This window comes from Podarcis cretensis (assembly GCF_951804945.1).
Source record: "Podarcis cretensis genome assembly, chromosome: 16".
Classification (NCBI taxonomy): Eukaryota; Metazoa; Chordata; class Lepidosauria; order Squamata; family Lacertidae; genus Podarcis; species Podarcis cretensis.
Genome location: NC_137186.1, coordinates 21,109,409 through 21,248,025, shown reverse-complemented (window position 1 = coordinate 21,248,025; position 138,617 = coordinate 21,109,409). Strand labels below are relative to the sequence as shown.

The window sequence follows — 138,617 nt, the reverse complement described above, 5'->3', positions numbered from 1 at the left end:
ATAACATTTGTAACGCAAACTGGAAGCATCTTACGGTTGTCTGGGAAATCGTTCAGACTTTGGATCTGGTCCCGTAAACATTTCCGGAGTGCTTTCATCTGCCGGCTCTTGCAATTCCACAGGCACAACTTGGCATTTTCCACCAAAGGGGCCTAGTGGGCTACGTTTTTCAGTTCAGAGGAGGCAGTGATGACCATTAACTTGGGTGGCTTTGAAAGAGGATTGGAGAAATCCATGAATGGTTACTTGCCCTGATGGCTATGCTCTGCATCCACGGTCAGAGGCAACAATGCCTCTGAGTACCAGTTGCTCAAAGCCACAAGAGAGGAAAGTGTGCTTGTGTTCAGGTCCTGCTTGCAAGTTTCCCACTGGAACAGCTGGTCGGTCACTATGAGACGCAATTGTCTCTCAGCCCTGCGTGGAGATGTCGGGGATTGAACCTAAAGGTAAAGGGACCTCTGACCATTAGGTCCAGTCATGACCGATTCTGGAGTTGCGGTGCTCATCTCACTTTATTGGCCGAGGGAGCCGGCATACAGCTTCTGGGTCACGTGGCCAGCACGACTAATCCGCTTCTGGCGAACCAGAGCAGCGCACGGAAACGCCGTTTACCTTCCTGCCAGAGTGGTACCTATTTATCTACTAGCACTTTGACGTGCTTTCGAACTGCTAGGTTGGCCAGAGCAGGGACTGAGCAACGGGAACTCACCCCGTCATGGGGATTCGAACCGCTGACCTGATCGGCAAGTCCTAGGCTCTGTGGTTTAACCCACAGTGCCACCTGCATCCCCGGATTGAACCTAGGACCTTCTGAATGCATAGCAGATGCTCTAGCCAGTAAGCTACATCCCTTCCCCGTGGTAATAAAGCAGAATTTCGTATAACTGCCCTATAACAGCCCTATCATAAGCAAAACCATCAGGACTTCTGGAGGTGTAGGGACAGGGAAGAAATTTGATTCAGTTCACCTTTTAATTCTGAGCCTTCCTCACACTTGCTGAAACAGTGCATGAAGCAACATACGGCCATCCTTCAAAATTTGCACTTCTCCAAAGTTCTGCAGCCAAAGAATATGTATGAAAATGCATATATATATATATATATGCATACAACAGTGCATTATACAAAGGGAAACTGGTTTGTGTAAAGTGTACACTGCATACAAAAATGTGTATATGAGAAGAAATTTGCACAAAAACGCTAGTGAATTTTCACAAGGGTTTGTAAAAAAATTGCAAACAGATGTGAAAATGTGGGGAACTGAACCAAAGAGTGGGTGGGGACATAAAAATGAAAATTTGAAACATAGAAGGTTCTCCTTCCACTGAGGCATCTAGCTCAGCAATGTCTACACTTTCAAGGATTTCAGATAGCGGAATATTCTTAGCCTTCACTGAGCAGGAAGCGGATGAAACAGCTTTGTGTAGCTGCAGATGGGTGGCAGAAGCAGTTTATGGCAAAATCTCAGCATTGTCTACACTGACTGGCAGCAATTCTCGATTGGGTTTCAGGCAAAAATCCTCCCAAACCCTGGAGATGCCTTTTGGGATTGAACCTGGGACCTTCTGAATGCATGGCAGATGCTCTACCAGTGAGCTACAGCCCCCTTTCCATCGAAGGACATCCCTGGCCCTAATGTTTACCTGTGAGATCACCTTATCTCTCTCTCTCTCTCTCTCTCTCTCTCTCTCTCTCTCACACACACACACACACACACTTGACCACTTCAATCAGCTGACCTGGTTACCATTACATGTGCCACATAATACCCATTTGGCATTTGCAAGAACTCAATATTTTAGCATGGCAGCACCTACCCTTTGGAACTCCCCACCTGTTGACATCAAGGCAAGCACCTCCACTGTGCTCTTTTCAGCACCTGCTCAAAACCAATAGTTTAAGGTAAGCCTTGCCCCACGGAGGACCTTAAGGTCCACAAATGGCAACACCACTACCCTTTCAGTACTAGTTGGGCTACTTTTAAAATGAGGCTGCACTTTAAATTGCATTTTAACCTATATTTTAAATTGGTTTCCCCCCCCCCCATTATGTTTTTATGGTAATTTTACTGGTGTTAGCCACCCTGAGCCTGGCTCTGGCAGGGGAGGGCAGGGTATAAATAAAATTTGTTGTTGTTATTATTATTATTATTATTTGTTTAGAATGTGGGTGTGAATGCTATTCTGTGTTTAGTCTGTCATTATTTCAATTTCTCGAAAGCCTTAAAACCTTGTTGTTCATTTTTCTTATAGATAATTTCCTTGCTTTACCTTTCTTGGAAAACTGCTTTAAGGATTTTTTGCTCTCTTCTTTTTTTACAACCAAGTGGTGTATGAATCTGAAGCAACAAACAAACAAATAAAAATGTGAAAAAGCAACGAGAAAATAAGTAGTGGAGGGCAGAAGCCACCACCATATTCTGCGGAAAGGTGGCTTTAGCATCCACCCTTCAATTTGACAACTGTGAGCAAGCCGTCGCTAGTGTGGGCAGGACCCCCCCCCCCCCCGCATCTGGCAGCATGGCAAGTCTGCTGTGAGCAGAGTCCTCCCCTTCCTTCTCCCCCTTACCACGGAAGGACTCTGAGCATGTGCAGATATTCCCTTGGACCTCCTTTGAAGCTGGTTAGGCTTTCGGGGAAGACATTTGCAAAGATGGATTGAGCATGAAGCAGATCCAAGAGGAGAAATTAATTAGACCTGCCTCACTTCATTCCTGGAATTGCTCGTTACAAAAGAAAGGATCAGCAGAAATAAATAAATTAAAAACTAAAAACTGAGAAATGTAGACGCAGCCAGGAAGCCCCTGGTCAACTGAACTGAGTCTATTGTTTAAAACAGTTAACAATGTGGCATTTAACGCAGCTGCTCCCAGAGGTGTATTATGATTGCAAATGCATGAGAAAGAGAACTCTCATTCATATATATATATGTATATATACATATATATATGTGCGCATGGCATGGAGAAAATGAACAGAGGGAAGTTTTTCTCCCTCTCTTGCAACACTAGGACTTGTGGACATCCAGCAAAACTGAACATTGTAAGATTCAGGACTTATAAAAGGAACTGTGGAACTCATTTCCCCAGGAGGCAGTGAGGGCCACCAACTTGGATGCCTTTGAAAGAGGACTGGACAAATTCTTGGGGGAGACGGCAATTGATGGCTACTAGCCATCATGGCTATGTTCTACTTCCACACTCAGAGGCAGCAAAGCTTTTGAATGCAAGCTGCTGGGGATCGCAAGTGGGGAGGGAGGGGACTCTTGCTCATGAATCCTGCTTGAATTCACAGACATCTGGCCAGCCGCTGTGAGAACAGGATGCTGGACTAGATGGGTTTGTTGGCCTGATCCAGCAGGGCTTTTCTGATGAATATGCATCTGCAGTGGCGGAGGAAGAGGAGTGCGGGGGGAGCGCACCACCACTGGCAGCGCAATCCTGGTGGGGTGCCATCGCAGCTGCCTGTCCTCCGCCCGCACAGGGCGCCCCGCCCCGCAGGCACCATGCCACGCCCCCAGGATGCGCACCACGCCCCTATGGACGGCGGGCCACGCCCCCGGGGCACACGCCAGCCCTGCCCCTGCCTGCTCTCTGCCCCCCCCCCGGTGCTGGAGCACAAAACTCTGCCACTATGCATCTGGATAAGTTCAAGGAACGTTTAGCTGTTTCAGTTGATAGGCTTTCTAATGGGCTTCCACAGGAGGCAGTGATGGTCACCAAGTTAGATGGCTTTAAAAGAGGAGTGGAGAAATTTATTCAGGAGAGGGCTATCAATGACAACTAGTCTGAATGATTATGTGCTGTCTCCAAGGTTGGAGGCAGTACAGTGGTACCTCAGGTTACAGACGCTTCAGGTTATAGACACTTCAGGTTACAGATGCTTCAGGTTACAGACTCCGTTAACCCAGAAATAGTACCTCGGGTTAAGAACTTTGCTTCAGGATGAGAACAGAAATCGCATGGCAGTGGTGCAGCGGCAGTGGGAGGCCCCATTAGCTAAAGTGGTACCTCAGGTTAAGAACAGTTTCAGGCTAAGAACGGACCTCTGGAACGAATTAAGTTCTTAACCCGAGGTACCACTGTAATGCTTCAGAGTATCAGTTGCCGGAAATTGCAGGAGGGGAGAGGGCTCTGTTCCTCAGCTTGCAGGCTTCCCATGGAGGCAGCTGGTTGTCCACCGTAAGAACAGGACACTGGACTAGATGGGCTATTGGCCTGGGGGTTATGTTCTTATAACCATGCCTAATATGTTCTAGGGAGCTGCCCTTTTATGGAATGATATTTTCAACAAAGGGATGTGCCTTATGACTTAGGGTAGCAAACCACACTCCCTTCCAAATACTTCAGATGCACAAACAGGAACTTTTTATGCGGAGAAGAGAGATTTGGTCAGGATCCTCAGTTTCCATCTGCATTGAAATGTCAGCACTTGTGCCCATCAACTTTCAAGAAACCCTTGAACCCCATAAAGCAAATTTATCCTTTTTGGAAAATTTGTGTCTGTGTTTTGTTCCATTATTACTGCGGTACCTCTTTGTTGGTGGAAACAAAAGCTGTTCCCATGGCAATGCTGCGTGATGTCAGAGAAAGCAGGAGAGTGAGGTCATAAATTGTCCAGGGAGAAAGACAAAACAGCCACAGGGGCTGGTGCGCTGTAGAACTTGGTGTGCCCTTAAAGTTTAAAGTATTTGGGACCATTACTGGAATATTTGTTCTGTTATGTTTCCGATTCTCTTCTCCACCCTCGCCGCCCACAACTCCTCTCTTTTCTTCTGTGGGAGGAGGGAGAGGAGGGGGGGAACCATTAACGCACAATGGAAAAAAAATGTCCCAGGAATTTCCTACTGGTGGAAGTCCAGGAAGCTGCAAATGCAATAACGCAAACACGGCATGTTTCATGTTTCTCCCCACGCTATTCCAAGAAAGCATCCCAAATCCCTCTACCGCTCCTGAAAAATGACAGAGCTCTGGAGAGGTTATGAGCTGTGTATTGAGAGGTCAGATCTAAAACATTGATTGTACGCCTAAGGAGGAATCGAATCCCTCAGGCTGTACACACGGCATACATTTTAAAAGTACACCCTGCCTTAAATAAAGAGATTGCTAGGAAGTGTAGTTTGTTGTTATTGTTGTTTAGTCATTTAGCCGTGTCCGACTCTTCGTGACCCCATGGACCAGAGCACACCAGGCATTCCTGTCTTCCACTGCCTCCCGTAATTTGGTCAGACTCATGTTGGTAGCTTCGAGAACACTGTCCAACTATCTTGTCCTCTGTCGTCCCCTTCTCCTTGTGCCCTCCATCTTTCCCAACATCAGGGTCTTTTCCGGGGAGTCTTCTCTTCTCATGAGGTGGCCAAAGTACTGGAGCCTCAGCTTCAGGATCTGTCCTTCTAGTGAGCACTCAGGGCTGATTTCCTTAAGAATTGATAGGTTGGATCTTCTTGCAGTCCATGGGACTCTCAAGAGATTGCTAGGAAGTGTAGTTTACTAATCATGAAATCATAAAATTGTAGAGGTGGGGGGGATCTTGAGGCCACTTTGTCCAACCTCCTGCAATGTAGGAATCACAGCTAAAGAGTCCCTGATAGATACACTGTCCAAGTTCTTTAAAAACATCCAGTGAAGGAGGGCCCACCGTCAAACAGCTCTTACCACCAGAAAGTTCCTCCTAATGTTTCATCAGAATCTGTTTTCTTGTCATTTGAATCGATTGGTTCAGGTCCTCCCTCTGGAGCAGGAGGACACAGGCTTTTCCCCTCTTCCATGTGTGGCAACCCTTCAGACATTAATAATAATAATAATAATAATAATAATAATAATAATAATAATTTATTATTTATACCCCGTCCATCTGGCTGGGTTTCCCCAGCCACTCTGGGCAGCTTCCAACAAAGTATTAAAATACAGTGGTCTGTTAAACATTAAAAGCTTCCCTAAACAGGGCTGCCTTCAGATGTCTTCTAAAAGTCTGGTAGTTGTTGTTCTCCTTGACATCTGGTGGGAGGGCATTCCACAGGGAGGGTGCCACTACCGAGAAGGCCCTCTGCCTGGTTCCCTGTAACTTGGCTTCTCGCAGTGAGGGAACCGCCAGAAGGCCCTCGGCATTGGACCTCATTTTTTAGATGGCTATCACCTCTCAGTCTTCTCTTCTCCAGGCTAAACACTCCCAGCTCCCTCAACCATTCCTCAAAAGGCTTCGTTTCCAGACCCTTCATTACCTAAGTCATCCTCCTCAGCACACCTTCCAGCTTGTCAATATCCTTGTTAAACCGGGGTGCCAAGAACATGATGCAGGACTCCAAGTGGGGTCTGACCAGGGTAAAATAGAGCGGTACAGTACTAAAATTATTCCCTGAAACTGGACACTATACTTCTGTTGATCCCAGATCTACAATTCCCAGCTCCTCTAACAAACTACAGTTCCCAGAGTTCTTTGAGGGAATCCCTGTTCTTTAAATGGATGGTGTGTGGAAAGCCTCAGTTCTGCACAGAGAAATCTGTGTCCCTCCGAATGTTGCTTTACTATATCCACCTCTGCCCCAACCAGTGTGGCCACTCACTACCCAGGGACGATGGGAGCTGTAGGCCTGAAACACCTGGAGGACCGCAAATTCCTCACTCCCATTTTCTGCACCCTTGCGATAAGAGATTTCACGCCTTAAAAAATGCTGCTCTTGCCACATCATTATAAAGAGATAAATCTGCACCGACGTTTCAGCACCAAATACCAACAAACTCTGCTAACTTGCATAAATTATGCAGGCTAAAATGATATGTAAAATCATGTATTTACTTATTCAAAGGTCAGGCAGGAACAGTCCAAAATCAATATTGGAAGGAGGGGGGAGCAGGCAGCAGAAACAAGCAAATGATGGCTCAAGAGGGAAGCCTTACATGCTCTCGCCTCCTAAACCACAGCTATTTCACAGTGAAGGAGCAGCAGGGACTGTTTATGCACAAGTAGACCCCCTTTACTCACAAGTAGGTCATAAAAACATATTGCAATATTGCTCTTCAGCCTGGACTCAAAGTTTTCAGACAGCTCCCACTCCAATTCCCAGAGTTCCCTGCAAAGAGGAATTGATTGTTAAATAAACCCTGGGAATTGAAGCTCTGTGAGGGGAATTGGAAGCTGTACGCTAGCTCCCTTGGCCAGTAAAGCGAGATGAGCGCCGCAACCCCAGAGTCATTCGCAACTGGACTTAACTGTCAGGGGTCCATTACCTTTTTAACAATTCTCAGCAGCCTAATGAACTGCCCTTCCCATAATTTTTCGGGGAAAGCCATGAGAGTTTAAAGTTGGATCATAGTAGCAGAATGGAAATTTACGGCTTGCTACTCGCTAAGGGAAATTTTTTGGAAGATGTTTTACAGGTGGTATATACAGTGGTACCTCGCAAGATGAATGCCTCGTAAGACAAAAAACTCGCAAGACGAAAGAGTTTTTCGTTTTTTGAGTTGCTTCGCAAGACGAATTTCCCTATGGACTTGCTTTGCAAGACGAAAATATCTTGCAAGTTTGTTTCCTTTTTCTTAAAACTGTTAATACCCAGGGAATCCGTGCTTCGCAAGATGAAAAATTCGCAAGATGAAGAAACTCGCAGAACGAATTAATTTCGTCTTGCGAGGCACCACTGTAACCCCTAGCAAAATATCTAAAATATATAAAACGAGATACAGTGGTACCTCGGGTTACATATGCTTCAGGTTACAGACTCTGCTAACCCAGAAATAGTACCTCGGGTTAAGAACTTTGCTCCAGGATGAGAAGAGAAATCGTGGCACGGCAGCAGCAGGAGGCCCCATTAGCTAAAGTGGTGCTTAAGGTTATGAACAGTTTCAGGTTAAGAACGGACCTCCAGAACGAATTAAGTACTTAACCCAAGGTACCACTGTATAATATGTGCTGGAGGTGCAATCAGGTAGATGGGACACTATTTCATATGTGGTGGAGCTGTAAAAAAAATAAGAGTTTTTGGGATACTGTATATGAAGAGTTGAAAAAAAAATAAAAATATTTAAACAAACTTTTATAAAGACACCAGAAGCCTTCCTATTGGGCATATTAGATTCAGATATCCCAAATGAAAATAAGAGAATATTCTTATACACAACAGCAGCAGCAAGAATATTAATAGCTAAAAATTAGAAAAGTGAAATAGTACCAACGAAAAAAGAGTGGCAGGACAGCTATTTGAATACTTTGAAATTGCAAAATTGACGGATATAATTAGGGGACAGTCTAACCAAAGGTTCCAAAAAGAGTGGGGAGTGTATAGAGATTACCTTTAAAAAAAGTGTCCTCAAATCAAAACCTGGACTTGATTTGAGTAATTTTCTCAAACCACAATATGGTCTATAACTACAGTAGATGAATCCGTGACCAAGAGAAAGAGACTGTGGAAGAAGATTGGAAGAAATTTAAGATGTATCTTAAGAACTATTATAAAATTGAGGAGTGCTAAAATGCTGAGGGAAAAGAAGACGTAGAATTGCAGCGGCAAATTGTGTTTAATTTGAGGGTGGAATTGAAAAGGAGAATGAATTTACATTTAATTGGTTAAGAAGGGTTGCTGAATAATGGTTTAAAATTAAGGATGCAAAAAGGGAAAGGTATGGGGAAGTCCGGGAAAAGAGGGTTATGGAAATAAGGCTAAGAAAATATGATTTTTTGTGTTTGTTTTTATGTTGTTTTTGTTTATGTTAAAAAATTTGGAAATTAATAAAAATTTTATTTAAAAAAAAAAATATATAACTACAGTAGATGGAGAAGGGTAGAAATGATGAAATGAGAAAGAAACAGTTTAACAAACAGGAAAATAAACCCGCTTTGATGAGGAAGGAAGTCTACTAGAAAAGAATGAGAATGGGAAATATAAAGTAGGGTATGATAAGTCCTTGTGCAAGAGCGTACGGATTTATGGTTGTAGGTTTGTTATTTGTTTTGTCTTTTCTTTTTAGTTTGTTTCTTAATTGTAGTTATATCTTAGTGTGTGTGTGTGTTTATGTGTTATAACAAAAAGTTAATAAAAAGCATCGAAAAATAAAATAAAGTTGGATCATAGTGCTCAGGCCCGTTGACTCACCTGTCTCATTATTGTCACTGATTGGCAACAGCTCTCAAGGGAATCCTGGGGGGGGTGTGTTTCCCCCAGCTCTGCCTGGAGATACCAGGGATTGGTCTTCTGCAGGCAAGGAATGTGTCCTACCCACAGAGCTGTAAAGAAATTTAACCGGAAAATAAAATGTGAAATAGCAATAAGACAATGTAAAATAATAAGCAATTTCCCCAAATGTGATGCATTTCCACATTTTTAAAAAACAACAACACATCACACGGCAATGCAAAGTTTGGAGAAGTGTGAGTTTCAAAAGTGCAAGCTAGGTATGGACTGTATGTCCTTACCTCTCTCGCCTTGACCTTGCCACTGTGATCCATGCAACAGTCACCTCCAAGCTTGAAACTTGTAACTCACTCTACGTGGGGCTGCCCTTGAAACTGACCCAGAAACTCCAGTGGGTGCAGAATGCCGCGGTGAGACTCCTTACAGGGTCCTCGCCATGGGATCACATTCACCCAGTGCTATACCAGCTGCACTGGCTCCCGGTGGAGTACAGATCAGGTTTAAGGTGCTGGTTTTAACCTTCAAAGCCCTATACAGCCTAGGACCCTCGTACCTATGGGACCGCCTCCTCTGGTATGCCCCACGGAGGACCTTACAGTCTGCAAACAACAACATTCTGAAGATCCCGGGCCACAGGGAAACTAGACAGGCCTCGACTAGAGCCAGGGCCTTTTCGGCCGTGGCCCCAACCTGGTGGAACGCTCTCCCACAAGAGAGATTTGACATCTTTCCACAGCGCCTGCAAGACGGAGCTGTTCCTCCAGGCCTTTGGCCAGGGGGCAGTCTGACTTATTTTCCTTTGTATAAGAACAAGCATGAAGGAGGCCTCCCAGCCTGTTCACAGGTCCTTATATGATCAGTGAAAACAGTTGGTCCTGGCAAGTATTAACTGCACTCAATCTTAACCTGATAACTGCCATTTGTCCAGATTTCAATTTGTCTGAATTAATTTAAAGATGTATTTTAATTAATTGATGCCTGTTTTTATGTGTACTGTGTTATTTATATGATGTTAGCCACTCTGAGCCCAGCTCCAGCCAGGGAGGGCGGGGTACAAATAAAATTATTATTATTATTATTATTATTATTATTATTATTATTATTAAATTTATATTCCACCTTTTCTTCCAAGGAGTTAAAGCTGGCCTACACAGTTCTCCTCTCTCATTTAATCCCCACAACAACCCTGTGAGGTAGGTTAGGCTGAGAGACAGTGACTGGCCTCTACTTTCATGGCTGAGTGGGGATTTGAACCCTGGTCTCTACCAGGTCCTACTCAAACTGCTATACCACCACTGGCTCTTTGTTAGGTAGCCCCCCCCCTTTAAATGCGATCTGAATTGAATTTTCCCTACCAACCTTACAGGGTTGTAGTGAAGGACAGCTGCACCCAAGAAAGATTAGCCAAAATGTGCCGTTTAGTCATGCCTCCTAAATGACTAAACAATGATGAATGAAGATGAATAGCCGCGGCATTTAGCTGAGATGCAGGGACGGTGAGAGGGTCATGTTTCAGTGGCCGCCTGCAGTGGGCGGAAACCGGTCCCATGAATCGCTCGTTTACCTACTCCAAATTACTCTGCTTTGGGATTAGAATTTCACGAGGGTGTTACTCGCCATCCTTAATGGATAATTACCAGCGATGACCTAAGAATACTATAAAGTATGCCATATATGTGGTCATGGTAACCACCGCAGAAAACGCGAATGTTTACAAGACTGTGGTATAAATTCCCAGCCATTATATAACGTGACTTGATCCAAGCACTGCCAGAGGTCCAGGAAGATTCTATCCACGCCAACTGCAGCGTGTTTCTATAGTAACCGATGCATTTCAAAATGGGGAGGGGGACGAGGACAAGGCTAAGGGTGGGGTGGGGGAAGAGTAATAATAGATGGGGAGAATCTGGCGGAAGGTTTCTCTTCTCACTTCCGCCCACTGGTGCTGAAAGTGGTCTCAAGACTTGGGGCACAGTCAAGCCCACGGAATATGTCAGGGGGACCACAGAGCCAGTGTGGTGTAGCAGTTAGAACAGAGCTTTCCAAACTGTGTGTCGCGACACGTTAGTATGTCAGCTGCAGTGTGTAGGTGTGTCGGGCAAACACTCCCCACAATTCTCCTGGGGCTGGAAAGGGGTTAATTTAACCTCCGGCTTGCTAGTAAAACTGAATTACTATGTCGCAAAATGATGCATGTCTAAAAAGTGTGTCACCAACACGAGAAGTTTGGAAAGCTCTGGGTTAGAGTGTGAGACTAGGACCTGGGAATGACGAGAGATCAAATCCCCAACTTGGCCGTGAAGCTTGCTGTGGGCGACCGTGGGGCAGTTACTGTCAGGGACGAATGAATGGGGAGTGGTAGGAGGCACCAGCTGCGGAACCCCCAAGAGAAACCCCAGAGAAGGAAGGCTCAGAGTCTGGGAATTGGTGGTGGGACACTGGGGAGAGGTCAGAGAGAAAAGATTGGGAGAAGGTGCCATAAACCACAGGGTTTAGTGATCAGGGAGAATCTGTGACAGAGAGCAGTTCAGACTTGGAGGCTGAAGCAGAGGTGGGGACTGCTGAATAATTAATAGAGTCTCTCTCTCCTGCTGAGACAAGATCCCCTCCCTGCTGGTCTCCAAGAACATGCAGGTCATCTCCACATGTGCATTTGATAACCCTGAATATTCAGTGTCTTTTTATTATGACACTGCTTCTTTAAACAGCCCTCTGAAAGCTCCCCAATAATATTTTCTACAGAACATTTTGGATTGCCAGCCAAATATGTTTCCAAGAGTCTTTGCCAAGGTTGTAAGCAACACTTGTACTGAAGCCACAAGAGTGAGGATGTGGAACATTTTTATTCCCGTCTGAGGGCCACATTCCCTCATGGGTGACCTGCTGGGGGCCGTGTGCCTCTGGTGGAGGTGTTGAGAGGCTGAAGTGGGCAGGGCCAGAGGTAAGCGTGGGTGGAACACTGAGTGCGACATTTGCCTTTCTAGTCCCAGTCATTCAAGGCCCTTCGGTGTGTTGGTTGTAAAGGGACTTGCGCTGCAAGACTGGAAAGATAGACACCCACCATTATCAGCTGGGGCTGTTGGGAGTTGTACTCCAAAACATCTGGAAGGCAGCAGGTTGGGGAAGGCTGGCATAGGGGATGACAACAAACACCTGTTTAAGCTTCCCAGTCAATTTCCAGACTGTATGTTACCTTGCAAAAGAAGAAGTCTCTTCTGAGTCTGCCTTTGACAGGTTCACTTGCCTTTTTTGTTCTCTTCGATTCCTCTGGTACTGCAGCACACAAAGGGAAGATGTTGTATGCATTTTAGACAGTTTGATTTTTCTTTTTTAATCAAAAGGAAATTAAAGGAGAGACAGCAGTGTGTATTCCTTATGAGTAATGCAGGGTGTCTCATTCATTCTTAAGGTAGCCTGAAAGAACTACAACATTTTCATTATAATTCTGGGTCAGCTTTGCCATGGGACTACACATGTAGAGGTGAGGGAGGTCATTTTCCTTCCGGTCTCATTTGAATTATTCTCCTCCCTGCCACCAACTCAAATCACTTCTGCCACTGATGCTACCTTCTTTTGATCTATTCTTCTTTGGCAATCACTTGTAGCCGAGTAAGATTGTCTTTCATTAACATGGTCTTAACAGTGGGTCCATGAAAGCCTGTGGAGGCCAATTCTGGATTTACCTGTCCTTCCATAGTGGGGACATAGGTTTCTGAGTGGGAATTGATCGCGGTGAGGATTTGCCAAATGTGCCTTCCTGTTAGCTCGTTTCTCCCTTGTATCTTCAAAGTCCACAACACCTTTGGTAAAGGCTTTTCTCCAATTCGAGAGCTTGCAGGCCAGTGTTTCCCAGTTGTTGGTGTTTATACTACATTTTTTTAGATTCGCCTTGAGAGAGTCTTCAAACCTCTTTTGTTGACCACCAGCATTACACTTTCCATTTTAAAGTTTGGCATAGAGTAGTTGCTTTGGAAGACGATAATCAGGAAACCAAACAACATGACCAGTCCAACGAAGTTGATGTGGAAGAATCATTGCTTCAACACTGGTGATCTTTACTTCTTTCAGTATGCTGGCATTAGTTTGTCTGTCTTCCCTAGTGATGTGTAAATTTTTTTCAGAGAAACTGTTGATGGAATCTTTCAAGGAGTTGGAGATAGTGTTTGTAAGTTGTCCATGTTTTGTAAGCATACAGTAAGGTTGGTAGTACAATAGCTTTGTAAACAAACATTTTGGTTTCCCTGCGAATGTCCTGGTCCTCAAACACTCTGCACTTCAGTCGGGAGAATGCTGGATTTTGGCATCAATGTTACACCATTGAGTTAGATTAGTGGCGCTGCAGAAGGGTTGTTTTGTGCTTGTTGGTGCAGCACTTTGGTTTTTTAGATGTTGAGCAATAGGCCAAGCTTTTCATAAGCTTCTGCGAAGATATTTAGGATGGTTTGGAGGTCATCTTCTGAGTGCGCACACACTACGTTGTCATCAGCATACTGAAGCTCTGTGATGGAAGTTACAGTAACCTTCCTTACTTATATCTTTTGATATAAGATGCTCAATACAACACACAATGACTGGAGGGAACTGAGCTCACACCCGCACCATATATTTAAAAGGCATTTAAAGCAAATCGCTTCCCTCCAAAGAATCCTGGGGACCAGTTTGTTAAGGGTGCTGGGAACTGTAGCTCTGGGGAGGTAAACTAGAGTTCCTAAAATTCTTTGGGAGAAGCCATGATTGTTAAAGTGGACACTTTTGAAATAAGATTAGACAAATTCATGGAAGAGACAGCTATCAATGGCTACTAGCCATGGTGGCTACACTCGGCCTCCATGGCCGGAGATAGCAATGTTTCCAAATTTCAGTTGCGGGGAACCTCAGAAAGGGAAAGTGCTCTTGCTCTCAGGTCCTGCTTTCAAATTTCCCACGGGCATCTGGTTTGACATCATGAAACAAGATGCTGGACTAAATGGGCCATTGGCCTGGTCCAGCAGGCTCTTCTTATGTTCTTAACAGAATTTAAGTGCCTCAACCCCATTCATCTGGAAAGGATCCAGCAGGCAGGAGTACCACTTGCAAAAAGAAATGTTAGCAGCCGCTGCCAAGCTTCTTGAGCAGAATTTGGTTGTACGATGCTCTGGGGAAAAGCTGATGGCAGCCTAATCTGTTGGAAATGCTTTTTCCCCCCAGCAGCCATGAAACGTAACAGAGACTTTGGATACCGTCGCAGATACTAGAAACAAACTCCAATCTCCCTTTATGCGTCTCCAAAGTAGCTTGACGAATTCCACTGAATTTACTCTTGAATTAATCCAGCGCAATTGAAGCCTTTTTAGCATGTTTAACTAGCCTATATTGTCGCCAATAATATAGGGTTAGCTGACCACTGTTTAAAAGCCTTGCTGGATAATCTTACTAGATTAATTAAGGGTGGCTTTTTGGAGCGAGCCTAGTTCTGCCCCTTGTCTGAATTGGCTTAATCTACTCGCAAAGCCACAGTTAATCTGTGAAAAGGGTCAGGAGGGACTGCATGTCCCAGCAATTGAAAAGTGCCGGTTAAGTAACAAACGGAAGTCTTTTTGAAGAGGGACGTAACGCGACTTCGTCTGAGGGTCTGGTGCCATGCTAAAGCCACAAGCCATGCTTGCGATAGGAATAGGGAACTTTATTCGAGTTGAGGTCTGCATTCCTTTCTAGACAACCATCCCAGGGGATGTGTGTCTTTGGTGGGCGGGGCCACAGGCAAAAGCAGGTGGAGCAATGAATGTAAATTTCATTGTTGTAGTGTAGATTAGTTTCCACGCCCACTCACACAACCCTCTATCCAGGCAAGCAAGAGGCAATCTCAGGGCTCCAACCAGGCAAAAACATTTGGGGTACATAGTAGGACCAGGGAGGGATGTAGACTGAGGAGAGGTGATGTGGTCTGGGGAAAGTTTGGAGGGTCAGGCAGAGAGGCTTGGAGGGCTACATTCAGCCCCATAGGCCTAATGGCCCTAACTCTGTTTCACACTATTGGATCACATCACATAAAGCATAAACTGCAATCTAATTGGGAGGGTAGTTAGACACGTCTAAGTAAATGGCTAAACTTTGGATCTCGATCCGATGATGGCCAAAAACTTGAATGGCTTTAAAAGAGGATTGGACAAATTTGTGGAGGAGAAGGCTATCAGTGGTCACCAGCCATGATGGCTGATCTCTGACTCTATAGTTGGAGGCAGCAATGTCTCTGAATACTAGTTGCTGGGAGCTGCAGGGTGGGAGACTGCTCTTTTGCTTGGGTCTGCAGGAAAACATCATTTGCAATCACTAACCCAATTTGTGATGTTATCGCCGATATCTGTAAGTCCAGAATTGTCAATGTGTGTAATAAACGGCCGCACTGCAATATTTAGTTGCAGGACTCACTTGTGACTCCATATTGCAAGCAGGGCCTGGGAAAGGAGAGAGAGAGAGAGAGAGACAGACAGAGAGACAGAGAGAGAGACGAGCAGTAAGTTCATTGTTGGAATATGATTTGGAAGAGGGACATAGAAGTTGACCCATTAAGCCTTTATATGATGTGCCTTTCACCAAACCCAAAGAGGCATGGATGTCATTTCTTAGGAGGATGAAAATGACTTGGTTCTGCTTTTTTAAACATTTACATATAACTTGATGAGAACTTGTGTGGTGTGCAAATAAAGAAAATAAAAATGACTTTGAAGGAGAAAGCAATGAATGTATTCCTCCAGCTCAGAAAAACATTGGCAGGGAGGTTAGATCTGCCATACTCCCTCTGCTGGATCTCAGGCTCCACAGCACAAGACGGCATGCCCATTTAGGATGCATAGCCATATTCGTTTTCTTCTGTCATACTGCATGTGTCAAAACTGGAAATGATCTCTTCATTAATTCACAACGGTTAATTGATTTCTTGTGGATTTATTTTACCTTTTCATCGAAGACCTTCCTGAAAAGAATGATGACCCCCCCCCCAAAAAAAAAAGCTATTGTACAAAAGAAATTGGACAAATTCACGGAGAATAAGGCTGTGTGTGGCTACTGCAATGGAAGAGTCAGGGCAGCACATTTTGGGCAGCACATAGTTGAACTATGGAACTCTCTGCCACAGGAGGCAGTGATGGCCACAAACTTGAATGAATTTAAAAGAGGATTGGGCAAGTTCATGGAGAAGAAGGCTATCAATGACAACTAGCCACGATGCCTATGTTCTGCGTCCACCATCAGACACAGAAATGCTTATGCACTCCAGTTTCTGGAAACCACAGTGTGGGGGAGAATGCTTTTGTCCTCTGGTCCTGCTTGTGGGATTCCTACTTTTGAAAGTTCCAAAGCTGGGCTGCTACACTAAAATATTCATGGAATGAGAATTCTGTGGCACCTGTAACAGTGCCAGCTCCACAGATCAAACTGGCCAAGTGGTATATATGGGTAATGCGACCCTACAATTAAATTTTCACAAGGTCATTTAAATAATAATAATAATAGTCACAAACTGATGTGGAAATCTGGCAAATTGAATTTGAGTTTGGATAAATGAGAACCTGGAGGAAACTGAAATTGAGAGCGTTGTCTGTCCCTGCTCACACCATGCCTGCAAGGCAGGCCACAGTTATTTCCATTTTACAGGTGGAAAACGGAGGCTGAAAGAGAATAGCTGGGATTGCCCAAGAACTGATGACAAATATGTGGAACAAACGATGCATGATGATCCCAGGTCTCTCTGGCTGGTGCAGCAGCAGTCTGAATCACACACTGCTGATGAGTTATTTGTTCCCTTTGATGGTTTGGCTGCATCTGTATACGCAAAACCAGACATCTGTTTTTATTCTGTCTAGTCTCATTGAAAATTTAGCTCTGGTGCTGAATTTATAGTCTTTTACACGATGAGATCTCAGCTATGGAGATTTTCTATTTCTTTGTTCCTAGGTAAGAATGTGTGGGATTTCTCCTAAAGCTGAACTAAAATTACTCTCCTTGGGCCTCAGTTTTGTGTTATAAGTAAAGGTGGGCGGACATGTCCGCTATGGTTTATCACAGTTTCTAACACTTGAAAGGCCACCTCTGTCCTTACACCTACCTTTATCAATTCAGTTTCATCTATTTCAACTAGGTTCATCTATTTTTTAAGCTGAAATATTGGGGCGGCCCATTCCTGGAGACAGTGTGGCATAGAGGTTAGAGTGCCAAACTATGTACTGAGGCACCAGGGTTCAAATCTCCCACTCAACCATGAATCTCCCTGCATGACCTTGAACCAGTTCCTGCCTCTCAGCCTAACCCACCTCGCAGGGTTGTGGTGGGGATTAAACGAGGGGGGCACCACCTTTAGCTCCTTGGAGGAAAAGGTGGAATATAAATGCAACAAACAAATAAATATTGGAGTGGGAAGATAACACTCCCCCTGTAGCCTATTTGTAACATATATACCCGTTTCAAATTACTATATTAATTTCTCTCTCACTGAGGTTAGCAAACATATTTACGCATAACAATGCAGAATCCAGATAGAAAAGGTATGATGAAACTCTGACATATAATGGCATTACTATGCAGAATAAAGATAGGTGAATCTAAGCTTTTCTAAATAAAGTTTTTTTAAAAAAATTTTTTTAAAGAAATACAATGCACTTCCTTATAGTGGCATGAGAGGGGGAGAGACTGTAACTAGGTGAGCCTATTTGCCTGCTCAGTCTGACAGTTTGGAGGTGGGGATGGGGAACACCTGGAAAACTAGAGATGGGTGAGGAGCAGAGATTTCATGTTGCAGAAGGTTCTACTTATATAATAGTGGTTTTCTAGCTGTGTTCTGGGAGACTCTTTGAACTCTCATTCAGGGTTCTTCAAGTGGAAGATCAGCAATAGTGAACAAGCTTCCAGAGAGACTGTTTTTGCCTGCCACTACTGTTATTCCAAGACGTTGGTGGCGCTGTGGTATAAACCACTGAGCCTCTTGGGCTTACTGATCAGAAGGTCGGTGGTTCGAATCCCCACGATGGGGTGAGCTTCCGTTGCTCTGTCCCAGCTCCTGCCAACCTAGCAGTTCGAAAGCACACGAAAAACAGTGGCGTAGCGTGGGTTGTCAGCACCCGGGGCAAGGCAAGTAATTTGCGCCCCCTAACCCGTGGATTTGCGCCCCCTAACCTGTGGATTTGCGCCCCCTAACCCGTGGATTTGACCTAACCCCAGATGATGCGCTCGGTGCGGCCGGGCCCCCCTGCACCCCCCATGCTACGCCACTGACAAAAAAGTCCAAGTAGATAAATAGGTACTGCTCTGGCGGGAAGGTAAATGGCATTTCCGTGCACTGCTCTGGTTTCGGTGTTCCATTTTGCCAGAACTGGCGTAGTCATGCTGGCCACATGACCTGGAAAAACTGTCTGCGGACAAATGCCGGCTCCCTCGGCCTGTAAAGCGAGATGAGCACCGCAACCCCCAAGTCGTCTGCAACTGGACTTAACTGTCAGGGGTCCTTTACCTTACTGTTATTCCACTAGGATGTGAAGTTGTGTGACCCATAGCTCTGTATCCTTTACACCTGTGGTTTCCAAAGTGGGTGGTACTGCCCCCTGGGGGGTGGGGGTGGGTGGGATTACCTAGGGAGGCTTCTAAGAGGCAAGTGGAAGGCGGGGGGGGCACTGGAGGTGTAAATGACTATCAGACTTTGAAAAACTGGTATCATTGGATGAAGTTCACCAATTTTGTGGAATTAATTAAACTAAATAGTTTTAACTGGATTTTAAATAAATGTGTAATTCATTGTTACCGTTTTGAATTATATTGTGTTATTAAGTTTCTTAGTCATGCAAACTGTTATGCTGAATAATGCTTTTTATAGGGTAGGGGGTGCTGGGGGTGAATTTATGGAACCAAGGAGAAGGGAGCCTGAAAACTGGGAACTGGTGCTTTACACAGATTCAATCCATGACATCTTCAGTAAAAGATTCTCAAGTAGCAGGACTAGGAAAAACCTCCACCGATAACTTCCTGCCAGGAGTTGACAGTTCTGGGCTCAGTGATGTGGGTTTTCCCCGGAAAGCTTAGAACTGGAAAATTACCTTGCAAATTACTGTAATCTGCATAGGCTAATTTGCATCTGAAAAACTGCATTGGAACATTTTCGGGTGCCCCAGAGAGTGATCTAATATAGCATATTTATTTACTTGCATTTAGTAAACTTTATTTACTTGGCATTTAGCAAGGCTAAAAACTTCAAAGCTGTCACGCTTGCCTCGTATTGTACTCGCAATTGGCATCCACTCATTGTTACTAATGAATTTATGGAACGGAACATTTCCCGCAGAAAAATGGAGCAGTGGGAAATTTCCATCCCGCATCACTGACTGGGCCAAATGAACCACCGGTATGATCCAGGATAAGGAAGCTTTGTATGTTCAAGAGATGAGAGGATATGTTCATTCAGGGAAGCAGGGATGCCCAAGTGCTGACATGGGCAGTAGTGAGCTCAACTGACTTGCTCTCTGGTTAGATGTTTTGAATTGCAACCTGATTGTGTACCAACGAACATCCCCCAGGATTCTCTGCAATGCACAAACGAGTCAATGTAGGAAAGACTCCGTAAGAGTAGGAAGTGCCCTGACTCCTGCCAGTTGAAGGACTCAAACTCAATTATGGTATCCACCCAAAACCCTAATGCTCAAATTGGTATGGTACGTAAGCAAAGTGAGAGGTCAAGACAGAGCAAGTGCACTGCAACGTTTAATTTTATAGTATACTCATTAAGAAAATGTTATTTATTGCTTATGACAACTCGTTATATTTTTGTAATTATGCACATTTTTTTCCGTGTTGAAAGTCGTCTGGTTCAGCTATGGAAAGGAGGCATACAAATAAACCATGATGATGATAATAAAATATCTCTCAAATTCTTTTTTTTTTTTTTACTTAGAAAACCATCAGGTCCAAAATTCTAAAAATGCTTCTTTTTCTTTTGCTCGGTTTAAATTGGTCCAGATACAGTGGTACCTCGGATTAAGAACTTAATTCGTTCTGGAAGTCTGTTCTTAACCTGAAACTGTTCTTAACCTGAGGTACCCACTTTAGCTAATGGCGCCTCCCGGTGCCGCCGTGCCGCGATTTCTGTTCTCATCCTGAAGCAAAGTTCTTAACTTTCTGTGTTAGTGGAGTCTGTAATCTGAAGCGTCTGTAACCCGAGGTACCACTGTATTGAATTCTTTTCTGGATATGCTTCAGACATGGGGGCTGCTGTCTGCAATCCCCCAGCCCTTCTTGGAGATATGGCTGTTTGGGGGTGCTCCCCCCTCCTTGCCGTGGGGTGTATTCAAGAGCTAGAAAAATTCTTTCTCCCCCCCCCCTTCACAAGTTATCCTTAAATAGCAGGCGTGCAGCAGAGCGTAGCAGAGAGGATGGCGGTATCTTTTTGGTGCAGAATGAAACAGAGATCCATCACTCCCGGTGCCAACACAAGCCATCAGTTACCGAGTGTACTCTCCAGAACAGCTCCTCCTGAGACAGCTGGCCTGCCTTCGTTCCAAAGGGCAGTTTGGAGGATTCTTCCCCATTTGCTCAGCAGTCCTCTGGGCTCCTCGGCCTCATGCATTATAAAGAAAGACTTAATGGTGGCTGGCTACACAGTGAAGGTTCTTGACCCCTCTCAACACACATCCACACCCTACCCCTCGGCTGTTCCTTGTCTCTGCTGCTTATGCGTGACTATTAGACTCTGATTTGATTTCGCTTCTAATGGCACAAACCCCCATTAAAACCCAATTCAGCTTATTATCAACAGCTTTTCTTAAATGAATTGAGTGGCTCCTCAGGGATTCTCCTAGAGCCAGAGACGAACAAAAACCGGCAGGAGACCAGTGTGCTGTAAAGAATGTTGCAGATTGTTTTGCTGGCTAAGATAAATGTCCATTTCATCCAGGACATTTGGCAGCCTGCCAGGTGCCATCTAGAAGGTCACAACCAGGACGTAAAGGAAATGGATATTTCGTTATTAGCCCTCAAATTTGATGCTCTACTGGTTTGTACACAGCATCAGAGGTAAAGGACCAGTTCACACACAAAGGTTTGCACATGAACACATGCTTTCCTCTAATACAAGCCTTTTAGCAAACATTATTAGGTTGGCGAACTGCATTGCAAAATTCAGAAAAGTGAGAATTCTGAAGGGCAGCATGTTTCACTTCACATCTTGCTTTGAGAAGTGTAAATTAAATAGATTTGCATCACAATGCAAGATGACTCCCACCCCACTTCTATGTGAACAAACTGTGTGCTATCATTACTACGATCAGTGGGAGTGAGTTCAAGCCTGCAGAACCAGTTGGGCAGCCTCCCCCAATGCAACCCATCTTTAATTATCTGATTCAGCAGTGGTCATCATTGGAGGTTGCTATTTCTAGGCAGCACCATTTAAAGAAGCTGGAAGGTGTGCAGAGGAGGGTGCTCAAGATGATTCAAGTGTCTGGAAACGAAGGCTTATGAGGAATGATTGAGGGAGTTGGGTATGTTTAGCCTGGAGAAGAGAAGACTGAGAGGTGATATGATAGCCAACTTCAAATATCTGTTGCAGGGAAGATGGAGAAAGCTTGTTTTCTGCGGCTTCAGAGGACAGGACCTGAACCAATGGACTCAAATGACAAGGAGATTCCAACCAAATGTTAGGATGAACTTTGTGGCAGTAAGATCCGTTTGACAGTGGAGCAAACTGCCTTGGAAGGTAATGGACTTTCCTTCATTGAAAGATATAAAACAGAGGTTGGATGAGCATCCGTGAGGGATTCTAGCATTACAAGGGGTTAGAGTAGATAACCCCCAAGGTCCCTTCCAGCTCTAGTGTTACATGATTTCTCAATATGCACCTGTGCCAAATTTGAGAACTTCTATCCCTCACAGTACCCTGGCACAGCTTACTGTTCTATTACTTTGTGTTGTAAGGCTTAATGGCTTAATTGTAGGGCCATTTGAAGCACATCTGAAATTGGTCCTGCTTGTCTCTCCCCCGACTCCCCACTTCACACAAGCAAGGACTGGTGGCCGTAGAGACTGGCAGCTCCCCTGATCAATCTGCACATGGGACTCTTGCCTTCTCCAATGCTTGCCTGTTATTGCCTGCCCCCCTAGCTTTTTGCAAGCAAGGATTGGCAGCATCAGCAGGAACTGGCAACTGATTATTTCATTGCAAAAGAAAAAAAAAAACCCTACAAAAAGATCCCCCGTTTTGCCCTGCATTTGAAAAAGAGAGGGAGGAAACAAGCTGAACTCTCATCATTCTTTCTCCAGCAGCCGATCTGCTTTGCATTGAAACAACAACAACAGCGCCTTTTGGTTACAGATGTAAGAGAAATTCAATTCACTTCACATTTAAAGGTGTGTCTATCAAATCTGCACTTTCTGAAACAATATAAAAACTGAAATAGCCGATCTTCAAAATTCGCACTTCCCCAAATGTTGCAGTCTGGTTCTCTAAACAAACAGCGTTTGCAAAAATGCATTTATCGGGGAAAATGTGCATAAAGGAGCATGTATTTGTGAAAATAGCATAGAAAAAGAATAAGGAATTTTTTCTTGCAAAAATGTGTCTGTGCTGGTCAACACTGCATACAAGAAAAATTGTGATGAATTTTCACGGGGATTTTTAAAAATATATATATATTTGCAAATTGCTGCAAATATGGGACACTGAACGTAAGACTGGGGCCAGGAAAAGAGAAATGGAAGTTTTGAAACTGTCAGGTACTTCTATCCTTGATTTTGGCACAGTGTGTTTTCCTCACCCTGGAGTTAACTTGAGCTCAGCACCAGCCTGGATGCTTGCAGCTCTCTGGTAAACCTCATCCACTATAATATTTTCCTGCTGGAAATACTGCTGTCCACAGGAATGTTCAGGCAACAGCTGGCTGGAGAAGGCATGCAAGCTAGCATCCAAAAATACACACCCCAGGGTGTGGTGGCTGAGGGAGCAAGGGCCAAACGAGATGGGACTTCATCGAGTGAGGAGGATAATAATAACCCCCACCATCTGCTTTCTTTCTAGGAGCACCTCCACGTTACGTTTACTTGCATGAAAACACCAGTGTTACACTGTTACATGTGGCTATTACAAAGAGGCGTACAGTGATGTTCATTCATCTTGGCTGGGCCGGAAATCCCAGGCAAGAATCAATGTGCTCTACCTTTACATTCAGAGATGTGCACGCACTCCTGTGTTATGTCCAGGGGTGTGGTGGTCTGGATTTTGGGGGTGTGTATCATGGGTGTAGCCAGGATTTGTATTAGGTGAGTAGGATCAATGGGGGGGGGGGGGAAGAGTCAGAACTGAGTTGTCTGTGACGTGATTGGTCAGTTAGTTAAGTACTTTTATTTATTTACTTGGAGGAAGCTGCCCCCTGCCCCCCCATTGGCTACATCCATGGGCATGTGTGCGAAAGATCTGTTACTATTTCTGCAGCAGGGTCCCTGTCTCCAGCATCCTAGAACCACCCAATCAGGATGAAAGGGCAGCCTTTTGGACACTGAGAAGTATTATCACCTTTTGTGCTGGTTGGAGTCAGCAATGGAGAACCAGCTCCTCAGGTCACTCTGGAGATGGCGCATGTAAAGAACACCAAGGAGTTGTTCTGTACACTCCAAAGCTAAGATTTAGGAACACTGGGAAAACCAGGTGCTTTGCTTTCAAGACAATGGTGGCTCCGTTTGTTGAATGCTCTCCTCAGGGAGGTTGTCCAGCGCCTTCATTGTGCATCTTTAGCATGTATCTTTAGGATGCATAATAAAACATTTGTTTTCAACTCAGCTTTTGGCTGATTAATAGTCTATGGCCTTTTAAATTATTATTATTACAGTATTATTAACAATATTATTAACTTACTTAATTAAATTGGTATCCCACCCTATAATTGTAGAATTCAGGCAGGTCACAACATAAAATCACTATAAAGGTATAATAATAATAATAATAATAATAATAATAATAATAATAATAATAATGATGATGATGATGATGATGTACAATGGAACTTTAAGGGAAACCTTACTGAAGTCACTCTGAAAGATGATGAACATCCCAAGACATTTCCCCATGTATGTGCAGAGAAAATAGTAGATCCAGCTGGGAGGCAACACATGGAGATTTGAATTGATTGTTGCAATGCATCCCTAATTATAAGAATTCTGTATAATCTTAGAAGGCTGTATAATCTTAGGAGCATGGCTGTGACTATCATGAAGGGACACTACACTTCTGAATTTTCCACTACACTATTAGTAATATCCATGCTGTGTGCCTTTGCTGCAGGAAATTCCAGTAGAACACCAGTTCATCACGGCTGTGCTTGCTAATCAAAGCATCCCATCCTTCTGCAGGAACTCAGGGCATATGTCTCTGAGGATGCTATGCTGTATCCTCATATCACCCATATTTGTATATTTAAAAGCCTCTTGTAAGCTAGTTTATATTTGAAAGTAAGACTGGGTGGTGGGCATGGCAACAGTCTTCAATTACTGGAAAGGTTGATACGCAGAGGAGGGCAAATATTTGCTCTCTGCTGCTCCCAAATGGCAGGAGTAGCTGGAGGCAGCAATGCTTCTGAATTCCAGTTGCTGAAAACCATAGGAGGGCAAAGTGCTCTTGCACTCAGATTCTGCTTGCGGGCTTCCCTTTCAGGCAGCTGGTTGGCCACTGTGAGAACAGGATGCTGGACGAGATGGGCCACTGGCCTGATCCAAAAGGCCCTTCTTAGCTTCTTCTGGAGGTGCCCTCTGTCAAATGGTAGAGACGGCCCTGTTCTCTAGAAAACTGTGTTATCTCTCAGGAAAAGATCAAGTAAGGCAGGTTGGATCCGTTGCTGTTGTAAGCGCTGTCTGCTGCGTAGTATATTTAAATACATCCAACAAATGGTTGGAAACAATCATGCTATCTGCAGCCCAACACTTTTGAGAAAATACAGTCTCTTTCGCCCGCTCGCTGGTCCCGACTGAGCCATCTGTCAAGCGGATGGCTTTCTCCCCAAGAAATGTTTTATTACAAATCAGGCTGAACTGCCAACTGGAAATCTTTCTGCTGCTTTAGCACACACACACCAAATTCTCTCTCTCTTGACCTTTAATGGGGGGGGGGGAGCCAGTTTGTGCTCAGTCTGTTTTTCTGAACAAATATAAAACGCCCTCAAGTCACACTGACACAATATTCATAAACAAAACAATTTCAGGTTTGATCTTTTCAAAAACCAACAGGCGACAGGGAGAGAAACTAAGGTAGATGAGAGAACCTGTATGTTTGCCCATATATTGCTCATTCAAGAGGAACACTCAGGCCAAACACCAGATTTTGGGGTGGGGTGGGAGATGCAATGTTGATTAGGCCCCTCCATCATCCAACAGGACCCGAAACACACACCCCCCCGCCAACTGCAGTGGATAAATGGACTGACTCCCACAGGATAAAATAAAGTTCTTCTTCACACAGTGCCTAGTTAAACTATGGAACTCACTCCCACAGGTAGCAGCGATGGCCACCAACTTGGGTGGCAGTAAAAGAGGACTGAACCAATTCGTGGAGGAGAGAGCTGCTACCCACAAAGGCTATCTTCTACCCCCAAAACTGGAGGCAACAATGTTTCTGAATACCAGTTGCTAGAAACCACCGGAGGGGAGGGTGCTCTTGTGCTTGGGTCCTGCTTGCAAATTTCCCACAGACATCTGGGAACAGGATGCTGGGCGAGATGGGCCATGGGCCTAATCCAGCAGGCTCTTCTTATGTTCTTAGGAGGGGAGCAGAGAACCACACATGCCAACTTATGCTCCTTTGCTTTGTGCATGATGAATAGGGACGAATGCTCAAGAAACAGGTCAACGAGGAGCCTTCTGTCATGGTGCGGGTGGTGCAGGGGAGGAATAACTTGCCAAATCGCAAACATGCCTCTTTTTACACAAACCTCGGCTTAGGGAGTTGGATGCCTGCGTGCGAGCTGCCACTTGGAGCCAAGTGGCTGAGAATCTTGGAGAGTGAGGGTAGATTCCAAGGGTACGGGCTCAGTCTCTCTTCCCAGAGCAGCCCTGGGCCAAAACAAAGCTGCTTGTGCCAGCTGCACCAAGCTGTGCCACTCGGCAGCTTCTCCTGCTGTGAACCTTACCTGCACTTCTGCCAAAGCCTGATAGTGTCTTTGAGAGGGGAGAAAAGAAAAATGTTCCTCTCTCTTTCAAGTACGCTACTCCCTTCAATTCATTCAAATGTTACATCCTTTTGGGGTAGGGAGCCCCCCCACAAAAATTATTCTTATTATTATTAGTAGTAGTATTAACAACAACAATAATATCCTGCCTTTTCCCCAGACTGGGACTCAAGGCGGCTTACACAAATGTAATCAACACAGATAAAATACAGAAAGCTAGTAATAGTTAAAATTTAATAGTTAAAAAGTAATTAAATTCTAATAGAATTTAAAATAATATGTTAAAAATCTATTAAAATATAGATAATAAAAACAGCACAGTCAGTTCCCAAAGGCCTGCCAGAATAAAACAGTATTCACCTGCCGGTGGACAGACAACAAGAAGAGAGCCAGTCTAGTCTCACTAGCAAGGGCGTTCCAAAGTCTGGGAGCATCCGCTGAGAAGGCCCTCTCCTGCTTTTCCACCAAGCATGTCTGTGAAGGTGGCAGGACTGAGAGAAGGGCCTCCCCAGAAGATCTCAGAGCCCGGCCAAGTTTGTATGGAAGAATATGGTCTTTCAGATAGCCTGGGCCTAAATACCTTCTATCATTAAAACTTGAGGACAACTACACTAATCCAAGTACATACAGTAAACGTACTGAAAAAGTAACAAAAAGTCAGCAGGAATGGCCTCATGGAAAACCAAGTACAGAGTGGAAAGTGAGGCATAGGACAATAGGTGAAGAGGGGAAACACCCTCCTGATGTTTTAAACCACCTTGCTGTACATGTTTAATCCACTTTAACTGCGCCATCTGAAGTGGCTGATATGATACAATAGCACCCACAAAATAGTAACAGCTTGAAAGTGGCCTTCCTTCCTTTCCTGCAGTTCCAGTTTTTTTCATAATCTATGGTTGCTAGTGTCTGCAAAAAGTTTTTGCTTTCTAGACAATTCCATTTTTAAAGAAGAGCTCTGTTGTATTAGGAGGCTTACCTCCAGCATTTCAAGCATTAGATGATTTTAGAAGAGAAATTTTATTGTTTCCTATCAAGGAAAATGAAGTTCCCTCCCCTACATCTCCACAACATTAAAGTAGGGCAAATGTGTATAAAATGCAATGCAAGTAGACCTAGATCCAGGTAGGAGGAGGGATCCAGATGAAATCATTTGATTATTATTATTATTATTTATTGAATTTATATACCGCCCTATACTCAGGGCAGTTCACAGAACAAAATCAAAATATAAAAGAAGTATGTTCCATGTGCGCAATTACTGCCTGTGAGGTATTCCCCCTCCCTGCACCTCAGTGGTAGAGCATCTGCTTTGCATGCAGAAGGTCTCAGGTTCAATCCTGGCACCTCCAAAAACCCCAAGTTCAACCCATGGCATCATCAGGCAGGGCTGGGAGAGACCCAGTCTGACATCCTGGAGAGCCACTGCTGGTCACTAATGTACCAGGTATGCAGAAACTTTGGCAGAGCCAGTCCAATAAACTTTGGCACCTGCAGTGAACCACAAAAGGGTGCCACCACCACCAGGGAAAAAGGGGTGAGTGAAGATCTACATTGGGAATGAGGGGGAGAATCAAATCAAACTCACTCAATGGTTGAAGTGGGAATCTAAGGCTGTTGTGGAGGGGAGGGGCCCACTCTGAATCATGTCAGGCAGGTCCAGAGCCCAGGAAAACCCAGAGGCAGACATTCCCTAGGGGTGGGAGACCAGCAGTGCCTCCTTTTCATCAAGAGGCCACTGTAGAGATGGCATGGGGGGGGGGGGGAGCTGTCAAGCAGGTGGCACCTCACCTTGCCTTGTGAATGGGCCGGCAATGACTTTTGGTCCTCCATATGTTGTTGAATTTCCATCAGCCCAGCAAGCAAGGCCAGGGGTGATGGGAGTTGTAGTTCTGCAACATCTGGAGGGCCACAGGTTCCCAATACCTGCTGTAGACAATACTCAACAGGCCAGTGGTCTGACGCGACACGAGCAAAATGTAAGGTCTGAAATGAATTTGCCTTGGTCACTGCAGTTATGCAGATGGAAAACTAAAGGACAGTAATTTCTCTGAGGCCACCCAAGAAGTCCATGGCAGAGGTGAATGTTTAGCAGGACTTTCTTTGCAAAGAAGAAAAACAATCACACACAAATTGCATTTTCATCTCACATCATGCCTTGCCTTTGAGAAACCAGTCAGCTGACAACCTCCTTCCTCTATAAAGGTCACTGATACTCTTTCTGAATAAATACGAAGCCAAACAAATCTAAACCTGCAGTTAGAAACATTGCCAGAGGAAATAATGATTACAAAGGGAAAGGGGGGGAAGGGGAAACAAATCCAGAACAGTTACTATTAAGCTTCTTAGCAAGACCTGAAAGAGAGACCAGAATACTTTCTGTCTTGCAGACTTTGGAGCAGCGGTCTTTAATCTTCCACGGAGGGCTGACTTTAGGGAGCTGTTAATAACGCGTGTAAGGAAAATATCCCCAAAGGGTGCAGATTCTTTTCTGAGCAAACACAATTTAACGCTGCTGCTGAGGGACTGGGACCAAGTGATTACATTCCTGGAGGCTGCAAGTTCAAGTCTCGCTTAGAACCCGTTTTCATAGCCTGGCTTTTTGTCATGCCTTTGGGGAGCTTGCAAGTGCAGAAGAGCACCAGAAGAGCCTGGCTGAATCAGTCCAGTGGCCATGTAGTCCAGGATTCTGTTCTCACAGCGGCCAACCAGATTCAAGGGCAGACTGCGCAGGGAGTGTGGGAGACGTGGCCACTGCTGGGCTTCTGTGACCACCAAACTGACAAAGTAGGTCTGCTGAGAAACTTCTAAGCTGAGGTCAAAATGAAATGGTATGCAGGAGATGGAAGGGAGGAGCTTTTTCCCTAAGGACATGAGAGGAGCCTGCTGGTTCAGGACAATGGCCCATCTAGTCCCGCATCCTGTTGCCAACAAGCAGGACCCGAGCACAACAGCACTCTTCCTTCCTGCGGTTACCAGCAACAGGTATTCAGAAGCATGGCTGCATCAACATTTTAAAACCCATTCAACAGGAGTAAAAGCCACTCCAATAGCAGCACCGAGCTACTGTGGCTAAGTGCCATTGATAGCCTTGTCAGCCATGAATTTGTCTAATCTGGGCTGCCACCAATATGCTGATGACACTCAGCTCTATCTGCTGATGGATGGCCACACCGACTCGGCCCCGAACACACTGACCAGATGCTTGGAAGCTGTGGCTGGATGGTTTCGTGGGAGCCGATTGAAACTAAATCCTTTGAAGACAGAGGTCCTATGGCTAGGTCGGGATGGCATGGGGATGAGGGACCAACTCCCTTCTCTTGCGGGGGCCCAATTAGTGCCATTGCCTTCCGTTAAGAGTTTGGGTGTAATCCTTGACGCCTCCCTTTCCATGGAGGCGCAAGTTACAGCAACAGCCAAGGCGACATTTTTCCACCTTCGCCGCATCAAGCAGTTGGTCCCTTACCTTTCCCGCCCCAACCTGGCCACAGTGATCCATGCGACGGTCATCTCCAGGCTTGACTACTGTAATTCGCTCTACGCGGGGCTGCCCTTGAAGCTGTCCCAGAAACTCCAGCGGGTACAGAATGCTGCAGCGAGGCTCCTCACGGGGTCTCTGCCATGGGAGCATATTCACCCAGTGCTTTTCAAGCTGCACTGGCTCCCGGTGGAGTACAGGGTCAGATTTAAGGTGCTGCTTTTGACCTTTAAAGCCCTTCACGGCCTAGGACCCTCGTACCTACGGGACCGCCTCTCCTGGTATGCCCCATGGAGAGCCTCAAGGTCCATGAATAACAACACCCTAGTGGTCCCAGGCCCTAAGGAAGTTAGATTGGCTTCAACCAGAGCCAGGGCCTTTTCAACTCTGGCTCCGGCCTGGTGGAACGCTCTGCCTCATGAGACCAGGGCCCTGCAGGATCTGATTTCTTTCCGCAGGGCCTGTAAGACAGAGTTGTTCCGCCTGGCCTTTGGCTTGGAGCCAATTTGATTCCCTCCCTCCCTCTCTTTCTTTTTTCTTTTCCTTCTCCTCCTGCAATGAGGCTACATTTTAATATTTTAATGTTCCATTATTTTAATGTTGTATTTTATTTTTGTTTTTAAGTTGTAATCATTCATCTTGTTTTTATTATTGCTTGTAAGCCGCTCTGAGCCCGGCCTTGGCTGGGGAGGGCGGGGTATAAATAAAAAATTATTATTATTATTATTAATCCTCTTTTAAAGGCTTTCAAGTTGGTGGCCATCACTGCCTCTTGTGGAAGCAAGTTCCACACTGCAACAACCTTTCCTTACAGGGGAGGTTGCTCCACCCGCCTGATCATTTTGGTCGCTTGTTTCTTTTACAATTCTGCATGATGTGTGGATGGTATAAATCTAACACTAATGCACTATTATTGCATCAATGGCATGTCGCAAGCTATAGCCACAGCCCCCACCCCAAAAGCCCTCCACATATGTGCCAGTCTGGAGGGGTGGCAGGAGGTCATGCTGTTCAAAGGGGAAAGGAATCAGAAATCCTAGCAATAGATAGAAGCTGTTGGGTGTGTCAAAGTCTCTTTTTAGGTTCCTGCCTACATCAATCAGCCTAGGGGTGGGGTGGGAATGTAATTACAATTAAGCTTAGGAGAAAAGGAATGTGTGAGACGGGGAAGAACTAGAAAGGCATCAGTGACCAGATCAATTAAGGGCAGATACCAATTTGCATAATAATTCCATTATCTGCTAACAACAATGGACACCTAGGACATCTAATCGAGGGCAGTAATTTTAATTTAATGTGGGAAATCTAGTACAATTCCCAGAGTCCCCCCCCCCTTTCAATTAAATTAATGTGATGGGCTTTAATCGGTCTTAAGTACAGGGTGTGATTAACCGAACAGCTGCATCAATTATACATATATATTTTATCAAAGCTCTGGCAAATGGACTTGCCCTGCAGAGCACCTTCTCCTCTGTGCAGACATACAGTTATAATTCTATTTAAACAGCAACTCTCGGTTCAAAGGAGGCCAAAACGCTTCCCTTTGGGACTTTTAAGAAAAGAAAAGCAAAGAAAAAAGCTTCCTAGCTTTTTTCCCAGATAACTTAATAGACTTAAAGAAGAACAGGGAGACGAAGGAGCAGGAGGTATATTTTTGGCAGGATGCTTTCCTACCCACATGCCACCATTCACTCTTGCTGGGTCAAAGGCTCTCTGCAGGAAAGAGAAAGGCAGAGGTTCCCTTTTCCGGCACTTGACGTAGGAAGACATCAAAAGCCAACCATCCCCCCTGCCACCACCCATTAGGGCAATGGTTCTCAAACCGTTTTCCTCCAGGCCACTTTCTCAGAATAAAAAAATTGCTAATGCCATTTTTTTTTTTACTGATAAGTTGGGGGGGGGGGGAATACTGATACATTGAAAAACAAAAATAACTTCTAGCAGTGCTCGATTCTGAAGATATCTATCAATATTCTGCAAATAAATAAATAAAAATTATACTATACTACACTGAATTGCTTAAACGTTTCTTTGTCCTTGAATCTTCCTGCCACACCCTTTGAGAACCATGCATTGGTCTTCACGCCAAGTTCAGGCCTTGGCATGTTGTCTAAAAGATGGCTGAAAGTTCTTAAGACGTTTCACCATTTGCAACCTTTCGGACTGATTTGTTGGGGGCATGGACGGAAATAATTAAACACATCTGCTCACAGCTGGACTTGCACTTATTTATCCAGCTATTAACTATTAACTGGGGAAATCCCAAGCGACTCAGAGGGGCTCATATAGTTTTCCCCAAGCCATGCCAATCAACACGAGGCTATCAGGTGGCGGAAGGGGAAGGGGCAGATGAAGTTGTAGGTCAGATGAAGGCTCTACAATGTGTTCCTTTCTTTGCAGTTGCCTCTCTTTCAATGAGTATTAAGGCAGAGAATATAAAACATATATGAATTTTCATTTGTAATTTATTATGTACATCTCGTTTTTATTCATACAGTATTTTGATAAATATTATTATGCCTGCTTTTTAAAAGTTTGATTTTATTTGTATTCTTTAATGTAGCATTTTCTACTGTTTCATGGAAACTGCTTAGGGTTGTTTGTTTGTTTTAATTAAGTGGTATATAAATCTGGTTAAATACAATGAAAACAAAAATATTTGAAGAAGAGTGTGCCATGAGCATGTGGGTTGGTGGTGGTGGGTTTTCCAAATCAGTGTGAGTGTCCTGGTGGAGACCACCCATCTCTCATTTTGTAGTTACTAGACAGGCTTTTCAGACCTGGCCAACTGGTGGGGGTGGGAGAAGAGCAATTAAAAAGATGTGTGTGCATGTATAAGGCCTGATAAACAGGTACATGTTACATGTGCATCCCATCACATGGAATGCTAGGGTCATGCAATGTTAGGGTACTGGCTGATGGGACAAGCAATGGTTGGAATCAGTCCATTTTTATTCACTTATTTGTTTGTATGCTGTTTTTTCAACAATAGGCACCCTCAAAGCAGTTCAGATAGCACAGGTATCTAGGCATGTGATACTGCCTATCCTGAGAAGGGGAAGAGTTCTTCAGATGCCTCCTGCTGCCACTGCTGGAAACACTATCAATCACCATACAGTGGTACCTCGCAATATGAATGCCTCGCAAGACGAAAAACTCGCAAGACGAAAGAGTTTTTCATTTTTTGAGTTGCTTCGCAAGACGGATTTCCCTATGGGCTTGCTTCGCAAGACGAAAACGTCTTGCAAGTTTGTTTCCTTTGTCTTGCAAGTTTGTTTCCTTTTTCTTAAAACCGTGCATTCACTTCGAGGAGCAACTCATAGCACGCGGTGTGGTAGCCTTTTTTGAGGTTTTTGAAGACTTTGGTGATTTTTGAAGCTTTTCCAAAGTCCGTGCTTCGCAAGACGAAAAAATCGCAAGACGAAAAAACTCGCAGAATGAATTAATTTCGTCTTGCGAGGCACCACTGTATGCAGATCTGGCACAGGGTGCTGGATCACCGGCCCAAAACATTCCACTTGTGTAAACTACTTGTGAACAGGTTGGCTTGGGTGGCTAAGTGCGATTCAAAGTGCTGGTTGCTACCTACAAGGACCTGAACAGTTTGGGACCAGGGTACCTGAATGCTGCCTCCTCCTTTTTATGGCTCTTACATTTGTAGTGAATGGACTTGGTGTGCTGTGGTTTACTGGTTCTATGAACACTCTTTGTTGTTACTATTTCATTAAGAATGTAAGAAGGGCCTGCTGGGTCAGGCCAGTTGACCATCTTGTCCAGTATCCTGTTCTCACATTGGCCAACCAGAGGCCTGTGGGAAACTCTCAAACAAGATGCCAGCACAGGAGTCCCCTCTCCTCTTGTAGCTTCCAGCAACTGGCATTCAGAAGCATAACTGTCTCCAGCTGTGGAAGGAGAGCCTAGCCATTGTGGCTAGTAACCATCGATATCCCTCTGCTCCAAAAATTTGTCCACTCTTTAAAGCCATCTAAGTTGGTCAGCACTGTTTTCCATGGCAGCAAGTTCCATAGTTTAACTATGTGCTTCGAGAAGTAGTACTCCCTTTTTGATATATAATTGATACTAATATCAGCACAGTCGTACCTTGGTTTTCGAACAGAATGCGTTCCAGAGGTACATTTGACTTTCGAAACGTTTGGAAACCAAGGCGCAGCTTCCAATTGGCTTCTGATTGCAAAGGTGCATGGAAGCCACATCAGACATTCCAAAAAAAGTTCAAAAACCAGCTCACTTCCGGGTTTCAATCGTTCGGGAGCCAAAACGTATGAGTACCAAGGCATTCAACAACCAAGGTATGACTATACATTGATATATTGTCCTAGTTTTTCCTCTGGGGCTCTTATTGAGCCAAGGGTCTACAAATTACAGATGCTTCTATAAATGAACATATACCAGAGAGGGAGATATATGTAGAATTTACAGGTGAGTGAAGCACCTGGCAGCTATAAGGGAAACTATGTGACAACGCACCTTCCTGACATGCAATCCCTGCCTCCTTAGAACTCCACTGCCTGCTTGGTTCAGGAGACTTACTGCTTCCTTGCCCAGTTCTAGGCTGGCCTTATTCTGCCAAGTGGTTCCCTCTGCTTTGTGGGATATCTTAGGGAGAAGAAAAGGCTAAGGAGTAAATCCGGAGCGTAGTCCCTAAGATGGTTGGATGGTGCCTTGTATGCTTCTTTCACATGATTCCTGCAGCCACATCAATGCCAAATGCATTGCTCTGCTTTCTTTTGGATCTCAATGAACGAGAGGAGGCTCTTGTCGTCTGGGCAGCCCAGGACCCTCATTCACACTGCCCAGGCTAGGCGTTGCTAATGCAACGGTTTTGACTTCACCCCCAGTGGTGCACTCCATTGTTTCTAGAGGCAGACGGGTGCCAACAGGCGATGCCAGCTTGAATCGATCCCACGGCATGGTGCACACCATTTGAATGGCAGTGCCCATCAGCTGGGAGGGAGGGCAGCCCCCCTCCAATATTTTCTCGCCCCCCCACCCAAAGGGACATGGGCTCCTAGGGATGCCAACAACTTCCCATCGCATCCAGGGGCCTAAGAGGCCGCTTCTTCCTGGGCTGCATGGGGAAAGCCTGTGGAACTCACCGCGCGGGCAGGACCGGGGACAATAGCGCGCCCGCGCGGGCGGGGGAGGGGGAGACGCCTGGAACGTTCCACGCGCGGCGGTTGGCGACGGTTTGAACTTCCCCTCACGCGCCTTCGCCTCACACGGCGGGCCGCACCTGCCGGCCTTGGTCGCGCCATGACTAAAGACAGCCCCTCAGGGGGCGGCGGAGGCCCCGCTCTGTCTGCGCGCCATTCCCCGCGCAAGGCCGCGTCCCAAGCCCTCGGCGGCGCTCCTCCTGCCGCCCTGGGCAGCGGCGGCGGCGGCGGCGTCTCCGGCGGGGCGCCTCTCGGTCCCCCTCCCCCTCCCCCGCCCTTCCCTCCTCCTGCGGGGCCTCCGCCGGCCTTCCACGAGGACCACCGCCGAGAGCTGGAGTCGCTTCGGGCGGAGCTGGAGGCGGAGCGGCTGCGCTCTCAGGAGTGCCGGCGCCGCTTCGCCTTGGAGTCGCGCGAGCTGCGCGAGGCGGCCGAGCGCGAGCGGCAGCTGCTGGCCGACCAGCTCCGCTCCAAGTGGGAGCAGCAGCGGGCGCGCGAGCTGCACCAGCTGCGCGAGGCCGGCGCCCGGCAGCGCGAGACCGAGATCCGGCAGCTGCTGCGCTGGAAGGAGGCGGAGCTGCGAGAGGCCCAGGAGCTGCTGCAGCGGGAGCGAGACGCCGCCATGCGACAGGCCCGGGACTTGCAGCGCCAGCTGGCCGAGGAGCTGGTCAGCCGAAGCAGCCGAGCTGGCGGCGGCGGTGGTGGCGGTGGAAGCAGCGCGGGTCTGAACGGCGAGTGCCGCGCCAAGCTGCAAGAAGTGCTGGGCAAGCTCCGCTGGGAGGTCGACGGCGACCAGGCCGCGCGCATCCGCCACCTCAAGGCCGAGCTGGAGCTGGAGAGGAGCCTCTTCCTCAAGTATATCCTGGAGCGCTTCGAGGGAGAGCATTCGCCGCTGGCGTCCTCGCACAAAGTCAGGCCGCCGCCTACGACACTGCCCGGCCACAGACTGGGCAAGAGCAGGCCCCGCTCCTTGGAGAGCCTCGTGGTCGCCTCCTGCGCCCCCGACAGCGGGACAGCCTCCAAGTCCCGCTCCCTGCACAGCAACCTGAGCCGATGCGAGCCTCACCCCCACCCGCACCATGCTCTGCTGGAAGGAGGGGGCCAAGCGGGTGGCGGCTGCGCCCCACAGCCGGAGGCCCAGAAAGCTGCGGCCACTGCTGCTTCTTTGGGGAAAGATAAGGCCCCTCTGGAGGAAGGGGCCAAGGAAGAGGGGTCTGCGGATGCACCCCCGGAAGGGAAAACGTGCAGCTCAGGGTCTGCGGGAGAAGGTGCAACGCCTCCCACAGGCCTGCAAAGCCAGCAGCAAGACTGGCTGTTGGGAGGTGGGTATGACCAGCTGGTGAAGCAGAACACGGACCTCTTGGATGCCCTGGGGGCCCTCGAGCAGCGGTGCACCCACCTGAAGGAGGAGAACGCCTTGTTGAGGAAGAGCAGCTTCCCAGAGATGCAGGACAAAGTGAAGCGGCTGAAGAGGAAGAACACGGAGCTGGCGGCCATCGCCAAGCGCCTGGAAGAGCGGGCCAAGAAGCTCCAGGAATCCAGCCTCAAGGTTGGCGGCACCCCAATCCCCTTAGCCTTGGCTTGCCCCGACACAGACCTGTACAAGAGCAGCTTTGCTCGGCAGCGGGTGAAGGACCTGAGCGAACAAGCCAATGTTCTGCTGGCAAAGGACCAGCAGCTGGAAGCCTTGCAGAAGGAGTGCTGGGAGCTACAGGCCAAACTGTCTTCAGGCACAGAGAATGCCTGTTTTCTCAACATCTGTGAGTTTGATCGCTTGCTGCGAGAGTCTCAGAGAGAAGTGCTGAGGCTGCAAAGACAGATCATGCTCAGGAACATCAGGGAATCTTTTCAGCTCTCCAAAATGGCCTCCAGTGCTCCTTCTTCACCAGTTATCATCCCAGAAGCATCAGCTGTAGGCGCATGCTTAAAGGGCTTGCCTTTGCCAAAGGAGATGCCAGAAACATTGGACACATTGGTGAAAGATGTGCAATCAGAAGCACCAGCTTTGGGGAACAGTGCTAAGAATGATGAAAGCAGCACTTTAACATTGGGTTCGGATGCTGAGCATTCCTTGCAGACTTTGAAAAGGGAGCTGGCTGAAAAAGCTCAGGAGTGTAAAAACCTTCAATGTGAAGTGGAGGCAAAACAAAAGAGATGTGATTATTTGGAACTGCAGATCAATGCAGCATTGAGTGAAAAGGCCAAGGTTGCAGAGGAGAACTCTCAGCTACATGAGAAGAACAAACAAATGGAAAAGATCCAGAGTGAAAATACCGAGATAAAAGTGAAGCTCATGCAGGCAACTGATGACTACAATTCTGCCGTGCAGTTGACTAACGGACTGGAAATTAAAGTGGAGAGTTTGGAGCAAGTCATTAAGAACATGAAAGAGACGGCAGAAGGATGGCAACAGTTGGAATCTGAACATGAGAAAACTTTACTGGTGCTGCAAAAGAAAGAGGGAGAAATACAACAACTGCATCAGATGCAGACAGAGATAAAAAGAGAGCATGAGGAGGCAGTACAGCTGCTTGAAGCTCAAGTGAAAGAGCTGGAAAACCAGTATCACAGTCAGACCAAACACTTTAATCTCCTGACTGAAGAACTTGATCAAGTTAAGACATCTGGGCTCTTAGAATCAGAATTATCCCATGCAACTTGCAATTCCCAAGCAATAATTTGCCCAGGAAAATGGGAACAATGTACTGGCCACAATCGCCATTGTAATAAAAGCATCAGTGATGAAGACTCTGCATCTGTGGGTTCTTCTGGCTTGCCCAAAAAAACTAAAGCATTAGAATCCCAGTCAAACTCATCTGCATCCGAATCCATACAGAACAGCTCTAAATCTTGCCTAAATCCTGAAGAAGATACAGCAGGCGAAACAGAAGACCTAGAGACAGATAAAGTTTCTATAAGCCAACAGCTAGAAAATCAAGGTCCTTCAAAACTTTCTGTCTTTTTGGCACGGTATAGCTATGACCCTTTTCACGGCCCTAATAAGAACCCTGAAGCAGAACTTCCACTGACAGCTGGGGAATATGTTTATATTTATGGAGAAATGGATGAGGATGGTTTCTATGAAGGGGAATTGATGGATGGTAGGAGGGGACTGATCCCCTCAAACTTAGTTGAAGAAGTTTCAGGTAATGATCTAATAAGTTTTGCCCCTTCAGAGCCAAATGATGTTTCTTATCATTCATACCGTGAAACAAGTTTCCCCTTCCAAAGTGCTAGTAGTGAAGACAAAAGCGACAGCCTTGATGAAGACATGTGTGTTAATCTGTTGTCTAACAGACTGGGAGGGGAGCTGTATGATGACCAGGCAGCAGCGCTTTGTCCCCAGAACCTGACTCTTATCAAACAGTTTGCTAGGTCCATCCTTATAGGCTGGGACCCACCACACATGCTAGATAGCCAGGGCAAAGTGTACAGCTATAACATTTATGTCAATACAGATCTATGTCACAGTGTGAAGTATGGCAGTCAGATGAAAGCAGTGATTGAGAACCTAGATTTAGAGCTGCGTTCTTATCGCATCTCCGTTCAAAGTGTGACAGACAAAGGAAATTCTGATAAAATGCAATGCACTTTCCTTGTAGGAAACAGTTTCCATATTGCACCGGCACTCCTGGAGCTTTGGAGCATCACTGCAACGTCAGCAAAAATTACTTGGTTGCCAAGCAACAGTAACTACACTCATGCGGTGTACCTTAATGAGAGGGAGTATGATGTCACAAAGGCAGGGGTATATTGGTATACTTTCCAGAATCTTAGCCCCAGCACTCAGTACACTGTAAAAGTGGAAACACTGCCTCCCAAAGAAGTGTTGATGTTTCCTCAAGGGGATCTGGAGCAGAAATCAGCAGCAATTATGTTCACTACTCCACCAGCAGGACCACCTCATGCTCCCCTCGATGTCCAAGTACAACCTAGTTCTTCTGCAGAGTTCCTAATTGTTAGCTGGTTGCCAGTAACAATTGATGCAGCAGGATCATCCAATGGAGTAAAAGTCACTGGCTATGCAATTTATATCAATGGACAGAAAGTCACAGAAGTTGCATCACCGACAGCTGGAAGTATATCATTAGCAATGTCTCAGCTAAATATGTTCCAAGGGTCTTGGAAGGTCTCTGTGAGAACTGTGTCCCCCTTTGGGGAATCTGAGGATTCTGTGCCAGCTTTAATTCCATCCGCTCATTTGGAAATTCCCAATTCTTTAATGTCAAAGTTCTTTTCCCCCAGTCACGCCTCTGAGATGACTTTCAAAGAATTCTTAGAGTTTGAAGATGGGCACATCTCTGCCACAACCAGTATGTCCTCATCTGTCTTCTCCCACATGTGCCTGGCTGGTGCAGACACCGATTTCGCCATTCACTTCATGTCTGATTACAAAGAAGAAGCAGTTTCTGTGCCAGTAAATGTTTCTCAAAATCATATGACCTCTTCTGCACTGACAACTTCACACGATGCAAGAAATAAAGACAAGGGTGATTCTATTCTACACACATCTGTTAGAAAGCACTCCTCAGAACATGTTTTTCCTACATCAAAGTACGAAGGACCAGCCAGCTCCGCACTGCCCGTATTTTCTGGAGACGCTGGAAGAGAAATTTCAGAAGATCACCCTCTGACTAAAACAACTGTAGGTAAGAATCAGCCAGAAAACAGCAAGATCAAGGTGTATACAATGGCCCAACATGCCAATGCCAAAGATCCATCTTTTCAATGCCATATTGACATTATGGGTGCAACCACTGTTTCTTCCACAGAGTTTGAACTGGAGAAGGGCAATTGCAGAGGTGCAGGAATGCGCAACTTCTGTCTTCAGGAAGAGCCAGGTCATCTTTCTGAAAAGAACCACAGAAAGAATGTTAAGCAGTTATGCAAAGAACTCTCCAACTTGAGCGTGTCTGATGCTGAAATGAAGGAAGAGCAAATATCAAGAACTAAAAGCTGGAAGACTCCTCTTGGTGACCATAACCATATTTCAGATCTTTCAGATATTGAGGAAGAGGAAAACCAGTTGTATAGGATTAACATTTCTGGACAAGAAGACCCTAAACCACAGGAGACGCCAGTGTCCCTTGCAGAACTGGCAAAAGATAAAATTATAACCATGAGCCCCAGAACTGACCAAACAGTGCCTAATTCAGGCCCTCAGAGCAGCTTTGTTTCAGGAGAAAGGGTTAATGATGACCCAACAAGGCTTTTTGTAGCACTTTTTGACTACGATCCCATAACTATGTCACCTAATTCTGACGCAGCTGAGGAGGAGCTATCTTTTAAAGAGGGACAGATTCTGAAAGTGATTGGTCACCAAGATGCTGATGGCTTTTACCGAGGTGAATGTGAAGGAAAGAAAGGGTATATTCCCTGCAATTTGGTATCTGAAATGTACATTGAGAGTAAGGAAGTGAAAGAACATCTATTAAAGTCAAGTTACAGTAAAGATGAAAACTTATGAGGAGGTTAGTGGCTCTAGACAGCATAATAATCAACAGATCTGACCCCAAATCTTGGCAGTAGTATAATTAAACACCTACCACCTAAGGCTTTGGGATTATAATATCCTAAGCACCCAAGAAAAATCTTGCTGAATGTGGGTGAAAAAGTAGCTGCCATATAAAATGGAGAATAGGGTGGCGCTGTGGTCTAAACCAATGAGCCTCTTGGGCTTGCTGATCAGAAGGTTGGTGGTTCAAATCCCTGTGACAGGGTGAGCTTCCGTTGCTCGGTCCCAGCTCCTGCCAACCTAGCAGTTGCCAAAAGTGCAAGTAGATAAATAGGTATCGCTCCGGCGGGAAGGTAAACGGCGTTTCCGTGCGCTGCTCTGGTTTCGCCAGAGGTGGCTTAGTCATGCTGGCCACATGACGCGGGAAAAACTGCAGACAAACGCTGGCTCCCTCAGCCTGTAAAGTGAGATGAGCACCATAACCCCAGAGTTGTTTGCGACTGGACTTAACTGTCAGGGGTCTACCTTTTTTAAAAATAGAGAATGCTATACTTTTGCACACAGATCGGGAAGAGACTTAATAAAAAGGCACCATAGATGTCTGGAAGCTGTTCCCTCTGAACAAAAAGAATCAGACTTGTTAGCCTTTTGAAAACCCTAGAAGATGAGCAATAGACATAAAAAGTGTTTAGAACTGTATAGCAAGAGAACAACAATATTTTCAGTGTCAAAGATTCTTGCCCAAGAAGTACAGTGGTACCTCTGGTTACGTACTTAATTCGTTCTGGAGGTCCGTTCTTATCCTGAAACTGTGCTTAACCTGAAGCACCACTTTAGCTAATGGGGTCTCCTCCTGCCGCCACGCTGCTGCCACACAATTTCTGTTCTCATCCTGAAGCAAAGTTTTTATCCTGAGGTACTATTTCTGGGTTAGCGGAGTCTGTAACCTGAAGTATATGTAACCTGAAGTGTATGTAACCCGAGGTACCACTGTATTTGGGGTGGATGTAGTTCCAAGTCGACAGCATCTCTGTTATTACAGAATGGACAGTATCAATACCTCCCTAGTAAGCAAACTTACAGTATAATTCTAAACGTGTTTATGTGAAAGCAAGTATTTCCGTATTCACTGTGGCATAGACCCAGGAGTCAGGCTTATCGACTTCAGTAGAACTTCTGTAATAACATTCTGTAAGATGTCTGCATTTTGTAGAATTCCAACTACTTTACATTGCACTGAGCAGAGTCAGTGTTTGAGCTGCAATCGTAAAACAAATGCTTCACCTGAATATTGATTGATGGCAAATTTTACTCCAATAAGTGACTCACTGAAGATGTGTCCATACCCCACATGGGAAATTTCCCCTAAGCAACAGCTACTTGATTCCTGACGCTTAAGCACATAATTTGTTTTAGTTCACAACTGGAACAAATACCATGTCAGTGATCAAGTTAGTCTTTCTGTTGGTGTGCCCAGGAGCTGCATGCATGTACCAATAGCAGACTTGAGTTGAGTGATGATGAGGAAAAGACCAGAAGCAACTCTGGAATAAATGTTTGTCTTCTTGCACACTTCCTCTCGCTTCTGACTTGAGGTTTTTTCCTAGCCACTTGAGCAGACTTCAGGGGGCCATTGGTGCTTCGCCCCCCTTTGTGGGGACTGGGTCCCCACAAAGTCAATGAGCAAAGTTGAAGCCCGTCATCGCCCACAATCTTCAGCGTGAGATGGCCCCTATGTTCCTAGCCCAAATCTACTCTTGCTTTATAGAATGCAGTTGCAAAGTTGCTCGTACTTTAATACTAAAGCATTTTGTTCTTGCTTTCAAGCTTTCTAACTTCAGATTGGAATGTTCAACTTGCACATGTGTTTGAAGAAAAATGACTTGTTACTCTTCAAGTTAATGCTAGCTTTTGAGGGTAGGCGTTTGTTGGTGTTTGGTGATGTTGATCCCCCACCCTAAGAGCTTTGAGTTAAGGCCTTGCGCCCAGAAGCTTTTAGAAATAGCAGTGACAATATATTAAATTAATGAGACATTTGCATGGATTTATACTTAAGTCTAGCTCTTCATTTTAGAACAATTGTTGATGCCAACCAATGAAAGTTACTTCTAGGATTTGCTTCACTTTGCATTCCATCTTATTTGTATTTTCCTTCTTCATTTATGTGTTTGAAGTAGCAGAACCATTTTATGTTTTTACTTTACTCTTGTACGCCTGTTACTCTACAAAGTTCTTAATTGTGCTTTTGTGTAATTTAGGCTATAGCTACTGGATTGAGGAAAGAGTGATGCTGCTATTCGGATCGAAGCCATATTGACGACGGAGCTACCTTTGAATACATTTACTATTCTTATACTAAAACTCCTTATTTATTAAAATATTTGCAAAGTTTGTACCTTACAATCATCGCCATTGAATTTTCACTTTGTCTTTAATCAGCAAAAGTATTGCCATTTTTTGAGCTGTAAAGGTGGTATCTGTGGCAAAAAGTACCGGTACATGGATTTATTTAAAGAACAAAAATAAAATATTTTTGTGTGTGTATATCACGCTCAACTTGTAGCAGCAGATCCCATGAGTGCAAAGCAGCCTTTCCACAGATGAGCATTCTTCAATCCAAATACAGTAGCATAATGAGAATGCAGGATCTCTATTTCTTTATTTATAATATTTATACTCCAGTCAAGATTGGCTCAGGGAATAGAGGAGAAATTCCCTTCAGATCACCATTAAAGGGGAATTTGCTTAGCTCACACTTCAGATTCTACAAACCAAAATGCAGCTATTATTCAAAAGCCACACTTCCCTGAGTTATGAAATGCAGTTCTCTAGCCAAGCCATGTTTATCATAACCAAAAGAAAAAAAGTATGTATTAGGGTAAAATGGCTATAAAATGCATATGTTGATGAAAACAATATACAAAAAAAGCATTATACCAGGGAATTCTGCTTGCAAAGTGTGTAATTGGGGAAGAATGTGTGTATTAGGTTAAATCCACACTAAATTGCTTATGAATTTTCATGAGGACTTTTTGAAAAAGAATTGCAAACTGGTGTGGAAATAGGTAGAACTAAACTTAATATAGGGAAGATGAGAAGCCAGAATTAACAGTCACCCATTGACAGAGTCACCCATCACTTGGCTCCCATGCATGTAAGAACAAATACCTAAAACGGGTGTGTGGGGTGAACCAAGTCATGCAAATACAGTATCTGATAAATCATAGAAAACATGCATCCGTTTTACATATGGGAAGCACTGAGTCCAAGAACAGTTGAAAGTACTAGTACAATCATCCCAGAGTATAGACTGCAGGCAATCGTGAACAGTAGCCACCCTGCTTCTGGGAACCCTTTCAATGGCAGTTGAGGTAGAGGTAGGTGTGCCTTGAAAGGTGTTCAGAAGCTTTAGCTGGTCCAGAATGCTGCAGCCAGATTGCTGATAGTGGCTGGTTACAGGGAGCATTTTACTTCACTGGCTGCTGGTCCGTTTCAATTCAAAGTGCTGGTTATGATTGATAAAGCCCTCTGTGGTCCAGATTCCCTGCAAGATTGTATCTCCCTACATGAACCTGCCTGGGTGCTGAAATCCTCAGGCGAGCACCTTCCCATCGCCATCAGAGGCACAATTGGTGGTAAAACTTCTCTGTGGCTGCTCACCCATTGTTGGATTACCTCCCGAGAGAGGCTAGACTGGCTCCCCCTTTGCTATCCTTTCAGCAGAAGGCTAAGACATTCCTGCTCACACAAGCCTTTGGACTGACCACTGAGCTGCTGTCAGGGCAAACTGCATTTTAACTGCTGGTTTTTAATTCATTTTAACTTTTAAAATCTAGTTTGTTTTTACCACAGTGTGTTTTATAATGATGCATTTTAAAAGCTGGGACCTGCCTTGAATCCCAGTTTGGGGAGAAGACAGAATTTAAATACATTAAACAAAAATATATAAAAGGAATTAGCCCTTTCGCACACTGGCCCCAAATCAACTTCAAGCTCTCATTAGACCAATGGAATTTCCTAGTGACGCTAGAAATGTACATTCAAGCCTTTTTGCTTCTTTTTCACATTTATTCTACACAGCAGTTGTGGAAAGCCACAGAAATCCCATGATTTCATGACATAACCTAGAGGAAATGAAAGCCTGGCGCTGAGACAAGCAGGAGTGCTGTGTGTTGTGTTACAGGATCTCCTGAAAAGCCCGCAGGAGGCAGGAGTTTGTGGCTTGTTTGATTTCTGAGAGCAAAATGCAGCTCTTGGATAAAGGAGGGTGTCTGAGACAAGCGAGAGAGAGAGAGAAAGAGACCCTGGTTGCTGTCTGAGGCTGGCTGTTCAGAAAACAGGAAATCCCAGAATTTATAGATGACCCCATTGCAGAGCAAAATGTTTTGGAACAAATTGTTCTGCCTTGTGTGTTTTCCACCCCTCTCTATTGGACTGTGCAGTTTCTCTTTCTGGCTCACGTAACAGTTTGTAAGCCACATCAATAGCGGCACCTGCTGACCGTAAGGCTTAATTGCACCCCAATAACTGATCTTTCGAAAGGCTGGACTGGATGAATCCCAAACCGGAATTAAGATTGCCGGAAGATTTTTTTTTTTATAATATTTATTAAATTTTAGTTTAACAATAAAATACATAGATAATAACACAATCTTTTCCAATATCCACATTTCATACTCATCTTTGGACTTCCTCACAACCCTTGTTCCTGCTTTCTAAACTCATAAATTTTACCAGCAAATTATTAACTTGGTTTAATTCATATAATATAATTTTCCAATATTAATATCTCAAATTTTGGGATTTAACATACTCTTATTGAAACTTAATCATAAAATGTTACTTATCCAAAATTTATCTTTTCGTCTTCCAATTAAATTTAAATTTATATTCTTTATAACTAGTTTGTTGAAGCCATGTTTTTGCTAATCTTACATCTTTCTTAACATTCATACAATTTACAATATTTTTGTAGATAGTCCTTAAATTTCTTCCAGTCTTCCTTCACCAGTTCTTCTCCCAGGTCTCGGATTCTGCCAGTCATCTCCGCCAGTTCCATATAGTCTATCAGTTGCATCTGCCATTCTTCCAGTGTGGGTAATTCTTGAGTTTTCCAGCTTTTAGCGATGAGTATCCTTGCTGCTGTTGTAGCATACATAAAAAAGATTCGATCCTTCTTTTGCACGCTCTGACCAACAATGCCTAAGAGAAAGGCCTCTGGTTTCTTAAGGAAGGTATACTTAAATACCTTTTTCAGTTCATTATAAATCATTTCCCAGAAAACCTTCACTCTAGGGCAAGTCCACCAGAGGTGAAAGAATGTTCCTTCAGCTTCTTTACACTTCCAACATTTATTATCAAACACATGATATATCTTTGCAAGCTTGACTGGAGTCATGTACCATCTGTATATCGTTTTCATAATGTTTTCTTTCAAGGCATTACATGCCGTAAATCTCAAACCTGTGGTCCATAACTTTTCCCAGTCAGCAAACATGATGTTATACCCTATGTCCTGTGCCCATTTTATCATGGCTGATTTGACCGTTTCATCCTGTGTATTCCATTTTAACAGCAAGTTATACATTCTTGAAAGTATCTTAGAGCTGGGTTCTAACAGTTCTGTTTCTAACTTTGATTTTTCCACCTGGAATCCTATCTTTTTGTCCAACTTAAAAACTTCTTTAATCTGAGCATAATGTAGCCAATCTCGCACTTTATCTTTTATTTTCTCCATACTCTGCAACCTCCAGTTATCTCCATCTTTTTCTATTATTTCCCAATATTTCGGCCATTTGGCCTCCATATTGAGTTTTTTCAGGGCCTTAGCCTCCATTGGTGATAACCACCTTGGGGTCTTGTTTTCCAATAAGTCTTTATATTTCAACCAGACATTAAATACTGCTTTTCTGACAACATGGTTCTTGAAAGTCTTATGTATTTTAGCCTTGTCATACCACAGATATGCATGCCAACCAAACGCATTGTTGAATCCTTCCAAATCTAAAACATCAGTGTTCTCAAGAAGTAGCCAGTCTTTCAACCAGCAGAAAGCTGCTGATTCATAATACAACTTTAGGTCTGGCAGGGCAAAGCCCCCTCTTTCTTTAGCATCAGTTAATATCTTAAACTTAATTCTGGGCTTTTTGGGCTTTTTGCCGGAAGAAATATCAACAACCTCAGATATGCAGATGACACAACTTTGTTGGCAGAATTGATGCTTTTGAGTTATGGTGCCGGAGGAAACTCTTGAAAGTCCAATGGACTGCAAGAAGATCAAACCTATCATTCTTAAGGAAATCAACCCTGAGTGCTCAATGGAAGGACAGATTGTGAAGCTGAGGCTCTAATACTTTGGCCACCTCATGAGAAGAGAAGACTCCCTGGAAAAGACCCTGATGTTGGGAAAGATGGAGGGCACAAGGAGAAGGGGACAACAGAGGACGAGATGGTAGGACAGTGTTCTTGAAGCTACTAACATGAGTCTGACCAAACTGCGGGAGGCAGGGGAAGATAGGAGTGCCTGGCGTGCTCTGGTGCATGGGGTCACGAAGAGTCGGACATGACTAAATGACTAAAAAACCAACAACTGACCCATAGTAAGCATGCCACCAGTCTTGCCCGTTTCACAGAGGAAAATAGCAAAGCTCATGTGGCCTCATAACACCCCCTGTCGAATCTCACCAAGGATCAAAACCTAAGGCCCCTCCATTCTTGCAAGAAGTTTTTTTTCTCCACTTGCTGTCCTCTGTATTCATTTCCTTCTGCAAAAGCGTATTCTGCCACACTCTCAGAACATTTCTCAGGTGAAAATAAGGACATGCTTTTAGCACCCCAGGATGACGTATTCACCCCTGCTGTGTTTATTAGGCCACCTGCAGAGACTACTGAAATGACCCACTAAAAGGTGCAATTTTTATCTGCGGCCTCTCTACCCTTTGGAGAAGTTTCAGGTTTTCTGCCCTCCCGAAACAGCAGATTGGCCTGCCCTTTGCAGCCCTGCTAATAAAATATCTGGCTTCTCTCAATGCCTGCCTTTATCCTCATTTTGTTTATGGTGATACAGCCTTTTAAACTTCTTTTTTCATCATTTCATACTGTATTGATTCGTTATATTTGAATGGCTGGTGCAGAAAGACATCTAGAGAGACAGACAGACGGGCTCACAATGTAATCCTACACATGTTTAATAGGAAACACAATTGTGCTCAGCGGGACATAGACCCAGGAAAAAGTGTAAAATATTGAGGCTCCTGTTTTCTAAATGTTTTTTCTAAGTGTTCTGGGAAACAGACCAGTCACCAGCCTGGTCTGAAGTCCTGGGAAATGTACTGTATTGGCCTGAATATAAGCCACACTTTTTTCCAAATTAAGATTGTGAAAAGTTTAAGTGTGGCTTATATTCGCAACCTTATGGTATCGCTGCTGAAACAGCTACCCACGAGGGCTGTCGGGGGTGCGGGACAATGTCGCCTGTCCTGACCGTGTCTCTCAAGCCTCCCCTGAGCCACTGTAAGGAAGGGGGAAGTGGGGGAGGCCTCTGGCAAAGTGGTGCAGCTGGCCCCCCAGGAAGCAGCCCAGGAGCACAGGGCAATGGCGCGCAGGCCGCCTGCCACTCCCAAGCCTCCCTTGGCACTGGCTGGGGAGGTAGTGCTGGGAGGCAGTAGAGCTGGGAGGCGGGCCCATCCACAAATAAGCCTTGAATTTTAAAGGTACAGTTTATTTGCGAGTGCAGCTTATATTCGGGCCAATGCGGTATGTCATGATGGGATTGCAGCAGAGGGGTGCAAACCGTCTTAAAGGTGTGGATTCTTCTGCATTTAAATACAAGAACCAGAGATCTGCTTTTCCTAGCTGTACCTGTGTGGAGAAAGCAATAGTCCTTTGGGGTATAGGCCACAGATTCCCAGGGATTTCAACATGTTGGTGTTTAAAGCCCCAAACAACTCAGGCCCCAAGTATATGAAAGACTGCATCCTTCCCTAGAGACCCTCTCAGGCGCTAAGATTGGCCAAGGATTCCATCTGGTTAATTCTTGGCTTAAGGCATGGTAGGCAAACTAAGGCCCAATCGCCTTCTAAATCCGGCCTGCGGACAGTCTGGGAATCAGCGTGTTTTTACATGAGTAGAATGTGTCCTTTTATTTAAAACGCATCTCTGGATTATTTGTGGGGCATAGGAATTCGTTCATTCCCCCCTCAAAAAATATAGTCCGGCCCCCCACAAGGTCTGAGGGACAGTGGACTGGCCCCCTACTGAAAAAGGTTGCTGACCCCTGGCTTAAGGGGTGGCAGTCTGGGAGAGGGTCTTCTCTGTGGTGGCCCCTAAGTTGTAAAACTCCTTCCCCACAGAGGTACACCCTGCACCTTCATTGTACCGCTTCTGGAAAATGCTGAAGACTCACCTCTTTGCCCTGGCTTTGTACATTTAACTTGTATGTTCTTAGGACACCTCATGTTTGTGATTGCAAGTCTTTTAAAACCATTTTTAAAATTGTGTTTTAATGTTGTGACATGCCCCTACATCGACAGTGCTATTTACCAAGACAAGGAGAATCTTGTTCCTCACCCTATTTGCTATCAGCTATGTTGATCCTCTCTCTGGCAACCAGGATAAGTCCTTTACCACTTAAATAATGTGATTCAGCAGCTGGCTTCTTTCGGGGAAGAACGGGAACATGCAGCAACTAGAACCCACGGCTGCAAAAAGTTGTACCTTGCAAACCAGAGCCAGGCAGCCCTGTATTGCTGGTTTGTGAAACTTAACAGTTATTGTCACTGCTGCAGATGGATTACATGTGGAATTTGTTCATAACTCTGGTAGTTTTATAACGGTGCTTCAAGCTTAATGACGACGTGAAATGTGCCTGAACTCCATCCTATTTTGCCAGTGTGTCATAACAAGGATGGCGAAACTGAAGCTCTTCTGATGCCGCTGGGCGACATTTCCCAGCAGCCAGCATGGCCAGTGGTCAGGGATGATGGGAAATGCAGTTCAACATCTAGATGGCTTCAGGGGCCCCATACGGATTCTGTAACTATCCAGATTAAAAAGTGAGATTCTTTGGCTCTTAAGAGTTACAATTGCTTCCAGTCCCAGCTAGCATGGCCAGTGAGTAGGGATGATGGAGATTATCCGCCAAAACATCTGCTGGCCACCAGGCTGGAGAAGGCTGCATTAGACCAGGCATAGGCAAACTCTGGCCTTCCAGATGTTTGGGACTACAATTCACACCATCCCTAGCTAGCAGGACCAGTGGTCAGGGATGATAGGAATTGTAGTCCTGAACATCTGGAGGGCCGGAGTTTGCCTATGCCTGCATTAGACGTTCACAGGAAACATCTCATGCCTTCCGTTTTGTGGCTTCACATCTGCATGCCTCCAGCGTCTTGTTGTCGGACTTATCCACTTAGCATGCAGGAGCTAAACGTCAATGATTCAGATCTAATCAACTATAAACAGAAATGGGAACAGAACTGAATGACAGATTTAAAACATCTTCTGGGTTCTGCTGAGCTGAAACTCACTGAGACCTCTAGATCTACATACCTGTATTGGAAAGCACTCCTGTAATATACTATAGGGGTTGCTGCCCCTCCATGATCCGCTTGCCAACCCCTTTGCTGACCCACCTGCCCCACAACTGGACACCCAGTCTTCTTTTTGCACCTTTTTGCACACACCCATTGCCTATCCCCTCACAGCTCACTCCAAACCCCTTAAAAGGAGCATGGGAGATGCTTTGATGCTTTGGAGCAGGGGTCAGCAAACTTTTTCAGCAGGGGGCTGATCCACTGTCCCTCAAACCATGTGGGGGGCCGGACTATATTTTTTAAAAAATGAATGAATTCCTATGCCCCACAAATCACCCAGAGATGCATTTTAAATAAAAGGACACATTCTACTCATGTAAAAACATGCTGATTCCCGGACCGTTGGCGGGACAGATTTAGAAGGCGATTGGGCCAAATCTGGCCCCCGGGCCTTAGTTTGCCTACCCATGCTTTATGAGTGGTTTGGCAAACTTGCCCCCCCTCTCTGTTAAACAGCTTGCTTGGGCCGACTGCGGCCCACACTGCTTGCTCTCTTCCTCATCTGCCTGCCTCCCATTCTGTTCTTACGTTGGAGTTGGAGTGTCCGCCTACTGGTGGCCATGCAAACTGCAGCATGACGACAGCCTTACATTTTTATGTATTTGGCAGATATACTGTAAATTTCTCTTCCCCCCCCCCCCAACCCCCTACACTTAGCAACATGCTATAAACCCCAAACCTTGGAATATATCCTTGGCTGAAGCCATTTCCCCACCACAGCAGTTTGTGAGCAGACCAATCAGGCAGAATCCCATTCTTCATGCCAACAATTAGGGGGAAATTCTGGCACGTCCATCACTTGCTACTTAAATACCGCATGAATAATGTGCGACGGAAAACTCGGCAGCCAAGCTGCTGCTCCCTGTCTATCAGCGGCTCATTTAATCAATGGAGACATTCATCCTCATAACATCCCCAACTCACATTTAATTTCCATTGGGTTTTCACTTGGTAAAACAGGGCACCGCAGAGGCTTCCCTATAAATGTTTTACAGTCTTCCTGGTAGGCTCTCGTGGCTTACCTTCTCGTTTCAAATCCCTGGCATAAATTGCACACACAAGAAAAGGATGCACAGCCGTCGTTTTCATTGTTAACTGCCAGAGCCGGTAATGGGATAGTCCCCGATGTCTCAGCTGAGATCCCAGTAGCAACTCCCCTATGAGGACATAAGAACATTAGGAGAAAGTGCTGGGTCAGTCCTGTGCTGACAGTAGCCAGCCAGAAGCCCCAACAGAAAGCCTCCAAGCAGGATGTGATGGCCTGGGAATCTGATTCAGAAGCTGAACCTGAGGAGTCCCAGCCTGCACAGGAGTCCCCGCCTCCAGGGCCGGCTGAGCCGGGGCAGGGGCTTGAATCTGAAGGGCCTGCACCTGTGCCGGGTCCTCAGGAGCAGACACCAGATGTATCCACTCTGGCTCCGGAGGTGATGGAGGACCCATTGCCTGCAGGTGTGCCTCTCCCAGCCCTGTCAGGGGAAGGTGAGGCGGCCTCTGGGTCCAGTAAACCTCCAGCCTCTCCTGAGCTGCAGAGGCTCAGGGCAGAGAGGCGGAGGGAACTAAGTTCTCTCAGGAGGAGTGCTCGCCTTAAGGCCAGGAGAGGCGGGTCACCTGTGGGCCGGGACGGCCCCTGGCCTCAGAGGAGGTAAAGGCTAGTCAGCCCAGTCCCAGGTTGCGGGAGCAACGTCGTTGGAAACCTGTTTCTGCCAGTACCCAGACCTGTTCTTCCAGAGTTCCTGACCACGCCCGGCTTCTTGCTTTGGACCCCGCTTCGCCCTTGGTGGACAGTCTCCAGACCCTCGACCCAGGACCAGACTCAGACCGTGCTTCTCAGTAACCCCCCCGGGTCCAGCACACAGGACTGGAGTGGAAGAGTAACTCACTTCCAGTGTTCAGAAGCACTGCTGCTTCCATCTGTGGAGGCAGAGCATAAGGAAGCAGCATTTGGGATACAGGTGTCCTGCCACTTATGTGGGGGTTATGTTCCAGGCCCCAGTGTGTATAAAGTAAAATTGTGTAAAGCGGGGAGCACCACACTTTAATAGGGAAGGTGTGCCAGGAGAGAGAGAGAGACTCATCTAATATAAAATATAATCTAATCAATGAGTCTACTCTGAATAGGTCTAATATTAGACATAACCTTTATTGTTGAAGAGCAGTATATATACCACATGTGGTGGTCATGCAATAAAATAAAGGACTTTTGGGAATTGATCTATAATGAGTTAAAAAAGATGTTTAACTATACTTTTTCAAAAAAGCCAGAAGAATTCTTGCTAGGTTTGGTAGGAGAAGATATTAAGAAGACAGACCAAAGATTATATCTGTATGCAACTACAGCAGCTAGAGTTCTGATAGCCCAAAAGTGGAAGTCACAGGAGATTCCGACTGTAAGGGAATGGCAGATAAAGTTGGTTGAATACGCTAAAATGGCAAAAATGACACACAGAATTCGCAATCAGGAGACGACAAAGTACCAAAAAGAATGGAGTAAATTTATGGTTTATTTAAGTGAGAATTGTAGAAATATGAAAACATTGGCAGGATTGAATTAAATCTTATGTCACGGTGTAATTTGTAACCAATGAAACTGTGAATTATAGATTGGAATAAGAAAACTTGCAGAAGGGAAGGACAGAAGTCAACGGCCCTATGGAGCATAAAGTAGGATATATGTAATAAGATTTTATGTTTTTGTTGGTTGGTGTTGGTGTTCTTAAATCTCAATAAAAAGCATTTGGGGGGGGGGGAGAGCAGTATATAAATATTATAAATAAACAAACTAAGGTGAGGAAATCTGTGTGACCAGAAATCCATCCGATACCACATTTGGAGTTTTTGCATAATAAACTCACAGCTGCTCAGTTCTCCAGAGCAGCGATAACCAGGATTGACGTCCCCTTTTGTCCCGAAATGACACATCCATTCCCATCTCCCTTTCCTGGAGCAGATCCTGCCAGTGGGAGAATAATGGGATTCTGGAAAGCCATTTGTTATCTGGCACGATGACGGCCTGCAGAAGATGTCGTCCCAGCTGGGTTAACAGAAAAATCAACATCTCCATTTGATTAAGTGGCTGCCAGATGACTCTCACCTTGGTGGGTCAGAGGGCAAGAAAACAGGGCAGCGTAGCAACTTCCCAGAGCATCTTCCAGTCCTCTCTTTGAGAGCGAAAGATCTTCATTTCTTCTGCAGTCATAGAAGCACCTCGCAGTAGCTTCCAGCAATTCAGCTTCCTGGGACGGCTCAGAGTTCTACTATTATGAGAGAAGGCTTTAAGATACCTCTACCACTCACCTCTGCCACATCATTGCTATTCACCAAAGGGAAGTCGGTGGTGCTGTGGTCTAAACCACTGAGCCTCTTGGGCTTGCCGATCAGAAGGTCGACGGTTTGAATCCCCGTGACAGGGTGAGCTCCTGTTGCTCTGTCCCAGCTTCTGCCAACCTAGCAGTTTGAAAGCATACCGATGCAAGTAGATAAATAGATACCACTGCGGCAGGAAGAAATGGCATTTCTGTGCGCTCTGGTTTCCGTCAGTGTTCCGTTGCACCAGAAGCTGTTTAGTCATGCTAGCCACATGACCCGAAAAGCTATCTGTGTACAAACGCTGGCTCCCTCAGCCTGAAAGCGAAATGAGTGCCGCAACCCCAGCCTATGACTGGACTTAACCGTCCAGGGTCCTTTACCTTTTTACTTTTTACGCACTTTCCCCCCCTGCAACTAATAGAGCCATTCAAACTACAAAAAGCTGGAATAATTTACGCTGGGATAAATTACACTGGTGGGACTCACTCTCAGTAGTGTGTGGCAAAGGACGCGTGTGTTCGCTGTGGTCTAAACCACTGAGCCTCTTGGGCCTGCTGATCAGAAGGTCGGCAGTTTGAATCCCCGTGACAGGGTGAGCTCCCGTTGCTCTGTCCCAGCTCCTGCCAACCTAGCAGTTCAAAAGCACGCCAGTGCAAGTAGATAAATAGGTACAGCTGCGGCAGGGAGATAAATGGTGTTTCCATGCACTCTGGCACTCGTCATGGTACTCCGTGTGCCAGTAGTGGTATAGTCATGCTGACCACATGACCCGGAAAACTGTCTGTGGACAAATGCTGGCTCCTTTGGCCTGAAAGTGAGATGAGTGCCACAACCCCAGTCGCCTTTGACTGGACTTAACCGTCCAGGGGTCCTTGACCTTTACCTTTTTCTTTAGTGTTGTGGCAGTTTCAGAAGTGCAGGATCCCTTTGCGATAGCCACAGTCACACACTGTTCTAAGATTATACAACCTCCTAAAATTTTGCAACAAGCCTGCAATATCCTGCAAAGGTTGTATAGTTAGGGATGCATTGCAATGAATGCATATTGCCCTGTGTTGCCTTTCAGCTAGATCTAGACCTGGACCAATGCAGCAATCCAGCAACTTCTTTCAGAGTGACTTGACATTCCATTGTATGTTAACAGAACTCGCTCATCATTCTCTTGAAACCGAAGCCCAATCTCTTTTCAGGGTTCCTAAATGCTTAGCACTGAAGTAGAACTCTCTCACTTGTGTAGCCTTTGCAACTGAAACATTTTCCAGGCCTGGAAATCTGTGACCCTCTAGAACAGCATTCCCCAAACTTGGGTCTCCAACTGTTGTCGGACTACAACTCCCATCATCCCTAGCTAGCAGGACCAAGTGTCAGGGATGATGAGAATTGTAGTCCAAAAACAGCTGGAGACCCAAGTTTGGGAAACCCTGCTCAAGAACGCTGTTCTTTTAACCTTAGGTCCCCAAATGTGTGGGGACTACAACGCACAGCATCCTTGATTGTTAGGCTAAGCTGGCTGTGGATGATGGGTATTGTAGTCCACCTACATCTGGGGACCTAAGGTTGAAGAACACACTGCTCTAGCCATTTACTGGACTCGTGCTGCCATCAGCCCAACCATCACTATCAGTGGCAGGGATGATGGGAGCTGTAGTCCCAACAACATTGGGAAGGCTCCAGGTTTAAGATCCCAGACTTACTGGCTTGTGCTGATGGTATCTAGCATCCAGAATATCTGGGGGGCACCATGTTGGCTACTGCTGCCTTCCTAGGGCAAACAAGGAATGACTCCTTATTCAGAAAGTCCACCGCTGGGGTCTCCCACCAGCAACCATGTCTGTGCGGAATATTTCACCATTCAATAAACAGGAGAACAAGTTTAGTTTGTGATGGAGTGTATTTAGATATTTGTTTCACACTGGAAGTGGGAAAATCAGAGGCGACAAAGAGTATTCCATGATCAGTAGAAGATTAAAGCTTTCTGTGGTCAGTGAGAACTCATCAGCTGAGTTTAGGACCCTTGGGTAGAATGCTATACCACGTGTGGGGAACCCTCTGGGCCTCGAGATGCCGCTGAATCACAGTTCCCATCAGGCCCAGCAAGCATGGTCCATGTTCAGGGATGGTGGGAGTTGTAGTTCAGTAACATCTGGAGGGTCAGAGGTTCCCCACGCTTGCTCTACACACGGGTGGCTCATTCCAAGGCTACCTGATAACGTCACAGGAGAGGAAAACAGCTGCATCACAAAACATGGATTGCCTCCCAATCTCCAGATGACTCATGGAGCAGAAAAGCATCTTTAGTGGGGTAGGAGAGCAGGAAAAAAACCACATCTGGCAACCACTGCACCCCTTTGGTTTCAGATAGTACAGTCATACCTCGTTACGTTTGCTTCAGGTTAAACCTTTTCAGGTTGCGTCCCGCGGCAACCCGGAAATACAAGAAAGTGTTACTTCCGGGTTTCGCTGCTCACGCATGCACAGATGTTCAAAATGACGTCATGTGCATGCGCAGAAGCGGCAAATCACAACCCGCGCACACGCAGGTTGCGTTCTGCTCATGTTGCGAATGAGGCTCCAGAACGGATCCTGTTCACAACCAGAGGTACATGGGTAGTACACATCTTAAAAGCCTAGATATGGTGACTCATTTTCCAGAAGTAATGTATTTAAGTGTTTTCTCGATTCTGACCAAACTAAGCTTCCAAGAGCACAACACATATCAGGAGACTGACCCGGTCAGAATTGAGTGGACACTTCCAGAGTTCACACTAAATCAGGCATAGGCAAATTCAGCCCTTCAGATGTTTTTGGGACTACAAATCCCATCATCCCTAGCTAACAGGACCAGTGGTCAGGGATGATGGGGGCTGTAGTCTCAAAATATCTGGAGGCCCGTGTTTGCCTAGGCCTGTGTTAAATACATGACTTCTGGTAAATGAGTCCCCATAGCTGCTAGAAAGCTGTGAGAATTTGTGTCCCGGGCTTTTAAAGACTCATCTACCCATGTACTACTTGAAACCAAAAGGACGCATTGGTTGCCAGATGTCAAATACATTGGCATTATTTTCACCTCTCCTATCCCACTACTTGGGGCATTCACTGCTTCACTCATTGGGTTAGCATGGCAGTAGCAGAGATTCAGAACTGCAAGCATCTGTGCCCTATGTACTACATTTATAGGATTTTTTTTTGTGGTTTACTTTCCCACAACCAACAGTCATCTAATCACAGTACAGTGGTGCCTCGCAAGACGAAAAGAATCCGTTCCGTGAGTCTCTTCGTCTTGCGGTTTTTTCGTCTTGCGAAGCAAGCCCATTAGCGGCTTAGCGCTATTAGCGGCTTAGCGGATCAGCTGATAAGCGGCTTAGCGGCTTAGCAAAAGGGGGGGGGGAGGAAAAAAACCCCGCAGGAACTCCCAAGACATTTTCGTCTTGCGAAGCAAGCCCATAGGAAATTCGTTTTGCGAAGCATCTCCAAAACGGAAAACCCTTTCGTCTAGCGGGTTTTCCATCTTGCGAGGCATTCGTCTTGCGGGGTACCACTGTACCACTAATCCCTGCTGGCTGAATTTTGACAGGTGGGTGGGGGCTGCCCACATGACGATCACCAAACATCACGGCGATGTGCAGAGCAAGGCTGATCATCGGTGCTTGTGAAGTCCTGTGGGAACAGCTCTGATCAGCTGACCAGCGATGCCTGTAAATCCCATTTTCTTGCGACAGCCACCTCTTTAGGCGACACCAGGTGGGTGGTGCTAGGGTAAAACAGCTCCCTGGTCCCAATGGGGAAGCCTGGTGGGTCCAGATAGGCCCGCAGGCCAGGGATTTCCACCCCGGATATGAGGAACCCTCAGCTCTATTTAGCTCCAAAGCCAGGAAACGGTGCTATTTGCTACCGCCCCCTGCTGGCAAGCAACAGCCAAATCAATTCCAAGATCAGACCATGAGGAACAAGATTAATGACAAAGCCTGGAGAAAAATCTAAAGCGAAGTGCTTTCTCTGTCCCATCTTGGACCAACACAATCCTGTAACCGGCTTCTAGAACACCCTGCAATATGTTTTGAGCCATAGTGTCATCCCAATAAATAATTTGTATTTACGTGGCATGGTTTGAGGATAAAGGATGTTTCTCGCCTGCAAGGAACCAAGCATTGCTCTTTCATCTAAAGGGACCTTTCGTCATTCACTGTGTTTGCCAGAGAGAGAGACAGAGAAGGCCCACAGGCTACGGGGAGAGAGACACAACTTCTATTATGTTCATATCTCAAAATGGGGGCAGGACTGACTGTAGCCACGATGCCACGTCTGAACATAGTCCTTTGGCGACAGCCGACGGAGGGTTTCTCACTGCCCTCATCCCGTTTTCGAACTGCAGGGAGGCGGTGACAGGCAGATGAAAGAGGCTCTTTTCTGAAAGGCAAAGTCGGGTGCCGACGCACAAAGGCAGGTGTCCGAGTGTCTTCACAATGTCACCGTTCCACAATCGCTAATGCCTCCAGTCTCTCTCTCCTTGCTGCTATCACACTGGTAGGAGGTCCGGAGGGTACTCCCCGTAGCAGTATTTCGCAATGGGGTTGCGGTAGGTGTTCTCATGCTGCACGCTCTGGGCAAGGGGAGAAAGAGAGGGTGAGGGAGATATATTTGTTAGGGTGGGGGGAAAAGACAGAGCACATGCAGGGAGGCAGATTTACCAGGCAGCTACAGAGTGCAGCCACCAGCTGAATGATGGAGCACACACCTGTAGCCGAGATTCCTGCATTGGCGGGGGGTTGGACTAGATGACCGCTGGGGTCCCTTCCAATTCTATGATTGTATGCTTTTCATGCATGAAACTGCTGCTGCCATCAGTGCTGGAAGGAAAACCTGCTCCCTGCCGCAAGGCTCATTTCCACCTGGCCTGGGGGCGGGGCCCAGACTCACCTGGAACAGCTAAAAGAGACTCCTGGGAGACCGGAGGGACATTGCTAGAACAACTCTTGGGTTGGGGCAAGTGGCTAAAAGGTTTTTAAAGGTTTTAATTTTGGTTTCTCTTTTTTGTTTTTGTTGGGTTGGTAGGGGTTGGTTAAATGCTTAGCTGGGGTTGGCAGTTGTTTTAATTTGGGTATAACTGTAAATGGATTGTTACTGCTATTATTAAATTATTATTACTATTGATTTATTGGTTTATTTATAGTCTGTATAAGATATTCTGCTTTTTAATGTTTGATGTTTTATTATGTTTTCATATATGCTGTAAACCACCCAGAGTGGCTGGGAAAACCTAGCCAGATGGGCGGGATATAAATAATAAAATAATATTTATTTTATTATTATTTCTATTGATTTATTGGTTTATATATGGTCTGTATAAGATATTCTGCTTTTAATGCTTGATGTTTGATTATGTTTTCAAACCACCCAGAGTGGCTGGGGAAACCCAGTCAGATGGGTGGGATAAATAAATAAATAAATAAAATTATTATTATCATTATTATTTTAAAATCCCAGGCTCAATCCCCGGCACCCCAGGTTAGAACAGGGTTTCCCAGAATGGTTGCTATTGATCCCCTCTGCCCGACTGACAGGTGGGTTGTTTTGCTCATCTGTTGAGCTTAACCCACCAGGAGCAGGATGGCAGCAGAGGAGATCATGACCTGCTGCTCAGTCAGTCCCACAGACCTCTCCCCGTACCTGCGAGGAGGTCCTGCACTTGGCCAAGCACAACTCAAAGTGATCTTCCACAGCCATGAAGAGGTTCCGGAAGGCGACCGCAGCTCGGTTTAGAAAGTGCTCCAGGAGCCGTTGCTGGGGGTTAAAAAAAGAAAGATGGAAGTTAGGTGACAACAGAAGAGTTATGAAGGCAGGAATGGCACAGTGGAGGAGAAGGAGAAGCAGCAGACAACGGGCAAGCATTTTCTATTTTTATTTCTGGATAAAGTTTTATTAACAGTTTTCACAATATTATAAAAGACAAGCTAATCTACACGAATAATAATAAAAAGAAAGGGGGGAAAGATAGAAGAGATGGAAGAATTCAGAATCCTCTCTCACAGTCGTACCTTGGATCCCGAACGCCTTGCGAGTCGAATGTTTTGGCTCCGGAACGCCACAAATCTGGGAGTGTTCTGGTTTGCAAACATTCTTTGGAACCCAAACATCTGATGCAGTTTTCGATTGGCTGCAGGAAGCGCCTGCAGCCAATCGGAAGCTGCACCTTGGTTGTCAAACGTTTTCAGAAGTCGAATGGACTTCCGGAACGGATTCTGTTTGACAACCAAGGTAGGACTGTAAATCTTAACTTTTGTCCCATACAGAGAAAGGAGTCTCTCCCCAGCCTCTCACCCTGAGAGATCTCTAACAGGCAAGCATTTTTGAGTCGCTGAAGTCCCCATTAAAACACGAGCAAACAGAACAACGCTGTTGACACAAACTGGGAAGAGCTGCATACTTTTTGGAGGATGAACTTTTTGTTGTTGTTTTTGGTTAATAAAAAATGTTTTTAAAAGTGGAGAATTGGGCTGCAAATGGGTGAAATGCAATCAGGCAGGTGCTAGAGAATCTATTACAGTGGTGCCTCGCAAGACGAAATTAATCCGTTCCGCGAGTCTCTTCGTCTTGCGGTTTTTTCGTCTTGCGAAGCACGGCTATTAGCGGCTTAGCGGCTATTAGCGGCTTAGCGGCTTTAAGGAAAAGGAAACAAACTCGCAAGAACTCGCAAGACGTTTCGTCTTGCGAAGCAAGCCCATAGGGAAATTCGTCTTGCAGAACGACTCAAAAAACGGAAAACTCTTTCGTCTTGCGTGTTTTTCGTCTTGCGAGATACCACTGTATATAATGCAGTCTTCACTCCATAAGACGCACCTGACCATAAGATGCACCTAGTTTTTAGAGGAGGAAAGGGGGAAAGCCCTGTTTTTTTGGGGATCAGCTCACAGTTGTGCAGCTTCTTTTGCAAAGGGGAAAAGCCCCATGTGGTTTTTTTTGAGGATCAGCTCAAAATTGTTGCGCTTACTTTGCAAAGGGAAAAAAATCCGTTTTTATGGGGTTCAACTCACAGTTCTGCAGCTTCTTTAGGAAAGGAAAGGGAGCCATTTCTACAGATACAGTTTCCAAACAGATAATCTAATGAGCCAGTCACTTGTCGCTGGGGAAACAAACAGCCTCCTTCTGCAGAACATTCATCAATGGAGGCCTGGGCAAGGGGGTGGGGCCAGAAAGGGAGCCAGCAATCGACCACACATTCGCTCCATCAGACGCACAGACACTTCCCCTTACTTTTTAGGAGGAAAAAAGTGTGTCTTATGTAGCAAAAAATACGGTATGTACATAGAGGTGTGTGTATGTTGGAAAAACAGCAAACGGCAAAAGAAATCGAATGGTCTGCTTGAGCCCTGTAAGTGTATTCCAACAGAGGGCATGGCTGGCTGGCAACCTGAAGGGAAGCACTCCTGTGGTGGAGGAGGTGGCAATGCTGCGCTGCAACATTTTGCTGCAGGTGCCCAGAGTTCATACCAAAACGCCCCGTACCTTGTTGGGCTGCAAACAGCAGGAAACGCAGGCTTCGTAGATGCTGCAGCATCCGTTGGACAAGCAGCTCTCGCAGCTGTAGAGCTTTGCACTGGGGGCTTTGATGTCGCAGCAGCCGTTCATCAGCAAGTCCTTCCTTTCGCAGATGTAACCTACCCCCAAAAAAACACACACACACCAGAAGAGATATTGAGGAAGGAGACAGCACTTGACATTCTAGATTGTTTGAAATCAGAGTAAAGAGACAACAAATATCTACAGTGGTACCTTGGTTCTCAAACTTAATCCATTCCGCAAGTCCGTTCCAAAACTGAAGCGCTCCAAAACCAAGGCACGCTTTCCCAAAGAAAGTAATGCAAAACGGATTAATCCATTCCAGACTTTTAAATAATAATAGCTGAAAGCTGCATCAGACGTTTGGCTTCTGAAAAACGTTCAAAAAATGGAACACTTACTTCCAGGTTTTCGGTGTTTGGGAACCAAGGCATTTGAGAACCAAGGTACCACTGTATTATTACTTGGATGTGTGTGTCTCTCTGTGTGTGTTTATACCAGAAGCTTCCGAAAAACATTTAAAAAACCGGAACACTTACTTCCGAGTTTTTGGTGTTTGGGAACCAAGGCATTTGAGTACCAAGGCATTTGAGAACCAAGGTACCACTGTACTTTATTAGGGAAAGCCATAGAACATAGAGTGCTGCCTTGGGCATAGAGTGCTGTCATTGGCCCATCTAGCTCAGAACTGTCTACACTGACTGGCAGCAACTCCCCAGGGATTCAGCAGGGAGCTTCCCCATGCCCTACCAGGGATTGAATCAGGAACCTTTTGCATGCAAATCCAATGTTCTTCCACTGTGCTACAGTGGCGTGGTGCTTATGGCTGCATTTACACAGCAGTATATTGCGCTTTCCCCTGCCAATTCCTACTGAGCACTTGAGCTTCTGCACAATGTAAATGCCACTTCCAGGGAAATTCCGTGCAAGTTTAGCACTCGTTTCCTTGAAATCTGCTTCCAGGAAAAGTCTGGTTGCAAATAACATGAAAATGAAGAGCTAAAGTTGTGCTACATTCCACTATTAGGGCCAGGAGACATCTGGTTTTCAACTTTGTTAAAGCTAAACATCGTGACATACTGATATATCACAATGTTTGAAAGAAGGATGGAGCTAGGGAGAAGCAATTGGCTGGCTTCATGGTTTTCCCCACATGGTGATATTTTGCACAGCACACTCACATATCGTGATTTGCAATATATTGCCAGGTCAAAAATTATGAAAACAGTATCATTATATGGACTTGAAACCAGTTTTGGATGATATATCGCCCACCCCTAACATGCATCATCATTTGTGATATATTACCAGGTCACGCGGGTATATTACCAGGGACGCGGGTGGCGTTGTGGGTTAAACCACAGAGCCTAGGACTTGCCGATCAGAAGGTCGGCAGTTCGAATCCCCACAACGAGGTGAGCTCCCGTTGTTCAGTCCCTGCTCCTGCCAACCTAGCAGTTCGAAAGCATGTCAAAGTGCAAGTAGATAAATAGGTACCGCTCCAGCGGGAAGGTAAACTGCATTTCCGTGCGCTGCTCTGGTTCACCAGAAGCGGCTTAGTCATGCTGGCTACATGACCCGGAAGCTGTACACCGGCTCCCTTGGCCAATAAAGCGAGATGAGCGCCGCAACCCCAGAGTCGGTCACAACTGGACCTAATGGTCAGGGGTCCCTTTACCTTGTCAAAAATTATGAATCCAGTATCATATATGGATTTAAAACTGGTTTATTGATATCTCACCCAGCCCTATCCCCTGTATTACTGGAAGTGGTTTATTATGTTATGTAAAAGCTCAGGCACAATGAGGAAATGACAGCATTCTTTTCGCACAGTGGCCAACCAAATGGAATGAGAATCTCTCTCCACTTGCGACTCCCAACTCCCAGGAACTGGTACCCAGAGGCATGCAGCCTCCATCAGGCGAGATGGAACACAGCCCTCATGTTTCACCAGTCCTCCGCCAACACTAACCACTACACCACACCACCCTTAGAAGAGGGAGCCTCACCCAGCTCATCTGTTATCAGCAACTTCCCCTGGACAGAGTTCCGGCACTGGTTACCGGGCTGGCTGCCATTTCCGGAGCTGAACTGCACTTTCCACGCGATCGGGTGATCCTCGTCCTGCACCTGGAGGAGATTCCGATCTCGTACGGCTCGCTCTTCCTGAAACAGAAAACAGAGGAGCATGGGAAGCAAGCTACAGTCCTGTCCTCCCAATGCTGCCTTAACCTGCAGCAGGGGAGAAGATTTCAAAAGGTCATTTTGTGCATTGTATTTTTCCGTTGGGGGGGGGGGTTGCCCGTGCCTCATTTCAAAAAAACCCAAGACGCATGCGTCTCACAAGCTGCTACATCTGTCAATTTAAAGAGCACACAGAAATGGTTGTGCAAGTTGCCCTTTCAGCAATACTGCTCCTATGTTTTGATTTGAATCCAGCCCCTTAAAAAAAACACACAACCCGCCTGAACTATGGCCACCATCACAACATAAATTTATTTATTTTTATTGAATTTACATTTTACCAAATTCACATTTCCATAACCAAAAGCATTGCTCACACTGAGCACTGACCCCCCCCATCCCGCATTCTGGCTTTCATAAATAATCACTTAAAAAGGTAAAGGTACCCCTGCCCGTACGGGCCAGTCTTGACAGACTCTAGGGTTGTGCGCCCATCTCACTCAAGAGGCCGGGGGCCAGCGCTGTCCGGAGACACTTCCGGGTCACATGGCCAGCGTGACAAAGCTGCATCTGGCGAGCCAGAGCCGCACACGGAAACGCCGTTTACCTTCCCACTAGTAAGCGGTCCCTATTTATCTACTTGCACCCGGGGGTGCTTTTGAACTGCTAGGTTGGCAGGCGCTGGGACCGAGCAGCGGGAGCGCACCCCGCCATGGGGATTCGAACCGCCGACCTTTCGATCGGCAAGCCCTAGGCGCTGAGGCTTTTACCCACAGCGCCACCTGCGTCCCCAAATAATCACTTACATCTTAGCATTTCTATATCCACTTATTTACCTTCTTTTCTTCTTGATAAACTTCACCTCATTAAATATATATCAGTTCCCTGTGTTCACATTGCAAAATATTTCAACTCAAACCTACAAACGTTTTCAAATGTTTACAATGTTCTTTCATATATAATATAAATTTGCTCCAGTCCTTTTGAAACAGATCGTCGCATTGATATCGGATCTTCCCCGTCAACTTTGCCAATTCTACGTATTCTATCATCTTGGTCCGCCATTCTTCCAATGTTGGAAGTTCCTGCTGTTTCCATTTCTGGGACAAAAGTATCCTTCCTGCCATTGTGGCATACGTAAACAAATTTACACCACAACCATAAATTTAAAGCAAACTGTCATGGCTTCCCCGAAAGAACCCTGGGAGCTGCAGCTTGTTAAAGGTGCTGAGAGTTATTAGGAGATATCCTCCATGTTCCCCTCAAAGACCTACAATTCGCAGTTTCCTATGAAGAGGGAGTGGTGGTTAAACCACTCTGCGAAATGTATCATGAAGCAGCCTCTGCAAAAAGTTGGGACGATTGACTTTGTAGCTCCTTAGTTTCAAACTATAAAGGTAAAGGTACCCCTGCCCGTACGGGCCAGTCTTGACAGACTCTGGGGTTGTGCGCCCATCTCACTTAAGAGGCCAGGGGCCAGCGCTGTCCGGAGACACTTCCGGGTCACGTGGCCAGCGTGACATCGCTGCTCTGGCCAGAGCCAGAGCCAGAGCCAGAGCCGCACACGGAAACGCCGTTTACCTTCCCGCTAGTAAGCGGTCCCTATTTATCTACTTGCACCCAGGGGTGCTTTCGAACTGCTAGGTTGGCATATATATATTACTATATTACTGAGCTAAACAATGGGCTTGAAGTATGGAACTGAGGCAGCCCAGCACCCAAGAGGCTGGTCATCCGTAATGCCAAATTTCCCTTTGAATCTCGCCCCTGCTATGGATTCATTTTACTGCCTTAAGCAAGGCCCTCAGGCCCTTCCACTCACATCCACAAGATGGTGACCACGTTGACCGACCTTTCAGGGTGATTGTGTAAAGAGTTCAACAAAGGTGGAACGTGAAAAGCACACTGAACCCCTGAGAGCTCTATTGCAGGGGCAGCCAAGGGGGTGCCCTCTATATGTGACGGACTGCGGCTCTCACCTTCCCGGACCACTGGCTGTGCTGTGCTTTATACAAATGCTAATGTTTATAGTTTAAACATAATGTTTAAAGCTATGGTTTTCCCAGTAGTGATGTATGGAGGTGAGAGCTGGACCATAAAGTGCGGCAAGAGTATTGTTAGCCGAGAAATGGAAACAAGAAGAAATTCCGACGAAAGAAGAATGGCAGACGAAATTAATGGACTATGCAGAATTGGACAAAATGACAGGAAGGATTCGAAACCTGCGGGAACAGAGATTTACAGAAGACTGGAAGAAGTATATGAATTATTTGAAGAGCAACTGAATTCAACAAATTACGCTAGTAGGACTACAAGAAGTTTTATAAGGAGAAGTATATGAAGTATATGAAGTATATGAAGAGAAAAAGATAGAGATATAAGTTTCAAATGTAATAGGGATAAGAAATGCATAATGAGAGATTAGATAGGAAAATTTTCAGACAGGATTGATGGAAGTCAAAAATTTGAATAAGATGTAAAACTATGTTTAATTACTGTTGAAAATGATATGTCAAAAAAACTAATAAATTTTTTTATATATATATACAAAAAAAAAGAGAGCTGGACCATAAAGAAGGCTGATAGCCGAAGAATTGATGCTTTTGAATTATGGTGCAGGAGGAGACTCTTGGGAGTCCCATGGACTGCAAGAAGATTAAACCTATCCATTCTGAAGGAACAGGTAGGTAGCCATGTTAGTCTGCCGTAGTCGAAACAAAATAAAAAAAATCCTTCCAGTAGCACCTTAGAGATCAACTAAGTTGGTGCTACTGGAATGATTTTTTTTATTTTGTTTCGACTACGGCATTGGTATGAGCCTTTGTGTGCATGCACACGTATCTGAAGAAGTGTGCATGCACACAAAAGCTCATACCAATAACAAACTTAGTTGGTCTCTAAGGTGCTACTGGAAGGAATTTTTTAAATTTCATTCTGAAGGAAATCAGCCCCGAGTGCTCACTGGAAGGACAGATCCTGAAGCTGAGGCTCCAATACTTTGGCCACCTCATGAGAAAAGACTCCCTGGAAAAGACCCTGATGTTGGGAAAGATGGAGGGCACAAGGAGAAGGGGATGACAGAGGACGAGATGGTGGGACAGTGTTCTCGAAGCTACAAACATGAGTCTGACCAAACTGCGGGAGGCAGTGGAAGACAGGAGTGCCTGGCGTGCTCTGGTCCATGGGGTCACGAAGAGTCGGACACGACTCAACAACAACAACGTTTATAGTATTAGATCCAGGGGCCTTCCCAGTCCATCATCCTGTTCTCACAGCGGCCACACAACCAGCAAGCGGGACACAAACACAAGGTTTCCAGCAACTGGGATTCGGAAGCACTTCTGCCTCCAACGGTGAGAGGCAGCAATGGCGCAGTGGTTAGAGCCTTAGACTAGGACCTGGGAGACCAGGGTTCAAATCTCCATGGCGCTCACATGTGGACCAACTTGGGCGGACTGCTGCTTCTCAGCCTAACCTACTTCACAGGGTTGTTGTGTGAAGGATAATTTGGGGGGCAGGGGAGAACCCCGTCGGCCACTTTGATATATACCGTAAACGCGATCGATACAAATAACAGAGATGCCGGAAAACGAAACCAGAGAGAGAGAGAGAGAGAGAGAGAGAGGGGTGTTGGGGCGGGGGGGGGGGTCTCGACTGACCTGCTTGAAGGTGCTGCTGAGGAAATAGATGAGGGACAGCCCGAAGACGACCCCCAGGACCCAGCGCTTCCGAAGCAGCCTCCGCCACACCAGGGCCAGAATCTGCACCATGGAGAAGGACTAAGCGGGGGTCAAGGGCGACCCGGAAAGAGAACGGGGGGCGGCGGATCGGGCTCTTCCTTGGCTTGGCTAGCCCACCCGGGGGTCTGGGGCGCGAGGGGGAGCCCGGGAGACCCCCGCCTCATCCCCGCGCAGGCCTCCGGGGGCGATCGTGGGGGGCATGTGAAGGGGAGGGAGACACGGGGTGACCGGGAGCCGCTTCAGAGAGGGTGAACTTTCTGAGCAGCCAAGGAGCCCCTTTCCTTGCTCTCCCACCAAAAAAACAAAACAAAACCCGCTTCCAAGTTGATCCGAATCGAGGATCCGAATTAAGGGAGCGGCGATCCGAATTAAGGGCCTGGATCCGAATTAAGGGAGCGGCGATCCGAATTAAGGAGATGGCACGGAAAGCAAGCCCGGGGAGTTGGGGGGGGGTCTTCGCCTGCCTTTGCGCAGCGATCGCAGGATCGCCCGGCTGCCTTCCTCCGTCTCTCTCCTCCTTCCCCCCGGAAGCGAGGGGGTTACTTTGTGTCCAACTAGGAACGCTCCGGAGGGAGGGGGTGGAGACGGAAGTCACGTGCGTGGGGGGGAGCGCGGGGGAGGGAAGGAGGGAGGAGCAAAGAGGGAGGGGCCGATCCGCCTCGCAGCCCGGGGACCAGGTAATATAATGTTCCATCAGGCGCGGAGAGATGGGGATGGTGTATGTTTTTATTCCTCCATTCATTTCTGATCGCTTTCTTGCTTTATGGGTGGCTGGGAGTTCCAATACTATCGTCTCCTTTCTTGGCTGGATAATAAAAATAAGCCAGGAGTAAAGAAAGATGGGGGGAGTTAAGGATGGGGGGGGTTAAGGTTGCTCCCCCCATCATTTGCGCCCCCATCTCATGCCCCTGGCTAACCAGCAAGACATCCCAGTGTTGAATGCCAGGTTTATCTCTCGCTCTAAATATAGAGGAACATCCAATTCTTTGATCAAGGGCCTAGTTCTCACTGAGGTGGAAAGACTGGACCACTTCAGCCTGCTGTTTTATTCGCTGGCGTTAGGGTATATTCCTCCCTATCAAGTTTTGGACATATAGACCTGCATGTAAACAGCCAGCCCATCTTGCATGTGCAGAGATAAATTTTGTTTGTATGTTTAGGGGAGCATTCAAGGGGAAAGATTCGTAGCTCAGCAGTCGAGCACATGCTTTTCATGCAAAAGGTCCCAGGTTCATGTCCCCAGTGTCGGTAGAACTGGGAGAGATTTCCCAGAGAGCTGCTGCCAGTCAGTGTTTACAAACTGGGCTAGACAGGCCACAGGTCTGTCTTGGAATAGGGCCAGGTGGTATATTAAAAGCACACACTCTCCATCGCCAAAGAATACTGGAAACTCTAGTTTATCCCTCTCAGATCTACAATTCCCAGCACCCTTAAACTACAGCTCCCAGAATTCTGGTGCAGGGGGACTGTCTGATGTGCTCACAGCCTAAGTATGATGAAGGGTGCTGCAGTTATCAAGTTAATTCCACTCGCCTCCAGTGAAAAACTACAGCTAAGAACCATATGTAGAATGAGGGGGAAGAATTCTAGACTTGGCATTAACTGGGAAGCTCAGGTAACAGTGATGGGCAGGACATGTTTTTTTAACCAACATACCAGTTGTGACCCTATCTGGAGAAGATGCATCTTGTCTCAGGTTTTCAGGCGCAACTGAAATCCAGTCTGGACTATTGCAGGTCACTCCATGATTATAGCTTTGTATTGGAAATACTTTTGCATCAGTAACTGTATTTTGCTGTCTGTGGTTTCCTTGAAAGTATTTGTAAATTGCTTTTTTAAATTCTCTATTTATTTGTAACACATTCTTCTGCCATTTGTTAACCTCTAAGTTCATTGGATGGTGCACAATGTTTTCAAAGCAATGCCATAAAATGTAAAAAGAAAAGAAAAGAAAAATACACAGTGGTCATGAAATTGCAAACAAATTAAAACAGCACTAGAAGAGATCTGTGTTCCTCATCTGGGGACTATATTTTCAGGGTTCTCTGGGGAGAGGGGATGCTCATTTGGCCAGGGTGGCCTAACAGTCAGCCCCTCTTCCCAAGGAACTCTGGGAATTGAAGCCCTTGGAGGGGAATAGGAGCCTCCTGACAACTCTCAGCACCCTAAATAAACTACATCTCCCATAATTCTTTGCGGAGAGCCATAATCATTTAAGGGGACGCGGGTGGCGTTGTGGTCTAAACCACTGAGCCATTTATTGCCGATCAGCAGTTTGAATCCCAGTGATGGGGTGAGCTCCTGCCAACCTAGCAGTTCGAAAGCACGTTAAAGTGCAAGTAGATAAATAGGTACCACTCCAGCGGGAAGGTAAACGGCGTTTCCGTGCACTGCTCTGGTTTTGCCAGAAGCGGCTTAGTCATGCTGCCACATGTCCCGGAAAAACTGTCTGCGGACAAACATCGGCTCCCTTGTCCAGTAAAGTGAGATGAGCGCCGCAACCCCAGAGTCATCTGCGACTGGACTTAACTGTCAGGGGGTCCTTTACCTTTACCTTTACCTTTTTATAACCATTTAAAGTGGTATCAAATCACTTTGCGGTATGATTGTGGCCTAGGAAGGTGCTGTGCTGCGAGAAGCCCTTTGTCTTCTGACTCCCCTCCTTCCTATTTTTCCTGCCTCATTTCTTTTTCCTTTGCAAAATCTCTCAGGGTCGCAACATCTGGAGAACCACGCAGTTGACGCTCCAATCCAGCCACCACTTCTCCATCACTTTCTCCAGGGACCTCTTCCCTTCCTTGCATTACAAACTTGGTGTGGTCGTCAGCTTTTGATGCAGCTACTGACCTAAAGGATAGGACCTGACTTTCCTCCAGAGATCTATTTCTCCTGGGCGCTGCTATTGTGGAGCTTCCGAGATTTGCTCTGCGCCCGTTGCCTTGCGGTACAGTCTTTGTCCAGCCTTCCCAGTAAGAGTTTTGCGCTCCCTGCCACTGAGTGAATGGGGGCCCCGTCTGTGCTCCAGCCGTCTCTCCAATCCTTGCCACTACTTCCTCGCTGCCACCATTGATCTGCCACGTTAATGTTGAGTGTGTTGTGTTTTAAAGTCTTAAGGAAGATGCAGAGACGGCACAGCAGCATCACGGACAGCCTGCCTCCTGAAAGGTTAGTTCTGTTTTAAATGTACGGCATCCTTCTATCTTAACAACTCACTAGGGATGCGGGTAGAGACACCTGTGCCCTTCCAAATATTGTTGGACTCCCATCATTCTTGAGTGTTGGCCATGCTGGCTGGGGCTGATGGGAATTGGAGTCCCACAGCAACATCTGAAAGGCCACAGTTTGTTTACTGGATTTGTAAACACTTCCAAGCGGCTCAAGGTGGCATATGTGGTTCCCCTGATCTCCATTTTATTCCCACAACAATTCGAGGTTAGGCTAAGAGGATTGTTCACAATTAGGCAGGCCCCAGGTGCATTTTGCACCTGGCTATTGGCCATTTGCGACCAAGTGAAGATGCCTGGGTGCCAGGATGGCTTCTGATGTCTCCACCATCTGGAGGTGCCTGCCTGGGGATCATCGGATCTTGCCTGTTTTCACACAGTTAATACCCCATCCTATAGAATTCTATCTGTTCTATTTTACCTGCACAATCAAAATTTCAGGAACCAAGATGTTTTTTTCTGTGCAGCTTGAGCGGGAGCAGTGAACAACGTGATAGATAATTGTTGTAGCTTGTCTTCACCCCACTGCCCTGCTCACAGTTGCGAAGAATATTCTAACATTATTGTCAGGTGGAGTTGCGGTTGCTCGGGAGTAAGCAGGCAGGACTCTGACCTGTGTTTTACAGGCTTTATTTTGGTGCGGACTATTTACAGTGAAGAGCCCCAGAGCTCATGTCTGGCTCAATCGCTAGCAGAATCCGGGAGTGGTCTTTTTTTGTACCTCCCCCAACATAAAAGTTTTGTTACCCCCAACCGTCTCCACCGCTCCCTGCGCCCCAGGCTACTGTGCAGGATGGGTGATGGCAAGGGCGTGCCTCCCCCCCCCCTCCGGCTTGCTCAGGAGCAACGTTAAGGCTCTCACTAGCATTCTCTGGTCCTTGCACCTCTTCTCCACTGGAGGTGGGGCTTTCCTCCTCTCCGGAAGAGGAACTGCTTCGCAAGATTTTTGGAGGCTCCCTGTAACACAACTGCCCTTCTATTTCTCGCCTCTGAGCTGATGGCAGTTCCTTGACAGTTATGAATGGTTCATTAAGAAAAAGAGATTGGAATCAGCTGATAGATATGTGGACTGTCCCTGGATCAAGTTAGTTTTCTTCTTTTAAGTTCTCAAAGTTCCGAACTTAGCTCAAGGTTGTCATCTGAACTAGTCAGATGTTTAAATGAGAATCAATCACAGTCAGTCCATCCTTTGAAAAATAAGACTTTAGAGCCATCTTGCCCCCAAATGGCAACTGGACATTCTGTTTTGGTGACTGTAACAATGGTTTACAGAGCCATTTGGTGTCTAACTTATGTAACTGAGTTTCTAACACTGGCTAAGAGACAAAAGACTCTGGTCCAGAGTCACCCAATGTGCTTTGTGGCTGAGTGGGGATTTGAACCCTGGTCTGCCAGATTTTAGCTGAGCTCTCTAACCATTACACCACACTGGCTCTCAGTGCTGCCTTAAACAACACATAGGTTTCTAAAAGAAAAGGTGGCTCTTTATGTATCCAAGTGGACCCAAACCATGTATAGCAGGAATGGGGAACTACGACCCCCACTGTCCCCATGATGGCTGGGGCTGATGGGAGCTGGAGTCTAACAACATCCAGGGGGCTACAGGTTCTCTTCTTTATGGCCTAAGCCTGCAGACCTTGCAGCCTGTTTTCATATGAGCCCTTATGTTCTATGGAAGGCGTGGCCTGAAGAACATTGCTGCAGAGCCTTCTCGGTGGTGGCTCCGTACCTATAGAACTTGGTGCCAGTGGAGGCCTCGCTGTCACCCTCAATTCCCTCATTGAGCAAACTGGTAAAAACAGAACCCTTTTTGGACTCGGGACTCGGCCTGTGCCTGTGTTGCTTTGCCTGTTGCCGTTGCACAGAGTTTTGTATACGCCGCTTCATCACAAAAGCCTCCAAGAGGTTTTGTTGCATTTCTTTTAATTGTGGGTTGTTGGTTTAAATATTTTCTTTTAGACTTTTCTGTGCTGTTTTTGACTGGTTGCTGGCAGATTTCAGAGGTGCTATTGAAATGGCTGTGGCGGCAAAATTTTAAAAAATCCATGTCACAAAGCAAAGTCAGCCGTGTCAGGTTAAAAGGAACCATAAATGCACAACTGCTCCCACCCCCCACTTAAAGATAGAAGTCTTTCTGCCAAGCCTTTCTTGGGTGCCTCCTATGGGAGTGTTACCCTAGAGGACCCCCATAGTATTGGATCGGGCTGCTGCGACCTCGCCAGGCAATTGAGATGCTGTGTACGTGGTTCACCTGTTCCTAGGAAAGAGCATGGAGATGTCTGTGTTTGTGATTTATTTTTTAATTCCTGAGCCCTGGGAGATCCGATTAGTTGCCCCGTTAATTTGGAGGTGGGGGCATAAAGCCACATGACAAAGTATCTTGCTAACTGTTTTATTTCCCCGTGTGTCTTGTGTGTGAACCTAGCCTTTGAGGAGTAGCTATAAAAATATCTGAGAAGCAGTGGCTTTGTGTGACTTGGGAGATGCTTGGAGTCGCTAAAGTGGTCCAGTGAGGCTGGTGAACTCCATAGGGGGCCTGCCTGGCTGCACACATCGTTTCTAAACTTGGAGGAGTTGGGGCGCAGGGGATGGATCCACAACCGGGAGAGATTTCGCAGCTCCCATGTGTCTCTTTGTGGCTTCAGACTTTTGCTGATCATCTTCTTCTTTTAACAAGTTTTGTTTTGAAAAATCTTTCTTCTCCTCCACCTCCTTCTTCCAATTACTTTCTCAATCCCCCTCTAAACCACAGTCCCGAGATGATTTACCCGTGTTTTTCGCACCATAACACTCACTTTTTTCCTCCTAGAAAGTAAGGGGAAATGTCTGTGCGTGTTATGCAAATGGATTAATCCGTTCCAGACTTTTAAAATCAACCCCTTAAACAGGAATTTAACATGAATTTTACTAACGAGACCATTGATCCATAAAATGAAAGCAATAATCAATGTACTGTACTATAAAATAAGTAAGACAGTATTGTAGATGATTAAAATTCAGGTTTTTTTCTTACCTGCACTGATGATAGTCATTGTTTGGATGGGGGCTTTTATCCATTTCCACAGTCACACTATCAATCAGTAGCTGAACTGGGTTCCACACAGTCACAAAAACAATTTAACCGAAAACTGTAAAATAAGTAGCAAAGACAAAAGCACCAAACTTAATCCATTCTGGAAGTCCGTTTGACTTCCGAAATGTTCAAAAACCAAGGCACAGCACAGCTTCTAATTGGTGCAGGTGCCCCAGAAACAATAGCCACATCAGACGTTTGGCTTCCGAAAAACGTTTGAAAACCGGAACACTTACTTCTGGGTTTTCAGCGTTTGGGAACCAAGGCGTTTGAGTACCAAGGCATTTGAGAACCAAGGCATTTGAGAGCCAAGGTACCACTGTATTATTACTTGGATGTATGTGTGTGTGTTTATACTAGAAGCCGGAGTCAAACCATCTCCTCCGAGACGAGTGTGGATGAAGGCGGCATTTTCGAAGGTCTCAAGACGGAAGCTCCCTCCCCGCAGCAGCTTTTCTCTGGACTGGGGGGCATCCCGTCGGGCACCATCGCAGCCACCCCTTTCCAATCCAGCTTGGTCCTGGGGTCCTCAGCGGGAGGCGGGGAGGTGTTCATCCAGATGCCTTCCTCGCGGGAGGAGGGGCCCAGCCGGCCAGAAGGAGGTCCCTTCCACCACCGGCAGCAGCCCCACCACTACCACCACAGCCACCAGCGCGGTTCCTCCCTGCTGCACATGGCCGGCGGCGACCGCCACGGACACACCGAGGAGGGGCCTGAGGATCAGCCTGGGACACCAGCCCCTGCTCTTTCGGAGCTGAAAGCGGTCGTCTCCTGGTTGCAGAAGGGACTCCCCTTCATCATGATCCTCTTGGCGAAAGTCTGTTTCCAGCATAAGCTTGGTAAGGTTCGACGCTTGGAGCAAATGTAAGAACTTGGTGAGTCCAGCACAGTGGTATCTCGGGTTACATACGCTTCAGGTTACATACGCTTCATGTTACAGACTCCGCTAACCAAGAAATAGTACCTCAGGTTAAGAACTTTGCTTCAGGATGAGAACAGAAATTGCGCGGTGGTGGCATGGCGGCAGCGGGAGGCCCCATTAGCTAAAGTGGTGCTTCAGGTTAAGAACAGTTTCAGGTTAAGAACGGACCTCCGGAACGAATTAAGTACTTAACCTGAGGTACCACTGTAGTGTAGCAGCAAATCCAGGACTTTGGGGCCCTTCATGGTAGTCACAACCACACACACCCCTCTGTGATTATACAACCTTCCAAGATCATACAATAATCTTACAATACAGTCGTACCTTGGAAGTCAACACCTTGCAACTCGAACGTTTTGGCTCCCAAGCGCCGCAAACCCGGAAGTGAGTGCTCTAGTTTGTGAATGTTCTTTGGAACCCAAAATTCTGACGCAGGTTCTGCGGCTTCTGATTGGCTGCAGGAAGCTCCTGCAGCCAACTGGAAGCTGCGTCTTGGTTTCCAAACGTTTTGGAAGTTGAATGGACTTCCGGAGCAGATTCCAAGGAACGACTGTATAAAAATAGGATACACTTTAATCAATGGACCGACTGTAGGATGACACTCGCTGCTTTTGTCTGGATAAATATGACAACATTTGAAATGAGTTTATACAGAATGAAGAAGGCTATTGACATCTACATATGTATTAGGATAATAACACTACAGTCGTACCTTGGAAGTAGAACGGAATCCATTCCAGAAGTCCGTTCGACTTCCAAAACATTTGAAAAAAAGTGCGGCTTCTGATTGACTGTAGGAAGCTTCTGGAACCAATCGGAGGCCGTGGAAGCCCCGTTGAACATTCGGCTTCCAAAAGAACGGTCGAAAACCGGGTTTTAATTGTTTGGAAGCCAAAACATTCGAGAACTAGGCTGTTCGACTTCCAAGGTACGACTGTATATCAATTTATAAGAATGTATGGGAGTAAATTTCTTTGCATTTTTGTACGTATTACCCCCCTTTCTTATACATATCTTTTTCTTTTTTCCTTCTCACTCCCCCCCCCCTTTTGCTCTGAATTACTTTATTTCTTTATAATTGATTCCCCCCAATAAAATATTCATAATCAAAATACAATAATCTTAGAATCATGCAATAATAGTAGTTGGGGATGCATTGTGATGATCACTGCAGATCTCAAGGGGTCACCGTTCAGCGAGGTCTGATATTTCCTGTGCATGCACACGGGCTAGTGGTTTGGAGTGCTCCGATATCTTCTTTTGAAGTGACTTCAATTGTGTTTTCCTTGAAGGTCCATTATATATGTAACAGAACTTGTGCACCATCCCCTTGAAACTGAGGCACCTGGTGCTTTCAGTGTTCCTAAATCTTAGCTTTGGGGGCGTATAGAACAACTCATTTTGGGGGTTCTTTCCACACACCTTCTCCAAAGTGACCCTAGGAGCCGATCCTCTGTGGCTGACTCACCTCCTTTCACTCCGATTGGCTCCATTCAGCACAGTGGGTGAAAATAATTAATCTCAGTGGATTAAAAGCTACTTTCGTGCTGATTGGACAGCTGTAAGCCCCTGGAGACAAGGACCCTACTGGAGACATAGTAATGGTGTCTTTGACCCCCTGCAGCCCTGGACCACTGTGCCACCGAACACATCAGAAGAAATATTCTGTCCAGGGGCAAAACTAGGCTTTATTTCACCCAGGTCAAAGACCCAGTTGGGCACACCCCCCAACACCCTGTGTATTTGCATACACACACACACACACACACACACACACACAGAGGTTGGGAGCCTCAATGGCATCTCTCTAGAGGCTTCACCTGGGGCAAAAAAAACCCTGGCTAGCCCCCCCACCCCGCTGTAGCTACAGTTCTGATTCCCATCCACACTCCTGCTCTCAGAATGGTGACCGAGGATTTGGATGGGGTTGGTTGCTTCCCCTGTGTAGGAGCACAGGATGACATGGCTGCTGTTTGTTGTGCTAGATCAGGGGTCAGCAAGGTTTATCTTGCCTGGGCCGGATCAGTCCCGTGGAGATCCCTCCGTGGGCTGGATCGCGCATGTGCCCGCTGTTAAGTTGTGGGTGAACATAATCAAACGACACAGCGATTCTTTAAACAGCTCTTGTTTATTCACAGGCCAGAACAGAACTGAACTGAAGGGTTCAGCCAGCCTGCTTATATAGAGCTCCACTAGAACGCAACAGTAACCATTTTCTGTAACTATCCAATCACTGAATGTCACTTTCGATCCCTTATTTGCATATGTGGACCTGAACTATCTACAGTATCCCCCTGCTGGCCCAGGGTGAGAACTTCAGTACATAACACCCGCGATTTTCGGCGTCTGTACAGACGTGGTTTCAGCCACTGTGGAAGTGAGTCGCAGCGGTGGTTTAGTGCAGTGGGCAGGTGGCTCGGTTTGGGGCAGCTCATGGGCCAGTCAAACTGCCTCCACGGGTCGCTTCCAGCCCATGGGCCTTAGGTTGGTGGCCCCTGTGGTAGATATACAGGTTGTGTTTCTCTTTCTCTCTGTAGGAATTGCTCTGTGCATCGGCATGGCAAGCACATTCGCATATGCAAACTCGACTCTCCGAGAACAGGTGTCCCTGAAGGTGAGTTGCAGAACAGGGATGCCCAAAGGGTGCCTCTGGACAGTGGTTGGTGGTTGGCAGTGGGGTGGACGGGTCTGAAGGGAGATCTCTGGACTCCTGGCATAATGAAGCCCAACGGCTAAGAGGACTAAGATAGGTTTCAAACCAATAGGAACATCCTCCATAGAAAGGCACTGGGAATAAGCAGTGTCAAGATCAGCTGAACTTTGCTGCTTATTTTTCTGTGATTACATAACAAAAAGTGTGGGGTTTTGTTTTGTTTTACATTATGAACTTCCTTAGAACTGGAGAGGACCCATCCCTGCCCCAGGGAGTCTACAGTCTAAAATTCACCACAGGCAATGAAAGCAGAGACAGGGATAAGTAGGTTCAGCAGTCTTGGAGTTCTTTTTTTCATACAGCAAGTTGGTAGTCCTCATGGTGGCAGAGAACTATCTTTGGAGTTTCTGGGATTACATATTGGGCTTTTTGTTGTTGTTGTTCTCCTCAGGAAAAGCGGTCTGTGCTGGTGGTGTTCTGGATCCTGGCCTTCCTCACAGGGAACACCCTGTACTTGCTGTATACTTTCAGCTCCCAGCAGTTGTACAACAGGTAAGCAAAACGGCTTGGATCCGCTGCATTTCAGAAGAGCAAGGAGGGATTGAATGAAAGGGGGAGAAACATTATTATTATTTGCTTGTGTGTGACTGGAAGAGACTTGGAGAAAGCTCACAGCCAGATAAACAAGGGTGTGAGAACCTGCATCCCTCCAGGAGCTGCTGGACCACAACTCCCATTATCTGTGACCATCGGCCTTGCTAGCTGGCACTGATAGGAGTTGGAGTTCTCCAGCGTCTGAAACATTGGAAGCTGCCTTGCACCGAGTCAGACCACTTATTCACCTAAATAATAATAATAATATTTTTTTATTTATACCTAGCCAGTGTTTCATTTCCTTCCTTCCTTCCTTTTTCGGTAAAAAATAAAAGGTGTCCCCATGCTCATATATTGATGAAAATGTGGGTGCCAGCACAAAATGGCTGCGATGAGCGACAAAACAAGAGGTGTGTGATTACTGCCACAAAAAAGGCCTGCACCTCAGCTCAGCATTGTCCACAGTGACTATAGCTGTTCAGGGTGCTGAGAGTTGTTCGGAAGACCCCCTATTCTCCCTATTCTCCCTTCACAGAGCTACAATTCCCAGGTGCTTTAACAACCAATCCTTCTTCCCAAGGAAGTTTGTTTAGGGTGCTGAGAGTTGCTGAGAGACGCCTCCCCGCCACCGCCATATTCCTCACAGAGCTACAATTCCCAGAATTCTCTGGGAAAGGGGACTGACTATTAAACCACTCCTGGAATTGTAGCTCTCTGAAGAGATTTGGAGGGGGTGTCTTCCTAACAACTCAGCACCCTGAACAAACTACAGTTCCCATGATTCTTTGGAGGGAAGCAATGGCTGTTTAAAGCGGCGTGAGGCTGCTGGTGTAGATGGGTTCCAATGTGCAAATCATAGCACTGGGCTGTGCGATCTAAAATAAGGCCATCTCTTAATCTGGATATTCTGGGCCCTGGATGAGAATCCGCAGGTATATTTCGCAAAGCTGAGTGATGTTTGGCATCAAATTGAAATTGGGGGTGGGTGCCTTTTGGCTAGGAAGGGTGGCTTATCTTCACCTCATAAACTTAGAAAGCACAGACATCAGCCTGGATCTTGGGTTGACTTTCTCTTTGCTCAGATTTGCTATTTTGTTTTTGTTTTTCTTTCCGTTTCCCCGATCTAATTTATTTGTGGATTCAGTTGTGTGTGTCTGCCTGTTTGCTTTTTTTAAAATCAATTTATTTCATTCCCATCTCTTTGTTGCTGGGTTTTCATTTTGGGAGGTCTCTCATTTTCAATTGTTTTTTGTTTTTAGGGTTTAATTTCCATTGTGATGTGCCCATATTGTGAGTATTTTGATTTCTGTTTATCCCAATCCATTCGTTTATTTACTTCGCAAACAAGCCGGTTGATGCTCCCACCCAGCATGAAACCATATCCCGCAGTCGCTGCCTAATTAGGAAGCAAAGCCAGAGCTTAACTGTCCTGGGAATGTGATGGGAATGAGGCTTCAGATTGTTCAGTTACTTTCAGAAGTGCGGGTGCAACTCTGCTTGCAGAAAGGGGTTTGCCTGGGGTTAAAGCAGATAGAGCAAAGGACCTCCAGATTGTCTGTTGGCAAGGGAGAAAAAAAGGTATCAAATGAGAATTCCCTGGATGCCAAGGTCCAGCTTTGGAGCAAGTACAATGGTACCTGAGGTTACATACGCTTCAGGTTACATACGCTTCAGGTTACAGACTCCGCAAACCCAGAAATAGTGCTTCAGGTTAAGAACTTTGCTTCAGGATGAGAACAGAAATTGTACTTTGGCGGCGCGGCAGCAGCAGGAGGCCCCACTAGCTAAAGTGGTGCTTCAGGTTAAGAACAGTTTCAGGTTAAGAACGGACGTCCGGAACGAATTAAGTACTTAACCCGAGGTACCACTGTACTCTTTAGTGTGAAAAGCCCAGCAGAGATTTAAAACCATAAAATATGCAGCAAAGTAAAGTGTGGAAATATAGGCTGTTGGACTTTTAAAATTTTCTATCCAAATTATGTACTTCCTGCTAGAAACAATTTTGCTATTTTCTTTACAAATCTTTCTTTCTGTGTGATTGCAATGGTGAGAATTCCCCTCTCTAGCTAGATTCACAGACCACACTCTGCAGAACAATAGACTTTCAAAACAACACTAATGTCTCACATCATATGTAGCTGATATATAGAAAAGGCTTTAGAACACGAGAAAAGAGACAATGCTCGTACTTTTGTAAACCTAAGAAAAACTTAATTAAAAAAAAATGTGTTGCGAGATTTCAGTCTCTGCCTTTTCCATTGAGAAGAACATTCCTTGATTCCTTTTTTTTAAAAAATGACAAATTCAGAACAGTATTACAACAAAAGTATTGCATGCTTAAAAATACAAATAGTCGTTGCTATAGTTGTAAGTGATCAAGACATTATCAACAACTTTCTCTAGAAAAATATGAATTTTTCCATCCATGTCCACCCCTTTTATTCTTTTCCTTTGAATAAAAAAACTTACTGATCAACTCCTGCCATACCAATCAGACACATGTATACTCAGAAGTAAGTCCCATCAAGTTCAACAGGGCTTGAGTCTAGATAGATTGATCTAGGATTGTGAGCATAAGGTCTTTTTGCATTTATTTCCTTTTCTATAGTGTGCCGTCTATATTGATTTCAGGCTACTATTTCATTTTTCCACTGCCTATTGGAAAATCTCTTTTCTCAAGAATTGTGCGATAAATATGTTAGTTCCTGCTTTGCTTTCTATTGCCTTTTACAATGACTTTGCTTGAATGTCATGATAAAGCTATGTTTTAGCACAGGGGTCAGCAAACTTTTTCAGTAGGGGGCCGGTCCACTGTCCCTCAGACCTTGTGGGGGGCCGGACTATATTTTGAAGGGGAAAAAATGAATGCATTCCTATGCCCCACAAATAACCCAGAGATTCATTTTAAATAAAAGGGCACATTCTACTCATGTAAAAACACGCTGATTCCCGGACTGTCCGCAGGTGATTGGGCCAGATCCGGCCCCCAGGCCTTAGTTTGCCTACCCATGTTTTAGCATGATGGGAACAAACTAGATTCCTCCCGGAACCCTGCTGCCCAGCAGTCTCATCCATTCCCCCTTCTGTTTCTGCAACATCTGGAATGAATTTAGAAGCTTTGAATTTTCTTGGGTTATCTAAACTGAGCAAACTGCAGTTAATCTTAACTCTGCTTCTCTTGAAACGAGCCAATTTCAAACCAGGGTTTAGGAAGCTGTATCTTTGTAAACCGCTTAGTGGACTGTTTAAGTGAATTGGTGTGTAAAGTGTTCAAACAAACAAACAAATAAACGAATGAATGAATGAATGACTTGTCTCTTCCTGCCCTGCCCATTTCAGCCTCATCTTCCTGAGACCCAACTTGGAGAAGCTGGATTTCTTCGATCTGATGTGGATTGTGGGGATCACAGACTTTGTACTCAAATACCTCACCATTGGTTTGAAGTGTCTGGTTGTCGCGTTGCCGAAAATCGTACTTGCCGTGAAATCAAAGGTAAAGAGACAGAGAGTCAGAGAGAGAGTTCTGTTCTCACTCTGATTGGGATGCAGATCTTATTTTTAAGATGATTTTATTTTGTTTTTTGCTTCTGCATGGAGAGGGATCTGGTGTTGTGGATCAGGCGAGGGCTCCCATCCTTTTCGTTCCAAAGAGTTTACTTATCCGAAGAGTTCGTTTATATTCTGCTATTTAAAAAACAAATAAAAAATCAGAGCGGTTTGCAACAATTGTACATGAAACCATACAATAAAAACCATACGAAAAAGTTAAATTCAGAAGCCATCTAACTATTATGCGTGTTGTTAATTGCCTCTGTAAATCAGACAGGATGGAAAAGCTTTCAGCACGCAGTTGAAACAAAGGCCACCTGCTGGATCTCTAGTGGCAGCGTGTTCCACAAGACTAGGCTGTCGACATTAAGGCTCAGTTTCTTGTTGTTGTCAAATGAGCCTGACCAATTGGGGAATGACCAGCAATGCTGCTGCAGATGAGCTCCCAGATGATCAAGTTGAGATTCCTGCACTGAAGGGGGTTGGGCTAGATGACCCTTGGGGTCCCTTCCAACTCTACAATTCTATGATCTCTAAGTAGGGCTTGGATGGTCCCCTTCCTGAAACCTTGGGGAGCCACTGCCGCTCAATATGGACCACAATGAGCTTAAAAAAAGTTTAAGTATAACTTTATGAAAAATCCAGAAGCTTTTCTACTAGGGATAACAGACACAGGTATAACAAAAGAAGATCAGAAAATATTCCTCTATGCCACAGGAGCGGCAAGGATCCTAATGGCTAAAAACTGGAAAAAAGAAATTGTGCCAACAAAAAAGGAATGGCAAGACAAACTGTTAGAGTATACTGAACTGGCTAGATTAACAGAGGCAATTAGAGATCACACTAGACAAGAGTTTCAAAAAGCATGGGGAAAATGCAGAGAACACTTCACAAAACAGTGCCCTAAAATACATACCTGGACTTGGTTCGATTAATGTCTGCAGGAGACTTTGCGGATATTAAAGTTATAATTAGAAAAATCTTAATAATTATTCATAAAGGAAACAGCTTATAAGAAGTAAATAAGGAGGTCAGATACAGGATAAAGGAAGTCTTTTATTTGGTTGTTTGTATTGTTGTATGTTATGCTCACTGTATGTTATGTTCACATTTAATGAGGGTGGTTTTCTGTATTGGGGGGTGGGGGTGGGGGGGTTTATGTTACGTTGTAAATAAAATTTCCAACACAGTGAGCTAGACAGACCAATGGGCTGGCCCGATAGCTGCCTACTTAATTCAGCCTTTTGTTTCAAGCCATGAGAACAGAATCTTTCTGCAGGGAGGAAGGGTCCAAACTTAGTGGTATAACACCTGCTTTTCATGCAGCAGGTCCCAGGTTCCACCCCCAAAGGAATCTCGAGGTAGGGCTGGGGAACGCCTCCTTGTCTGAAACCCTGGACGGTCACTGCCAGTCTGTGTAGACAGCACTGGGCTAGATGGACCAAGGGGTCTGGCTCAATGTAAGCAGCTTCGAGGTCAGAGGCACCAACGCTTCTGAATACCAGTTGCTGGAAACAACAGGAAATGGAGAGATGCTTTTGTGCTCGGATCCTGCTTGCTGGTTTCCCATTGGGGCGCCTGGTTGGCCGCTGTGAGAACAGGGAGCTGGGCTAGATGGGCCACTGGCCTGATCCAGCGGACTCTTCTTATGTTCTTAATGGAATTAGGAAATGAGAAAATGGGGGTGATGGTGTGGCCGTTCTCCTCCTTTGCTCCCCGTTTCACCTTTATCCCCCCCCAGTTTGTACAGAAGCACTTTTGTGCGGGAGACAGATGGGGACCTCTGTGTTAAGCGCACACAATTATCATCCTTCAGCCGGTGCTGAGATTTCAAGCCAGGGGATCAAAGTAATTCTAAATGGGTTTTGCGCGAGTAGGTGTGGTTGGAAAGGTTTGTCCCTAGATGCCGGGGTACTTAAGAAGAAATATTAATTTACCCCTGGCCGTCGTCCAAGAATCTCGCCACCCTCCCCCTACCACAAGCCTCTGATGATCATGATTATTATTATTATTTTATTTGGGGAGATTAATGGGCTGGGTCATGGCATAATCCAGCTTGGGGAGCGGGTGATGGTGGTAAAAACCCATCCAACATGCAAACGATGCAAATCGTCAGCCCAAGACAAATTGCAGAGCTGGAAGAGGTTCACAGCCTTTGCTTGCTTGTCTAAGAGCCGTCCCAAGTCCTCATTAATCCTTGTCCCAGAGAAGAAAGAGACTGTGCCTGTATTTTTCAACCACACCAGGAGGCTGGTAAGATTGCATCTGTCAGGGCCCCCCTAATGGCTCGCAGCACAGATGCCTCATTTTGAAAATACTTTTTCTCTTTGTCGAGACGCTGATCATCATCTCAAGTTGCCGTCTTTCTTCCTGCCGACCTTGAAAACAAGACCCTCTTGAGTGCTAAGCTGAAGACGGTGTCTTAAAACCAGCCTTGCGCTTGTGTGTTCTCACTGGAATTCGACATTTTAAAACCATTAGCTTTGTATGAGTTTTTAAAATCCCTTAAAAAAAGAAAAAAGAGGCAAGCTTCTAGATCTCATGGTCTTTGAGAAAAGACAGAAAACCTATGTGTTGTCTCCAGCCATCTGCTGTTTTGTACATAAGGGCATGAGGTGAGCCTGCTGGATCAGGCCAATGGCCCATCTAGTCGAGCATCTTGTTCTTACAGCGGCCAGCCACATGCCTGTGGGAAACACGCAAGCAGGATTCGAAAACAAGTCCACTCTCCCCTCTTGTGTTTTCCAGCACATGCTATTCAGAAGTGTTGCTGCCTTCAACAATGGAGGCAGAGCATAGCCATTGTGGCTAGTAGCCGGGGGCAGATCTACTATTAGACTAATAATACTTAATCTTGAGGACCCTTAATCCTCGAGAGGCCCCAGAAGACCACATTGCTTGAAATTTTGCTTGAAAAAGTACATCATGCATGTATATAACATTTCCCCAATTTCCCTTAATTTTCACACCCACCCTACCCGCCCACCCATCCACATATAACTAAAAAACTATAGGTAAAGGTAAAGGGACCCCTGACCATTAGGTCCAGTCGTGACCGACTCTGGGGTTGCGGCGCTCATCTCACTTTATTGGCCGAGGGAGCCGGTGTACAGCTTCCAGGTCATGTGGCCAGCAGGACTAAGCCACTTCTGGCAAACCAGAGCAGCGCACGGAAACGCCGTTTACCTTCCCGCTGGAGCGGTACCTATTTATCTACTTGCACTTTGACGTGCTTTTGAACTGCTAGGTTGGCAGGAGCAGGGACTGAGCAACAGCAGCTCACCCCGTCACGGGGAGTCGAACCGCTGACCTTCTGATCAGCAAGTCCTAGGCTCTGTGGTTTAACCCACAGCGCCACCCGCATCCCAAAAAACTATAAGGCATAGGAAATTTTTATTCACTCCAGTGACTTTGACATGTGAGATAATCCAGTACAGCATCTTTAATACAAATCTGTATGTATGTATGTATGTATGTATGTATGTGGTGATCTGTTGTGGAACAACCCCATTGAAGAAGATGGCAGTGGCTACCCAGGCCTCCTTGCTGGCTGTGAAGGGGGCCCCTTAACTGTTCAGGCTTCAGGCTCCCAAAAATGTACGTTTGCCACTGCTGGTAGCCATTGATGACCTCATGCACCTCCAAAATTTGCCTAATCTTTAAAAAAAAACCTCCAAATTGGTGGCCATCACTGCCGAGTTCTGTAGTTTAACTCTGTACTGCTGCACAAAGAAGTGCTTCCATTTTACCTGTCGCAGATCTCCCCAAATTCAGCTTCGTTGGACATCCAGGAGTTCTAGCGTTAGGAGAGGGAGGAAAACATTTTCTCTATCTGTTTTCTCCGCGTCACATCCAGAGGCTAGCATGCACCAGGAGGAAGAGGAGGCGTCTGGCATTTCCCAAATTTCCATCATGAGTATTTCTGTTGCTTGCCTTAAAAAATACTAATCACCCACACCCCTCAAGCTGTCGCTCCTTAGCGGTGTAAATGAAAACCTGCCATTTGCCGCCCGGAGAACAATAGGAGCCTCGAGGAGCCACATGGCTCTGGCCGTTTTAATTTACTTTAATTCATTTTCTATTGAACCCAAATGGTATCTGCTTGTTGTGTTGTTTTTAATGGAGGGCGTTTGGGAGAGGTGTAGCCAAGGCCCTCTTGAGGGAAGAGAGGGCCGCAGCTGTTTCAAAGCGCTCCAGCGCTGTGTCTCTGGTATCCGTTGGGCTTTTCAGGTTAGGGATAACTGCGGTTTCTTAAAGGTATGCCAGGGAGGGAGGGAGGGAATGGTTGTTCTCACGCAAAGTGCCTTTGCATGCCACCACTCAGCGGCGACTGTGACCCTCAGTACCTTAAGGATCGCATCTCCCCATACGCATTGACCCAGACCCCGTGCTTGTCATCGGAGAACCTTCTCTCCGTCCCCCATCCCAGAAAGCTTTGGAGAGTGGCAACAAGAGAACGGGCCTTTTCTGTGGTGGCCCCCTGATTATGGAATGCTCTCACCAGAGAAGCTCGCCTGGCGCCATCATTACATGACTTTAGGCACCAGGCAAAAACAATTCCTCTTTACTGATGCCTATGGCTATTAAATAATCTATGGCTTGTGATAGTGTGGGGAAGAGGACTGTTATTATGATATTTTATTATTAGGCTGTCAGTGTGATTTTTGTTATGTTTTTATCATTGATGTTCTGTAATGTACGGCTGCCATATGTCTGGGATTTCCTGGGCATATCTGGGATTCATCTGTTGGAAATAGCGTCCGGGCGGAATATAAAAAAATCGGCAAAAAATGTCTGGGGAAACCTGGGCGTGTGACAACCCATGTCGGAAGTGTTGAGGTTTTTTTAGCAAATTTCCTTAAAAATAGCTGAAAAACTTCATTTTGGGGGGAGATTTTGCTCCCACCCTTAAAAAAAGAAAAGATAAAGCTCAACAACTTTGCCCCCACCCCCCAAAAAACCCCTTTGTGTCTGGATTTTCTCATTTTGAAATATGGCAACCCTATGTAATGTGTTTCTTAATGTTGTATACTACCCTGGGATCTTCTGATAAAGAGTAGTACAGTATATAAATTGAAATGATGATGATGATGATGATGTTACATCCATTGTGCAGTGGGCTTCACTGGTTGTCCTTTCTAAGACTCTACTTGGAGCGAACTGCAGTTCCTTTGGGGCACCCCCATCCCAGTGGTGGGCGGAGCCAGAGGCCAGAGTAGGCGGAGCACCACTTGTGAGTTTTGACCTTTGGGGAGCAGTTCCACACACGCTTGCGCACCCCTCTTGATCCATCTGGATAAGCAGAGGGGCTGGGAAGAGCTCAAAGAGTCAGGGAGAGTGTGAAGCAGGGCTGATGAGAAGGGGTGTGGCCTAGGGAAAGCCCTGAGGGCCAGGTAGAGAGGCCTGAGGGGCCACATTCATACCCCAGGCCTGGAGTCCCACACCTCTAGACCTAATTATGTTATTGGGGTCCTCTCTTCAGATAGTAGCGTGTGGAGGAAAGGCAGTCACCTTAGATTTTGAGACCCTACCGCTCATTCTGCTGAGCGCCAACCCCCGATAGCTGCCTCCAGAGTCCTGCCTTGATGGTGCCACTCTGGTTTGGAAAAATGCCTGGCCTGTATGCTTTGTTTGTAAACACTGGTAGAAAATGTGAATTGATCGGCGGGATTGTGCGTACTTCTCAACCGATATTGATCCATCGTCTCCCAAGCCCGGGGCAGGGGTGTGATCCTATAAATATGTTCCAGTAATAAAAATATGGAATATTTTCTCACCTGAAAAACCTATTTGGGCAGAAGATTTAATGGAGAGGGGACGAGCCTGTTGTTGATCAATCTACTCACACATATGCCTGCGGATCTCTGTCTTATACACATATTCACAAAAATGCCTATTCTGTAGACTTAGCAATGCCGATCAGAAGGTCAGTGGTTGCGGCGCTCATCTCACTTTATTGGCCAAGGGAGCTGGCGTACAGCTTCCGGGTCATGTGGCCAGCATGACTAAGCCGCTTCTGGCGAACCAGAGCAGCGCACGGAAACGCCGTTTACCTTCCCGCTGGAGTGGTACCTATTTATCTACTTGCACTTTGTCGTGCTTTCAAACTCCTAGGTTGGCAGGAGTTAATATAGAATAGGACGTCCCTATTTTCATCGGAGAAATGTTGGAGGGTATGCCATTACCTGGTGAGCTGGCCGGACTAGGCCTAAAGACAAAAGTAACGCCGAAAGACCTGCGAGTCCTTCCTCGCTTTGCACCTACAACAGAGGAGAAGGGAGCCGAGAGGACTTTGTGCAGGCCGCCTGCCTTGCCAAACGCCGCTGACAGCCTCCTCATTAGCAAGTGGCTACCCCCTGCGAAGAGCCGCACGCTTTGCTCCAGAGCCTCCCTTCTAATCTACTAAATGGCCTGCGCTTGGGATCTCAGGCTGTTGCCATTACAGATTTGCTCCGCGCGATGGGCCCCTCGGGAGGCGGAGGCGGGGGGCGGCCGGGTCCTTGAGTAAGCGGCTGGTGTGACCTCACTCGCTTTCCCGAGGGATATGAGATCATCCGAAATGCCGAAGCTCTCCAAAGCCCTTCGATTTGCTCAGCGAGAGAGGGAGAGAGCGAGGAGGACAGCTTTGCCGGGTGATCTCATCCTGGGGGACCCCCGGGGGGGAGGGAGGGAGGGAGGGGGCCGAGCCTGCTGTTCTCCTCCAGGACCCTAATGGGCTTAATCCCCCTGGTTTTCGCTGGCAGCAAGGAGCCAGTATTGGAGAATGGATGGAAATCGGCCGTGTAAACACGTTTTACCTCTTTTCTTTTAAATGCTTCTCAAGTCTACAAAAGGAGCAGTGCGAATAACTCCCCCAGTATATAAATTCAAGCTTCTCCTCTGCTGGGGTGTGTGTGAAGCCCCCTGTTCTGGGAGGCAGAGGGGGACTTGGGAGATTTAGTCTGTGTATTCTGTATGAGAATTGCCTCTTATCCTATGTAATTTTAGCAGATTTGATGGTGGTTTTATTGTCTATGATTGACAGTGTTTTCGGATGATGCCATGGCCTTTGGCTACTGCAGTAAAGTCTACATTGATGACATAGGGATCTCTGGTCAGGCCATAGGTCTATCTTTCTTGGTGCTGCCAACTCTGGCTGGCAGCAGCTCTGCAGGATTTCGGACAGGATCTTTTTCCAGCCCTGTCTTGGGGGTTGAACCTGGGACTTTTCCCATGCAGAGCAGGTGCTCTAGTGCTCAGATGTGCCCCCCCCCAATAAAAGTTCTAGTCCTCATGGTTCTGAATAATATCCACCACCTCTTTTGCCCACAGAAGGTCCCAGGATCTGCCTGGAAACCCCCGGAATAGCTAGCAGCCAGTATGGACAAGACTGAACTAGATGGACCAGTGACCTGATAAGGCACATTCTGACGTTCTTAAGAGAAGGGTTGTAGCTCAGGGGTTAGGGCATCTGCTTTGCACGCAGAAGGTCCCAGGTTTGATTCCTGACATCCCCAAGTAGGTCTGGGAGAGAGAACTGCGGCCAGGCAGTGTCGCTGAGCTGCAGGTGGCTGGACTCAGTATAAGGCAGCTTCCTCCTGAGCTGCCCGGTGGGCTTTAATAACAACAACAACAACAACAACAACAACAACAATTTATTATTTATACCCCGCCCATGTGGCTGACAACAACAACAACAACAACAACAACAACAACAACAACAATTTATTATTTATACCCAGCCCACCTGGCTGTGTTTCCCCAGCCACTCTGGGTGGCTTCCAACAAAGTATTAAAATACAGTGGTCTGTTAAACATTAAAAGCTTCCCTAAAGAGGGCTGCCTTCAGATTTCTTCTAAAAGTTTGTAGTTGTTCTTTTCTTTGACATCTGGTGGGAGGGGGTTCCACAGGGTGGGTGCCACTACCGAGAAGGCCCTCTGCCTGGTTCCCTGTAACTTGGCTTCTCACAGTGTGGGAACCGCCAGAAGGCCCTTGGCACTGGACCTCAGTGTCCGGGCAGAACGATGGGGGTGAAGATGCTCCTTCAGATATACTGGACCGAGGTCATTTAGGGCTTTAAAGGTCAGCACCAACACTTTGAATTGTGCTCGGAGGGGGGCCACTAGGTGGCGCATCGGAAGATGGCTGACAATAACATCTCTCCGACCCACACGAGGTAATTTGGAGGCTATGATGGGGGTAATTAGCCTCCTTAACCCCCCCAGGATTATGGGGGGGACGGACCTTGCCTGCTGTGCCCTATACCACCCCCGAATTTGTGGGGGTGGGGGCACTAGGCACAAAGCCCTCCTGTGGGATTTTCGGCACTCCTTGACGCCGTCCCCGATTCGCGCCGCTGGTTGCAATGATCTTTAAAAGAAATAATTTGGACATGATTAATTGAACATACATCAAGGAAAAAGGGGAGTAAATACTGCTGACAGAAGAGATCTCTGATAACAAGACAACAATAAAATACGAGAAGAACGTCAAGATACGGTAATGACTGAGGGGGGAGGGGGGAAAAAACCTGCCTCTACCTTTTTATGTGATTTAACAAGAATCCCCCTCCCCTAATGAGTCAGAAATTAAGGACTTAAGCTGTGGATTTAAGGCTGTGTGGAGATAAACTTTTGATCCAAAGCAATGTTTCAAGATGAAGCTGGAAAGCTAAGAGTTTTGGAGTGACGCAGTCAGGAAAAAATGCCGTTCGCCATTTTGTGAGGCATTGTGGGAGCTCTTGGGTCTGGGAGGAGAAAGAGAGAAATAGAGTTGTTTACATATCGTGAATCAACTCCTCGGTGGGACTTAAGAGCGACAAATGCCAAAATTTACGATGGATAAAGTGATGTTATCTACGAAGGAGATATATGGAAACCATCTGGACTTAGTGAAGGAACGGGAAATCCACACAGGATTATTACACTTGCTATCGGCTTAAGGAGACTAACAGAAGAGATCGTAAAGGAAAAAGAGAAATTATACGAACAAGATATGATGTGGCAACACCAAGATAAGACTGGATAGAATTATGAACTTTGTTTGGACTGATTGGGACTGATTTGGACATTAACGCAGTAATAAGAAGATGATCTGAATTCCCCTTTGGATCTTGAAGTATGGGTTCCCCCAACAAAATTTAAAAATTTGGCTTTGTAATTCGGAATTTATATGATGTGATTTAATTTGATGTGATTGGCCAGTTAATAAAAATTATTTAAAAAAAAAAGAATTGTGCTCGGAAATGTACTGGGAGCCAATGTAGATCTTTCAAGACCAGTGTTAAGTGGTCTCGGCGGCCGCTGCAAGTGACCAGTCTAGCTGCCGCATTCTGGATTAGTTGTAGTTTTCGGGTCACCTTCAAAGGTAGCCCCACGTAGAGCGCATTGCAGTAATCCAAGTGAGAGATAACTAGAGCATGCACCACTCGGGCGAGGCAGTCCTCAGGCAGGTAGGGTCTCAGCCTGCATACCAGATGGAGCTGGTAAACAGCTGCCCTGGACATTTTAGTTGATTTGAGCCCTCCCCACAACTTGAGCAGACTGGGCACCCTCTCCTCAAACATCTGGAGGGCCGTAGAGGTAGGAGAAGGCTGGGACAAAGGCGAGAGGCACAGCACCCCCTGGGACTGGAAGATATGACGACTGTATTTTTGAGCCGCCTTCCTCTTCCCAGGAGGCCAGCCAGCCAGGAGGTAAACACTGATCTAAATTGCTTTGCAGGTCCCGCAGCGGTTTGCTCTGTTAAAGCCGAGCGCGTCGGGACAGATGCACGGGAAAAGATCCTGGTCCTGGGTTTTCAAAAGGGCCTGAGTGCTGCCTGCCAGGCTGCTGAGCTCCTGCGAGTGGGTGAGGGGGCCTGGGAGCATAGCTGTCAATGTTTCCCCTTTTTAAAGGGAAATTCCCTTATTCCGAATAGGATTCCTCGCAAGGAAAGGGAAAAGTTGACAGCTATGCCTGCAAAGCAGTCCGTCGTTCACTCTCTTTATTTCAACACTCAGGGACCGATGCTCAGAAAGAAACTTCATACGAATGTAGGAAACAATCCCGATCAAAAGAAAATAGAAAACCATAGCCATGGAATTACTGATAAATGTGCCGGTATATTGTATTGTAGAGTATCTGGCACAGAAAACAAAATTAGTGGCCCAGGAGGGGAGGGAAACGGAGAAGCAGAAGGCGCAGTTTGTTAGCTTTGCCGAAAGACAGGCTTCATCCAGCCCCCCACCCCACCCCGAAATGTGCTAGCTGGTCAATACAGGAACAACAGTTTTAGAAATGGGTGCCTGAGTTTTGATTGGTGTTTTCCTCTTCCCTCCTTGTTCCTTTTCCCTCGTGTGTCATGTTTTTCTTTTAGATTGTAAGACTGCAGGGGCAGGGACTGTCTGGTTGTAACAGATCATAAGTAAGCCACCGGGGGAGCCTTTGGGGCTGAAGAGCAGGGCACAAATTCTTTAAATCAGGGTTTCCCAAACTTGGGTCTCCAGCTGTTTTTGAACTACAATTCCCACTGGTCGTGCTAGCTAGGGATGATAGGAGTTGTAGTCCCCAAGTAGTTGGAGACACAAGTTTGGGAAACCCTGCTTTAAATAAACAAAATCAGAACTTCAGATTAACTCCTAGCAAGTTCTACATACAGAAAACACCTGTTCAAAAACTCTTTCTTTCCTTAATATGATATGCTTTAAACATGGTCCTTTGAAACCTCAGATGCAGTGGCAAACCTGTTTATAGATTTAGTCCAGGTTGCTGCAGAGGGGTGTATGTGAACAGTTGGGTGTAATAAAGGAATAAATGAACTGGGCAACCTGGATTTGCTAGTTCTATGGTTCCAGGTGATAGCCTGGAAGTAGCCTTACCTGAGTTTCTATCTCTCCTACAGGGCAAGTTCTACCTGGTCATTGAGGAGCTGAGCCAGCTGTTTCGCTCCCTGGTCCCCATCCAGCTGTGGTATAAATACATCATGGGGGACGGCCCGTCCAGCAGCTATTTCCTCGGGGGGATTCTCCTGATCTTGTACAGCCTCTGCAAAGTAAGTGGTTGACCTGAGGGTCAGGGATGGGGAAAGCTTTAGGCCACTTACAGTCTAACCTACCTCACAGGGTTGTAGTGGGGATTAAATGAGGAGGAAGGAGAACCAGCTGCTCCACTTTGAGCTCCTTGCAGGAAAAGTGGGATATAAATGTAGTATTATATTTTTATTTTATTTTTTTAAAAATCCCATCAAGTCATGAGAAAAACCATTTTCTGCTCGAGACCCTGGAAAGCTGCTGCCAGCCAGAGTAGTAAACATTGGTCAAGATAAGACAAGTAGCCTGATCTGGGATAAAGCAGCATTCTGTGTTCCTTTGTGAGGACGTCAGCGCCCATTCACACTGCGCTAGAGTGCAGGTTTAGTTGCCAGTGTTGGTTTTATCAGCCTCCCAGCGGGCTGCCATTCAACAGGCGAAGCTTTGATCTTGCTTCAGAGAAAATGCTGTCGCTTTCCTTGAAAGACAGAAATAGCACCTCCTCCCCCCCCCCGCCCCCTCATCCTACGGTGAATTTCTACCTCTTTTTGTTCCAGTCTTTTGACATTTGCGGTCGCGTGGGAAGTGTGAGGAAAGCACTGAAGGTCCTTTGCACCCCCCAGGTATGTAGGCAGCTGCTTTGCTTTCCTATAATTAAGATAATTGGATGCTTCAACAATGGCAAGGAAGAGCATCCATCGGAGCAGCAAGTGACTGACGAGGTTCGCTGCAGGGAGCGCGGGGAATTTCTAGCATTGTGCCGGTTAGGAAAGATTTGAAGAGTCCAGCTAAGTTAGCACATCCCTGGAAATCGCAGGAAATTATTCTCGGCTGTATTCGACCCAAAGCAAGCAATGAAAGAAGCAAAGGCCGCCAGTGCTTAAATGTATAGACAAAGGCGGACAGACCGGCTCAAATGTGGCCCACCAGCCCTCTCTACCTGGCCCTCAGAACTCTCCCTAGGCCACGCCTCCAATCCCCAGCCACACCCCTCACCAGCCCTGTTTGACAGCCAAGTGTTTCTGCCCTGGCTGGATACGTGGCCTTGAACTCTGGCCATGCCTCTTGCCCAGGCATAGGCAAACTCGGCCCTCCAGATGTTTTGGGACTACAACCCCCATCATCCCTGACCACTGGTACTGTTAGCTGGGGGTGATGGGAGTTGTAGTCCCAAAACATCTGGGAGGGGTGAGTTTGCCTATGCCTGCTCTTGCCTCTCTGGATGGGAGAACCAAGGAGGGTGCGTGGGGAAGCCATCCCACAAAGGTAAAAAATTACCGTATTTTTCGCTGCATAGGGTGCACCTAGTTTTGGGAGGACGAAAACAAGAAAAAATTATTCTGAATCCCAGAAGCCAGAACAGCAAGAGGGATTTGGCTTCTGGGATACCGTGTGGCTGTTGTGGCTTCTGGGATAACCGCGCCAAGCCTCTTCAGGGCAGCGGGATGAAGGCTCCCCCTGCCCGAAGAGGCTGCACAGGGCTAAGGAGACCCTTATGTTCCTCCTCCGGCTTCCAGATCAGGCGCGTCGCCGTGAAGCCAAGGAGCCTGCATTCGCTCCATAGGATGCACACACATTTCCCCTTCATTTTTGGAGGGGGAAAAGTGCGTCCTATAGAGCGAAAAATACGGTATATTTGTTGTACCACCCACCTTTGTCCCTGGCCCTTAGAAAGTTGCCCAGAAGGGAGTGCGGCCCTCGGGGTGTTGTAGGGATGTTTTGCATTGGAGTTACTTTCATGTGGGCAACTGCCCCTATGCCTCACATTTGAGAGGCGGTGCAGTATAACAGTGAAGAGTGTCGAGCTAGGGCCTGGGAGACCAGGGTTCGAATCCCCCTCAGCCACGAATCCCGCAGGGTATCAGGGACTAGACAGAGGAGGAATGGTGGAGACCTCCTGCCCAGACTGAGCCTTCCAGAGAAGAGGAAGACAGTACAGTGGTACCTTGGGTTAAGAACTTAATTCGTTCTGGAGGTCTGTTCTTAACCTGAAACTGTTCTTAACCTGAGGTACCACTTTAGCTAATGGGGCCTCCCGCTGCTGCCACACCGCAACCGTGTGATTTCTGCTCTCATCCTGAAGCAAAGTTCTTAACCCGAGGTAATATTTCTGGGTTAGCGGAGTCTGTAACCTGAAGCGTATACAGTGGTACCTCGGGTTACATACGCTTCAGGTTACATATGCTTCAGGTTACAGACTCCGCTAACCCAGAAATAGTGCTTCAGGTTAAAAACTTTGCTTCAGGATGAGAACAGAAATCGTGCTCCGGTGGCACGGCAGCAGCAGGAGGACCCATCAGCTAAAGTGGTGCTTCAGGTTAAGAACAATTTCAGGTTAAGTACGGACCTCCGGAACGAATTAAGTACTTAACCCGAGGTACCATTGTATAACCTGAAGCGTCTGTAACCCAAGGTACCACTGTATAGATATACAACAGTGGTTTGCGGGAGGCCATAGCTCAGAGGCAGAGGAGGAGAGAAGCTGGGAAATAATGGGGGAAGACGAGGGGGAAGCAGAGCTGGAGCAGCTGGCTGAAACGTTATCACTAGAAAGTATTCCAGACCCCTCTTTTCCCAGCACCCGGTGAGCATTGAAAGTAGGAGAGCAAAGGGCTCAGAGTCAAATGGCCCTAAGCGACCACTGTAATGGGGGTGGTGCTGTTAATGATTGAGGAGAGAAGTGGGGTGGTGATTACTCCGAGCAATGCTATTACTCCAAGAGGCTGCTTTTCTCTGTGAAGATTGAATAAAAGACCGTGGTAAGAATTCCCCTTGTTATTTGTTCCTGGCAGCCTACTGTGGGGGGGGGGGGAGGATCGGATTCCCTGACACCCGACACGGGGTGACCCAGCCTGTGTGTCGCTGCCTCACAGGGTTGTTGTGGGTATAAAAGACAGGGGAGAAGGCAGGATCGAAATGTCAAACTGAACGGTGTCATCCTGTCATTTTGACTACATGCTTCTGCCTCCTTTTTCCAGACCTACGGGGTCCGTGCCACCAGCCAGCAGTGCAGTGAGGCTGGCGACATCTGTGCCATCTGCCAGGCTGAGTTCCGGGAACCCCTGATCCTCTTATGCCAGGTAATGCGGACTGGTTGGGTGCAGGGCAGCCTGGGCAAAGTGGCGCTGTCCTCACCCGGCTTGCTAAGTCGCCTCTGGGCTTAGTTTGCCAAACTGGGGGGGGGGGGGGGATGATCATACAAATTGCAGGTGTCACAGTGGCACACAGACACGCACAATGGCACTTTCCATGAAATCTTGCTCAACATGGGGCTTGAACGCACGACGCCGAGTTTAAGAGTGCCATGCTCTTGATTTGTCTGGGAAGAGTACACTGTTAATTCCTAATACTGAAAAGAGGGTTTTTTGTCTTGCAACAGCCGGGGGGCGGGCGGGGGGCATTGGACAAGCTTAGATCCTAATTACTTTTATTTACTTTAGTTTTTGAATGCCTGGGAAGCTAGCCCCCCCCCCCCCTTTGCATATGTCAACACTTTGAAATTCATTTTTTTAAAAATAGAAGGAAAAAATAATTGGGGATAGGGTAAAAATTTCAGCCTCCTTAGAATTGGGCCCGGCGCCAGCAGCAAGCAACCTCGGGCACCTGCCAGCACCCACCAGCGCTCGTGTCTTTGTGGCTCCCAAGCAGCAAGAAGTTACTAGTCAATATTTTTTTATTTTAAAAAAATGAATTTCCGCACAGTGCCACAGAGGGGCGCTCGTTCAAATACTCTGGCGCCCCTCCTAGCGGTCCTTTCCATTGCTACATGCTCGCTGCTTCCTGCTCATTGTATACCATCCTGTATTTTCAGCACCGTTTGCCTCTGCAGAAGGTCCCGGGTTCCATAATAATGACAATAACCTTTGCTCCTTTTGCCTATAAAGCACGTCTTTTGCGAAGAGTGTCTCTGCCTCTGGTTTGACCGGGAGAAGACCTGCCCGCTGTGCCGCTCTGTGGCCGTGGAGACCTTGCGGTGTTGGAAAGACGGTACCACTTCGGCTCATTTCCAGGTGTATTAAACAGGATGAATAGAATGGCGTCTCTCTCTCTCTCTTTCTTTCCTTTTCTCTTTCTCCTTCTTTGGTGGTGGAAAGAAGGAGCATTTGCCTGCATGCTTACCTGAAGTCATTTCAACCCTGCTCCCCTCCCGTCTTGCTGGAGCCTCGCATCTTCTCTCAGGACCTGCCAGGAGCTGTGAAGAACGCCCTCCCTTCATACATTTGATGTTTGCGTTGGCCTCTTCTGCTCAGAGCCAACTAGGCTCTTAAGGGAAGGGAGGGAGAGCATCTGCTTTGAATGCAGAAGGTCTCTGGTTCAATCCCTGGGATCTCTCCCAGGAGGGGGCTGAGAAACATCCCCTCTGTTTGAAACCCTGGAGGGTTGCTGCCAATCCGTTTAGGCAGTATTGAGTTAGGTGGACCCAAGGATATGGGCCAGCATTCTGTTTACTTCCATCCTTGATTTGGATACATGAGGACTAGAATCTTACACTCTCTCTTTTTTGAGGGGAAGAGCCATTGCTTAGTGGCAGAGCATCTGCTTTGCATTCAGAAGGTCTCATGTAGAGGTGGGAAGAAGAAGAAGAAGAAGAAGAAGAAGAAGAAGAAGAAGAAGAAGAAGAGGAAGAAGAGGAAGAAGAAGAAGAAGAAGAAGAGGAAGAAGAAGAAGAAGAAGAAGAAGAATAGTAGTAGTAGTAGTAGTTTGGATTTGATATCCCGCTTTATCACTACCCGAAGGAGTCTCAAAGCGGCTAACATTCTCCTTTCCCTCCCCCCCCCCCACAACAAACACTCTGTGAGGTGAGTGAGGCTGAGAGACTTCAAAGAAGTGTGACTAGCCCAAGGTCACCCAGCAGCTGCATGTGGAGGAGCGGGGAAGCAAACCCAGTTCACCAGATTATGAGACTACTGCTCTCAACCACTACACCACACTGGCTCTGGAAAGCCAGAGTATCACTGTGTTGGCTGTACTGAGCTAGATTGGCCAATGGCCTCACTTGGTAGAAGGCAGCCTCCTGCTTAATTCCAATCTTCATTTGGAATCATGAGGACTAGCATCTTCTTTTTAAGGAAAAATTCAATAGCTCACTAATAATAATAATAATAATAATAATAATAATAATAATAATAATAATAATAATTTTATTTATACCCCACCCATCTGGCTGGGCTTCCCCAGCCACTCTGGGCAGCTTCCAACAAAATATTAAAATACAGTAATGCATCAAACATTAAAAGCTTCCCTAAACAGGGCTGCCTTCAGATGTCTTCTAAAAGCCAGATCGTTGTTTATTTCTTTGACATCTGGTGGAAGGGCGTTCCACAGGGTGGGTGCCACTACCAAGAAGGCCCTCTGCCTGGTTCCCTGTAACCTCACTTCTCGCAGTGAGGGAACCGCCAGAAGGCCCTTGGCGCTGGACCTCAGTGTCCTGGCAGAACGATGGGGGTGGAGACGCTCCTTCAGGTATACTGGACCGAGGCCGTTTAGGGCTTTAATGGTCAGCACCAAGCTGATGGACCAGCTCAGTATTACACACCTTTTCATGTTCCTATAAATGTTTGGAAGCGAGTGGGGGATCTGATGGGCACATCACCTGCATTTCTTCTGAATGCCGAGCATCTTCTTTATGTGCAGAAGGTCTCAGGTACTGCTGAGAGAGACTGCAGAACTGCTGCCAGTCCCTGTCGGCAGTAATGAGCCTGATGGTCGAAGGGTCAAGCTGAGTGTTAAGGTAGCTTTCTGTGTTCATAATGGAGGCACCAAACACCTTGTTTCCACCTCTCTTACGTTTTGGGTGACCTAAAAGGAAGGACTTGTTCACAACGGCTCATAATTAACCGAGGGAATTGGCAACCCCATGCTTCAGCGATGGCCACTCAGTTAATACTGTTTTAAAAGAGGTATTGGACAGATATTTCACAGGGAATACGCCTATCAATGGTCGTAATGGCAAAATGGAGCTTCTCTGTCTAGAGGCATTCTACCAGCCTCAGGGGTGCAACAAGGGCTCTTGCCTTCTCACCCTGCTTTATGGGCTTTCTAGAGGCATCTGGTTTGCCACTTTTAAAAATGGGATTGAATCATGGAATAGTAGTGTTGGAAGGGACCCCAAGGATCATCTAGTCCAACCCCCTGCACAATTCAAGAATATACAGCTGTCCCAAGTGGGTATCGAACTTGCAACCTTGGCATTATCACAACCATGCTCTAACCCAGGCATCCCCAACCTTCGGCCCTCCAGATGTTTTGGACTATAATTCCCATCATCCCTGACCACTGGTCCTGTTAGCTAGTGATCATGGGAGTTGTAGACCAAAACATCTGGAGGGCCGCAGGTTGGGGATGCCTGCTCTAACCAGTTGAGCTATCCAGGCTGCATTGGATGGAGCTTTGGTTTGATCCATCCAGGCTTTTTTGTTTCATCGAGGAATCTGTGTTTCCTACCACATGTTCCCTGGAGAGCTGATTTCCAAGAGATTTGGGGAAGCCACCAATCACCTCTGGCCTGCATGCCCGCAGGGTCAACATCACCCCTGTGTTAGCCTTATCTTCTGAGAAAACAGTATTGGAGACCAGAGTTTCCTTTTCCCCAGGGATGGGCAGCCTGGTTTGTCCTGCAGATTCTGTTGTACTCCAGATCCCATCAGCCTCAGAGAGCATGGCCAGTGGTCAAGGACGATGGGACTTGGAGTCCAACAACACCTGGAGAACCACAGGCTCCTCACCTCTGATTTTTACTTCCTCCAGCATGATCAGCAATGGTCCAAAAGGTTATTTGCATCAACCAGCTAGGTGTTTAGGATTCTAGTATTGTCAGAGCTGCCTCTAGGTTCCAGCTCACAGAGTACCAACGCTAGGCTGTAGTAATGTACAAAAGTCTTTATTGAAGTTCAGTTTCCATTTCAAAGCCACAGCGTGCAGCCCTACGTCTTAAACCCTAGATCGGCGAAGTCCCGTCTGAGTCTCCTCCCCTATGACACCAGTTTAAGATCCTAGCCCTGCTCCACCTTTTACGCTGCTCTCTCCTCCTCTGGGTCCTCCTGCCCGCTGGGGCATTGCCCTTTCTGGACTCTTCCGACGCTGAGTCGCTTAGCTCCTCCCCCTCCCTCCAGCGGGCTTTAGGACCTGGTTCCCAATCCTCTTTCTCTGCTGTCCCGCGCTCCTGTACATTTGAACTTGCCTCTCGCGCCAGCCCAGTGACCTTTCTCCTAACCGTTACAGTACTTCGGTCACTGCTTCCCTCTTCTGGGACACTGGCCGGATCTGACCTCTCCTCCGTTGTCCGACTTTCTGATGGAGGCGTGGTCAGCCCTGCCTTATCTTCTCTCCCTGGTGGGGAATGCACTGGCCCCGATCCTTGGGACTCTTCCCCCCCACTCTGCTCTGGTGGGGAAGCTGGTCCTGATTTCCAGCTACTGCTCTGGGAGTCCCTGCTGCCCCCTTGCTCCTGGGGCATTCCCCTTGGGAACCCCCTACCCCTGGCCACTGGCGCCCCCTTCTGTGAATCTTCCGATTCGCTGGAGAGGCTCATGGAATCCCTCGGTCCACTGTCCTCTTCTCCTACGCTCCCCTCGGATTCTTCCCCTTCGCTCTCCATCTCCTCTCTTCCCTGTGCCTCTGCTCCTGAGCCCCTGACAAGTATATATAAGGAAGTTGTGGAATGAAATCATCAAACAGCACATCAGAAAAGCTTCTGGGTCCTGGAAGGGTGCAGTTAATCACTCACAAACCATATATTTGTCATGGTGGTTAATGAAACAGAAATTTTAACTCTTATAGCCAAACATCACTTCCTCTGATTAAATGATGCTGTTTTCAAGGTGGCTGTTATTGAGGATCATAAAATCATAGAATTGGAAAGGGGACACAAGGGTCATCTAGTCCAACCCTCTGCAATGCAGGAATCTTTTGCCCAACATGGGATTCGAACCCAGAACCCTAAGATTAAGAGTCTCGTGCTCTTATACCATTTTATAGGAAAACAATCTGGTCCAGGTGATTTCCCATTTCCCATTGTTTCTATTTCATTCTCAATATCTGATACCTTCAGGGGGGCTGATAGCGTATGTTTTTTATATTCTTCAATGGTTGGTAGTTTTAATATCCTAAAAAAAGTTTTCCACCTCATCCTCTGGTATATTTTCTGGCCCTTCATATAGCTTTTAGTAGAATTAAAAGAAATGGGTTATTTATATCTGTTGATGAGGTTGCTGCGATGTTGTTTTTCTTTCTTATTAAAGGTATTATTTGGTTCGTTTTCTTCTGTTTTAGACGATTAGCTAGAATTTTTGTCGGTCTTTCTCCCTGTTTCCAATGTTTGTCTTAGACATAATAAGCTGAACTCAATTTTTTGAGCTAGTACCTTATTCAGTTCTAGTGTTTGTTGTTGTATTCTTTCATATGTAACCCTGAAGCTAAGCAACAGTGGTACCACCCTTAAGTTGAATCCATGAATCCAATATGTAAGCTCTCTGTTAATATAAGCAGCATTTCCACGGAGCTCCCAGAAGCTTCTTGCCAATGGACTCACATTAAACGAAGCTTGCTCCGTTGGATGGGGCCGTTGAGTGTCCTGCAAGCTACCTCTGTGTGTGGACTTCAGTGTAAATGGAACTTTGTACCGTGTGTCTGTGTCATGGTCCCTTCCCATCTAGCATCTTACCACATACTACTGCTGTATTGGCCCAAGGCTCCCTGCTCCTCTCTTGCCTTGCTCCTCAGTTCATGTAGATAGGCAGACAGACTCGGTAGAGTTGGAAGGGACCACAAGGGGTCATCTAGCCCAACCCCCCTGCAATGCAGGAATTCTTCCACCCAACACGGGATTTGAATTCACCACCCTGAGACTGAGAGTCTCGTGCTCTACCGACGGAGCTATCCCTCTTGTGATCAGCTCCTGCATGAAGATCCTGGGAACCTGCAGCTTAAAGGGAGTACTTTGCAAAGCTAAACCATGGAACTTGCTCCCAACAAGGTGTTGTGATGGTGGTCAACTTGGATGCCTGTGAAAGGGTTATTAGGCAAATTTGTGGAGGATAAGGCTATCCGTGGCTACTAGCCACAGTGACTGTGTTGTGCCTCCCCTGTTAGAGGCAACCTGTTTGGCCACTGTAAAAACAGGATGCTGGATGTGTTCGGCCTTTGTGTTCCTGGTGTTTTAACCGAGGTTAAGTCTGACTTCCCCAGACTCTGGCACCCATCCAGAATTTCATAGGCCTACAGAGGTACCTTGGTTCTCAAACGCCTTGGTACTCAAACAACTTGGAACCCAAACACTGCAAACCCGGAAATAAGTGTTCTGGTTTGTGAATGCTTTTCGGAAGCCAAATGTGCTCCCTTTTGAGTGCCACGCTTCTGTTTTGAGTGTTATGCTGAGATCTGTTTTTGCTATTTATTTTGTGTTGGTGTTTTTGCGGCTCTTTTTGTTTTGTTTTCGTGACTGTGTGGAACCCAGTTCAGCTACTGATTGATTGATTGTGTGACTGCAGTACATTGTTTATTGCTTTCATTTTGTGGATTAGTGGTCTCATTAAATAGTATTCATGTTAAATTTCTGTTTTAGGCATTGTTTTTAAAAGTCTGGAACGGATTAATCCATTTCACATTACTTTCTATGGGAAAGCGTGCCTTGGTTTTGGAACGCTTTGGTTTTGGAACTGACTTCTGGAACAGATTAAGTTTGAGTACCAAGGTACCACTGTAATAGTGATTATAATGGAAATGGAGCTTGCATCATTTTCCCACCTCCCTATTTATCCTCACGACAACCCTGTGAGGTAGGCTGAGAGGCAGTGATGCTTTCACTTTCACCGTGCCTCTCTTGGTAACCTCTCCATCCTAATCCCCCAAAATGCAGTTCTGTAAAAACTTTAAATATTGCGCTTAGAATGAATCGCACCGGTGACATTTATTTGATGTACGAACCTGCGTTGGAAACGCATTTGCGTTGTGCAGTTTCGCTTGGTTCTGTGATCATGGTAGCGTCTCACATGGTTTCTGGGCCCTTCTACCCCGATTTAGCTCTAGGTACACTGGAAAACAAGTTTGTGTGTTGTGCCTCCATGTTTGTTCAAGTCTCGGTGTATGTGTGCACACTAAAATGTACCCTCCACCCCACTGGAAGTAACTGCCACACCTCAACAAGGACAGGTCTCCAGATGGCTTGGGATTAATGGAGCTGGTGGTCAGTCTAAGGCAAGATTTGCCAAACTTGGGCCTCCAGCTGTTTTTGGACTACAATTCCCATCATCCCTGACCACTGGTCCTGCTAGCTAGGGATGATGGGAGTTGTAGTCCTAAAACAACTGGGGACCCAAGTTTGGGAAACCTTGGTCTAAGGTCAGGCTAGGTTGTGGCACGACTACAATTCCCATCATCCCTGGCTGTTGGCTACGCTGCCTAGGGCTGATGGGAGGTGGAGTCCGGAAACATCTGAAGGGCCACAGGTTCGGCACCTGTGACCCTAGGGCAGCGGTTCTCAACCTGTGGGTCCCCAGATGTTGTTTGACTACAACTCCCATCATCCCTGAGCTCTGGCCATGCTAGCTAGGGATGATGGGAGTTGTAGTTCAACAACATCTGGGGACCCACAGGTTGAGAAAGGCTGCCCTAAGGGATTGCCTTGCCCCCTCCGTGTATCTGACCACTCTGATCTGTGGAACTTACACTCACTGAAATGTCACATAATGCATATTCCACAGGATTGAAGTTTGGGCTTTTAACGGTGGGCAGGGATTGGCCCTTGGTGGTCAGCTGACGGAATGCCCAGGCAAACTGGTGTGTCAGCCTTGGAAGCCTAGAGCTCAGAAGAAAGTTGTCTGTTGGTGGAGGAGGTCAGAATTCCTTGCTCAGCACCACTAATGCACAGCAAACAGGCAACATGCACTCCTGGTGTGCGTTGGACTTCCACCCACATTTCCCTCAGCTGCACAATCTGTTGGAAAGAAAACATTTACAGTGACCGATCTTGGAATATTTTGAAGACAGGACAATGTACACACAACTTGAATCGCTTTCCCTTTCTTTCCTTTTTTAATAAAGTCAATATAAATATGTACAAAGTCTCCAGCATAGGAAATTCCTTTTACAAAAGGGCAAGAAAAAGCCACCTCGAGCCGCAAATGAAAGTTACAAAGTGACTTATTAATGTTCGTTCCGTGTCTGCAAGGAGTTGATCTTTCAGTGGAATTCCCTGCTGATTTGACATTCGGCAGGCAACCTCGCGATATACTGTTTCAGACCCCTGTTAAAAACTTCTTTATTCCAGCAGGCTTTCCCAGGCATATATGATTTCATTACATATACTTCTTATTCTTTAATTTTCTGTTGATTTCATCTGTGAGCCATTGATAATTGTTTTATACCATCTTATGTACATTGCTTGGAGGCTTTTTTATTTATTAAGTGGTTTATAAATTTATCTAAATACAATATAAAATAAAATCTGCAGCGTGCCGAGACAGGCGTCTTGCAAGGCAGCAGCGCATGACTGGGTGTGGAACTGAGAAGAGCTGCGAGGACAAAGTTTTGCGCCTGCATTTTCGACCCAAAGAACCACTGGATATCTTTGAGCGATGGCATGGCAATTTCCTGACCTCAGCTTTGTCCCTAGGAGAGTTGAGCATCGTGGCTTCCTTTTGACTGCAGCTTAGGTATCAACTCTTAACTTTCTTGAATTGTTTCATGGAATTCACCTCCATGTACAAAATGACACAAAACTCATGTTCAGATCACATTAGAAAATTGCAGGCAGCCCTGTTACAAGTACCCAAAAACTACAATTACCCATGACTTCTTCCACATTTACTTGAAATATTTGTATCTTGCTTTTTTATTTATTTTGCAAGTATTCAAAACAGCTTACATACAACAGGGCTGGGGAAGCTTTGGCCTATGGGGCAGATGCGGCCCTCCAGTTCTCTCTGTCTGGCCCTTGGAACCTTCCCCAGGCCACGCCCCTTGCCCCGTGTTTTTGCCTGGCTGGAATGAGCCCTTGAACTTTGATAAGGCCTCGTTTTCCCAATGGAGGAAAGAGGTGTGTGTGTAAAAAAAAACCTCACAACCCCAGCCCACTGTACAAAGGTAAAATTTACATTCATTGCTCCTCCCACCACATTTGGCCACGCCCACCACTACCATGTGGCCCTCAGGAGCTTACCAAGAAGGAAATGCGGCCCTCAGGCATAAAAGGTTCCCCACCCTGGTGTGAAACAACAGAGGGGAAGCACTCCAAATAACAACAATATGAAATCAATAAAAACAAGATGAAACGGATGGATAAATAACTAGAAAGAAACCAAGCAGTCAGTTCCTTTTGCCCTCCAGAATTTGTGGGGACTCCAACTCCCATCAGCCCTGCCCGGCATGGCCAATAAGCAGGGATGGTGGGAGTTATGTTTCAGCAACACCAGAGGGTCAAAACCTCCCCTTCCTTGCTCTAGGGCAAGATCCCCAAGGCCTGCTGAATAAGGAGCAGAGTGAAATGGCCGTATCACAAGTCAGAGGATTTGTCTCTCTAACCTTGTGTTGTCTGCTCTGACTGGCAGTCGTTCTCCTAGGTTTCAGAGGAGCCTATCCCATCGCCTGCTCTGAGAGACAAAAAGGAATTGAACCTGCAAACTGCAGTGCACAAATCAAGAGCCTTTCCCCATTTTTCACAGCCCTGCCAAGCAAAAGAGGGATGATTCTACCGTGCCAGGGGGGAGTTTGTTCTATAGCTTCGGGGCCACAACTGTCAAGGCTCTGCTTGTTGCAGAGGGTATACAGCTCACATACAAAAGTGGTAAAGGATGCAAGGCCTGTTTTAACGCACAGGGGTGGTGGGAGGATTGGTGTACGTTGCACGAGAGCACAAAACGGACACAAAAATCTGCAGGTACGGCAAGCGGGAGCGGCCATTTACAGGCAGGCATTAGGCATGTTGCAAGTAATAAAAACACTGGGACTCAGCTGGTCTTTTGAGAAATGCGGTATGCAGAGCAGCTTGCAAGCTAGCAATTGGTGGGTCGGGGTCAGCTCTGGCGTCCTGAGTAATGCCATCCACTAATATTGCAGCCCATTATAACTGCAGGCAAAGTAGAGACTACAGCAGATGGGACCTGTGGAAATGAGACCTGACAGGAAGTAGAGAGCAGGGGTGAGACATGCGACTCTCCAGACTGTACTCTGCATAGCTAGAGCCAGTGTGGAACAGTGGTTGGAAATCGGGGGTTCAAATCTCCTTTCCCACTCATAAATGATCTCTCCACCTAAGCTACCTCACAGGGTTGCGGTGAAGTTAAAATGGAGGTCTTGGATGGAGCCTCCAGCATATTGCCTCAAGGTCATTGAATGAAGATGGAGGATATTATTCAGAAAATGAACTAATAAGCTAATATCTGAGCAAGGTCCTCTGAGAATTAGCATCTGAGCCCTTGAATTTGGGGAGGGGGGAATCAATATTGATCACGTTTGACACCCCAGCCCCCATCTACTGTTACATTAATGTTTGAAGAAAAAAAGGGAAGAAAATATATGCCTTGATCGAGCTGCATTTTCTTGCTCTGAAAATCTACACATAGGGACAGAAAAGTGTCTTGTAGCACCATCAAAAATTATTGGATTCAATATGGTAGAAGCTTCTGTTGAATGCGTCATCAGCCGGCAATGAGGGATGCGTTTGCCAGACGAGTTTGCCATAACAGACTGACAAAGCCGCCCTTCTGGAGTTTGTGACTTTAGAAACACAGTTCTCAACACATTTCCTGAAGCCGTATGTTCCTTGATGGCTGGGAGCTTCACTCCAGCCTTTGGAGTGCCATACCCATCAAGAAGTTAGGAACACAGGAAACTGCCTTATCGCGAGTCAGGTCACTGGTCCTTGTAGTTGATTATTATCTCTGCTGACTTTGCAGCAGCTGCCCTCGACCAGGAGCAAACTTCATGGTGCGCTCTCAGTGTCACGGGATATCAACTCCCATCCACGCCAGCCAGCGTGGCTGATGGTCAGGGATGATGGGAGTTGCAGTCCGACCTGGGACCTTCCGCATGCAAAAGGCATGTGCTTTGTTGCTGAGCTACAGTCCTTCCAATGTGGAGTTTGGGGCAATGATGGCCCTCCAGCTGCGTGGTGGAAGCCTGGAGCCAGTCTTAATGGTGAAATGGTCAGGGAGATCTTAAATAGCTCAGGACAGCAATACCCCAAGGACTGCCTCTTTCCATATGAACCTACCCTGAGATCATCTTCTGAGGCCCTCCTTCATGTGCTGCCTCCCTGAGATGTCCAGAGGGTGGCAGCACGAGAACGGGGCCTTCTCTGCAGTGGCTCCATGTCTGTGGAATGCTCTCCCCAGGGAAGTTCACCTGGCGCCTTCATTATACACCTTAAAGCGCCAGGAGAAAACATTCCTCTTTAACCAGGCCTTGGGCTGACTGACATCCAATGCCCTTTTAAAATTTGTTGGGGAAGTGGGGTGGTGGTTACTGGGTTGTTTTTGTTTTTATTACGCATTTTGTGTTTTCATATTGTGATTTTATGTTGTAGCCCCCCTGAGACCTCTGGGCATTAGGCAGTATACAAATCTAATAAATAGTAAATAAAATAATAATAATCTGGGAGGGGGCTGAAGATCAAACAATCCTTTGAAGAGCATTTGCCCTCTTTGGGAGGGAATGTGGTGCAAGATTAGTAGCTGAGCTGTCTGCTGCAGGAATGCATCCTGCCTCTGCTCTGCAAATCTCACGCTGTTAAGTCTCCAGCGATGCCTCTCATTCAAAGGAAACTAACTAACCTCTGCAACATTCACCCTAGATTTCTCAGTGCTCTCAGAAGTCTAGCTAGTAACAGAAGTAAAGGGGGAGGCTGGGATCATTCTGAGAAGAGAGAGGTCTGCTATCAGCCTTGGGAAACAGAAACAGAAAAGCACCAGGCCAGAGTCTGGAGAATGACATCATAACCAGAGCTGTTGGGGACCAGCTTCTCAAAAACCTTATGCCCCTGCTACTTGGGAGGTGTGAGTGCAATGCCTGCGCCTTCAAACGCTGCTTTAAAAATTAATATGATGTTCCTTCCAGAGCGCATTATGCAACACTGTGGGCAGACTATGATCTCATAATCTTCTCCGGACGCCTTAGCGCCTGGTGCCTGCACCAGCGGTCACTCGCTAGAAGGTGTCTCTCTCCCCTTTGGTTAGAGAACATCCCCCAGTCATTGCAAAATCTGCTCGTCATCTCTCATCTCGCCTGCTTGCGGGTGGGGAAGGGTGTTACTGGGGGGGCTTGTGTGGTTTGGTACAAAAACTGACCCGCCCACCTCAAAAGAGGGCGGACAGAAGATACGAGAGGAACCCTGTTGCAAATACCGGCCGAAAAGGAGCTGGTGTCGGTTTTTGTTAAAAAAAGCACTCCCTCCTTCCTAAAAAAAACGGAGCAGCCCAAGAAAATTGACCGCCCTAAAAAATGTAAGGCATCAACAACTATACATCCGTGGGCAAACTGCAACATTTATATACAGCGAACATGGACTGTTCTTCTCTAAGTTTTGCAACAACAAAAAGCATCTTGACTGTCTCGGAAGCAGGAAATTTACCAGTGCCCGTGAAAATCTCTTCTCTTCTGCTCTAGGCAAAACAATGTGCTGTAAAACTGACACCATTCCAGCACCCTGAACTCTCTGAACTCTATTTAAACATTTTAAATTTGGGGCATTGGGAGCAGCTACATGTTGCCATGTCATGCAAATGGAGGGTGTGTGTGTGTGTGGAATTATTTTCAGGGGACAGTCGGTGGGCCATAAGGGGTTTTCCACCCTTCTGTACCTACTGATTAAGAACGTAAGAATTGTCCTATAGTTGGAGCATCCTGGTCTCACAATGACCAGCCTGCTGCCTCTAGGAAACACGCAAGTAGGACCTGAACGCAACAGCAATTCTCTCCCCCTCCGCACACACACACGTGCAGTTCCCAGAAACTGACCCTCACCTTATTCTTGACTTTACATCCCCTGCAGTCAAAACTGGACTCCAAGATCAGATTTAAAAAATAATAATTAAATTTGTGCCTTGCCGTTCAAGGCCAGAAACGCTCCCAAAGCAGCTTATACTTAGCTCAGTATTCTCTTCTGCTAACTGGCAACAGCTCGGATAGCTCAGTTGGTTAGAGCATGGTGCCTGAGAATGCCAAGGTTGCAGGTTCGATCCCAGTATGGGACAAATGTATATTCGTGCATTGTGCAGGGGGTTGGACGAAATGATCCTCAGGGCCCCTTCCAACTCTACAGTTCTATGATTTTAAACAAGTTAACCTGTTGGATGGGGTGGGGTGGGGTGGGAGAGAGATGTTAGGTTAAACACACAAACACAACCACCTTTGTGCTTAGGAACATAGGAAACTGCCTTCTACTGAGTCTGAGCATTGATCCATCTAGCTCACTACTGTTTGCACTGACTGGCAGCAGTGCGGCAGGGCTTTGGGCAGAGGACACTCCCAGCTGTGCTACAGCCCCTTCCCTTCTTAACTAAAGGGGTCCTGGCATGAAGGAATGGCTTCTATCATTCTGTTCTGACAACGGAGTATCTGATAAATCATTTCCTAAATGTGGACTTAGTTTCAGAATAAAGAGATGAAGCGTACACTTGCTTTTGTGTGTTAACGGTTCATTAACACACACACAGCAACTGAAACATCTGCTGACATCCTGGCGCATGTGAAATGACAGTGATGGCTCAGCTGAGCCAGCTGTTATGGGCCCAAGGGATGAGCTGATGGGAGAGACTGTCCCGGCCAGATGATAATTTTTTTAAATGCAGGAGCAGTTCTGCTTGTTCAGATACAAGTCGCAAGGCGATATGTTGCTGTTAGATCAAGAGAAAGATGTGCATTTTTACAGGTGTGGACTGGCAATAAATTCCGTGGCAGCCTGGCAGCATAACCAAAGTCCACCTGGAAAATATGTAATGGCATGCTCTATGTCATGAGTGGGGTGCCTCAGATTTGGGGCCAAATAAGCCTCTTCCGCAAGTCTCTGTCTGGCGCTAAGGAGCCTTTCCAGGCCACACCCCTTCTCCCCAGGCCACACCCCCTCACTGACTCTGCTTCACCTCCTCCTTCAGTGCTTTGGCCTGTCTGGAACGTGTCCTAGAATTCTGATCATGCCTCTTGGTTGGTTGGTTGGATGGATGGATGATGGATATGGTTGTGTGTGCAGAAACTAGCTTACAATACAGAGATAAGGGGTTGCAATTACTGCTACACCCACTTTTGCTTCTGGTCCTGCCCCACGTCTGACATGTAGAAGCCTGGAAGGTGACGCTTGCAGGATTAGGCCCAAGGTCTCTCTGGCCCAGGGCTTCCCAAACTTGGGTCTCCAGTTGTTTCCAGACTACAGTTCCTATCATCCCTGACCACTAGTTCTGCTAGCTTGGGATGATAGGAACTGTGGTTCAAAAAGAGCTGGAAACCCATGTTTGAGAAACTCTGATCTAACCCAGTATTCTGTTTGCAGGCAGGCAGACGCTGCCTGGAAGGCCACAAGTGAGGCATAAAGCCATTTCACACCTACAAAGAGGTGTGCTCCAATATAAAAAAGAATGTTCCCTGCTCCCTGCTATTCTCACATTCCACCTTCATCTTCTGTTGTGTCTCTGCAATTCTACACATGCACCCGTATTGGTCAGTTCCCGCACAACTTGCATTCTAGGAAATCTGGAGAACTGCACTGTAGAAACGACACTCTGAGAATCGCTAGAAATCTGCATTCTAGAAATGGCACTCTAGAAAATCCATAGATTCTAGAGAAACTCTCTAGATATTATTATTATTATTATTATTATTATTATTATTATTATTATTATTATATTTTTATTATTATTATTGCTACCTGTCTTGAGGGTGGGGGTGTGCCTTCTTGACTTAAGTCTTCCACTTCAAATGCCCCTCTCTCATGCCTAACCAAAAATAATCAAAAGCTCTGGATCAGGAGGAAACATAACCACTGAGCACGTTTTCCACAAAATATGAGCTGTTTATTTGGCAGCCTATCCATGAATTCAGGGCTGACCTGTCAAACTTTGGCTGGCTTAAGCTCCTCAGGGAAGGGAGCTTGTCACTGTGTCCTCTGTAAAGCCCACATGCACTGATGGCATTATAATAATACATTATAAATCCTAAATCAGTGGTTACTTCATGTCATTTCTCTACAACCTACACAGTGCACCAAACTCATCCATGGAGGAAATTTGTTTCAAACTGGTGATTCCCTTGCAAGGGGTGGGCAGAGGTTTACCGTATTTTTTTGCTCTATAAGACTCACTTTTTCCCTCCTAAAAAGTAAGGGGAAATGTGTGTGCGTCTATGGAGCGAATGCAGGCTGCGCAGCTACCCCAGAAGCCGGAACAGCAAGAGGGATTGCTGCTTTCACTGCTGTTCTCCCTCTTGCTGTTCTGACTTCTGAGATTCAGAATATTTTTTTCCTTGTTTTCCTCCTCCAAAAACTAGGTGCGTCTTGTGGTCTGGTGCGTCTTATAGAGTGAAAAATATGGTATATTGACCAGGGGAACCTGTTGCCCTCCAGAAGTTGTTGAAATCCAGACCCCACCAGCCCTGGCTAGCTAGTGGCTAATGGACAGGGATGATGGGACTTGTAGTCTAGCAAACGGGGGCAAAGGCTGTAGCTCCTGGGCAGAGCATCTGTTTCGATTGCAGGAGGATGCCCAACATCCTCAGAATGGCTGGGAATGCCCCCTACCTGCAGAGCTAGATGAGCCAAGGATCTGTCTTCTTATGTTGATTTCTCTGAACTGTAGCTCAGTGATGGGATACCTGCTTTGCATGCAGAAGGTCACTGGTTTGACCTCTAGCATCTCCAGGTAAGGCTAGGAATTGCCTGAAATCCCAGAGAGAACCACCCAGTCAGAAGGGACCCTGAGCATCATCTAGTCCAAGGATTGGCAAGGTTTACTTTGCCAGGGATGGTTCATTCCCGCGGAGATTGTTCTGTGGGCTGGATTGCGTCTGCGCAGATGTGATTTTCGGCATCTGCGCAGACGGGATGCGCCGCGGAAGCGAGTCCCCACTCTGCACTGCACCGGTTTAGCACAGCACGGAGCGGGGACTCACCAAGGGGGTGGCTCAGTTCCGGGGCGGCTCCGGGGCCGTTTAAACGACCCCCGTGGGCCACTTGCGGCCCATGGGCTGCAGGTTGCAGACTCCTGATCTAGTCCAACCCCTTGCAATGCGGCTGACCCTTATGGGAATCAAACCTGTAACCTGGGCATATTCAGCACCACCTTCAAACCAACTGAGCTACCCGAGCTGCTGCCCGTCGGTGCAGGCAATACTGCGCTAGGTGGACCACAGGGGTCTGGCTCAAGTTTCTAGTCTCTCCTCTGCACACAACACTCATCTGAACTGCAGCCTTCTGCACCTCCTCTGATGAGGATACAACTTCTTCCATGAAAAGTGGGGGTGGGGGATATTTTGCCAAAGAATTCTCAGGCCACGGGATCAATCCTCGGGTGCTGTTTTGTATCGCGGCGACCTCCTTTTATCTACAGCTCCTTCCGCACAATGGAGACTTGTGTTTGACATCATCCCTCAGCCTTTGTAACCACGCTCGATTTCCATGGCAACGCATTAGGCACGCATGTACACAAACACACACACTTATGCAAAGTCTGTTCACGAGCAAGGGTTCTCTTTTCACCTGATCAGGAAATAGCCGGGGTGGGGGCGGGGAGAGGAGAGGAGAGGAGCAGGATCTAAAGAGAGACAGTTTGCTGCAAAACGAAAAGCCATCTATCTGCAAATGATTTATTTGCAAACGGAAACTGAATTGGTTCCTCGGCTCCTCTCGGAGGGCCGTGGGCTCCCCTATCCCTCCTTCAGCACCTCGCCCCACAGTTTTGCACAGGGAGGCAGGCAGCCTCTTCAAAAGCCCATCACCTCCCCCCCGCACGCAAATGGTCCATCAGACCGTGCATGTTTGCCAACCCAGCGACTGAACCCAAAGGCAGACTTACAATTCAACCTATGGACTGTGCAATAACTCGATGCTATAGTGTTGACAATGAAAGCACTTATGATTTGGACTTGCTGCCCATACAATACAAGCAATGGCTAGGCTTCCATGGTCCTTATTCAGATTTCTAATACAAATAACCTATCGTTGATATACTTCATAAAGGGGGCTTTTTTCCTACAGACTGATAAAAACAGTTGTTTCCTAGTGCCTACAAGAGTAGCATTCTGGCTAATCAGTATCTCCCCTCCTTTTTCTTTCACAGATCCTCCCCTTCACCTTTATTACTCTAAAAAGGGGAAGCAAAAGGAAATGGGCCCACACCACACCCATCTCCCCAATTTTCTCTGTGTTATTATTGTGGAAGTTAATTCCTTTAACCCCCCTGCCCGCTGTACAACACAACACAGAGGCATAAAGACTCAACCATGCTTGGACTTCCCCACTCCAGTAATATAGAGGCTGGCTGTGGTTGCAAGGAGTTGGCAGCAGAGGAGGAAAGGCACTCTGTATATACTCAGAGGCACTCCTGACACAATACTTCAAAGCTCTGCTGCACCAAACACAGATCCCGAAGCTGAGATCGTAAACCCCGTGTAACAGAATCAACTCCAGCCTTTAGAGTGACCGTAAACTGGGGATTTGTGTCATCTGCATGCTGCTTTCCTGTAACTGGAAAAGCAGAGTTTGACTGCGAAATTCCAAATAAATAGAAGATAAAGGGTGGGGTGGTACTGAAATTACCCATCCAGCAGCAACATCTGGAGGTCTGGAGGCTTCTTTTAGCATCCTTTGGTATCACTTCTAATTTCTGGCATTTCTCAACAGCTGCATCCCTTAGAAAATGAAGTCTAAGAGAAGGAAAAGAGCAAGCCTTTTGCACAGAAAACAACTGCAGCAGTCTCTCTCTGGCTACATCCATTCAAAGCGCTGTGGTTCCACTTTCAACACTTCCCCCAAAGGATCCGGGGGACTGTAGTTTGTTAAGGGTGCTGAGAGTTGTTGGGAGATCATCCCCTCCCCCATTCCTCTCCCAAAGTTACAATTCCCAGAATCCCCCGGGAAAAGGGATTGATTGTGAAACCACAATCTGGGAATTGTAGTCCTGTGAAGGGAACAGAAGGGGGGGTCTCCTAACAACTCTGAGCCCCCTTAACAAACTACAGCTCCCAAGATTCTTTGGGGGAAGCCACACTTGTTTAAAGTAGTATCATAGTGCTTTAAATGTATGGTCTGACTGTGCCCCCCCCTTCTCAAACTAACTATTACCTTGGTTAAACAGTACCTTCCCCGCCCTTCGCCAGATCCATGCATATCATTGCTGTGATTTATTTATGGTAATTTCCCCCCTCCACCCCCATGTAGGTCATTCTGACTCAAGGGGAAAGCAAGCCGCATTCTCTGGGTGAACCAACCCCCCCTTCCCCCTTTTCTTTTGCATCCAAAAGTCCACCCCATACGTTTTAAAACACTCTTACGCCACTTTTAACCACCACCACCCATTCAAAGAACCCTGGGAACTGTAGATTGCTAAGAGAACTGAGAGTTGTTAGGAGACCCCCCCCCCATGGAGCTACAATTCCCAGCACCCTTAACAAACTACAGTTCCCAGGATTCTTTGGGGGGGGGGAAGCCCGTGACTGTTAAAGTGATACAGGAGCACTTTAAATGTGCATTGTGGACATCTCTGTCCATTCAGTTACAAAAGTGGAGGCCCTTCCTTCTCGGTAAGAATGCAATGAACAAGAGAATGCTGTGTGTTTGTGTACACTGTTTCGCTGCAAATACTACCTAAAAACCCTGCCCTCCAAAATTGTGGGTCGTTGCTCAGGTGTATTCTGCAACATGCCACTGACGCACTAATAGTGCATTAGTCATGGATCTATACTGGGCTGTTCAGTCCATTTTACCAGTTGTTTTGCGATGTCCCCCCAACGTTACTGCATTATTGCCATCTGGAGGGGGCCCTCTTGCCCTGCAGCGCAACAAAAGCAGGACGAAAAATAAAAATAACCGGATATCATCTGTGGTATAAACAAGGTGACGTGATTTCAGCAGGAAGTTATGGGACGTGCACTGATTGGAAATGAAGCAGTGTGTCTGACCCAAAACTTTTGCGGATGCAAACTGTATTAAAAGTAGAATCGCATATAACCGCTGTGATTCCAGTGGACAATTTAAAAAAGGACGTCCGCAGGGCTGGGTGGGCCTGGTAGTTCAACAGAATATGAAGTGGGTAACGATGTCATCTTCAAACAGCACCTTTGAAAATCTGTACTGAGCACAGAGGACAGGCTTGATTAAAGCTATCAAACTGGTCTGGAAGGACGGACGTAATAAACAGAGCACCCCCTCCTTCCTTTCCTATAAATATGAACAACCTTAAAAAAAAATACACATCGCCTGGTTCCACACGATACGATCGTTTGCTCGCTTGAAAAACAACCACAACATAGCACCATGGAGGCAGCTCCCCTCCAGGAAAACCTTAATTGGTAGCACCAGCAAACTAAAGGTACAGAGAAGTCTTATTTTGCCCCTCCTGCCTAGACCTTGTAGACAGAGGTATGTACACCCCCCCACCCATATGTAGAGAGATATAGAGATAGATATACACCCACGCAGGCTGCATCTCGGCAGGGGCTGCTAAAAAGACCCACATCCCTATCGACGGGCCGGTGCCCAGCAGCAGCAGGCCAGAGTGGCTTCCGGTTATGCCAAACTCAGGGCGGTGCCACTCTGCCGCTGGAAAATGGACAGCCGCATCCCGTAGCCGAAAGTGGCCCACAAGGGGATGGGGGTCGCTAAAGCGAGCGACTCACACGCCACTCAGACCTCAGCTGTACAAGGCATGCAGGGGCTGCCCGTGTCTGCACACGGAAGGGTTACATTCTTCTTCCTCATCATCTTCATCTGCTTCATCTTCTGTACAAAAGTGCGTTTCACGCGCACACCTGCCGGTTTCGCCGCCGGACTGCACAGCAGCTTTCCTCTTCTGCCTCGCTTTCTGCATCCGCTGCTCAAGGACTGCAATCCTGCAGGAATGGGGGAACTTCCCAAGCACCCAGATCTTCCTTCATAGCCTACGAAAGGATCGGGGGAGAGGGGCAGAGAAAGAGAGACACGTGTAAAAGAGGAGGGAAGGCTTTGCTTGAAATGGATTGTTACATTGGATGGGTCATTCCTCCACATGTGGTGGACATGCAATAAAAAAAGCTAAAGGCTTTTGGGAACTGATATGCAACGAAATGAAGAAAATGTTTCAATGGGCTACCCCCCAAAGACCAGAAGCTTTTCTTACAGGCATTATAGGAACGGATGTTCCAAAGAAGATGGCTAAACTCTTTATGTACGTGGCAACGGCAGGTAGAAGATTACATGCACAGAAATGGGAAGAAGAGGAGGCTCCAACAAAAGAGGAGTAGCATTTGAAAGTGGTGGACTATGCAGAAATGGCAAAGCTGACAGCAAAATTAAGAGATCAGAATGATGAACCTTTTATAGAAGAATGGAGGCCTATTTAAAAAAAAAATACAGTCAAATGAAGTTGCGGGCAGGATTCGAGATAAAAGCAGTGGAAGAAAAATGGCAAAATCATTGTAATATGGATAAAGATATAATGCAGGAGAAAAGGTTTGAGTAAGACACTGTGGAGGTGAGGGTGGGAAGTCAACTTATGAAACAACACATAGTGTTTCCCCCCCTCCCCTTCCGTTGGATCCTCACAACAACCTTGTGAGGTGGGCTGGGCTGAAAGACAGTGACTAGCCCAAGGCCACCCAGTAAGCTCCAGGGCCGCCCATCATTATAAAAATATATAACCATGCAATTTAGCTCAGACCCAGTTAAGGGTGGCATCTCAATAGCAGAGCATCTTCCTTGCATCATGCAGAAGGCTGCGGGTTCAATCCCTAGGTAGGGCTGGAAGAGACTCCTGCCCAAAATCCTGGAGAGCAGCTGTGAGAGAGTGTGGACAATACTAAGCTAACTGGACAAGTTGGTGGGACTTGGTTTAAGGCCGCTCCCTATGTGCCTATATTCCTATTATCATTACTTATCATAATTATGTCATTTTACAGATTGCTTCCCACAAGGGATACTGAAGCGATTTGCAATATAATATTCTATTGATCAGCTGCACATCATCTAGGAATGCTCCTGCAGACCCCAGTGTACAGTATCAATCTCTCCTCAGCCTCATCAGTCAACATGACCACACACACACACACACACACCCCTCCATGCTAATAAACGGATTTGGCAATCTTAGGCTCTGCATCGCCATTAACCGGAGCCTCCATTGCCAGGATTTGACTCACTAATGAGACATGCTGGCAGACAAGCTCTGGTCCCATTTGCGGCTCCTGCATCCAGCCAAAGCCTTGCCATCTCTCAGAATTTAACAGGAAGAAACTTGCAGTTAGGGATTACGCACTAAGCAGGGGTTTCGCCAAGGGGGTCAAAGCACAGGATTTAAAGGCCCTGTACAAAAAAGCACCAGGCAGCCTGATGGTTTCTTGAAAGCCATGTATCTCCTCTAGGGACGGAGGAGGAATCCGATTCAGTTCGCACTGGAAAATTCATTACGTTGGGAGAAACTGTTCCGCGAAAAATGCGTTTATTAGGCAAAGTTGCATACAAAGGCATGGATGTCAGGAGAAATTTGTACTAAAATCCTGGCAGGTTTTCACGAGGACGTTGGGGGAGGAGGGAATTGCAAAATGATGGGGAAATGTGGAAAACTGAACTTAAGACTGGGGGGAAAATGAGAAGCAGAGAAACTGAAATTTCCTCGCTGCAGGAAATGAAGTTACAGGGAACCAGTAAGAGGGCCTTCTCGGTGGTGGCGCCCTCCCACCAGATGCCAAGGAAATAAAGAACTATACAACTTTTAGAAGACATCTAAAGGCAGCTCTGTAGAGGGAAGTTTTAAATGTTTGGCATTTTATTATGTTTCTATATGTGCTGGGGAAACCCAGCCAGATGGCTGGGGTATTAACAACAACAACAACAGCGGCCCCTCCCAGTTAACCCAATACTTGCAACCCAGAAGGAGCAAACCTGTCTTCGCGGCACCAGCAGCTGACCCGAAAGCAAGAGCACGAGAGAGAAATCCCGCGAACTTCCTATTTATCATGTTAAAACATTGCTCACTGCTGAGTCAGCTGGCCAAGCCCCATCGCGAAGGCGATGCCTCCAGCCTTTGCCTGGTTTCGGGGTTGGGTGTTTTTTTTGGACTTCTGCACTGCCCAGCACGAGATGCCTCCGGAAATCTTATCAGTCCAATTCCGAATGCAGATAATTAACTCTGCTGAAAACGTTGACTGTGCGACCCCACGTCGGCCCCAGCAGCTGACAGCGGGGAAAAGGTTTGGCAGCGCTGATGGCGGTGGACCAAGCTGGCAGTGGGGCTGGCAGGGAGAAGCAGGGCTTTAATTTAACACACTGTGCCACGTCTAGGCTGGTAGAGCAAAAGGCAGCCGGCGCCAGGCTGGCATAAGACAGGCTGGCTGGGCCTTTCAAGGTGATGTCAGATTGCATATTTAACAGCTGCAATCCACGGAGGCCTGGTTCCTCAACTACACCCAACTTCCTTTCAAAATCAGAGATGAAAGAGTCCCAGCGACACAGAGAGGGTGCATCCTGCGTGGCATCATGCTCAAGAGTAGACCCACTGAAATTCATGGAGGTGGCTAGCCATACCTGCGAGATCGCCTAACCCAGGTTCGCTCTCCATCTGTTTTTGGACTACATCTCCCATCATCCCTAGCTAGTGGGACCAGTGGTCAGGGATGATGGGAACTGTAGTCCAAAAACAGTTAGAGACCCAAGTTTTTGCAACTCTGGCCTAACCAGATCTATGCCTTCTCGACCACTTCAATTGACAGAACTGGCTCTGTTACAGGTGCCACGTGTGCTGTTTTAGCTGTGACCTTCAAAGCGAAAACGAGCTGCCCATCAACTGAAACAAAGCGAGACAGAGACGGATTGCAAAGATGCAATAATAAGTCTGAGGCGGAAGAAATGATATAAATTAACACAGCTGGTGAGGTGGGGTGGGCAGGCGGGCAGGCTCTGGGCTGCACGAGCTGTCTAGTTAATTATCCCACCATACGGTTTCATTCGCATCTGTGCCCTAGCCTTGGAACTTCACCCAGAAGAGTTTGGACGGCTTGGATCTCTCACCGTACAGCCGCCAAGAGACGGCACAGTCTCTTCTGGCTTGGACCCCCCTCCCAAGCACCTTCAGCACCTACAAAAGTGGCCTGAATTGTTCCTGAAAACAGCCTCCCTCCTATATGGAGGTGGTGGGATCCTTGCAAGACAGTTCAATAAACGAGAATGCTGCCATGTAGTTTTATCCCCCTCTTCATTACTTGGTGCCTTCTTGCTATCGTGGACTACAAATCCCATCAGCCTCTGCCAGCACAGCTAATGATCAGGGATGATGGGAGTTGTAGTCCACAGAGGACATGGCCTTGGCTATCCCTAATCAAAACAGCCATTGTTCCCTGACTCAGAGGTAGCACCTGACTTAACTAAGCTCCCTCCCATCGCTATAGCACACGACAGCAGCTAAGGGGTCTAACACAGACATTCTCAAATGGTCCATGGGGAGGGTCGGGGGAAGTGGAACATTTGGGAACCGCTGGTCCAAAACGTCACGAAAAGGAATGGAGCCAGCCATTAGCCCCCTTAACTCAAGCGCTCCACTGCCCCCATTGCTCACTTTCCAAGATAGAGTGCCATTGAGCTTGAAGGCTCAGTGATCTTCTCTCGTCCCATCTGTGAACCAAGCTGCACATGAGACAATCCAACTTCTCTTAAAGGCTGAAATCCCGGTTGAAGGTGGCCAGTGGTGGTGTACAGTGGTAGCTCGGGTTACAGACGCTTCAGGTTACAGGCGCTTAAGGTTGCAGACTTGGCTAACCCAGAAATAGTACTTCGGGTTAAGAACTTTGCTTCAGGATGAGAACAGAAATGGCGCGGTGGCAGCGGGAGGCCCCATTAGCTAAAGTGGTACCTCAGGTTAAGAACAGTTTCAGGTTAAGAACGGACCTCCAGAACAAATTAAGTTCTTAACCCAAGGTACCACTGTACTAGTTACGAGTGTTGGACTAGGACATGAGTAGGCAAACTGAGGCCTGGGGGCCAGATCCGGCCCAATCACCTTCTAAATCCAGCCCACAGACGGTCCAGGAATCTGTGTGTTTTTACATGAGTAGAATGTGTCCTTTTATTTGAAATGCATCTCTGGGTTATTTGTGGGGCATAGGAATTTGTTCATCCCCCCCCAAAAAAATATAGTCCAGCCCCCCACAAGGTCTGAGGGACAGTGGACCGGCCCCCTGCTGAAAAAGTCTGCTAACCTCTGGACTAGGACCTGGGAGATCAGGGTTCGAATCACTGCTCAGCCACGAAGCTTGCTGGGTGGCCTCGGATCAGTTGCTGCCTCTCAGCCTAACCCACCTCACATTGTTGTGAGTTGTAAAATGGGATGGAGGAGAACTGTATATGCCACTTGGCGCTCCTTGGAGGAAAAATAGGATATAAATGCAGCAAATAAAGAACAAAACAATAAATTTCGTTCACAGAACTTGAGTGTTTATCTGTTCTGTACTTGCTTTTTCTTCCTCAGTCAAAATCCACCCACTGCGCTGTTTGCCCTACGTTCCCTCCCTTCCTTCACAGAGGAATCACAAATCTCCCATGTAATGCACATTATCTAGCCCCAAGTCCCTGGCCAGATCCAAGTTTTACAGTATCAAACTCCTGCTTGCAGCAAAAATAACCTGGAGAGCTCTGCGGGCAGAAAATCAATTTTCTAGGTTAATTATGTACTGCCTGAAGACTTTCCCCTTTAATTTATTTTTACTTAACAAAATTTATACGCCACTTGATTGCAATAAAACCTTGTTGGTCACTCCCCCAAATCAAGTGCAGGAGAAAGAAATATTCCTAAATTTCTGAACCAGTTGGAAATCCTGAAATGTTTTCATCGTTATAGCTGGAAATCAGCCTCTAATGTTCAGGCCCTGTTTTAGGAAGAGAGGAAACCGCCATCTTGAGTCGGACCACTGGCCCATCATCTATGCCAGCTTTCCCCAACTTGGTGCTTTCCAGGTGTTTTGGCCTACAACTCCCATCATCCCTGGTCATTGAGTATAAGAACACAGTAAGACCATGTGGGATCAGTCTATTGCAGAGCTTTCCAAACTTTTCATGTTGGTGACATGCTTTTTTAAACATGCATCATTTTGTGATGCAGTAATTCAGTTTTACTAGCTAACCAGAGGTTAAACTTTTATCTCTCTCTGTGATAATAATTCTTACTAGTTTTCAATTGCAATCCAATAGTAGCCTCATTATAATAATACCAATTTATAATACAATTATTAATACCAGTAGTTCAAATATCAAATTATATAACTTTGTGCTAGAATTGATGGCTTGATTATTTGCTTTACTTCTGTGTTCCAAAATCTTATTAATTTCCATTACATTCCGGTCATAATAATAATCCCTTATACAACAACTGCAATATTAATAACTTCTATCCGTGTTGACACATTAAATGATTTATAAAACCACAAGTGAGGAACTCAAACTATATCCTCGTTCTCCCTGTGTGTGGCAATTATTCTGTCCATGTTGTTTCTTCCTGTCCTTGTAAGATGTTATGTCTTTCTTTCCCCTGGTTGTTGCTGTTATCCATCATGCCTTGGGCAAAGCTGTTATTTGTTGTTTCAAAAATTTATCCATTGCTCTGTTTAAGCTCCATTTAACCAGAAGTTAAACTAACTGCTTTGAGCATTTGTGTGACACACCTAAACACTGCAGGTGCGTAACTAAAGTGTCGCGACAGTTTGGAAAGCTCTGGTCTAATGGTCTAATCCTGCATCCTGCTCTCAGGGTGGCCAAGCAGATTCCCGTTTGAAACCTGCAGGCAGGACGCAAGCGCAAGAGCTCTTTCTCTCCTGTGGTTTCCAGCAACTGGCATTCAGAAGCATTGCTGCTTCCAAACATGGAGGGAGAGCATAGGGCAGAGGTCAGCAAACTTACTGTGCCTTGGGCCAGTGTCTCCAGCGCCGATCGCACAGTGGGCTGGAGGGTGGGGGAGCGCGTGCCCATATGCATGCACACACGCTATTTCCGGCGCACTTCCGGGTCGGAGGAGCACCAGAAATAGCTTGTGCACATGTGCACGGGCCTCCTCCAACCCAGAAGTGTGCCAGAAATAACGCTTGCGCATGCGCAAATAACGCTTGCACATGCACACAAGCTGTTTCCGGTGCTCCTCCAACCTGGAAGTCGGCAGCTGCGCAGTGCAGCACTGGTAAGAGCGGGTGGTGGCAGCAGGGGTCGCCACGGGCCGGATAAACGAGTCCCTCGGGCCTTATCTGGCTTGCGGACTTTAGTTTGGGGACCCCTGGCATAGGGAGTGTGGCCCTTGAGCCCCCCAACAGTTCATCACCTCCACCCTAATTTTTGAGCTGACAGCTTAGAACAGATACTTCTTGGGCCACCTAAAGGGAGCGTTCTGACTCAGTGCAAGAAATCTTTGTCTGCGTGCGGCGTGTGCAATTATTCCGCATGTTCCAGGACCGATCCCCCAGCGTTCAGGACAAGGTTCTGGAACTTACATTAAGTCTAATATACTTAATTAGCTGTAGGGATAAATAAATAATATAGTAATTACAGGACTGATGGTGTGCCACCTGTGTTCCTCGATCCTGCAGGGATCGCGCAGGCAGACAAACACCACACAGTATTTATCACTCCGAGTTGTAACTGCTGCGTGGCGCCCAGGGAATACTTCCAGGAGGAGAAAGCAGCCACGTAACCACCAGCATGTAAGGAAGAAGAGCAACACCATCTTGGAATAATGGCTCCCAAAATTTTCAGCCCGTTGACATTGATGCTTTTGGTGACCAGCAGGAGGCGCCAGAGCTACTGGTGAAATAGGGATCAGGTGACACAAAGGGACAATGGGGTTCCACCTGCTCCTATAATACCGTATTTACGTGAATCTAATGCGCCATTGAATCTAATGCACACCTCAATTTTCAAAACCTTGAAACTAAAAAAAAAGTATTTGCTGGTGCCATCCAATCTAATGTGCACCCTAATTTTCATGATGTTATTTGCCAAAAAAGGTGTGCATTACATTCAAGTAAATACAGTATAAAGCCTAGTCTCTCTGCCAGAGTGTCTCTTCATTTATACACCAGTCTCCGATGGGCGGAGTATAAATAATAAAATTATTATCATTCTTATTATTACCTGCCATGACTAACTTAGCTATAGTGTGTGTTTTCTACAGTGGGGAAGGTGGGGGAAATGGCCTTTTCCTACATTCTTTCTCATATAAGCCGAATTTATTCTATTTTATTTATTTCTTACTTAGCAGAAGGTATGTACTGCTTACTCAGCCTCTTAAGCTTACCATGAACAATTTAAAAAACCCCGTTCATTTAAACCATATGGATGAAAGCAAAGCATTAAAAACCAGTTAACGTGTTATCCAAAACATAAATAAAATTGGTCGTTTTGAAACAATTATTCATGATGAAATTGTGCGTTAATAATTGCACGTTTACAATCACACGCTAGGATAAAAGGAAGAAGAAAGGTTTTGGCAGGCACCAAAAACAATACAGCAAAGGCACCTGTTTAATAATGTCAATGGGCAGGGAGTTCCAACAAGCAGGTGCCACCACACCGAAGGAGCTATTTCTTGCAAGGGCAGAAGAAACATTACGTGGCACTTGTAAAAGGCTAATTCTGCAGACTGAAGCGGTCAAACAGGTGAGCATCGTTCCTTCTAAGGCCGCATCTGCACTATGCACTTAAAGCAGTACAATACAACTTTAAACCATCGTGGTTTTCCCCAAAGGAATCTGGAAAGTGTACAGTGGTACCTCGAGTTACCAAACACTTTGGGTTACAGACTCTGCTAACCCGGAAGTAGTACCTCGGGTTAAGAACTTTACCTCAGGATGAGAACAGAAATTGTGTGCCGGCGGTGCGGCGGCAGTGGGAGGCCCCATTAGCTAAAGTGGTACCTCAGGTTAAGAACGGTTTCAGATTAAGAATGGACCTCTGGAACGAATTAAGTTTGTAACCAGAGGTACCTCTGTAGTTGTTAAAGGTGCTGCTGAGAGGTGCTAGGATAACACTCTAGTCTCCTCCCAGAGCTGCAATTCCCAGAGTTCCCCAGTAAGAAGAATTAATTGTTAAACCACTCTGGGAATTGTAGCTCTGAGAGCAGAAAGAGGTCTTCTCACAACTCTCAGCACCGTTAGCAAACTGCTAAGAACCGTGAACATCGACCATCTTGCAAGGAAGCAAGTCTATGCGGCAACATTTTGTTGCAGGGCCCATTTGGTTTGTGCATGTGACAGAACCTCAAAGATACTCATGAAATAATGTTTTTTTTTAAAAAAATGCTTCCCTGGGCAGGCACAGAAGGCTATTAATATAAAGGATCACACAGGCTCCCTCCTGCTCCCCCCAGCCCAATTCTGCTGTCCAGATGAAAGCAGATAACTCTTAGGAGAGACTGCTGTGCCTTTTCGGAAAGATTTGGGGGTGCAGAGTTTTATTTCATGCCTTTATTCATTTAGGTTTTATGTTAATGACGTCAGTAAATCCATTTCGTCTTGTCTCTCATTTGCCTTATTTCAATATTCGTTAAGAGGAGAACATATATTCCTTTTAAAAGAGGCGTGATGCAAAGAAAAAATGGGGGTGTTTCACTGATGTGGTAGGTGGATTGGAAGCTGTCTAATCATTCATTATGCGAAAGGCTGGACTGGATGAATCCCAAACTGGAATTAAGATTGCCAGAAGAAATATCAGTGACCTCAGATATGCAGATGACACAACTTTGATGGCAGAAAGTGAGGAGGAATTCAAGAACCTCTTAATGAGAGTGAAAGAGAAGAGTGCAAAATATGGTCTGAAGCTCAACATAAAAAAAACTAAGATCTTGGCCACTGGTCCCATCACCTCCTGGCAAATAGAAGGGGAAGAAATGGAGGCACTGAGAGATTTTACTTTCTTGGGCTCCATGATCACTGCAGATGGTGAGAGCAGTCACGAAATTAAAAGATGCCTGCTTCTTGGGAGAAAAGCAATGACAAACCTAGACAGCATCTTAAAAAGCAGAGACACCACCTTGCTGACAAAGGTTCGTATAGTTAAAGCTATGGTTTTCCCAGTAGTAATGTATGGAAGTGAGAGCTGGACCATCAAGAAGGCTGATCGCCGAAGAATTGATGCTTTTGAATTATGGTGCTGGAGGAGACTCTTGAGAGTCCCATGGACTGCAAGAAGATCAAACCTATCCATTCTGAAGGAAATCAGCCCTGAGTGCTCACTGGAAGGACAGATCGTGAAACTGAGACTCCAATACTTTGGCCACCTCATGAGAAGAGAAGACTCCCTGGGAAAGACCCTGATGTTGGGAAAGATGGAGGGCAGAAGGAGAAGGGGACGACAGAGGACGAGATGGTTGGATAGTGTTCTCAAAGCTGCCAACATGAGTTTGACCAAACTGTGGGAGGCATTGGAAGACAGGAATGCCTGGCGTGCTCTGGTCCATGGGGTCACGAAGAGTCGGACATGACTAAACAACAACAAATACAGAGCCTCAGTCCACCTAGCTCAGTATTGCCTACCCCAGCTGGCAGCGGCTCTCCAGGGTTTCAGATAGGATTCTCTGCCAGCCCTACCTGGAGATGCTGGGGATCGAACCAAGGACTTTCTGCATGCAAAGCAGATGCCGTTCCACTGAGCTACCACCCCTGAAGTGGACCCGGGCTAACTCAGCCTGAGGTTACCTCGGAGGACATTCACACTGCCAACCTTTTTGCTTCCGATAGTCTTTGACGACTAGGTGCAAATACATAACAAACCTGATTCTGCTGCCTTGACACTGCAGTGCGCTTATCGTTCCCTGCACCGCACCCTGGCAAAAGCAACAGACTCGTTAACTCCTTTAACGTGCAGCAAATTAATTGAAGCGTGCACTTTGGGAAAAGTCTGCTTAATGAGATGCGGTCCATTCTTTGCTGCCATGATGCCTTTTGACAAGGAAGGCATGATGGAGATCCTGTGTTGTGGCCTTTATCCCCAGAGAACTTTCCCGTTCTTGATCATGCATCGTACCCCCAAAAAAAGGGAGAGCAGGGGGAGATGCTTGGATCAAGGTGGATCCAAGAGAGAGACAGAAAGAGCTGGAAAAGGTTCAAAACCACCATCCAAGCAGACATTTAGGAGGAGGAATGATCTGATAAGAGGATGGCATGCCTGCTGCCCAGCGATATCCACAGGCACTTCCACACAGCACGGGCAGCTTAGCCTTCAATAGCTTTGGGGGTTATTACACTAAAAGGTAAAGGTCAAGGACCCCTGGACAGTTAGGTCCAGTCATAGGTGACTATGGGGTTGCAGTGCTCATCTTGCTTTCAGGCTGAGGGAGCCAGCGTTTGTCCACAGACAGCTTTCCGGGTCATGTGGCCAGCATGACTAAACCTCTGGCACAACGGGACACCGTGATGGAAACCAGAGCGCACGGAAATGCCGTTTGCCATCCCGCCACAGCGGTACCTATTTATCTACTTGTGCTGGCGTGCTTTCGAACTGCTAGGTTGGCAGGAGCAGGGACAGAGCAAGGGGAGCTCACCCAGGTGTGTGGATTTGAACTGCCGATCTTCAGCAAGCCCAAGAAGCTCAGTGATTTAGACCACAGCGCCACCCGCATCCCTAACATGAATTGGCCTTGAGTCAGGCCACTTAGACCACTGAACCTGGAACTGTCAGCTCTGAATGGCAGCAGCTCTCCTCGATCTCAAGACAGACAGAGCAGCTCTTTCAGGGTTTTGCTGTCCAAGATCTTTTCTCACACATTTTTATTTATCAATCCATGACATCGCAGTGTCAAACCGTACACAATGACATGAAAGGATGTTAGCATAACCATAACAACACAGGGCCCGGCAATCTGCTGCATGCTAGCAGGGAAAATTTGCAAACACACAGAATACATCCATTTCAGCCTTGACCATCAGGGACTGCTTTCGCCAGGGAGGTAGGTGCCTCAGTAACAAATCTAACCAAAACAATTTTTTGGGAAAGTGGAAATTGTATTGCACCTCAGTGATGGGCCATGTAATGCAAAAAGGATCCCACTTGTCTGCAAATTTGTCCCTCCTGCTTTCAGCCCTTACTAGTATTTGGTTTTCAGTTTTTCAGCTAGGCAAGAGACCAGATTTACAATGAGAACTGCGTGGAGTCCTTATAGCAATCGGCTACCGCTAACCAGACTGTAGCTATCAAGCAGAAGGTTAGGACTTTGTACAATAAGCCACTTGTGTTTTGCAGAAATATCAAGAGAAGGGCTAAACCAGGGCCAGGATAGGTAATCTGGTTGACAATGTTTGTGGTCTACTGAAACACACCGAGGTCTTTTTTAAAACTGGAAATGAAAGAGAATGAAGTCAGGACCTTCTGTGTGCAAACCACTTGGTGATGGGCATATCTGTCAATTGCAGTTTATCTAATTATTCCAATCTGATTTTTTACTCTCCCATTTTTCTGCATCAGTTTTCCCGTTTTCCCATTTACCACATCAGTTTCCCCCCCACAAATATTCATCAGCATTTTGGTGCAAATTTCTCTTCATATACACATGTTTTGTGTACAATACTGATTCAAAAGCACACTTTTTGCAAGCAATTTCCCTCCAAAATACAATGTACCGGTACCTTTGTATATTAGTTTCACTAATGTATGCATTTTCAGGCACACTTTCGCATAACACATGCATTTTTTCCCCTGGACTCTGTTTGGTTGGAGACATGCACCCCCAAATTCAGAGGTGTGGATTTCAAAGGACGGCTGCTTTTCATTTGGTGTTTTCCTCCTGGAAGTGTAAATGATGGGAGCCAAAACCAAATTCACACAACACATCTACCACTGAGCAAAATCTCTACCACCAATTCAAACAGGACATCCACCTGGGCACCCTTTCAGAAAACAACTAAAGTTGACTTCCTGCTCATACAGAGAGGAACAGGCTTTGCAACACTGGAGACTTAAATTGGGCTTGATGCAAGAATGCCCATGACCTGCCTTTATTTTGTTACTATAAAGTAGCTGCAAAGGACTCTGATCTTCCTCAGATCAACAGTGCTGGCAGCATAGCTGTCAACTTTTCCCTTTTCTTGCGAGGAATCCTTTTCGGAATAAGGGAATTTCCCTTAAAAAAAGGGAAACGTTGACAGCTATGGCTAGCAGCGAGGGAGGTTAGTATTTAACCCACCCCATCTAATTTAACCTCCCCCAAACAAAAACACACCCAACTCCCTAAATTGGTATCAGTTCCTCAGAGCAAAAAAAGGGAGATGCATTCTTCCACCCTGAAAATATTTCCTCTCCACTCTCCACCGTTCTGGACCAGGACTAATCGTAGCTTAGAGGGGAGTGGGTGATTTAGATTGGGGGGGAGAGATACGAGAGGAGAGGGGTGAACACCCACCTTCTCCTAATGCTGCTGCTCTAATAAAAAGGGAAGCAAAAACCCCTTCCTAGGCACTTTAAAGTGGGAAAAATCATCCTCTAGGGAAATCCAATTGCCAATTTCCTGCTTTAAATCAGTTTCTGCCCTCGTATCAAGAAGAAAGAGGGTTTTATTTATTTTTATTGATAGGATTTCTTATCCGCCCTTCACCATAAGGTCCCAGGGCAGGTAGCAACAGTACAGCAGAGAGTTATAGAAGCAGATCGAACCATTGCAGAACAAAGAAAACCGCTTCAAATGGAAGGGAAGAGTGCAGAACTTCAGCCCAAGAGGTACTGTAGGTCCTGCAGAACACAACACCTCACCTGTCAAATGCCCAGGGTAAAGAGGCTGTGTCTTTCAGCATTTAGCAAAGATGTCAGAGAAATCCCTGCCTCCAGCAAGAGTTTCCAGTTTAGAGTAAGGTGTTCAAACTGTTACACTCAGGATGCTGATCTGTTATTGGTTTGTATTTTCTAAGGTTTTGTCTTTTCTTTAAAAAAGGAAAGAAAATATCTGGTTGGCAGTCTTTGGGTGAAATTCTAACCCCAATCAATTCAAGCAGAGCTTTGTCTAGTTTTGATGGAATTAGTGTTTAGACACATCACAAGCTCAGATTTCTTGCCAACTCTCTTTTAAGACCTCATGCAAGAGGGCCTTCCTATCACTTGATCCACAATCCTCTTTGAGGAGGTTTTCCATGTGAGATTCAGTTGCATCCCGGTAAAGCCTGGGGCGACAAACCCATTTCCCCAAAAGATCAGACTTTCTGCAATAAGGAAAGTGAAGGGGAAATGGACCAGAAGGCACTGGATAACTCTTGCTCTGTTGCCACTAACCTCTAACCTTCCCACAAACAAATCAGAGTGACTGTTCAATAAGTACGACATTTGATCACCCCACAAACATAATAAGCCTGCCAGAGCAAGAAACATCTTCAAACTGATTCCGAAAAGTGCAGCTAGCAGGAGCATCTGCTACATCCTGACTGTGACGCTGCTCTATGGAAAAGGGGCAGCCACGGAGAAGGCCCTGCTATGAATTACTGCAAAGTGGAGATGTTTCCAAGATCTTTGGGGCTTGCACAAGACATTCTCCCACAGACCTTAGTGACCTAGCGGACAAATAAGGGAGAAGGCGGTCTCTCAATTAACCTGGTCCTGAGCTGTTTTCTGTGCTGCTGTTTTTAGCTGCATTTCATTATATATTGAGACGTGGGTGTGGAAGGTGATTAATGAACCAATCAATAAAAAAATAAGGATGAGTGCTCAGTAAGCAGGTCAGCTGGAAGTATCCTCAATAGAGATATTATTTAGGGATCTTTTGCAGAGCACTGTTCCTGAACTATGCCCCTTCCATCAAGCCTCAGAAACAGAGGAATATCTTATACTGAGTCAGGGCATTTGACCCATCTAGCTCTGTATTGCTCCCCAAGATTTCAGGCAGGAGTCTCTCCCTGTCCTACTTGGGACAGCTGCATATTCCTGTGTTGCAGGGGGGTTGGACTAGATGATAGGGTCCCTGGCAACTCTACGATTCTGCTTGGAGATGTCAGGGGTTGAACCCAGGACCTTCGGCATGGAAATGATGCGCTCTGCCATTAAGCTATGGTGTGTCTGTCTCTTCAACTTTCGCAGTTGTGCATCCCTTTCCCTCCCTTAGGCATGCATGTGTCTTAGCTCACAAGGCTTGGCGCTGGCTGCCAACAGACACACCTGCCTGGGAGAACTTGGGTCCTGCATCTGCCTCTCACCCAAGTTTCCTCCCACTCCGCCGGCCGAGCCAACTGGGAATTTGCACATTAAATGGGGCAGCCGCTGGCAGGCAGGGTGGCTGGAACAGGTCCCTGGCTTAGGGTCAGAAGCTTCCAGCTACGCCAGCTACTGACAGCAAACCCTCACTTCTCTATCCTGGAGCTGCCACCCTCGCTGCACCCACCTTGGTCAGTTGCCGCTGGCACCTTAGGAAGTTACTCTATATGAGATCAGGCCATTGGTGTATTGAGCTTAGCATGGTCTGCACTGACCGGCAGCAGCTCTCCAAGGTTTCAGGCAAGGGATCTCTCCCAGCCCTACGTGGAGATGCCGGGGATTGAACTCAGGACCTTTGGCACGCTAAGCATGTCCTCTACCCACTGAGCTACGGTCCTCCTCCCCAGTTCTGTCTTAAAGATCCCACCTGTTATCTTTAAGGGCAGGAAGCAGAGGCGAGAAAGCAGATCTCACAAAAGTTATCTTGTCACTGGTGATGCTCTGTGTCCAACATCTCTCTTCGAAGGCAATCTACCCATGTCTCGTCTGTAAGCCACATCAGCTCTGGTGAAGTTTACAGGAAAGGTTTGGACACTGCGCACATGCAACATGGAAAAGGGGATCAGACCGTCAGACTGGCTGGTCCTCTTTGCCACAGTAAAAGCCACAAGCAAGATATGAATGCATGTCTCCTGCTCCTGTTTCCCAGCCACCCAACAACTGACACTCACAGGTTAAGTGCCGCTGAATGTGGAGGCTCCACCTAGGCACTGTGGCCAGCAGCCAATCAAAGTCTTTTCCTCTGTGGATGTTTTCCTAAGGCCCTTTCCATTCACTTTCTTAATTAAATCTGCATAGCCACCCATCAACAAACACTCCTAATGTAAACATTTTTAAAAAGCCGTTTAAACCAATTGCCCTTTCCGTGCCTCGTGGCAAGGATTTCCACAAACTATTTGTGCATTTTATATTGGAGGGGGAGAAAGGAATTTAATATCAGGTCACATCAATGCAAGCATGCCATGTTATATATGAAACTCATCATCGCCATCTGACTTAACACCTGTCGAGCGCTTTCTAGGGCTCAAAAGGCTTAATGTGCATTTTCTAGCTGTAATCTTTACAACAACCCTACCAGGAAGATCAGTATCGTTATTTCCAGGTGGAAACGCTAATTGAAAACCACCTAACATGTTTGATGCAGAGACAATATCCCAGCTAGGAAGCTTCCGCATTTGTAGCTCAGGGAACTACCCCACAAATGAGATATGCTACAGCACCCTTCAACCAACCAGGGCAGCGCTGATGGGAGTTGTTGTAGTACAACAACATCTGTCGGATGCCAAGCCGGTGAAGCCAGTGCAAAAGGAACATGGCTTTAGATCACCATAAGAAGATGTTTATTGCTATGTTTTCAAAAGGGGGAGAGTCCTGTCGGCTTCTTGAAGACAAAGAGCCCTGTGTGACACCTTCAAAGACTAACAAAACATAGAATCATTTCACATCCCCAGCTTCCGTGGGCTAGAATCCCCCATGGACTCTCGTTCAGGAAAGCTTGTGTCACAATTAACTTTGCGAGTCTTCCAGGTGCTGCTAGGCTCTCCAATGTGGACTCCTGCCCCGTGTTTGCGCCCCCACTCATTTCATAACATGGGAAGTGGCTCCAGCTGGGGGACCCTACTCCAATAAATCTACAATCATGCCAGGAAAGGTTAGACTTAGAGGAACGTAGGACGTTGCCTTAAGCCAAGCTGGTTTATCTGGCTCAGTACTGTCTACACTGACCGGCAACAACTCTCTGGGGTTTCCGACAGGGCTGTCTCCTAGCTCTACCTGAAGTTTCAGGGTTTGAACCTGGGTCCTTTGGCATGCAAAGCAGATGGTGTGCTACCACTGAGCTATGGTGCTTTTGGAGAAAAAAAAGTTTCTAGTCCTCAAGGCTTTGGATAAAGGGCTGAATTAAACATGGGGAATTGACTTACACCAAGTTAGACCATTGTCCACACTGACTGGCAGATGTTTCAGGCACAGAGTCTCTCCCAACCCTATCTGGAGATGCTGGGGATTCAACTTGGGGGCCTAAGCAGATGCTCAAACCACTGGGCTGTGGTGCTCTCCACATAAAAAGTAAAACAAGCTTCCATCCTTCCAGGGTAATGAGCTGAATGAAACAGGAACAGGGGAAGCAGCTGCCTTCTACCCATGGCCCCTCCAGCTCAGTACTGCCGACACGGGCTGGCAGCTGCTTCCCACTTGGAAACAGGACCGAGCTCCCCAGATTCCCCCTCCCGCTGCCTGGATCCCCAAGATCGTCCCCGCCACCACGAGCCTCGCCGGGCCCTCACCTACCGCCGGTGCCGCTGACTCGCCGGGCCGCCCGTCGAGGCGCCGTCGCTCCGCCGCCCTACACGCGCCCCCGGCGGCTCAGCCAGGCCAAGGCGGCCAGCAGCGCCAGGGACGTGGCCAGGCCGGTGCCGGCGGCGGCGGACGCCCGGCGGCCCCGCGCCGCCTTCCTGGCCGCCGTCCGCGCTTGCAGCTCATCGCCGATGGCCCGCAGGCGCGCCGCCGTGAGCTGCGCCCCGGAGACGCGCGCCCGGCCCGGGCTGCTCTGCGCGCAGAAGCAGGCGGCGGCCGGAGGGCGGCCGGGCAGCGAGGAGGCGCACGACGGGCACATGGTGGCCAGGCCCGGCGCCCCGCCGCCCTCGCCTCCGCCGCCCTCGCCGCCCAGCCCAGCGCCGCTCGCCAGCCCCGAGACGCGTCGCCACGCCAGCCGATGCGCCGCCGCCGCCGCCGCCGCCGAGGCTGCTGCTGCTGCTGCTGCTGCTCTTCCCGCTGCTGCTGTTGAGGCTGCTGCCGCCGCGGCTGTCAGTCTGGCGCGGAGCGTGGCGCGCTCGGGCGTCACATGCTGGCTGAGATCATCCTCCCCGACGGGGCGGCCGCAAGACGGCGGCGAGGGAGAGACGCGGCCGAGGAGGGAGGGAGCGAGCGAGCGAGGGAGGCTTAACTCTTTCGGGGCAGCCGTCTCCTCCTCCTCCTCTCTCTCTCTCTCTCTCTCTCTCTCTGTGCCATCCTTCTTTTTTTCTTTCTGCCTACTCTCTCTCAACTATCCCCTTTCCCCTTACTTTTCTTTCTCTTACCTGTCCTCCTGCTCTTACACCTTCTTTCCACCTTCCTTGTTTTTCTTTCCCTCTCACGGACGTCTGTGTTGCTCCTCTCATTTTTTCCTCCATAGGAGCCAGCTTCTAGGGCACCGAAGTCCCTTCGCCCCGTCAATAAAATATTTAAGGGGCGGCCCCCCCAAAAAAAGTTGATTTGCATTGCCATTCAAACGGTGTGGGTGCTCCCCATCCTGTGATTGATTATATGGGAAGGGACTTACCTGGGCATACCAATATTTTTTCCAAGCTTGCACCCCTGTTTTCCTCTGTCTTCCTTTGCTTTGCCTTCCTCCTCTAACCTTTTACTAATTTCACCTTCCCCTCGCCTTTCTTTCTCTTATCTACTTTCCTTAGTCCTTCCTTCCTTCCTTCCTTCCTTCCTTCCTTCCTTCCTTCCTTCCTTCCTTCCTTCTTTCTCTCTCTCTCTCTTACACACACACACCATTTCCCCCATTCCTAACTAAGCTTAACTTCATATTAACTGAAAAATAAAAGCGCATCCATCCTTTGTTTATTCTGCCTCCTTAAATTCCTTTCTTTTATGTCTCCTGTGTGTTGAAATAAATTAAAAAATTGTCCAGTAGCACTTTAGAAACCAGCTAAGCTTGTTCTGGGTATAAGCTTTTGTGTGCATGCACACTTCTTCAGACTTCTTCAGACTTCTTCTCAACTCTGTGTTTACGATAGTAAGTGCCTTGGGGCAGAGACCTTCATAGATGATTATTCACTCATAGTGTACACAGTAGTGAGCTACATGGATGAATCTCCCACTTACCCAATCAATGTTGATTGTAATACAGGTGGATCCTGTTGCCTTGCAGATGAAGTTCATACCCCTTATGAATCTCAATTATTGGAGGCAGAAGCTACTATGTTTAATTTATTTTATTTATTAAATTTGTATAGCACCCTTCATCCGAAGATCACAGGGCAGTTTACAGCATATCCCTGGCATCTTCAGGTAGGACTGGCAGAGTGCCTTTGGGATCCTGGTGAGCCGCTGCCAGTCAGCACAGACAATATTAAACTGAATGTGTCCTTGGTCTGACTTAAAATGAGGCAGCCCCTCTGTTCCAGTGCAAAGCAGAAATCAGGCTGCTGAAGTTCAGGACCACGGAGAGCTCCCCACGGAGCAAGTTTCAAGATTACTGGACGAAAATGTTTCCCTTCAGAACTTCAGGGTTCCAGACTAGAGTGTTCTCTACCTGCATGCTGGAGAGGCACTGCCAGTCAGTGTAGACAGTACCAAGCTAGACAGACCAATGGTCTGATTCAGTATAAGGCAGCTTCCTATGCTCCTATGGGATGAATAGTACGGGGAACATGTTATATGGGAGCCCGGGTTCCTGGCCCAGTGTCTCCTGCTTATTTGGCTCCTGTTCAGATTTAACAAAACACACGCCTACACCATGTTTTTTTTGTGTTGCCCTTCATTTCCTTTGATGTGTGAAATGAACCCTCTTTCTGCAAATCCTCCATTTAATACTGAACCTGAGGTTGCTGTTTTGGTTGCTCCTGATGGGCTTATCACTATGGTTTGGCCTTGAAAGTGTTGCCCAATTAGAGAAAAGAGATTTGACAAGTGAATGTTAATGTTCCTTTAATAGCTGTGGATGGTCTCCCTGAATGGGCAATTCACCTGCTGGGGTGAGAGAGAGGTGAGAACTTGGCAGATTGTGTGTGTGTGTGGGGGGAGAAATGACTTTTGCATGGGGGGGGGGAGAGAGAGAGAGAGAGAAAGAGAGAGAAGAAAGGAAGAAAAGGGCAGAAAGCCCAGGGGAGAGCGCTGTGAGTTGGTTTAAAAGGTGAAATACATTAGAGGTCAAGGATTCATTATCTCTTGGTATCTGATGCGGAATAGCCATTGGTTATGGATAGCTAACCTATAGCCCTCTAGAGCAGGGGTAGGCAACCTAAGGCCTGTGGGCCGGATGCGGCCCAATTGCCTTCTCAACCTGGCCCATGGATGGTCCAGGAATCAGCGTGTTTTTACATGAGTAGGTAAAGGTAAAGGGACCCCTGACCATTAGGTCCAGTTGTGGCCAACTCTGGGGTTGCGGCGCTCATCTCGCTTTATTGGCCGAAGGAGCCGGTGTTTGTCTGCAGACAGCTCCGGGTCATGTGGCCAGCATGACTAAGCTGCTTCTGGCGAACCAGAGCAGCGCACGGAAACGCCGTTTATCTTCCTGCCAGAGCGGTACCTATTTATCTACTTGCATTTTGACGTGCTTTCGAACTGCTAGGTTGGCAGGAGCAGGGACCGAGCAACAGGAGCTCACACCGTTGAAGGGATTCGAACCGCCGTCCTTGCTTTTATTTAAAATGCATCTCTGGGTTATTTGTGGGGCATAGGAATTCGTTCATTCCCCCCCCCCAATATAGTCTGGCCCACCACATGGTCTGAGGTTGAAAAAGGTTGCTGACCCCTGCTCTAGAGAGTGATGAACTCCAGCTCACCCCATCGCAGGGATTCGAACCGCCGACCTTCTGATGAGCAAGCCCTAGGCTCTGTGGTTTAACCCACAGCACCACCCGTGTCCCATAGTCAGGGATAATAGAAGACCAGCAACATCTTGAGGGCTAAAGGTTCCCCATCACCATCTGTATTCGGAGCAAGCATTTCCATATAATATGTTATGGTGTGTGCAGCATAGACATGGTTGTCAGATTCTATATGGAAGTTCTTAAGCAGAGGTTGGACGGCCATTTGTCATGGATGCTTCAGTTGAGATTCCTGCATTGCAGGGGGTTGGACTAGATGACCCTTGGGGTCCCTTCCAGCTCTACAGTTGCAGTGGTAGAGCCTTCTCCTTGCAAGTAGAAGGTCCCAGATTCATCCATATTATCTCCAGGCAGGGCTGGGAAAGATTCCCTGCTTGCCACTCTGTACAGCTATTGCTATCCTGAGCTTGAGGGACCATGGTCTGACTTAGGCTCTTTCTGAATCATAAAATGAAAGAAAATAGTAAAAGACACTGCAGGTGTCTCCTTCCTCCAGAGGAAATGAAACCTGTGTGTATAGTGTTGTCTACACAACTCAGAAAAAAATGGGTGCGTATTGCATAATGCTATTCTGTTCCTTAGTGTAGAGTTCCCAGAGTATACTACCAACAAGGAAAGTAACAAAGGAAGAGGAAGGAAAAGGGATATGAGATAAACATTTTTATGGCTGTGTCAGCTGCACCAGATTAGGCTGAGTTGCAATAGGCCATAAATATACAGTGGTGCCTCGCAAGACGAAATTAATCCGTTCCGCGAGTCTCTTCGTCTAGCGGTTTTTTTGTCTTGCGAAGCACGGCTATTAGCGGCTTAGCGGCTATTAACGGCTTAGCGGCGCTTAGCGGCTTTAAGAAAAAGGAAAAAAACTCGCAAGAACTCGCAAGACGTTTCGTCTTGTGAAGCAAGTCCATAGGGAAATTCGTCTTGCGGAATGACTCAAAAGACGGAAAACTCTTTCGTCTAGCAAGTTTTTCGTCTTGCGAGGCATTCGTCTTGCGGGGCACCACTGTAATCAGCAGTAAATAATAATGTATAGTTTGGTAAGAAAAAGTTACCACATGATAAGAATAAAAAGCTACCTTCAGTAAAGTTTTATTTCATTCCCTGGAGCAGTAGCACCCAAGAGCCACAATAGCTCTCACAATACCTCTCAGTCTTACCAATTAAAACTCTGCCTCACAGTTAAATCCTCTGATAGGGACAATAATGCTGCTGTTTAGTCGTTTAGTCGTGACCGACTCTTCGTGACCCCATGGACCAGAGCACGCCAGGCACTTCTGTCTTCCACTGCCTCCCGCAGTTTGGTCAGACTCATGTTTGTAGCTTCGAGAACACTGTCCAACCATCTCGTCCTCTGTCGTCCCCTTCTCCTTGTGCCCTCCATCTTTCCCAACATCAGAGTCTTTTCCAGGGAGTCTTCTCTTCTCATGAGGTGGCCAAGTATTGGAGCCTCAGCTTCACGATCTGTCCTTCCAGTGAGCACTCAGGGCTGATTTCCTTCAGAATGGAGAGGTTTGATCTTCTTGCAGTCTATGGGACTCTCAAGAGTCTCCTCCCAGCACCATAATTCAAAAGCATCAATTCTTCGGCGATCAGCCTTCTTTATGGTCCAGCTCTCACTTCCATACATCGCTACTGGGAAAACCATGGCTTTAACTATATGGACCTTTGTTGGTAAGGTGATGTCTCTGCTTTTTAAGATGCTGTCTAGGTTTGCCATCGCCTTTCTCCCAAGAAGCAGGAGTCTTTTAATTTTGTGACTGCTGTCACCATCTGCAGTGATCATGGAGCCCAAGAAAGTAAAATCTCTCACTGCCTCCATTTCTTCCCCTTCTATTTGCCAGGAGGTGATGGGCCCAGTGGCCATGATCTTCGTTTTTTTGATGTTGAGCTTCAGACCATATTTTGCGCTCTCCTCTTTCACCCTCATTAATAGGTTCTTTAATTCCTCCTCACTTTCTGCCATCAAGGTTGTGTCATCTGCATATCTGAGGTTGTTGATATTTCTTCCGGCGATCTTAATTCCGGCTTGGGATTCATCCAGCCCAGCCTTTCGCATGATGAATTCTGCATATAAGTTAAATAAGCAGGGAGACAATATACAGCCTTGCCGTACTCCTTTTCCAATTTTGAACCAATCAGTTGTTCCATATCCAGTTCTAACTGTAGCTTCTTGTCCCACATAGAGATTTCTCAGGAGACAGATGAGGTGATCAGGCACTCCCATTTCTTTAAGAACTTGCCATAGTTTGCTGTGGTCAACACAGTCAAAGGCTGTTGCATAGTCAATGAAGCAGAAGTAGATGTCTTTCTGGAACTCTCTAGCTTTCTCCATAATCCAGCGCATGTTTGCAATTTGGTCTCTGGTTCCTCTGCCTCTTCTAAATCCAGCTTGCACTTCTGGGAGTTCTCAGTCCACATACTGCTTAAGCCTGCATTGTAGAATTTTAAGTATAACCTTGCTAGCGTGTGAAATGAGTGCAATTGTGCGGTAGTTGGAGCATTCTTTGGCACTTCCCTTCTTTGGGATTGGGATGTAGACTGATCTTCTCCAATCCTCTGGCCACTGCTGAGTTTTCCAAATTTGCTGGCATATTGAGTGTAGCACCTTAACAGCATAATCTTTTAAAATTTTAAATAGTTAATCACTTCCACTGATGAACTATCAGTGATGAACTAGATATCATCACTTCCACTGGCCTTGTTATTAGCAGTGCTTTCTAAGGCCCATTTGACTTCACTCTCCAGAATGTCTGGCTCAAGGTCAGCAACCACACTTCCTGTTGTGTATTGAGTCAAAGGATTTTATATCTGTATTATTATTGTCTGTAATTGCCATAGGGTAAAGTAACTGCCTTTTGGTTCCAGAGGGTACAGCTACTATTGGTTCATTTAAGCTGCTGTATTTGGATCCTCTGTCTTATTGGTTGCCTCCAAAAGGCAGGACTGTGATTGCCTGATATTGTTCCCTCCAAAATGTATCTTTTCGAGTTAGTTCCCTGTCCCTATAAATGTAGCTCTCCCCTCCTCAGGTCTCAGTCTTGTTGCTTTAATAAAGAAGTGTTACTAGAGAACTGTCTCCAGCATATTATGTCAAGAGAGCTGAAATCACAAACCCCACGTCACAACACTTCCTGGGGTATACGAGACATCCATTTCTTTCTGGTATAGTTAGGAACAATAATAGCATTTACCAATTATGCATCACACTTCAAAGCAATTGACTTAATAGGATTATATCCATTTAGGTGCTGTGGGAGGCAGTGAAAGACAGAAGTGCCTGGCGCGCCTTGGTCCATGGGGTCACGAAGAGTCAGACACAACTAAACAACTAAACAATTACAACAAGAGTAGCCCCACCAAAGTTAATGGGCATGGCTATCTTAGTCTGATTAATTTCAGTGGGCCTACTTTTTAGTAAGGTAATAGATGATAATAATAATTATTTTTTGGGGGTGGGGTGGGGAATATTGTTATTTAATTTTATCCATGTAACCAGTGTTATTTTTCTAGAAAATGAGGTGCTGGAACTCATCATGAACGCCTCCCTTGTTCTCCTATAATGGCAAGGGTGTCCACTTGAGAGGAGTGGGAAATCAGTTCCAGTGAGTTCTGGCTAGAAAAAAAAGCAGTGAATGTAACCCAAATAACAAAACGAAACTTTGTGAGGTAATAATATTAATAATATATATTTATACTCCGCCCATCCAGCTGGGTTTCCCCAGCCACTCTGGGCGGCTCCCAACAGATTAAAAACAGAATAAAACATCAAACATCAAACAGGGCTGCCTTCATAACTAAATAACTAAACGGAACCAAACCAAACCAAGGCTGGCATGGGATGTTATGCCCACAAGAAGAAAGGATAAGACTGGTTAT

At 46.5% G+C, this 138,617-nt stretch overlaps 3 protein-coding genes and 1 long non-coding RNA gene across 5 annotated transcripts; 2 read left to right on the top strand and 2 right to left on the bottom strand.

Moving 5' to 3' along the window:
• Positions 1-34,967: 34,967 nt before the first annotated feature.
• LOC307204657 (peripheral-type benzodiazepine receptor-associated protein 1-like) lies at positions 34,968-42,792 on the top strand. 2 transcript variants are annotated; one of them, XM_079956307.1, is made up of 2 exons: positions 34,968-40,279; positions 42,648-42,792. In XM_079956307.1, the coding sequence occupies exons 1-2, from the start codon at positions 35,038-35,040 to the stop codon at positions 42,704-42,706; spliced, it is 5,301 nt and encodes a 1,766-aa protein (XP_079812433.1). In that variant the 5' UTR covers positions 34,968-35,037; the 3' UTR covers positions 42,707-42,792. The 2 variants fall into 2 exon arrangements, with proteins under 2 accessions (XP_079812433.1, XP_079812432.1); XM_079956306.1 differs by having other exon boundaries at positions 34,972-40,405.
• A 12,368-nt stretch (positions 42,793-55,160) lies between these two features.
• SPRING1 (SREBF pathway regulator in golgi 1) lies at positions 55,161-67,320 on the bottom strand. The gene is made up of 5 exons (XM_079957255.1): positions 66,689-67,320; positions 62,855-63,011; positions 60,792-60,943; positions 58,956-59,069; positions 55,161-57,888 (listed from the first exon to the last, which is right to left on the bottom strand). The coding sequence occupies exons 1-5, from the start codon at positions 66,797-66,799 to the stop codon at positions 57,805-57,807; spliced, it is 618 nt and encodes a 205-aa protein (XP_079813381.1). The 5' UTR covers positions 66,800-67,320; the 3' UTR covers positions 55,161-57,804.
• Positions 67,321-67,394: 74 nt separating this feature from the next.
• RNFT2 (ring finger protein, transmembrane 2) lies at positions 67,395-95,806 on the top strand. The gene is made up of 10 exons (XM_079956893.1): positions 67,395-67,446; positions 69,481-69,934; positions 73,427-73,905; positions 76,526-76,602; positions 77,093-77,193; positions 80,575-80,728; positions 91,646-91,795; positions 92,330-92,395; positions 94,751-94,852; positions 95,657-95,806. The coding sequence occupies exons 2-10, from the start codon at positions 69,852-69,854 to the stop codon at positions 95,789-95,791; spliced, it is 1,347 nt and encodes a 448-aa protein (XP_079813019.1). The 5' UTR covers positions 67,395-67,446; positions 69,481-69,851; the 3' UTR covers positions 95,792-95,806.
• Positions 95,807-113,390: 17,584 nt separating this feature from the next.
• Positions 113,391-131,501, bottom strand: LOC307205114. Its single transcript, XR_013833880.1, has 2 exons — positions 131,431-131,501; positions 113,391-114,848 (listed from the first exon to the last, which is right to left on the bottom strand). It is a non-coding gene; the product is annotated as an uncharacterized lncRNA (long non-coding RNA).
• Between the last annotated feature and the right edge of the window lie 7,116 nt (positions 131,502-138,617).

Bases quoted from the DNA above. Each gene is read 5' to 3' on its own strand.
- SPRING1 (XM_079957255.1), bottom strand. From the start codon at position 66,799: ATGGTGCAGATTCTGGCCCTGGTGTGGCGGAGGCTGCTTCGGAAGCGC. The intron at 63,012-66,688 runs GTCAGTCGAGAC...TTTCTGTTTCAG, and splicing joins TCAGCAGCACCTTCAAGCAG to GAAGAGCGAGCCGTACGAGA. The intron at 57,889-58,955 runs GTACGGGGAGAG...CCCCTTGCCCAG, and splicing joins AGTGCAGGACCTCCTCGCAG to AGCGTGCAGCATGAGAACAC.
- RNFT2 (XM_079956893.1), top strand. From the start codon at position 69,852: ATGTTGAGTGTGTTGTGTTTTAAAGTCTTAAGGAAGATGCAGAGACGG. The intron at 80,729-91,645 runs GTAAAGAGACAG...TCTCTCCTACAG, and splicing joins TACTTGCCGTGAAATCAAAG to GGCAAGTTCTACCTGGTCAT. The intron at 92,396-94,750 runs GTATGTAGGCAG...TCCTTTTTCCAG, and splicing joins AGGTCCTTTGCACCCCCCAG to ACCTACGGGGTCCGTGCCAC.
- LOC307204657 (XM_079956306.1), top strand. From the start codon at position 35,038: ATGACTAAAGACAGCCCCTCAGGGGGCGGCGGAGGCCCCGCTCTGTCT.